At 45.3% G+C, this 106,957-nt stretch overlaps 2 protein-coding genes across 3 annotated transcripts; both read right to left on the bottom strand.

The window, feature by feature from the left end:
• Positions 1 to 20,774: 20,774 nt before the first annotated feature.
• On the bottom strand, positions 20,775 to 66,916 carry LOC125465738 (procathepsin L-like). Of its 2 annotated transcripts, XM_048559515.1 has the most exons (8): positions 66,783 to 66,916; positions 47,720 to 47,864; positions 37,935 to 38,057; positions 34,756 to 34,908; positions 31,832 to 32,056; positions 30,191 to 30,356; positions 23,679 to 23,784; positions 20,775 to 21,456 (listed from the first exon to the last, which is right to left on the bottom strand). In XM_048559515.1, exons 2-8 carry the CDS (start codon positions 47,855 to 47,857, stop codon positions 21,357 to 21,359), a joined length of 1,011 nt encoding a protein of 336 aa, XP_048415472.1. In that variant the 5' UTR covers positions 47,858 to 47,864; positions 66,783 to 66,916; the 3' UTR covers positions 20,775 to 21,356. The 2 variants fall into 2 exon arrangements, with proteins under 2 accessions (XP_048415472.1, XP_048415473.1); XM_048559516.1 differs by lacking the exon at positions 23,679 to 23,784.
• A 7,466-nt stretch (positions 66,917 to 74,382) lies between these two features.
• LOC125465824 (procathepsin L-like) lies at positions 74,383 to 104,790 on the bottom strand. Its single transcript, XM_048559712.2, has 8 exons — positions 104,227 to 104,790; positions 99,586 to 99,727; positions 91,810 to 91,932; positions 90,251 to 90,409; positions 88,698 to 88,922; positions 84,635 to 84,800; positions 79,360 to 79,465; positions 74,383 to 76,664 (listed from the first exon to the last, which is right to left on the bottom strand). Exons 1-8 carry the CDS (start codon positions 104,460 to 104,462, stop codon positions 76,565 to 76,567), a joined length of 1,257 nt encoding a protein of 418 aa, XP_048415669.2. The 5' UTR covers positions 104,463 to 104,790; the 3' UTR covers positions 74,383 to 76,564.
• Between the last annotated feature and the right edge of the window lie 2,167 nt (positions 104,791 to 106,957).

The raw sequence follows: 106,957 nt of genomic DNA on the forward strand, positions 1-106,957 counted from the left end.
AGGGAACATACACATACCATGTAAATCAAAAAGAACAATTTGATCTTACCGTCCACTTCTTTACAAGCTGGATCTCCCTATGCAATGAAGTACTGGGAAAGGATATACCATGATTGCGTTTATATCCCTCTTCATGATCCTTCCCACGCTATGACACAACTGATTGGCAAGGAAAGGAGTTATTAAACTGACCTATCAGGTGGGTCAGGCTGTGAAAGAGTATACCCTGCAGATGTTGCTGAATAAGCTGGATCACCTGATATTATGAACAGTCACATGGCCTTCCAAAAGCACTCTGAGGTATCTCAGAGAAATGGTTAAGAGGCACTGTCAATGCAAGGCTCAATCTTCATTGATGAAGAGCTATTAACTCTTCAACTGCTTTACTTTAATTGAACGATTTTAAAAATGACTGTGTGGGACTTTTGTGGTGTAGTGATAGCATCCAAACCTCTGATCTAGGATAACCCGGGGTCAAGTCTCATCTTCTCCCAGAGGTGGTGGGTAATATCATTTCTGGGCAGGTTTGATTAGAAAACAGCTAAGATCCAAAGTTAGCATTTCTATTCCAACTTTCTACCTTCGTTGGTGTTGGATTGGATGAGTGGACAACATCTGATATGGAATTGCGGTTAATGGGAAGAGTTGCTAGGTGCCCCTTGCTCAATTATGGCTGATTATAAATGGACTTTCCTTTCTTGAAGCTGCTGACTCCCTCTTTGGTGCTATTGCCCAGATGCACTAGATGTCCTCAGGAATCTGCTTGTGGTCACTCTTAATGGCCCACTGAATGTTGGCAACCCAGTGAAACCTAGCCCTGTCCTTAATCATCCTTCACACACTGGCAGAGCATTTGCTGATTGCTGCTGCCCATTTGAACACAATCTACCCTGAATAGTGATCAGAAACAGGAACCTTACTCATTTCTGCCTCTTTCCTCTCCAAGCCCAGGAGACACCGAAACCATTTCTAATGCACAGCCTGTGCCACAACTGAGATCTTTTCATTCAACATTAGTCAAGGCTCAAACCTGAGAACTTTACGTTGGCATGAATCCATATATCGTTGGAAGATGTGTCAGGCATGGACTGTCAATAGGTTCCCATTCCATATCAGGTAAATTAACTCAAATGTCAGATTTTGTGGGATCAGACTCCACCACAGCAAGTTGAATTCCAATAAACTCAAAATGGTTTTGAGCTTCCAAATTGCTATAAAAAGCAGTTCCATTTAGATCCCTGGGGAAAGGGACCAGACAGTCTGAGCTGCTTAGCTTCTGTGGCTTCAGTGCTAGCATGCAGTTAACCAGTAAGTTTGCAGATGACTCCAAAATTAGTGGTGCCGTGGACAGCGAAGAAGGTGACCTCAGTGTACAACAGGACCTTGATCAGATGGGCCGATGGGCCAAGGAGTGGCAGATGGACTTTAATTCAGATAAATGTGAGGTGCTGCATTTTTATAGGGCAGGACTTATACAAGGAGTTGGGGAGGGTTGCTGTACAAAGAGACCTTGTAGTGCAAGTTCACAAGTCCTCGAAAGTAGAGTCACAGGTAGACAGGATAGTGAATAAAACTGAAGGCACTTGCCCTTATTGGTCACTGCATTGAGTATAAGAGCTGAGAGTTCATATTGCAGCTGTACAGGACATTGGTCAGGTCACGTTTAGAATACTGCATTCAATTCTGGTCTCCCTGATATAGGAAAGATGTTGTTAAACTTGAAAGGGTACAGAAAAGATTTACAAGGGTGTTGCCAGCATTGGAGGGTTTGAGCTATAGGGAGAGCTGAGTAGGCTGGAGCTATTTTGCCTGGAGCATCAGAAGCTGGCGGGTGGCCTTATAGAGGTTTGTAAAATTCTAAGGAGCATGGATAGGGTGAATAGCCAAGGTCTTTTTCCCAGGGTAGGGGAGTCCAAAAATAAAGGGAGTAAGTTTAGTGTGAGAGGGGAAAGGTTTGCAAGGGACCTAAGGGGAATTGTTTCACACAGAGGGTGGTGCGTGTAGGGAATGAGCTGCCTGAGGAAGTGGCAGAGGCTGGTACAATTACAGCATTTAAAAAACATCTGGATGGGTGCATTAAAATGAAGGGTTTAGAGGGATATGGGCCAAATGCTGGCAAATGGGACAAGATTAATTTAGGATACTTAGTCAACATGGACAAGTTGGAGTAAAGGGTCTGTTTCCATACTGTATGAATCTATTAACATCCTCGGAGTTCTCTGGCTCATAAGAAACAGGAATTGGAGTTGGCTGCTTGGCGTTTCAAATGTGCTCTGCCATTCAAAAAGATCATGGCTCCCTAAGCTTCATCTTTTCCCCATATTCCTTAACTTCTCAAAGCTCTATCAGTTTCAGTCTTCAAAATATTCACTGATCGAGCATGCACAGCTGTCTGGTTAGAGAAGCCCTCACCTCCTCAACTGGCTCCTAACTGGCTGCCCCTTCATTCAGAGTCTGGGAACCCCTTGTCATAGATTCACCAACCAGGGAAAGCATTTTCTCAGCACTAGCCCTATCAAAGCCCTTGAAGAACGTGTGAATTAAGAGCATGAGTCAGCCATTCAGCCCGCTCCACCATTTAATAAGACCATGATTGGTCGTGTTGTGGTTTAAGATCTTACTTTTCCATGTATTCCTAACATTTTGCCGCCCTTGTTCATCAAAAACTCATCTTAATCAGCCTTAAAAAAATTTCTGAGGAAGAGAACTCCACAGTCTCGAAGCCTTCTGAGAGAATAAAAGTGATCTTCATTTCCATCTCTAATCTTAAACTGTGCCCTGAGTATAGTCTCTCGCATCAGGGGCAACATTGTTAGGAGGGTTCTGTATTTCCGTTATCACCTCTCAGTCTTCTAAACCTCAGGCAATACATCCCCAGGCCTATTCATCAATTGAGCAAAGAAATGCCTCAGTCTCTGAGACTTATTGGAATTAAACACCTGGCAAGAACCTATAACTAATAACCCAAGGATTCATTTACAATGATGCGATGAGCATTGTCTGTTTCACAAGAATCAAGCCCAGTTTCAATTACATTTGTGCTGCCGCTATCAGGAGACCAAGCCTCTTAAAGATGAGTTCATCTTTTCAGCATTGCGGAACATGTGTGATGCTTGTCAGCTGTCGGGTTCTGGTGGCGGTCTTCACTAACTGTGACCGTTCAATGCATGACCTTCATCTGTGAGGATGAAGCTAGTTTCAGAAACTGCAGGTAGCAACCTTATGAAACATGACCATAGCTTGTTCTGATACAGGTAACAACATTGAGGGATTGACCTGCGATGATCTGCATTGTCCTACTCTGCAACAGTACCGTGGAAAGCCTAAACATCAATATATCTTTGGACTGATACGGGAAATTTAAATTAAAGTGAGCGTTTCTAAAATAAAATGTGACATTGCACCTCTGCAGCAGATGTTATTCAAGGAATTTTAAAGACATCATTTTGTTCTCCTGTTACTGTTGTGCCTGAATAGCTCAGTTAGCACAGCATCAGCCTTTTAATCTGAGTGTCCAGGGTTCAAATCCATGTGTCGATGTAGCTTTTAAATTGTGGCTGCCTTCAGCAGACAACTTCAAGGATAAGCATACAATACAAAAGCCCTGCAGGTTGGGTGGTACAGTGGCTCAGTGGTTTGCACTGCTGCCTCGAGGTGCTAGGGATCCAGGTTCAATTCCAGCCTCAGGCAACTGTCTGTATAGAGTTTACACATTCTCCCTGTGTCTGCCCACAGGCCAAATGTGGAGAAAGTCAGAAGTCACACAACACCAGGTTATAGTCCAACAGGCTTATGTGAAATTGCAAGCTTTCAGTGGGCTTCCCTCCACTTCATCTGACAAAGGAGCACTGCTATGAAAGCTTGTGATTTCAAATAAACCTGTTTGGCTATAACAGGGTGTTATATGTCTTCTAACAAAGATGTGCAGGCTAGGTGGATTAGCCATGGGAAATATAGGGATAGGGATAAGGATAGGGTCTGGATGGGCTTCTCTTCAGAGAGTTGGTGTGGGCTTGATGGGCTGAATCGCCTGCTTCCACACTGTAAGGACTCGATGATGCTGTGAATCTAGCACACAGCAGCAAAAGCAGTTGGGTTTGAGATAGTGATAAGATTGCACTCTGAGTAGGAAAGCTGTGGATTCAAATCCTGATCCAGAAAGAAGAGGCCACTCTCTGATGCTGGGGTGACATTGAGTGCAGTGAGAATAAAGAGGTAAACTCAATTGTGTTGTCCTTTTGACTTATAAAGGCCAGGAAATGCCAGTGAGTGGTCAGCCCAGAGCTTAGCTTTCCACCCACACTATTGCTCAGGTGAGTACTTTTTCAAGGCATTCCTGTGACCACAGAAAGCCTGACCTGCACTAATTCTGCAATAATATAAGGAAGGAGAAATGGACTATATTTTTGCTTTTCAGGATCCCTCCTGTGCTGCTGCAGCCTGAAACTTAACTGGTGCCAGATACATCAGCAAAAAAACTGCATCCTACAAATGTGCAAACCTGTTTCATATCAGGAGGAGCCTCATTTCCAAAGAGGGTCAAGCTCTCAACACTAGACTTTCAACCCCATTGGGGGAGCTCTCACAACAATTGATACCAGCACACATTCTTCACCGGTACATTAAAGTTCTGATCACAAAGTAATAATCAAAAAGGTTTTTGGATATTTAACAATTATCTTTTATACTGTGTAATGTGAACTGTGGGATTTATACGTAGAAATTTTAATGTTATTTGTTGTAAATTTGGGTTCCTGGCTTTCAGGTTAGTAAAGGGTGGGTTTTCAGTTTGTCTGAGGTTGATAATTAGCTTGTAAGCATTTCTGTGGCCATGGTGATTGCTTTCCAATGCAGTTTTTGAGACCCACGTTCAATTCCAGCCTCGGGCGACTGTCTGTGTCGAGTTTGCACACTCTCCCTGTGTCTGCGTGGGTTTCCTCCGGGTGCACTGGTTTCCTCCCACAGTCCAAAGATGTGCAGGCTAGGTGGGTTATAGGGGGATGGGTCTGGGTGGGATGCTTCAAGGAGCAGTGTGGACTTGTTGGGCCAAAGGGCCTGTTTCCACACTGCAGGGAATCTAATCTAATCTAAATAGGTTTTGTACCCTACTGACAGACTTCTGCTTATTTACATTTGTTAGAAAGACTTGTTAGGAAGCTCTGGAATGTGACACCTATAGCTGAAAGAGAGAGAGAAAATGTCAATTTCACTTTTGACTTTGTGTGGAGGAATCCTGTGTTAAGCCTTGGAATGGTATGTCCGTTTAGAACAATGCTTTTCAGAAAGGAAGGATATATAATGAACTGTGTTACCTTAGAATGAAGAGTGAGTGTTAGTCCCAGGCTATTATTGTTGGGATAAAACCTGAATTTACTTAAAGCTGAGTGCATTAAACATTTAAGGTGTATGATTGTTCCAGGAAGAAATTATATGCAGTTGCAGTCTAAAGGTTGAAGTTACAAATGAGTTAGATATACCAAGACATTGGATACAGGCATTCCAGTGTGAGTTTTGTATCCATGGAGTTTGGGTTATTATGCCAGAGGTGAGTTTTAGGAACCACACAAATTGTTTTATTTCTTTTCAATTCATAAAGAAGCTTTTTTTAGGATTAATAGAATTACCATTTTACTTTTAGAAGCTTTGAATTTGTATTATAAGTAGATAGTTTGGAGTTTACTATCTTACCTTCATTTCTTTTCTAATTGACTTCTATTTATTATTAATGCAAAATCTGCAGCATTGCACAATTATGTTTTAGAGAGAGATTACTTTGTCTGTCTTGGAACATAAAGCATAGAACAGGACAGCACAGTACAGGCCCTTCAGCCACTATATTGTGCCAGACTTTTACCCTAATCCTAAGGTCTAACTAACCTCCACCCCCACCTTATACTATCATCCATATGCCTATCTAATAGCTGCTCAAATGCCCCTAATGAGGCCAACTCCACTACCCTCTCTGGCAATGCATTCCACGTCCCTACTACTCTGAGTAAAGAACCTACCTCTGACGTCTCCCCTATATCTCCATTCTCTCACTTTAAAACTATGTCCCCTCGTAATAGTTACCTCCACCCTAGGAAAAGGTCTCTGGCTGTCCACTCCATCTATACCTCAGATCATTTTGTACACTTCTATCAAGTCACCTCTCATCCTTCATCGTTCTAAAGAGAAAAACCCTCTCAACCTTTCCCCATACGACCTTCCCTCCATTCCACGCACACATCCTGGTAAATCTCCTCTGCACCTTTTCCAACGCTTCCACATCTTTCCTGTAATGAGGTGACCAGAAAGGGACACAATACTCCAGATTTAGTCGAACCAGGCTTTTGTATAGATGGAGCATAACTGCATAGCTTTTCAACTCAATCCCTCTATTAATGAAAGCTAACACACCATACCCCTTCTTAATAACTCCATCTACCTGGGTGGCAGTTTTCAGGGAACTGTGGACGTGAACCCCAAGATCCCTCTGCTCCTCCACACTGCCATGAATCTTTCCGTATTCTGCTTTCAAGTTTGTCCTTCCAAAATGAATCACCTCACACTTTTCAGGGTTAAATTCCATCTGCCACCTCTCAGCCCAGCTCTGCATCCTATCAATATCCCTTTGTAACCTAGAACAGCCCTTTGCACTATCCACAACTCCACCCATCTTCATATCACCCGCAAATTTACTAATCCAAATCATTTACAAAAATCACAAATAGAAGAGGACCCAGAACAGATCCTTGTGGTATACCACTCATAACTGAGCACCATGTTGAATATTTTCCATCCACTACCACCCGTGGTCTTCTAAGGTCAGCCAATTCCAAATCCAATCTGCCACACTTCTCCCCATCCCATGCCTCCTTACCTTCTGCATGACCCTACCATGGGGAACCTTATCAAACACCTTAATTAAATCCATGTATATCAGATCCACTGCTCTACCTTCATCCACGTGTTTGGTCATCTCTTCTAAGAATTCAATAAGGTTTGTAATGCATGATCTACCCTTCACATAGCCATGCTGACTATTAACTCTGACTGTCAAGTCAGGTTTCAGCCTGGGATCTGACTTTACCTGTAAGAACATCAGCTGAGGTCAAATCAGCACATGATTTAGTTTGATACCATTTCTAGTCCATATCAACTGCCCCATTGTCATATTTAAGCTAATGCCATTGCCACTCATGTTAAAGCATCCGAACTCTTTTCCTGGTCCTGTGAAGGTAAGGCAGGGATGCTGTGAACATGCAGGTAGGTGCTAACTGTGTGAGCAAAGAGACCAAGCGAGCAGCTCCGAAATGCAGCTTGGTCCGATCTGGTGCCAGCCCCTGCAGGCACAGTGTTTCAATGCTCATTACCAGTGTGCCCATCAATGCAGGACTGTTTGCGAAGCATCCTGTGAGTGGATCAGAGAGGTGGCAGAATGGTCATTGGTAATTGTCGGATGCCAATGTCTCTGGGCTAGTGCCTATGGATTGTGCCCTGAGAGGACGTTAGGTTCTGAGCAACACGAAGGTTCCTCACGACCAGTGGAGAGCTGAGATCACAAGGTACCCACTCAAACTGCATGTTGCTACCTTTACCATATCTAGCTTGTTCGGGGTGTTTGATAAGGTTGAAGGCTGGACTTTAACCAGGTAAATGTATCATTAAAAGAGCATCTAATAAGTCATGTGGAATTATGATTGTTAACGATATTAGAGAATTAGCTCAAAAACAGCAGGACTGAGCAGTAGGTAATCCTGGATGGTATGTGCCTGAGAAAGATGGGAAATGGTAGCGATATTGATGAGGGAGGACATTGTAGTGCAGGAGGAAGGGGGTATCCTGGAGGATTTGTTTTGAGATTTATTTATTCACAGGATATTTACGTCACGGGCCAGGCATTGCAGACTGACAGACAGAAATTTGGAGCAGCAGTAACAAGTGGCAACAACTTCACTGCCAGCAGGCCCGGTACAGTTCACCAAGACAGAGTGATCTCAGCCCTCAGGTTAAAATAACGGGTCAGTTGAACAAGATAACAAAGTGTGGGGCTGGATGAACACAGCAGGCCAAGCAGCATCTTAGGAGCACAAAAGCTGACGTTTCGGGCGTTTCTCCCTCAAAAACTACATTTAATCGCATTTGTTTCAGTGCGCAGCCCTGGGTCATCAATGTGTCCCCAGCACCCCCAATGGGAAAATAGGCTCCCGACACATGGTCTAAACCAAACAGTCTCTTGTTCTCATTTGGATCCTTTGAACAGGTTTTGATTCATGTTGGTTCTCCGTGCAGAATGCCCCTGCCTCTGGGGCAGACCCTTTGAGTTTAAATGCCACTCCAAAAGTTGTCAAGGTTAGGGCTTGGTAATCTTTAGCAGTTTCAGATTATTAACACTTTCCCATATTCCCAAACAACACAGATGTTTAAAAAAATTCAGTTTGCTCAGTCATTTTTGAAAGGTGTTCAGACTGAACCACATCATGCTGGGTCTGGGGTCACATTTCACAGAGCTGAGGATTACAGATTTTCTTCCCCCAAAGCCATATAAAAATAACAGCTTTATTCCAAATATTAATGATACCTGTCTTTATTCAGTTCAGTTATTGTTTTGAAGCTGAATTCCAAGATGGTGATGTTGGGTCGGCAGTGTTCACCTCCTGATCCTACGGCTTGGCCGTGCACGGGTTCTGTGCAGCTCATCTGGCTGCATCCAGACCCTTTTTCGCCATCTCCACCATCCTCACCAACCTCAAAATATCCACTTCCATTCTCACCATCCTCACCGTCCACAACACCCCCTCCATCCTCAACAACCCCACCAGCCCCATCATCCCCACCACCCTCACCATCCCCTCCATCCTCACCATCCCCTCCATCCTCACCATCCCCTCCATCCTCACCATTCCCACCACCCCTTCCATCCTCACCATCCTCACCATCCCCTCCATCCCCACCATCCCCACCATCCCCACCACCCTCACCATCCTCACAATCACCACTATCCCCACCACCCCCTCCATCCTCACCATCCCCTCCACCTCACCATCCCCTCCATCCCCACCATTCCCACCAACCCCACCACCCTCACCATCCCCATCATCCTCACCATCCCCTCCATCCCCACCATTCCCACCAACCCCACCACCCTCACCATCCCCATCATCCTCACCATCCCCTCCATCCCCACCATTCCCTCCAACCTCAGCATCCCCTCCATCCTCACTATCCCCACCATCCTCACCATCCTCACCATCCCCTCCATCCTCACCATCCCCACCACCCTCACCATCACCATCACCCTTAACATCCTCAACATCCCCACTCTCATCCCCACCAACTTCACCATGCACACAATCACCACCATCCTCACCATCCTCACCATCTCACACATCTTCATCTTTTGGCAATGTGGCAGTTTCATTGTCTTTTCACGGTGCTTTTTTTCCTGTGTGTGTCGTTTGGAGCCCAGCCCACCACTGTCCCCGATCCGTGACTGCTTCCAGCTGTGGCTCTGAGGTGGCAGAGTTTTCAGTTTCAACAGTAGGGGAGCAGGGAGACAGCACCCTGGTGACGCGTGACCGGTGCCAGTGTCTGTAGGAGCCTCAGACAGAGAACAGGAGGGATAGGTGTCTGCCTGTGACTCCAGCATGGACGCAGGAATGGTGGCAAAAGCAGAGACAGGACCTGTATCTGTTACAGAGACCATGGGGCCTGTTACAGAGATGATGGGGCCTGTGACAGAGATCCTGGGGCCTGTGACAGAGACCCTGAGGCCTGTGACAGAGACCTCGGGGCCTGTTACAGAGACCATGGGGCCTGCTACAGAGACCCCGGGGCCCGTAGCCCAGAGTCTGGCGAATGTTAAGCAGCTGCTGGAGGAACAGTGGAGGACGAACACGAAGGAGAGAGAAAGATGAGCTCTATTGCCATAAAATGTTGCATTTTACTCACGTTCAAGATGGCATCAGAGCATGGCAACACTTTGCATTTTGCACGTGAGAAAGCAGTTCTCACTGTATTTTTATACACATGTAACAATAAATAAATCAAACTTGAAGTTCACAAACTGTCACATTCATATTTGAACACACACCTCTGGGTTCTCAGTTCTGACCCATGGATCATGAGGCCAGTTGCATAACTTTGTCACTTGAATCATCCCAGAGAAAAGAAGCGCTGAAGTAGGTTTTTGTTAAGTTGCTGCTTCATTTGGAACCAGGAGTTAAATCCTCGGGAGATGAATGGTAGGTCCGAGGAGGAACACTTTATTGTTCCTTTATTGAGGATGCTCCAGGCTGGTTCTAGATTGGACCCAAGCTCCGGGTCACCTGACCAGCTCTCCCAGCTCCATACACAGCCATTGTATGTTGGCCCCTTTGTGCTCTCAGTCTGTGGTACTCTCAACATGGTCAATCGAAAGTGTGGGGCTGGATGAACACAGGAGGCCAAGCAGCATCTTAGGAGCACAAAAGCTGACATTTCAGGCCTAGGCACTTCATCAGAGAGGGGGATGGGGAGAGGATTCTGAAATAAATAGGGAGAGAGGGGGAGGCCGACTGAAGATGGAGCGAGGAGAAGATAGGTGGAGAGGAGAGTATGGGTGGGGAAGTAGGGAGGGGATAGGTCAGTCCGGAGAGGACGGACAGGTCAAGGGGGCGGGATGAGGTTAGTAGGTAGGAAATGGAGGTGCGGTTTCACCATGGAAGTCCAGTCCCTAAAAAAATGCCTCATGCTCCCAAGAAGAGCTTGAACAGTTCATCCATTTCACCAACACCTTCCACCCCAAACTCAAGTTCACCTGGACCATCTCCAACACATCCCTTACCTTCCTGGACCTTTCTGTCTCCATCTCAGGCAGCCACCTACAAACTGATGTCCACTTCAAGCCCACCGACTCCCACAGCTACCTAGAATACACCACCACCCACCCACCTTCCTGCAGAAGTTCCATCCCCTATTCCCAATTCCTCCGCCTCCGCCGCATCTGCTCCCAGGATGAGGCGTTTCACTCCCGCACATCCCAGATGTCCTCGTTCTTTAATGGCCACAATGTTTCCCCCGCAGTGATCGAGAACACCCTTGACCATTTCTCCCACATTTCCTGCAACACATCCCTCACACCCTGCCCCCGCCACAACCGCCCAAAGAGGATCCCCCTCGTTCTCACACACCACCCCACCAACCTCCGGATATAACGCATCATCCTCCGACATTTCCGCCATCTACAATCCGACCCCACCACCCAAGACATTCTTCCATCCCCACCCCTGTCTGCTTTCCGGAGAGACCACTCTCTCCCGGACTCCCTTGTCCGGTCCACACTCCCCTCCAGCCCCACCACACCCGGCACCTTCCCCTGCAACCGCAGGAAGTGCTACACTTGCCCCCACACCTCCTCCCTCGCCCCCATCTCAGGCCCCAAGATGACCTTCCACATCAAGCAGATGTTCACCTGCACATCTGCCATTGTGGTATTCTGTATCTGCTGTACACGGTGTGGCTCCCTCTACATTGGGGAAACCAAGCGGAGACTTGGGGACTGCTTTGCAGAACACCTCCGCTCGGTTCACAGTAAACAACTGCACCTCCCAGTCGCGAACCATTTCACCTCCCCCTCCCATTCCTTAGACGACATATAGATCCTGGGCCTCCTGCAGTGACACAATGATGCCACCCAAAGGTTGCAGGAACAGCAACTCATATTCCGCTTGGGAACCCTGCAGCCCAATGGTATCAATGTGGACTTCACCAGCTTCAAAATCTCCCCTTCCCTCACTGCATCCCAAAACCAGCTGAGCTCGTCCCTGCCTCCCTAACCTGTTCTTCCTCTCACCTATCCCCTCCTCCCACCCCAAGCCGCACCTCCATTTACCACCTACTAACCTCATCCCACCCCCTTGACCTGTCTATCCTTCCCGGACTGACCTATCCCCTCCCTACCTCCCTACCAATACTCTCCTCTCCACCTATCTTCTCCTCATTCCATCTTCAGTCCGCCTCCCCCTCTCTCCCTATTTATTCCAGAACACTCACCCCATCCCCCTCTCTGATGAAGGGTCTAGGCCCGAAACATCAGCTTTTGTGCTCCTGAGATGCTGCTGGGCCTGCTGTGCTCATCCAGCCCCACACTTTGTTATCTCGGATTCTCCAGCATCTGCAGTTCCCATTATCTCTGGTCAATGGAAAGGTATGGTTTGCTCACGTTTTAGGAGTCAGATAGAACTGTCTGTGCATCATTGCAACTCTTGCATCCAGGTGGAAGAGGCTGATTGGAGAAAATTAAAAGAGATTTCTCATGAACAAGACAAACAGAGAAATAGGAGAGCCTGACAGAGAGAGGTGGAGATGCAGAGTCAGACAGAGAGAGACACAACAGGACAAAAATATGAACAGACAGCAAAAAGAAGTGTGAAAAACACAGAATGTGAGTGACTCCTAACTCCACAGTGAAGTAGTCAATGAGCAGCACGGTTGTAGAAAGTTCCTGAAAGTTCACTTCTACCTTCTCAAAGCAGTTAGGGAAAGATGCTGAATGCTGGGCAGACAAGCGACATGTTATTTCATGATTGAGTAGGTAAGTCTATCTTTGCTCTCCTGCAGTGATACGTTTAGTGAGAAATACTGCCCTCTACTGACACTGGCTAAAAGTGACAGTCGGTGGATTGATATCACAAAAATTGTCCTTTTCGTTGACCAATAAATGCATATAAGCATTGAGAAAGCGCAAAAACAGCAGCAACAACTATAATATATCTTCTTTATTGTAATGAAGTGGCCAGCAGCATTATAAACAAAATCTGACACCAAACCACGAGGTGAGTGGTAAATTTTATGCAGAGACTTAAAGAAGGAAAGCAAGGAATGGAATAGACTTCCAGAGCTTGGGACCTAAACACCCATTTACAACGGAGTAATTAACACTGGGAAGACACCTAAAGGCCAGAATCAGAGGAGGACGCGAATATCCCAAACGATTGTGGGGTTGGAGGTGATTACAGAGATTGAGAGAGGCAAAGCTGTTTCGGAGGGAATTGGAAGCAAGGTTGAGAATTTTGAAGTGAAGACATTTTACCTGACTGCAAGCCAATGTAGTTCAGTCAGCGCAGGATGAAAGGTGGAGATTCGTAGTTCCTTGAAAGTGGAGTCGCAGGTAGACAGGATATTGAACAAAGTGCTACTCGTGTACAGCATCTGCAGTTCTTTCCATTTTTACTACGGCATTTGGCACACTTACCTTTACTGGTCAGTGCACTGGGTGCAGGAGTTGGGAGGTCATGTTGTGGCTGTACAGGACATTGGTTAGGCCAGTTGCAATAAAATAAATGAGTATTTAAGATGATTTTTGTTTTGCTGGCACTGGTTCTAGGAAGAATATTGATCCAGGCACAAGGAAAAGCTGAGATAACACGGTGCGAAGCTGGATGAACACAGCAGGCCAAGCAGGAAAGTTGACGTTTCGGGTCAAGACCCTTCTTCAGGAATGAAGAATGACCCTTCAATCCTAAAGAAGGGTCTCGACCTCAAACGCCAACTTGCCTGCTCCTCTGGTGCTGCTTAGCCTGCTGTGTTCATCTAGCTTCACACCGTGTTATCTCAGATCCTCCAGCATCTGCAGTTCCTAATATCTCTGTAACAAGGAAAGGCTGTTTGCTTTTTCCTGACAGCCACTTGTAGGGGATATAGAGCTCCTTAAAGTTCCTGTGAGATGGAGAGTATTTGCTACATATTGAAAAGACAATGCTGCACTTCCTTAGTTCAGCATTTCCCAGTCGGATCTCAGCTTTCAGAGATAATGGGAACTGCAGATGCTGGAGAATCCGAGATAACAAAGTTTGGAGCTGGAGGAACACAGCAGGTCAAGCAGCATCTTTTAGGAGCACAAAAACTGACATTTCTGGCCTAGACCCTGATGAAGCTCTACACTTTGTTATCTCTGGTCTCAGCTTTTGCAGTTTGCTCCAGTGGAACAATACTAGCTGCACAGCTGAGCATTGTCCACCAGATGGCAGCACTAGTCTGTAAATGACTGCCTTTGCAGGCGCTTCTCTACAAAAGATCACAAAGTGAAAATGTGTGTTTCCTTGCTCCCTTCTTCGTCTATTCTGTGAATAAAATCTTTGCTTTTCTGGTCACATTGCAACTTCAAGCTATGCTCTCCTGTGAAGACCATAAGACCATAAGACATAGGAGTGGAAGTAAGGCCATTCGGCCCATCGATTCCATTCCCCCATTTAATCATGGCTGATGGGCATTTCAACTCCACTTCCCTGCACTCTCCCCGTAGCCCTTGATTCTTTGTGAGATCAAGAATTGTCGATCTCTGCCTTGAAGACATTTAATGTCCCAGCCTCCACTGTGCTCCGTGGCGATGAATTCCACAGGCCCACCACTCTCTGGCTGAAGAAATGTCTCCTCATTTCAGTTTTAAATTTACCCCCTCTAATTCTAAGGCTGTGCCCATGGGCCCTAGTCTCCCCGCCTAACGGGAACAACTTCCCAGCGTCCACCCCTTCTAAACCATACATTATCTTGTAAGTTTCTATTAGATCTCCCCTCAACCTTCTAAACTCTACTGAATACAATTCCAGAATCCTCAGCGGTTCATCATAAGTTAAACCTATTCAAATGCTGTTCAAATAAACCTTTCTAGAGCAACACTGCCCTCTCCTGTCGAGCTCTGCACCTTACACATTTATAATGAAGTGTTGACTCCTCACCCCACAGCAAGGAGAGGGGCCTGGCCCTGACGGCCCTGTGCAATCACATGACCATGACCAGATATCAAAGTCTGTCCTTGACTTATTTGTGTGAGGACTCGCTGATTGAAAGGCTCCCCCCTCATCTTGGCTTGACCTCTGCCCTCGCACTTTGGGATATGTTTAAAGCACATGCAGTGATACAAAGGCAGTTGGCATGCAGTGCAGGGGTAACACTGACATTGTATGGGGATGTACAGCAATATGACCACCTCCTGGTGACTGCCAGCACCCGGTGCAAGCTGCCTGGGCCTGTGTCTGTGCCACTGAGCAAGGCAGGGACTCTGCGAGGGTCCCCTGTAGGTGCAGAGCAAGGGAGCGAGCACTGATAGAGCAAGTGAACAGCAAATGGGTGTAGTCTGTGAGCTGGCTGTGTGCGTGTCCCTGTGTGAACCATGCCCTGGCAGCTGCATTGCAGTGCAAGGTGGCAGGGCAGATCGCAGAGCAGGAACATCTCATATACATTGCTAGAAACAATCTAACTCAGGCCCAAAGCTCAGGTCAGTCACTGACCATGGACTGTGCCTGGAGATGTTGGTGTCTGGTGTCGAACATGGAGTCTGGAGAAGCAGGTGGTGATCTGGAGCAGGCCCTTTGTCATTCTCAGTGATAGTAGGAGCTGCCGATGCTGGAGAGTCTGTGATAACACGGTGTGGAGCTGGGTGAACACGGCAGGCCAAGCAGCATCAGAGGAGCAGGAAGGCTGACGTTTCAGGTCTGGACCTTTCTTCAGAAATGTGGGAGGGGAAGGGGGCTCTGAAATAAGTAGAGAGAGGGGGAGGCAATGATAGAAGGTGGATAGTGTATTCTCATTGTCTAATCTCTATCCAGTGGATGTTAGAAGAGGGCAGCGCACATTGGTTAGGGGAGATCATGCTGTGACAGGCGCCATTAGGGAGCTCACCAGGGACAATCCGATCTTTATAACCCAGGGTGCCATTAGAAAATGTGACCCGAGGCTGTCACCTCACTCACATTCTCCCACATTTCCTGCAACAGCTCCTGCTCTTCAGGGTGGAATCAGATTCTACCCAGAGTTTTCCAGGCCGCTGTGAGGATGTTTGTGGACATCTGGATAAAACATTTCCAGTGGCGGCCCACAGTCTGCACCATTCCTGGGCCATTTCATCAGCCAATGTGCCAGGGCTGTCCGTACGGACCGGGGTGGGGGGGGGGCTGATACACAGCTCCCAGTCTCGTTTTCAGTGTCGGACTCAGTTTCAGAGGAAGAGAGAGTGTGAGGGAGACGGAGTGTGAGGGACCAAGGGTGTGAGACAGAGGGATAAGATGAATAGCAAAGGTCTTTATCCCCAGGGTGGGGAAGCCCAAAACTAGAGGGTTTAGGTTTAGGGTGAGAGGGGACATTTAAAAGGGATATAAGGGGTATCTTTTTCACACAGAAGGTGGCACGTGCATGGATCAAGCTGCCAAATACGGGAGATGCAACTGATTAAAAAGGAAATTATCACTGAATGAAGCACGGTGACAGGGCAGTGCCTGCTGAAGCTGGGCCAGTAACACTGCAAAGACACAAAATTGAGCTGGGCACCTCAAAGAAGCACTGACAGAGGGCCTCACTGTTAGAATTGCATCTGTTGAATGAGATGCAAAATCCTGCCTGTCTTGTCAGGTGAGTGGAAAAGAGAAGGGCAGTTATCAGCATTAGGAAACAGATTATCTGGGGTCATGATCGTATTGTTGTTTCTAGGGGCTTGCTGTCAATAAATTGGCTGTTGTGTTTCCCACATTGTAACAGTATCCACAAGTCAAAATACTTGATTGGCCTCAATGAGCTTTCAGCTATCCTGAGGCTGTGAAGAGCAGTGTATAAATACAGACCTCTCTTTGTTAAGTGGCAATATCAATTTAGGTTTGAAAACTGGGCGAGCCCTGCAGTGTCAGAGGTGCTGACATTGAGGGGAGATGTTACGCTGAGGCCCAAGTGGCCTGGTCAGGCCCATCACACTCTGATGAACCAGCAGAACCAAGTTCTCACTGTGTCCTAGAAAACATTTATTCCTCAATCATCCATCCAACATCCCAGCCAAAAACAATCCAATTCTCTGGTTGTTACCAGACCACTGCTTGTGGGATCTTGCTCTGCACATGTTGGTTGTCCACATTTCCTACATCGTCACAGCGACTACGCTTCAGAAAACTGCTCTGTGGAAGAGGGATCCTCAACCCCAAATATTAACTGTTCCTCACTTCACACATACTGCTAGACCTGCTGAGTTTTTGCAGCACATCCTGTGTTTATTTCACAATCATTAATGTGAAACAAATGTCAGGTGGTCCGGTAAAAGATTAAATAAGTGCAAATCTGTTTTTTAGTCCAATGCGTGCAGTGTGATCCATATCGTGGCTGTGGAAACACCTTTTGCAAACGTTCAACACCCACATCAAACCACAATGACACTGGTCTAATGTCAGTGACTTGTCTCATTCAACAGTGTTCCACCTCAACTATGGTTCGTGGGCAGTACACAGATCGTGTGATCAGCTTCTTCGTTCAATTCTTGTGAAGTGTGAGTGAGGAATAAGGCTCACTCAAAAACTGAAACACTCCTGCCATGGGATTAGATTAGATTAGATTCCCTACAATGTGGAAACAGGCCCTTTGGCCCAACAAGTCCACACCACCCTTCGGAGCATCCCACCCAGACTCATCCCCCTATCACCCACGCACCTCTGAACACTATGGACAATTTAGCGCGGCCAATCCACCTAGCCTGCACATCTTTGGACTGTGGGAGGAAACCGGAGCACCCGAAGGAAACCCACACAGACACAGAGAGAACGTGCAAACTCCACACAGATAGTCACCCGAGACTGGAATTGAACCCGGGTCCCTGGAGCTGTGAGGCTGCAGTGCTAACCACCGAGCCACCGTGCCACCCCAAAGTCAGTGTTCCCACACTAAAGCATATCGCAAATGTAGCAACCACCCAGAATTTACACTCGTCCTTTGTGTGACCCCCACCCTGTACGTGACACCCGTCCTGTGTGTGACTCCCATCCTGTGTGTCTCCCATCTTGTGTGTAACTCCTGTCTTGTGTGTGACCCCCACCCTGTGTGTGACTCCCGTCCTGTGTGTGACTCCCATCCTGTGTGTGACTCCCATCTTGTGTGTAACTCCCATCCTGTGTGTGACCCCCACCCTGTGTGTGACTCCTATCCTGTGTGTAACTCCCGTCCTGTGTGTGACCCCCCCACCCTGTGTGTAACTCCCGTCCTGTGTGTGACTCCTGTCCTGTGTGACCCCCCACCCTGTGCGTGACACCCGTCCTGTGTGTGACTCCCATCCTGTGTGTGACTCCCATCTTGTGTGCAACTCCTGTCTTGTGTGTGACCCCCACCCTGTGTGTGACTCCCGTCCTGTGTGTGACTCCCATCCTGTGTGTGACTCCCATCTTGTGTGTAACTCCTGTCCTGTGTGTGACCCCCACCCTGTGTGTGACTCCTATCCTGTGTGTAACTCCCGTCCTGTGTGTGACTCCTCCACCCTGTAACTCCCGTCCTGTGTGTGACTCCCGTCCTGTGTGTGACCCCTGCACCCTGTGTGTGACTCCCGTCCTGTGTGTGACTCCCCATCCTGTGTGTAACTCCCGTCCTGTGTGTGACCCCCCCCACCCTGTGTGTGACTCCCGTCCTGTGTGTGACTCCCACCCTGTGTGTGACTCCCGTCCTGTGTGTGACCCCCCCACCCTGTGTGTGACTCCTGTCCTGTGTGTGACTCCCACCCTGTGTGTGACTCCCGTCCTGTGTGTGACCCCCCCCACCCTGTGTGTGACTCCCATCCTGTGTGTGACTCCCATCCTGTGTGTGACTCCTGTCCTGTGTGTGACTCCCGTCCTGTGTCTGATTCCCATCCTGTGTAACTCCAGTGGGCTGTGCTGGCCTGAGCCCTGGTGAAAGTCTCTGTGGTTGATTCTCACACCAGTGTGATGGATGGTCAGCAGGCCCCCTGTGGTCTGGATTTGGTAATGGTGAAAGTGTACTCCTTCATTAATCTACATCAAACTACAAAGCGTGATTAAATTCGGAAGCCAGGTGCCAAACCTCTCTGCACCCGGGTGACACTGTCGCTTGGATATACCGTAATTTTAGTTAGTGAGAGCAACTAACCATCTTCACATGATCAGTGGCTTTATTGTTATCAAATTGCCAATAATCAATCTTCTGTTGGATGCCACTGAACAGAAACTGAATGGGACTATTGTTTCATAATCACTTCGATCCATGACGACATTTCCCAAGAATCTTCTGTAAAGTGGTTTGAGGGTGTGTCAATCATATTTGAGAGTCAGGAACAAAGGTTTTAAAAAGGCTGATGAAATGATAGCCTTTACTTCACAGAGTTTGGATCATAAAGAAGAGGAAGTGATACATCAGTTATTGGAAGGTGTAGATTAAATCTGGAGTAACCAACTGAGAAGGGACAAGTATTAGCGTATACCAGAATACCATAGCACACGTGGGAAATAATGGCCGCAGAGAAGGTGAAGCACTTAATTACCCAAAACTTGTTGGCCTTCCAGAGCAAGGAGTTGACCCTCACTGAGTGTCACAGAGGCCCAAGGTCCAGGACTACGAGCTGGGAGGAACGCACTGAAGCTTGAGGCAGCTGCTGCCAAAGAGCAGCGAGAAAGACCACTGTCTGAGGTCTTTTGGCCAAGTTGAATGGGGATCTATTCGGTTATTGGACCCCCCGCATCCACAGATGCCTCAAACATTTGTAAATATAGTTTTGTGCAAATCAGAATTGCTTTGGATTTGTTTGCTGGTTGGAGTCACACTCCAGTATTTCATTATGTGCCACTGTACTGACCCAAACTGCTTCAGTGATCATGTATGTCCATGGTTATTTTTATAAATAAAGTATATGCTTGAAATTAAAAAATAAGATTTATCAGAATGATCCAGGCCAAAAACAGCTGTAAGGATAAGTTACAGAAACACACAGCCCTTGTGCTTACGGCAAGTCACACGACACCAGTTTATAGTCTCCATCTTCGGTCCGCCTCCCCCCCCATTTATTCCAGATCCCTCTCCCCATCCCCCCCCTCTGATGAAGGGTCTAGGCCCGAAACTCAGCTTTTGTGCTCCTGAGATGCTGCTTGGCCTGCTGTGTTCATCCAGCCCCACACTTTGTTATCTTGGATTCTCCAGCATCTGCAGTTCCCATTATCCCCAGTTTATAGCCCAACCAGTTTAACTAAAATCAGGTTAAAGTGTTTAGCCTGTTCTGAATGGCATCCAATCAAGCTATTTCAATGACAAAGTAACTTGAAAGGGTAACAGAGAGAGAGAGAGAGAGAGCAGAATTAGTTCCAGCTGAAACCAAGAAAGAGTTTTTTTTTCTCTCAGAATGGCCCTCAGAAATCGGGAATGCTTGTCCCTAAAAGCCTGTAATTGCTGGGTCAGTCCCAGACTGAGATTTCGGTGCCAGCTTATTCAGATCAGAAGATATCTCAGACCTCACAAGGTGGGGACAGGACAGGGTGCACCTTCACAACTTGACAAAAACTCTGAAGTTTTTGGAAATTAGACACTTATTGTCATTTATAAACATGAAGTAGAAGACTGGGTGCAGATGCCTGAAGAGTAGGTGTTGCCTTTTATCAACACTATGTTCAGAATTTGGCAAATGTTGATTGACATAAGGTGAGAACATTGTTGTGAGAGCATTTGGTGACTGACTGTGTGGAGTTTGTACATTATCCCTGTGTCCGCATGGGATTCCTCCCACAGTTCAAAGACATGCAGGTTAGGTGAACCTGCCATGCTATAGTGTCCAAGGGGTGTGCAGGCTAGGTGGGTTAGCCATGGGAAATGTAGGCTTACAGGGATAGGGTAGGGAGTGTGATGCTCTTCAGAGGGTCAGTGTGCACTTGATGGGCCAAATGGCGGGCTTAAACGCTACAGATTCTATGAAATCTCTGGATTGGGACCTGAACTCATGACCTTCTGACTCAGGAGAAAAGCTCAACCAACTGACTCAACAGTAACTGTAAACACAATGAAGCCATAAATCAAAGCACTCAAAGTTTATTGGAAATCATACATTTATTGTTACTTATAAACATGTAGTAGAAGGCTTGACGCAGAGGCCTGGAGGGTGGGAGTTGCCTTTTATCAACACTAGGTTCAGGATTTGGCGAATGTTGATTGACTTAAGATGGGAGCACCGTTTGGTATTCTGAGCACCAGAACCACGTGCTAACAGCAGCAATTAACCCAGCTTTGCCCTCCTATGATGCTTGTCTCTGGATGACACATTCAGAAACATTAACAGGGCTCCCAATTCAAACAGGAGTGAGGGGAATACAGCCCTGACCAGCAGGACTGTGTGCTGGGTCTTGAAGTACTTAACCAGAGTCTCCAGCTGACAAACCCTTGTTCAGCAGTCAATATCTTTCAGACTGTTCAATTCTCCCATTCGGGCCATATATAAGTGCAATCTCAGGTCAAGGCATTTTTATATCAACAACAACACAGGAAATAACAGGCTGAGATTCCAATTAAAACTGTAAAATGTAGTGAAAAGTTAAAAAGAAGGTTGGGAACCTTTGGCCTCAGAAACCTCTGCCGTCTCAGACTCTCTTTGGCCAACTTTAAACCTGTGGATAGACAGCATGTGTTGCAATCCCACAGTTGTTTTTCCTATTTCTGGACATTAAGATGTAGCCTTTGTTTCCCCATTCGACACCATAGCTGTAAAACATTTAAAAATAAAAGATTAATTGCAAAATCAGATTGTGTGTGATTGAAATTTTGAAACGTAAATGAAGCTAAAGTGCAATATTGAATTTTTCTGTCTTATTCCTCCTACATCCGCTTTCCACTCTCCTGAGTACAAACCTGCGTAAATTTTGCACTGACTGTATATTTCCTCTGCTTTGAAACAAGATCAATGTCTTTTCCCTTTTATAACTGAAGATGTTAAAATCTAATTATTTTTCCTGACTAGAATTCCAGAACATTTAGCAATCTCCTTCCTCAATCAGGCTATTTCGCCAAATCTACATTCCAATTACCTCAAACAACATTCAGCATGCAGCAACTCGCTTTAACTCACCCGTTTCCAGTAAGTCAAATCCTAAATCTTTATCCCTGTCTCAATCCTTCCTTTCTTCCATAATCTTCAGGTTTTTAAAAAGACCACATTTAGATCACTATAATATGAAATGCGTAGATAGGGTCGACAGTCAGAATCTTTCTCCTCAAGAGTTGAGAATATCTAGTACCAGGGGGCTTGCCTTTAAGGTGAGACAGGGAAAGTTCAAAGGAGGCACGACGGGCAGGTTTTTAACACAGGGAGTAGTAGGAGTCTGGAACGCACAGCCAGGTGTGGTGGTGGAGGCAGATACAATAAGGGAATTCAAAGGGACTCTTAGACAAGCACATGGATACACAAGGAATGGAGGGATAAGGGCCAATTGCAAGTGGAAGGGATTAGTTTCATTTGGTGTCACGTTTAGCGCAACATTGTGGGCTGAAGGGCCTGTTCCTGTGCTGTCCAGTTCTATGTTCTATGTTCATTTTAACAGGAAAAGACAAAGTAGGTAGAGATAAACTGTTTCCACTGGTTGGGGACTCTAGAACTGCAGGCATAGACTGACAAATTAGGGCTGGTCAGGAGAGTGGTTGGGAAGCACTTATACACACAAATGGCAGTGGAAGCTACATCAGTTGTTAATTTTAAATCTGAGATAGATAAACTTTTGTAGATGAAAATGTTAAGAGATGTCGGCCAAAGGCAGGTATGTGGAGTTAGGCTACAGGTCAGCCATGATCAGCCAAGGGGAAAGAATTAAAAGGGACCTGAGGGCCAACTTCTTCATGTAGAGGGTGGTGCATGTATGGAGTGAGCTGCCAGAGGAAGTGGTGGAGGCTGGTACAATTACAGCATTTAAAAGGCATCTGGATGGGTATATGACTAGGAAGGGTTTAGAGGCATATAAGCCAAATGCTGGCAAATGGGAGTAGATTTATATAGGATGGCTGGTTGGAACGAAGGGTCTGTTTCTGTGCTGTATGACTCTATGACCATCAAAACTGAATTGATTCATCGAGGGTTCAGTTTCCCCCAACTAACATCTAATTTCACTTCTGTCAAACACATTAAAAATGAGACAAAACGTGCTGATGTTGGTTTCACAAATTCAGTATCCTGCAGACAGGAAATTTTCAGCATAGCTTTTCTGAACTGGACTCAATGTTCAAGAAGGGAAAATGACACTCTATTAATCCAATGCATCATCATTTTTAATTATATTGTTCACTTCCACATTTTCGTTATTCCATTTATATTTTAGTACGGCCTTTCTATTCTCATTGAGCTGAAGGAGACCTGCCTATAGGAGGGGTGTAATGGTGGTTTAATGGTAATGTTACTGTCCTGGTAACCCAAACCCTCAGGCTAATGTCCTGGGCCAATGGGTTTAAATCTCACATTGGAAGAATGCGGCATTTTAATTCAATTAAAACTAAATGCCATCCTAATGACGATTGTTGTTTAGGAATAGAATTCTTGCTCAGTCTGCCCACCGCAATGTGCTTGACTCTCAAATGCCCTCTTAAATGGCCTAGAGAGATATTAGGGCCAGGCGACAAATACCAGCCTTGCCAGGGATGCCACGGAAGAATTAAGTAAAAGAACCCTGTCAGCTGGCACCCACTGTCAGGTATTCCCAGGTAAATAGACGGCAGATCTGATAGAGTCAAGCTCAGCTCACACTCCTCAGCTTTCACAGTCTGATGTTATGTCACTCCCAGAACATCCCTGAATGAATGTTCCTATTTCCCATATCAACTACTTATCTCAACCAGATAGTCCACGTTCCCTAAGCTACTTACAAGTACAATAAAGATCCTGTGTGGTTCACGCTGACTAGAGGTTTTAAAGCATTAAATAGGTGATGAGGACAGCGTACCTGTTTTTAACAATCCAGTACTTTGAACCAGATTTTCTTCCGTATCCAACAACCAGAACAGCATGACTCATAATATAAGGATTACAATTGGGTTCGTAGTAAACACCTGGGGAGCAGTACAATGCGAACCAACAGTAAACTGTCAGTTACAAATCAGAACTCTTCTACCTACACCAACCGTCAACTGAAATATATCAAAAAGTTTGAACAGAAGTTTCACTACCTCAACAGCAAATAATCAAAATAGGTAAAAACAGGTAAAAAGAACAGATAAACAATGAGAGGTGTTCAACAGGGAATTTAGAATCGGGAGGAGAACATATTGCAAGGGAAAGAGCTCGGATATCAAATGAGAAAAGGGAGTGACTGCGTAAACCGAAGAATAGAGTACACACTAGACCAAAAAGATTCATGTGGACTTTAGGGATTGGAAGAGGTACAAGGGAAAGCAGGAGACGGCATAAACAACAGTAAATGCTACAAAAAGGAAATTTGAAAAAAAGCCTCAGGGAGATATCAGGATTCATATGAAAAGGTTTTACAAGGAGAAAGAAGAAATTGAGGCTTCACAGTAAAACAGACATATGAGAAATGCTATAAGTGAAAATAAGGAAATGGCAGACCTGGTTAATGATTACTTGGTATCAGCAATGTTGTCAATAATTCAGGATCGATGCCGGAGCACTGAGAGAAACGAGGTTTGTTCAAAAGAGAGAGAATCGACAAAGACATAAAAGTCATCCATGTCCAACAAAACCGATTGAGTTGTTTTTGAGGAAATAATTATAGTCAACAGGGGAATGACTAGGGTGCAATTTAAGTTAACTTCCAGCAGGCATTCAATAAGATGCCGCATTTGTACGGTGTGGTGGTAAGGCACCTTTATGAGGTGCTGTAGTGTATGTGCTGTACGAGAAGAAAGGGAATCACAACATTAGACACTGAAAATACTAACAATGACTACAGCGTGTGGAATTGAAGGCAAATTACCAGCCAGTTAGGGGATGGTCAGGCTGTAGATGGCAGTATTATTGATGGATGTTTCCTAGCAGTGTAAGCAAGTGACTATAGTAATGTCTATACTTGGGCCAAATAGCTGTCGTTTTAAAATCTTTTGATCATCTTTTCTGTAAAGCATGATGTTAATGACAAGCAGCTTGAATCACAGGAGCAGTGATCCCCAGAAAATCACTTGTGACATCAGCGTGGCTCTGAACCTCTATAAAGAGTCAGATAAAGTCACTACAGTCCTACATACATGCTGCTTCAGACAGAGAGAACTGGTGACAGTTTAGCCTGACGGTCACCACACCTCAGACAAAGGGAGGGGTTAAGAAGGAGAGTCCTTCAAAAGAACCTCAGCTGGTGCAGGAGTTAAACCGAGATAACAAGAAGTGTGGAGCTGGATGAACAGAGCAGGCCAAGCAGCATCTTAGGAGCACAAAAGCTGACGTTTCGGGCCTAGACCCTTCAACAGAAGAGGGGGATGGGGAGAGGGTTCTGGAATAAATAGGGAGGGGGGGGGAGGCGGATCGAAGATGGATAGAGGAGAAGATAGGTGGAGAGGGCAAGAGAGTTGTAGTGGGAGAGAGATCCCCTGAGGTTTGTCCAGAGGGTAAACTTTTTCAGGTTAGGCATCCCTGGAAGAGACTTCACAGTGAGGTTAAAATTGTATCAGAGATAATGGGAACTGCAGATGCTGGAGGATCCAAGATAACAAAGTGTGGAGCTGGATGAACACAGCAGGCCAAGCAGCATCCCATACTGTTTGTGTCATGCTGCATTGCAAACCAGCTGCCCAGGCAAGAGAGCTACCCAACTCCGTGAACCGCTATCAGCTCTCTGGAGGCCTATCTATTTGTTAATGATTCCGGTAATACAACAGAAAAGCTAAAAGATAAAACAAAGACTGTCAACATAGTGAGCAATGTAAACAGCAACATAAACCAGCCAAAGCCCAGGTTTTCCTATTTGTGGATTGTCAGAGACTTGCTGTACAAGGATGTGGAGGCCCCTACGTGCTGACCTCTCTAGGAACTGCCTGTGTGCTCAGTGTGAATTTCCAAGGGGCATGTGGATTGTCCAACCACAGGACGGACCATACTGGACCTTGTATTGTCTAAATGAGCCTAGTCAGGTGACTCACCTTTCAATGCAGGCGCACTTTGGAAACAGTGATCGTAACTCCTTAAGTTTTAAGATAGCTATGAACAAGGATAAGTCAGGGACTTGCAGAAGGTGCTAAATTCGGAGAGGGAGAATTATATCACCACTGGGCAGGTGCTAGGGAGTGTTAACTGGGAACAGCTGTTATCCGGCAAGTCCATATTTACCATGTGGGAACTACTTAAAGACCTGTCAGGGAGAGTTCAGGATCAGCATGTTCCAGTAAGGAAGGAAGAACGAGGATGGCAAGGTAAGGGGCCCTTGATAACAAGTGAGGTTGTGAATTTAGTCAAAAGGGAATAAGAAGCATATGTATGGTTTAGGAAGCTAAAATCAGACAGGCCCATGAGGAACATAAGGAAAGCAGGAAAGCACTCAAGCTGGGAATTAGGAAAGCAAGAAGGGGCCATGAAATGACATCGGTAAGTAGGTTTAAAGGGAATCCTGAGGCATTGTACAGATAAATTAGAAACAAGAGTATGATTAGAGAGAAGGTAAGACCACTGAAAGATAAAGGAAGGAACTTGTGCTTAGTGGCAAAGGATGTGGGTGAGATCCTAAATGAGTACTTTGCGGCGGTATTCACCCAGGAAAAGGAGATGGAGGATTGTGAAATTTGTGTGGAACTTGCTAATATGCTGAGCCTTTTTGGTATCAAGAAAGAAGTGGTGTTGAATCCATCTTCATGTTCTTGAAGAGATAAGTCCCCTGGTCCCGATGGTATCTACCCGACATTATTGCGAGGGGCAAGAGAGGAGATTGCTCTTGACCAAGATCTTTGTACCCTCGCTTGCCACTGGAAAGGTCCCAGAGAACTGGCCAGTAGCTAATGTTATTCCTCTGTTCAAGATGAGAAATAGGGATAATCCAGGAAACTACAGACAGGTGAGTCTCACATCTGTGGTTGGGAAGCTATCGGAGAGAATTCATGGGGACAGCATTAATGCACATTTGGAGAAGCATAGTCGAATTAGGGACAGTCAGCGTGGCTTTGTGCAGGGCAGGTCTAACTTGATTCAATTTTTCGATTAGGGTAGAGCAGTAGATGTTGTCTACAAGGATTTTAGTAAGGCTTTCAAAAAGGTCACTCATGGTAGGCTCATCTAGAAGATTAGGATGCATGGCGTCCGTAGTGACTTGGCCACGAGGATTCAGAACTGGCTTACCCATAGAAGGCAGAGGGTAGTGGTGGAAGGCTGTTTTTCAGGCTGGAAGCCTGTCACTAGTGGTGTTCCACCGGGATCCAAACTGGGACCTCTGCTGTTTGTGATACTTATAAAAATGCAGATGGGTGGGTTAGTAAGTTTACAGATGATACAAAGATCGATGGAGTTGAGGATAGTGCAGTAGGTTGTCAAAGGATACAGTAAGCTATCAGTCAGTTACAGATATGAGTGGAGAAATGGCAGGTGGAGTTTAGTCTGGGTAAATGTGAGGTGCTGCATTTTGGGGCCTCAAATGTTAAGGAAAAGTACAGAGTTAATGGCAAGACACTGAACAATATTGTTGTACAGAAGGACCTTGGGGTTCAAGTCCATAGCTCCCTGAAAGTAGCCACGCAAGTAGATAGGGTGGTAAAGAAGGCGTATGGCATGCTTGCCTTTGTTGGTCGGGGAATTGAGTCCAAGAGTCAGGATGTCATGTTGCAGCTTTATAAGACTTTAGTTAGGTCACATTTAGGGTATTGCATTCAATCTGGTCACCACATCACAGGAAGGATATGTAAGTTTTGGAGAGAGTACAGAAGAGGTTTACCAGGATGCTGCCCGGATTAGAGGGAATGGGCGATAAAGGGGAGGATAGAAAAACTCGGGTTGCGTTCTCTTGAACGGTGCAGGCTCAGGGGAGCCTTGATAGAAGTCTATAAGAATATGAAATGCATAGATATGGTTTTTCTGCTCAAGAGTTGAGAATATCTAGTACTAGGGGGCTTGCCTTTAAGGTGAGACAGGGAAAGTTCAAAGAAGGCACGACGGGCGGGTTTTTAACACAGGGAGTAAGTAGGAGTCTGGAACGCACAGCCAGGTGTGGTGGTGGAGGCAGATACAATAAGGGAATTCAAAGGGACTCTTAGACAAGTACATGGATACACAAGGAATGGAGGGATAAGGGCCAATCGCAAGTGGAAGGGATTAGTTTCATTTGGTGTCATGTTTAGCACAACATTGTGGGCCCATTCCTGTGCTGTCCAGTGCTATGTTCTATGTTCATTTTAACAGGAAAAGACAAGGTAGGTAGAGATAAACTGTTTCCACTGGTTGGGGACTCTAGAACTGCAGGCATAGACTGACAAATTAGGGCTGGTCAGGAGAGTGGTTGGGAAGCATTTATACACACAAAGGATGGCAGATGTTTGGAACTCTCTTTCAAAAATTGCAGTGGATTCTGGATCCGTTGTTAATTTTAAATCTGAGATAAGATAAAGTTTTGTTGATCGAAGATGTTAAGAGGTGTGGGCCAAAGGCAGGTACATGGAGTTAAGTACAGGTCAGCCATGATCTCAATGAATGGGGGAACAGGCTCAAGGCTGAATGGCCTACTCATGTTCTTATGATTATACTATGATGTGAAAGAAGCCAGAATTCGCACAGCAAGATTTGGAGCAGGAGAAGGTGTCAAAGGAAATGAGGGACAAGATCATGGGGGCAGCTCGGTGGCTCAGTGGTTAGCACTGCAGCCTCACAGTGCCAGGGACCCAGGTTCGATGCCAGCCTCGGGTAACTGTCTGTGTGGTGTTTGCACATTCTCCCCGTGTCTGCATGGGTTTCCTCCGGGTGCTCCGGTTTCCTCCCACAGTCCAAAGATGTGCAGGTTAAGTGGATTGGCCTTGCTAAATTGCCCGTAGTGTTCAGGGGTGTGTGGGTTATAGGAGGATGGGCCTGGGTGGGATGTTCCAAGGGGTGGTGTGGACTTGTTGGGCCAAAGGGCCTGTTTCCACTCTGTAGGGAATCTAATCATGGACGGAGTTGAATGCAAGCATGAGAGAGTTAAAATCAAAGTGTTGGTTTAAAATCAAAATATTGGTGTCACTTTCCCCAGTTTGATCTGAATCAACATGGTATTTATAATTAGTGCTTGACAGCAACCTGGCCAGACTACCCCCCTGAACCGATCGGACTCTCCCTGATCCACCCAAACCCTCACCCAACTGCCATTCTACTCCTTCACCCACCACCCTAACCCTTTACCCACCCTCCACCCAAATGACAATCTACCTCTTGCAGAATTACTTTCACAGAGAGGCTTTGGCTCCCGCAGTTAATACTCTATAAAGAAACTGGGACTTCTATGAAATTCTCTGCAGCTTCCTCCCAGGGTTCCTGCACCTGCACCCAGCTCTACTGGATCCTCCACTGGAAGAAAAGAAATTCCGGCTAAGTAAATACATACCTTTATGTTTGGTGTGTCTGACAATACGATGGCTTTAAGAGGTTTCTTTTCTTGTTTTTTTAACGAAGCAAGGTTGAGATAGAGGTAGCGAGCAGTCTGCTCAAAGCCAATAAAATAAACAACTTCTGAGGCCTAGGGGTTTTTTTTGAAAAAGTTGGAACAATAAAAGCAGCCTGAAGGGGTCAGGTCAAGCACCCACAGAACTAGGGTTTTTAGCTTTAGCTGGGGATTTGAAGCTAGATGTAGAAGCTCTTATTCTTCTCTCTGGTGCGGCTAAAAGCCGTGATTCCCTTCCTGCTGCTAGAATTGCATGTGAGACAATATATTTTACATAATTTGCCTTTGCCAAGGGTGTTTTTATGGGATGATACTATATTGGAACAGCTACTTAGTAGTTGTGTGTTATATATTATTTTGTTAAGCACTTCAATAGAGTTGCAGTTCAGCCAATTTTCTTTTATTTTCATTTTGTCTGTATTTTAATGAGTGTAAAAGCAGTGAAGATTTCTGGAGAAAGGTCTAGGCCCAAAACGTCAGCCTTGCTGCTTGGCCTGCTGCGTTCATCCAGCTCTACACCTTATTATCTCAGATTCTCCAGCATCTGCAGTTCCTACTATCTCTAAAAGTAAGTGTGTTTTGCATAAAGTCTAGAAGTTTGGCCAATCAAATTGCATCTATAATACAATGCCTTTAAAATAAGAAGCAGTAAGGGTCTAGGCTACATTGTCAATATATTTTGAGAGGTTTTGGTCTGGTCCATAACATCTGGGTCTAAATCTGGGGACCAGATTTGGGCTATTAACTCTTTTGATAGCAGATTTCTTTAACTTCGATTTCAGTTTTCTCACAGGTATCAGGGATGAATTAAAATTCCCAAAAGCAAACAGAAATAAGCCACGCCATCAGATGAACAAGCCTCTCTTGACTGAATAGCAAAACTGCCAATCATAAATTACCTGTGTGGTAAAACTGAAAAGACTGATGAGTGGCATCAATAGCAACAGATACAGGTCCAATTTTCGCAACTGCTTGAGCTAAAGCGATTTCATCACCTTGGTTAACAAAAAAGTAATTGGTGCAGTTGGTAGCTTTGTACTTGATGTTATAATTACAGGGATCATCCTATTTGAAAAGAAAACAGGCAGTAAATATCATGTCATCATCATTCTGTCAAAGTAACTGCAATTAATTTATGCAGTGAATGCAGTCATTCATAGGGGAAATTAAATGCAGCTAAATTCAAAAGGAAATGTGGTGCTAATTTAAATCTCCCCCTGGCCACATTATTCTTCAGTGCAAATTCTCACTCCCCCATAATGACAGGGTCAGTGTAAAGATGGAGTTAAATCCAGGTGTCATATCATGCCAATTTTGGCGAACAGGTAAAGAGGGGTCATAATTCCCACCTCTCGGCCAGAAAATCTGGGTTCAAGTCCTCAGGACTTGATGGCTCCAGAAAATGTGGCACAGCGCAGCCAAAAGGGTTGATTATCAATCCGCAAATCCTTCCCGAACTACCTGTGGAAGTGGTAAAACTGAGTATGTTCCCTGGCCAGCCGGAACTCTGCTACAGCCTCAGAACATCACACCATGAACAACTGTCACTCGTGTTCTGAAGAACTAACACACACACACACACACACACACACACACACACGCTGGTGCGCGCGGGGGCATACACACACATGCGCACGCGCATATACACAAGCGCGTGCACGCACACACACTCGCACACGCACATATACACAAGCATGTGCGCGCACACACACACACACACACACTCTCGTGCGCACACACAGGCTGTGCAAATATTAATAAAATCTAAGCCTAGCTTACATCTTTATTCTTGCAGCCCTTTCTATTTCTATCCAGTTTATAAGTCACACCACCCAAATTAATCAAAATATATCTCGTCTATCAAGTTTGATGGGAATTCCTAGAAACTAGGAGGAGAAGGAGACTATCGCTGCCCTTTAAGCCTGCTCTACCATTCCATACGATCACGGCCAGTCCTCTGTCTCAAAGTTATATTCCAGCTTTCTCTCAATACTCCTTGATGCCTTTAAAATCTAAACATTTAACATATAATCTTGGGTAGGGAGACCTAAACCTGCACACATTACTCCAAGTGTAGTCTTGCCAAGGCCCTGTATAACTGCAGAACGACATCCCTGCTTCTGAACTCCATCCAGCCCAGTTGCTCAGGCACACTTTGCTCAGATGTGTCTCTGGACAGCTTTCCCCAATATTAGCTAAAACTCTGCTACATTCCCTCCATCTTCTCACGCAGCCTCGATCAAGACTAGAGCAAAAATAGCAAGCTTAGCTGAACAAAGAGCAATTGATTAAAGCAACCCAAACTCCTCATCTCCCATCAGTGCATTATTCTGGGCTGCATTTAAACTTGTGGTTACAAAAGGGTTAAAGAGCAGAGTCTAGGCCATAGCAATACCCAGACCTTTTATGGATTTTGCTGGACCTACAAAGAACTTACTTAAATGTAGACAGAATAAATGGAATCAGTAATATACAATAAGACTATCATTGGAAGAAAGTTCTGATTAGTTTAGCGGAGTAAAACAAAATGATTGACTCACTTGGCCTGTGTATGGGTACCCAGCCTCCGAATCAATCCCACTGTTTTCATGTACATACAAGAAGGCATCTTCCATCCATCCACCACCACATCCATGATTCCCCTGTGCTTGTGAACAATCCACCAGGTTCTGCTCACTCAATGGGATGAGTTTTCCGGTCTTTCTAAAGGTCTGTCCCTCCAACGCTCCCGTTGAGCTGAAAGCCCAGCATGAGCCGCAGCTACCCTGAGAACACACACATAACTTCAGAACTTTGCAAAAGGAGAAACTTTCCATTTTATTACAAAATCCAAACAGTTTAAATATCACTTGACAGACACGGTGTCAAAACCTTCCCATTAGGTTTGCAACCAATCAGGTCCAACCAGAAATTGGGCCATTTTATAGGAGGGTAACATCACGGACACACAACCAATGGGTTTTTTGTTCCTCATAATCTAATCTCTCCCACTAAACAAAAGACAGAGTCATACAGCACGGAAACAGGCTCTTCAGTCCAAGCTTTCATGTTAACCACGTTCCCAAATTAAACAAGTTCCACCCGCCTGCACTTGGACCCTTATCCCTCAAAACATTTCTTACTCATGGCCTTATCTAAATGTCTTTTAAACATTGTAACTGTACCCGTATCCATCATTTCTTCTGGAAGCTCCTTCCACGCATGAACCACTCTGTAAAAAAACACTGCCCCTCAGGTCCTTTCTAAATCTTTCTACTCTCACCTTAAAAATATGCCTTTAACTTCCCCATCCTAGGGAAAAGATACCTGCCAGTCGCCTTATCTACACCCATCATGATTTTATAAACCTCAATAAGGTCACCTCTCAACTTCCCATGCCTCCAATAAAAATTCTCCTTATAACTGAAAGCCTCCATTCCCAGCAATAAGCTTACTGAACCTTCCCTGGCTTAATAATACCCTGCAATAACAGGGTGACCGGAACTCTGGAAGGATTTAATAAGGTTTGCCCTCACTGTCTCAATGATCTTGCCCCAGATTATCAGTGCGTTGGCTGAAGCAGAAGGTCCTTAAATGGTCAGATCTATAAAGCAGATCAGATCAGAAGCTGGGAATATTGTAGCAAGTAATCTGGTTTCTGCCTCCTGAAACCCTGCCCACCTTTTACAAGGCACAAGCCAGGATAGTGATGGAATACTCTCTACTTGTCTAGACTGGCACAACTCCAACAACATTCAAGAAGCTTGACATGACCCAGGATAAAACAGCCTGTTTGTGGCCATCCCATCCAGCACCTTCTACATTCATCCCCTTTCACCATCGCCACACCGTGGCAGCAGTATGTATCATCTACATGGTACACTGTAGCAGCTACCTCTTCTCCCTCAACAGCGCCTTCAAACCCATAATTTCTAAGGTTTGGAAGGATAAAGGCCGCAGATATATAGGATCACTACCACTCAACAGCCTGACTTGAAAATTGAAATAACCACGCAGAAGCAGGTATCCTATCACCCAAGTCACCTTTTATTTACTAGTGCAAAGTACACTGGTTAAACATTCAGTCCCTTGAATTGAAGAGATTCTAAATCCCCTGTTTATATCAGTCAGCCTGGGTTTCCTCTTTGGCCCAGGTTAATAACTCCAATCAAGGACCTTGTAGTCAGTGAGATCTACCTGGCTCCAATCAATACAGGGGATAACAATCATTTAGAAGGCTGAAATTTGATCTTGTAATAAAATATGTTTGACTGATAAGCTTGTAACAATATAATAGTTATTATTTTCACATCCATTGCACTCCCTACCGCACCTTCCGATTGTTGCTATGTTCCTGAGAATTGTACCTGGTGGAACAGTAGACCTGATTCAATCTCCTTGTAGAAATATGGAGGTGAGGACACCTTCACCATACACAAATGTTTTGCCACTCTGCTTCTCATCTCTTTAAATGAAAATTAAGCCATAAATGTGCGTCTTGGCAGAAAAGCCCAACAAATTTTTGCCCTGATTTATACATCTAACACTCAAGTCTCTGTCAATCTACACACAGGCCCTTCCTCTTATCAACTGCATCATTCTCCTAATTATATTGAATTTGATGTTCCATATGCAAAATGAGATTTGAACCAAACAAGTCCCAAGATCGTGATTAAGGGATTCTTTATTCCAAGGGCATCAGGTCATTACAAATATTGAGGAAAATGAAGGCTATATAAGGAAGAATTTACAGAACGTACAGGGAATGAAGCCTGTGATTTACATTGGGTTAAGGAATCCTTTATGTGTCGGCACTTTCTCCCCTCAAGGTCCTGTTTCCCGAAAGACATCCTTTTTATCCCTGACAGGGTCAGTTTTGACTGTTTTATTTGCACTATCTTACCATCATCAGCTGTTAGTGGAGGACTCAGGTGCTCGAGCTCCCCTGCTCGGCACTCACCCCCACCATTACTACCAACTGGTGCAGGTTCTAGTACAAGTGGAATGTCAGCATTAAAACTAAAGATGGGGCTTGCATTACTTCCCTTAGCAGGGTACCACATTCATAGATGATTCTGTCAGATATATGGCGCAGAAATAACCTAAACTAGTCCAAGCCAATATTTATGTTGGAGTCAACTCTCCTCCCAGCTCTTCTGTAAACTTACCTTTGCAAGATCTTATTCTCTTTACCTTTATAGTCTTATCCACTTTGCCTTAAATAAAACCACTCTATTCACATATTTTGGATTGTAACCCTGGCAGGCTTCTTAAACACCACTAGACAGAAGTCACTAAAAAAAAACAAAGATCAGGAATATGTAAAACAGACTGATGATTCACTCTGGCTGGTTTTCAGCCATTGACTGAATGGCAATTTCACCCTCAGAAGCTGAATTCAAATCATCTGTCCAGCCACATTTCTGCCTATCACTGATAAGGAATCTGTCCTCAAATTTATTCTAGAGATGAAATTCACTTGTACCTGGTTCTTCACTGGAGTGACATATCCCTCATCACGCCAGTCCACACTGTTGGGAATCTCAGCAAGTTCAGGGATCTTTGCAAGTGGCCGGGATGAGTTCCTGGATTTAAAGAGACGGAATCCATTCATCTGCTCAGTGAACTCCTCCAAGGTCTGAAATGCGACAAGATCGCAATAAAGGAGTCAGCGTCAGGAACCAGAGTAAGGGCTCCCAAAATGTCCTAAGGAAAACTTTCCCCCTCCAGCATTTAATCCAGCTTCCTTTGTGAAAATTGGCTTCCACCACTCATCTCAGGAATGGCATCCCAAGTCGTAACTCAGTAAGTAAAAACATTTTTCTGCATCTTGTTACCTTAAATCTATGACCCTTAGTTTTGGAACTTTCTGCTACCTGAAAATGTTTTTCAATATCCACTCTTCATAAGCACCTCTTCTAAATAACTTCTGCTCCAAGGAGAACAACTCCAGCTTCCCTCCACGTAACGCGCTGCCCACATCCCTGGTACCAATCTAGTCAATTTCTTCCGCATCCTCTCCAAGATCTTGAAGAGGGTTCAGTCTTCTATCCTAAAAGTGCAGGCAGAGAGGAAGCACTCCTGGTCCTCTCGGCCCACAGGCAGTTCTACAAAGGCAGACAAGTTATCAAAAAGTAAGTCCTTTCTCCTCTTTAGCTGCTCAGCTTCCCACAACCTAGACCAGGGTTAAATATGGAAACTAGATTAAATGAGAGTCATGTAGCATCATTATAATATTTATATATGTTACATATTACATAAACGCATCGAGTTATACAGCATGGAAACAGACTCTTCGGTCTAACTAGTTGATGCCAAACATGATCCCAAACTAAACTAGTCCCACCTGCCCGCTCCTGGCCCATATCCCTACAAACCTTTCCTATTCATGTATCCACCTAAATGTTGTAATTGTACCCACATCCACCACTTCATCAGGAAGTTCATTCCACACATGAGCCATACTGTTTAAAAAGAAAAATTGCCTCACGTCTTTTCTTAAATCTCTCTCCTCTCACCTTAATAATGTGCCCCTTAGTCTTGAAATTCTCCATCCTAGGCAAATGGCAACCACCATCATTATTTTATAAACTTCTATCAGGTCACATCTCAACCTCCCCCCCTATCCAGCCTTTCACTATAACTCAAACCTTCCATACCCAGCAACATCCTGGTAAATCTCTTCTGAACCCTGTCCAGCTTAATATCCTTCCCATAACTGGGTGACCAGAACTGCACACAGTATTCCAGAAGAGGCCTCACCAATGTCCTGCACAACCTCAATATGACTTCCCAACTCCTATACTAAAGGACTGAGCAATGAAGGCAAGTGTGCCAAACACCTTATTAACCATCCTGTCTACATGTGGTGCAAGCATCAAAGAATTATGTACCTGCACCCCTAGGTCCCTCTGTTCTCAACACAACCCACAGAGCCCTACCACTAATTGTATAAGCCCTGCCCTTGTTTGTTGGACCAATTTATTCAGATTGAACTCCATCTGCCAGTTTTCAGCCCATTGGCCCATTTGATCAAGATCCCTCTTTAATCTCAGAAAACCTCCTTCACTGTTTACGATGCCACCAATCTAGGTGTTGTCCGCAAGCTTACTAACCATGCCTTCTACATTATCATCCAAATCATTTGTACGAATAAGAAAAGAGGACCCAGAACTGATCCCTGCGGAACACCGCTGGTCACAGGCCTCCAGCCTGAAAAACAACCCTCCACCATTACTCTCCGTCTTCTGCCGTTAAGCCAATTATGTATCCAATTGGCAAACTCACCCTGAAACCCGTGTGACCCAACTTTATCAATTAGTCTACCATGCAAATGTCAAAGGCTTTACTAAAATCCGAAGAAATGTCGACTGCACCACTCTCAATCTTTTTGGTAACTTCCTAAAAAATCTTGAGACATGACTTTCCTCGCACAAAACCATGCTTTGACTATCCCTAATCAATTTCTGTCTCTCGAAATGTCCGTAAATCCTATCTTTTATAATCAAATCCAACAATATACCCACAACCGAAGTCACACTCACAGGTCTATAGTTCCCCAGCTTCTCCTCACAAAATTTCTTTAACAAAGGTATAACAGTAACCACTCTCCAGGCATCAGGCACCTCACCTATAGGTATAGGTGATGCAAATTTTTCTGCAAAGCATCTCACAGTTTCCTTCCTTACTTCCCACAACATTCTGGGATACATTAGATCAGGTCCTGGAGACTTATTCACCTCTATATTCTCATAGACCTCCTGAACATCCCCTTCTGTAATGTAAACTGTTCTTAAAATGTCAAAGTTTATTCCTCTGCATTCTCTAGACTCCATTCCTTTCTCTACAGTAAAAAACTGACGCAAAATATTCAATTAGTATCTCTCTCATCTCCTGGCATTCAACACTAAGACAAGCCCTTTGATCTTTAAGAGGCCCTACCCTCTGTCTAGTTACCCTCTTATTCTTAAAGTATTTATAGAATCTCTTTGGATTATCCTTAAGCTTATCTGCCAATACTATCTCATACCCCCTTTCTGCCTTCCTGATTTCTCTCAAGAATGCTCCTACCCTCTTTATATTGATGTTATGTATGCATATGTAACATATATATGGGGTCAGGTTAGCTCAGTAGGCTGGAAGGCTGGCTTGTGCTGCAGAATGATGCCAACAGCATGGGGTCAGTTCCCACACTGACTGAGATTACCATGAAGGACTCGCTTTCTCGGCCTCTCCCCTCACCTCAGGCATGATGACCCTCAGTTTAAATACCACCAGCCATCTCTCTCTAATGACAGAGCGGCCTTATGGTCTGGTATGACGATGGTGACTTGGCTTTTTTATGCATTAGAAGTATCAGAATATTTAAAGGGTACACTCATGTCCTGGGAGTGAGCTGTTTGCTCAGCCTCCTCCATCCCAAGTCTGGATGCTCCAGTTTCCCGTCACAGCCAAAAGATGCGCAGGTTGGGTGGATGGGCCATTCTAAAGTGTCCACAGAGTGCAGGCTAGGTGCATTAGCCATGGGAAATTCAGGAAGTGTGGGTCTGGGTGGGATGCCCTTCAGAGGGCTGGTGTGGACTTAATGGGCTGAAGGGCCTGCTTCCACACTGTAGGGATTCTACCTGTTCAGACTCCTTCTCGCATTAATACGTCCTCACTTACCAAGTCTCCAAACTGGTTCATCTTAAGATTAAAGCTGTGTTTACCCAGCGAGTACTCCAAATTGTGATTTTCCACAAATCTGAAGTTTTTCTCCCACACCATTCTCCGAACATCATCTTCAATCTGAGGAAAAGGCAGAAAATCAATGACATGAGACACTTTGGAAAAAGTGGGCTCTAGCCTCAAGATATGTTTATCTATTTAGATAATAAGATCAGTGCGTCACTTCTGCAGGGAATATCAGCAAAAACTATTACACCACGTCTCTGAAACAGTTACAGTCATACAGTACAGAAGAAGCCATTCAGCCCATGAGTTTGCACCAACAATAAAAAGAAAAACACCTAACCACCTATCCCCCTTTCCTGCACTAGCCCCACAGCCTTGTATGTTATGACGTTTCAAATGCTCATGTAAGCACTTTTTAATGTTTTTGAGATTTCCCATCTAAACTGTGCTCCCGGATATGACACTGCATATCTACCACCCTCTGGGTGGAAGAGATTTTCCTCAAAACCCCTCTAAACTTCATGCTGTTATGCCCCTTGTTACTGACCCTTCAACTAGAGTGAACAGTTGATTTTGACTACTCTATCCATGCCCCTCACAATCTTATACATCTCTGTCAGGTCCCCTCTTGGTCTTCTCTGCTCCAAAGCAAACAACCCGAGCTTATCAGGTCTCTCTTCATCACTAAACTGCTCCATCCAGGCAGATTTCAACTGCATACTTCTTTGTCTTAATTCTTCCAAAGTGCATCACCTCACACTTTTACAGAGTTAAAGTCTATCTGCAGTGAAATGCCCAAAGCTTGTCCACAGAGTATATCGAAACAAAGCAAGTTCACTTTAAATATTGCTGCTCCTAGATCAAGGGATGCCAACTGTACAGTTCTCAGCGTGTCCAATACTCAGAAATGGCTAACAAAGACTTCTTTACCCTCACGTTACACAGCTTGAAACATTCACCAATACAAATTTCATGAACTTGCACAATGCTTCGAGCATCAAGTTTCCTAATTATCGTGGATCCAGCATCAGAAGCTGCGATCTTCAATGGTTATTCCGTGCAACATCCTTAATTAACCTGTTCAGATATGATACGCGTCCAAAATAGCTAAGGCTTGAACCCAGGCCTCCTGGCCCAGAGTTATCACAGCACCACAAGTGCCTTCTCTACACTGATACGAGCTGATGTCCCCCATTATAGTTCTCCTCGTCTTCCTGATCACGACCAATTCCCTGCTGGAACACTTTGCGCCTGCAGACACTGGATGAAGACAGGGCAAGGTGTGACTGTGAAAACTCACTAAGAGGCTGATAAAAAGCTCACAAATAGACACCAAGCTACCAGAGAACAGCGACATCTGCAGAACCATTCCCAAGCCAAAGTCCATGCGAGCAATTGTGAGGGAAAGGTAATGTTGATCTATCACTATTACTTTCTTTTCTTTACATTTGCTTCCAGGCTGTGAATAATACAGGCCAGGCAATAGTCACTGTATATCCCTCAGTGCCCTGTGAGTAAGAAGAACTAGACACTTATCCTGTGATCACCGTGTCAGAACATCGTAATACCACGGCCGCTTTTTAACTCTTAATTCCAAATTGACTATTTCTTTCAAGAGGACTGCTACAGACTCAAAATAACCACAGCTCGAAAAAGAAGAAGCTGGCTACCAGAAATTCTGGGCAGAATTTGACAGGGGTCTGAGCGATGTGGGCTCAGGTGAGTTTTTCAGCAGTATCAGGTGAAGGGTCTGGCTCAGCCAATGTCACGGTCAGGAGCAAACCTCTGCACTTTCCACAAGCAGTGAGCTGAGTTCCTCACAAGGCAGCAGTGAGTTACCATTCAAGGAGGATTTTTGCTTGTAAAGACCGAAAGAAATAGGAGCCAGAGTAGCCTGTTCAGCCCCTCAAACCTGCTCCACTATTCAATAAGATCACGGCTGATCCAACATTCCCAACATCTACTTTCCAGCATTTTCCCTACAAGCCTTGATTCCACTAAACATTTTGTTGATGCCCAATGATACTCAGCTTTATATCTTAACAAACTCACCAAATAAGCTGGAACCAGGAAACTACAGTTCAGGATGGGCCCCAGACACACAGACAGAGTCATGGAAACAAGACCCTTCGGTCTGTCCATGCCATGTCAACTGTAATTCCAAAATAAACTAGGTCCCACTTGCCTATGCTCGGACCATATCCTCCAAACATCTCTTATTCATGTACTTATCCGAATGTTTTTACAACATTGTAACAGTGCCCACATCTACCACTTCCTCTGAAGTTTGTTCCACACGCAAACCATTCTCTTTGTAAAAAAATTGCCCTGTAAGTTTTTTTTATTTTAAATCTTTCTCCCCTCACCTTAAAAATATGTCCCCTAGTCTTTAAATTCCACATAATTGTCATTCACCTTATCTATAGCCCTCCTGGTTTTATAAATCTCCACAAAGTCACCCCTCAACCTCCTGGGCTCCAATGTGAAAAGTCCCAGCCTATCCAACCTCTTCTTATAACTTAAACCCTCCATTCCTGTCAACATCCTGGTAAATCTCTTCTGAACCCGCTCCAGCTTAACAATATCCTTCCTTTAATAGGGAGACCAGAACTGGACACAGTACTCCAGACGAGGCCTCACCCACGTCCTGTACAACCTCAACACAATGTGTCTGTGGACACTGGCATCCCACATATGCCAGACTCTATGAACCTCATGGCACATCCCCAATCTGCATAGAGGACCTTTCTGCACCTCAAACACTCCAAGTAACTCTCACGGTAATCAAGCATCAAGGAGTCTGTGCTCGGGATCACATACCCAGCTCCTGGACTGGACTAGGCTATATCGTTGGACTCTTCACTCACACTGTCATAGCGCTCACTCACTCAGAGTGTGTCTGAATAGTCACAATATTTGTGCCTGCCCTCGCCGTTCTGTGCTTTGCCCCCTTAGCCAGAGATACCAGGCTCACATTACCCCACTGGACCTCGCCATTTGGACAAACAGAGGGAGTAAGTTTGTCCTACATGACAGCAGCCCCCAGCCTCATCACGGGGAATAGCCCAGGTGGGGGTGGGGAGCTAGTCACAGTCAGTTTCCAACACTGGTCCACGGGCTGAAAAACACTCAGTCAGCTGCTGAGAATGTTCACAGTCAAGGTGCTACCCCCAAAAAAGGGCCGAATGTCAGGCAGCCCAGCGCCCACCTTCAGTCACTCTGCCTTAGCAAGGGCTTGAGTGAACTCCCTAGATGAGTGTAAGGGCAGTAGGAGCATATATAAGAGGGAAGTCAGGAGGGCAAAAGGGAACACGAGGTGGCTTTGGCAAATAGGGTTAAGGTGAATCCAAAGCGATTTTAAAAATACATTAAAGACGGAAGAGTAACTAGGGAGAGAATAGGGTCCCTTAAAGATCAGCAAGGCCACCTATGTGTGGAACCACAGGAGACTGGGGAAGATAATAAATGAGTATTTTTCATCAGTGTTTACTGCGGAGAAGGACATGGAAGATATAGAACGTAGGAAAATAAATAGCGACACCTTGAAAAATGTCCATATTACAGAGGAGGTGGTGGTGCTGGATGTCCTAAAACACACAAAGGTGGATAAATCCCCAGGACTTGATAAGTGTACTCTATAACACAGTGGGAAGCTAGGGAAGTGATTACTGGGCACCTTACTATATCATCGATAGCCACAGGTGAGGTGCCAGAAGACTGAAAATTGGCCAACATTATGCCACTATTTCAGCAAGGTGGTAAGGGAATGCCAGGGAACTATAGACCAGTGAGCCTGACAGTGGTGAGCAAGTTGTTGGACAGAGTCCTGAGGGATCGGATTTACATGTATTTGGAAAGACAAAGACTGTTTAGGGATAGTCAACATGGCTTTGTGTGGGAGAAATCATGTCTCAGTAGCTTGATTGAGTTTTTTGAAGTAACAAAGAGGATCGATGAGGGCAGAGCAGTAGATGTGATCCATAAGGACTTTACTAAGACGTTGGATAAGGTTCCCCATGGCAGACTGGTTAACAAGGTTAGATCTCACAGAATAGAAGAACAACTAGCTATTCGGATACAGAACTGGCTCAAAAGTAAAAGATATAGGGTGGTGGTGGTGGAGGGTCGCTTTTCAGACTGGGGTCTGTGACAAGCAGTGTGCCATAAGGGTAGGTGCTGAGCCCACTACTTTTTGCCATTTATATAAATGATTTGGGTGTGAACACAGGAGGTATGGTTAGTAAATTTGCAGACGACACCAAATTTGGAGATGTAGTGGACAGCAAAGAAGTTAAAATTGTGATCAGAGATAATGGGAACTGCAGATGCTGCAGAATCCAAGATAAGAAAGTGTGAAGCTGGATGAAAGAGTACAATGGGATCTTGAACAGGTGGGCCAAGGGGCCAAGGAGATGCAGATGGAGTTTAATTCAGACCAATATGAGGTGCTGCCCTTGGAAAGGCAAATGAGGACAGGACTTATACACTCACTGGTAAGATCCTGGGGTGTGTTGCTGAACAAAGACCTTGGAGCCCAGGTTCATGGTTCCTTGAATGTGGAGGTGCAGCTGGATAGGATAGTGAAGTGTTTGGTACGCCAGCCCTTATTGTTAGTGCACTGAGTACAAAGTTGGGCGATCATGTTGCAGCTGTACAGGACAATGCTGTGGGTCTAGAGTCACATACAGACCAGACTAGGCAAGAATGGCAGTTTCCATACCTGAATGGCTTTTGAATTAAATTGCATCTGCCACATCTCTGCCTATTCCACCTGGTTTCTTGCAGTCTATTATTATCGTCCTCACAATTCAGCATAAATACAAATTTTGTACCATATGCAAATTCTGAAATTATGCCCTACACACCCCCCATCTAAGTAAATAATGTTTACATTAAGTATCGAATTAAAAGCAGATCCTAGGGTATGCTACTATATTGTCATGGTGGTAAAATATAGATCACTAATTTTCAAGTTCCAATATGATTTTTGGAACTTTACTATTGATTCATGGGATCTGGGCTTTGCAGAATGGCCCAGTATTTATTGGCTCATTCTGAGTTACTGCTGTAGTCCATTTGGTATTAGGTATAGCCACAATGCCGTTAAGGAGGGAATTCCAGGATGCTGATCCACTGAAGGAACAGTGATATATTTCCAAGTCAGGATGTTGAGAGTCTTGGAAGAGAACTTGAAATAGCTAAAACCTTCAAGGACTAAAGTTGTTTTCAAAAGGAAGAAGCATGGGCCCTGGACCTATGTGTTCAGTTGCACAAGTTGAAGCTCTTGAACAGTTGCCCACAACTATCCAGCTTGAAAAGACAATGAAGCCAGATTCACAAATGCACAAATGAATCATATTTCAGTAGCTACTTGGCAGAGAAGCAGTCAGATTAAAAAAAAACAAATAGATTGGTAACTTTAAGGACTAGGAGACATGAGTAAACCAGATTGTTGGTAAAACCAATCAACAATGGATTCACGTTCATCATTACATTCTTAATTCCAGATATTTATCAAATTCAAATTCCAGCATATGCTGTGGCAGGATTTGACCGTGGTTCCCAGAACATTCTCTGGGTCTCTAAATTAACAGTCCAGCAATAATACCACTCGGCCATCTGGGCCTCCCTGCTATAGGAAGGATGTCGCAAAACTAGATAGAGTACAGAAAAGATTTACAAGGATGCTGCCAGGCCTCCAAAGCTCCAGGAAAAATAGCCCCAGCCTATTCACCCTCTCCCTGCTGTTCAAACCCTCCAACCTTGGCAACATCCTCGTAAATCTTTTCTGAACCCTTTCAAGTTTAACAAAATATTTCCCATAGCAGCGCAACCAGAACTGCACGCAATATTCCAAAAGTAGCCAAACCAAAGGCCTGTATGGCTGCAACATGATCTCTCAAATTATATACTCAATGCACCGACCAATAATGGCAAATGTACCAAACACCTTCTTCACTATCTTGTCTACCTGCAATTCCACTTTCAAGGAACTATGAACCTGCACTCCGAGGTCACTTTGTTCAGCAACACTCCCCAGGACCTGACCATTAAACGTCTTGCCCTAATTTGCCTTTCTGAAATGCAGTAGCTCAAATTTATTGGAGAGAAGATGGGACACTCACTATAGCAGACAGCAGAAGGAGTTTGACCTTCTTCCGGCATTACCATGCATTCCCCTAGACGGCTGAGATTGTACGGTGATAACTATAAAACAGCTTAGCATGGCTTCCACAGCTGGTGCTGGGGGGGGAAAGAGGACATCCTGTTGAGCAGGACATCCAGAGGCTTCACATTATACCTCTAGCCATGGAGTTTAACACCAGAAAGCCATGCAGAGCAGCTCTGCACTTGGAGTGTTTGCGCAGGTGCACAATAGCCCTTTAAAGATGGCACGGACACAAGAGCTGGCCGGCCATTTCAGAGTGTCTGGCAATGGCAAGTTATTCTGGGAATAGCGCATGGTAAAAAGGGAATGGACTCGGACACGATGGATGGCACAGGATCAGGGTAGGTCATTAATCAGACAAGTCAATAAGACACCATGAGAAAACGCATTGAATCCATGGCGGAAATCTATCTTAAAAAAAACTTGACACAATTTGATTCGAAACTCTGATTTAACTCTGATTTCTCTCCACAGATGCTGAGATTTTCCAGCAATTTCTGTTTTGGTTTCAGTGTGCCAGCACCTGCAGTTCTTTCGGATTTTTGGGCACAATTTGGACTTAGCCAAATCAATGTTATGATTTGCCACTCTCTTTGAAACCAATGGGATGTAATACTTAAAATATGTAAACAAAAACTTCAAACAAAAGTGTGACTTAAGATAATGAGGGGATCAAGCACCCTTTCCAATCAGGCAGCAAACTGCAGACACCAATATAAAAATTATAAATGGTGCAGGTGAGACCACATCTGGAGTCCCATGTATAGACTGGGTCACCTTGTTTCTGGAAAGATGAAAACATAGTGAGGGCAATATAGAAAAGGTTTACTAGACTAATAGATGGAGTGGAGTTGTCTTAGAAGGAAAGGTTAGACAGGCTAGGCTTGTATCCAGTGGGGTTTCAAAGAGGTAGCGGTAACTTGATTAAAACATATAACATATATGAGAGAGAGGAAGTGGAAAGGATGTTCATCTTTTAGGAGAATCTAGAATTAAGAGCCACAGTTTAAAAACCAAGTCAGACACTGTGGCAGCAGGTCTGCAGCCAGGGCTGGGAATGGGAAGGTTTTAGAGACACTCTGGCTCTGGGAGAAGGGGAAAGAGATGACAGTCGCACCATGGGACGGGGGAAAGGGAAGGAGATGTGAGTTGCACTACAAACGGGAAGGATGTGATAGTCTAAATTTCAGACTTGTAAAAATTGTACATGGATTGAAGGAATCAGCAATAATTTTGTCTGGAATAAACTGTTACGGGACAAGGACAAACTATCATACAGGAATTGAAAGCATGTTGTCATGCAAATTGGAAATGAAGGAGTAGAAGCTACATAGCAAAACTGTTTTAACACCTGAGATAACAAGGTGTAGAGCTGGATGAACACAGCAGGCCAAGCAGCATCCGAGGAGCAGAAAAGCTGACGTTTCGGGCCTAGACCCTTCTTCAGAGGATCTAGGCCCGAAACGTCAGCCTTCCTGCTCCTCTGATGGTGCTTGGCCTGCTGTGTTCATCCAGCTCTACACCTTGTTATCTCAGATTCTCCAGCATCTGCAGTTCCTACTATCACTGAAACTGCTTTAACATGGCTACTTTATGTCACAAAGGCAACCAATTGCCCCACAGAAGAATTTATGGAGTTTAACAACAGAGAACCTGTGTTTTCAAAAAGACAGTCAATGCCTGATGTAACAATGAACAGGGAAGCTACTGCTGATGAGAAAGCAAGCGGCAGATTTTTCATTTATTTGAGATTGTCACCTGTACCCAAGTCTGTGAAATGTGTATAATGTTGCCACACTGCGGGACCATCCTGAATTACAAAATAAATGAGTAAGGTAGTGAAGGAATTGATATTAAACTGATATTACTGAGGCTGGCACAGCTTCAAAAGTTCAACCATCCCTCTCTGTAGCCTTCATATCCTCTGCTCGTCCAGTTGCCACCATTCAACATCGTCCTCGGGCTCCTGGTAATGTGCTCTTTCTCTGCCGCTTCCACCACCATCGTTACCGGGGGTCCCACACGTCCTCCAACGCCCAGCATTGACAGACGGGATCCTGGCTCTAAGCTGACCGACAGCCACCCGAGCTGGAGCAGGGATGGAGATACACGGGGCCCCAGTCTCCCGCAGGAGGCGGCTCCAGGACAACAACAAAAAAAATATAGCGACCGAGCCAGAAAGGCAACGATGAAGTTGTACTGATACGGCGGGAGCCGCCACACAAGACCATGATCAGCTAAGCCCCGTGCCCAGGAGCTGGATGCTGCCTCCCACCATCTTGGAACACTGTGGATGAAAGAACCTAAAGGATCATCAATAACTTCACACCACAAACTTGAAAAGAGAGACAATTATATATATACACAAGAATTCAACTCCAGGACTCTTCAGCAGCAGAACTTCAAAGAACAACACTGCACAAGGATCGAATCCTGGACATCCAGAGACAGATGCTGTTGGCTGGAAATATCGCTAAATCCCACTATTAATCAGTAAATAGCCATGCCAGGTTGTGAGACTTCACTTGTTTACTTGAAGGCTTAAATAACTGTTTCAGCGTCTGCTTGTGTCTGCGATTTCTTAATGAGCAGCCGAATTAGAGGTAACTTGTGGTAAATTACCACAAGGAGAGTCGCACACGGGGTAAGAAGGTCAGTCACACCATAGTGAGGGTGGTGGGCTGGGGGGAGATGAGAATTGGATGATGGAGGGAGCTGAGAGTCAGGCCTTGATGGTGAGAAAGGAAAAAGACAATCAGGCAGCTGTGAGTCCAACTCACTTCTCTTTCTTTTCATTTTTACATTTGCATTTAGGTCCCTCCAGAAGCAAATAACTCTGTCACTCTCATTTCAACATGAATGTTTGTTTTGTTGTGGGTAGTGACGGGGGGTAGTAATTGAGCTGTTAATAATGTTTGGAGTGCAAGGCTCCATAGATTATTTTGTTGAGGTTAATGAGGATAGAGTAGGAGGGGGTAAGAGAGACAAAAATGTCGAGAGGGAAAGAGGGAAAGGGATAGAAAGCATGTGGGGGAGGTGGAGAAAGAGAGAAAGAGAGAGAGGGAGAGAGACAGAGAAAGGGAGAGCGAGAGAGAGTGAGTGTGTGTTTGGGGGAGCAGGCTGAGAGAGGAGGAAATCTCAAGCTGAAAATCAACTCACTTCCAAAATTCACTTCCACGTGGGCCAGCTCAGACAGTGCCCGCCAGAGCTGACCCAGAGAGAGCACTCATTACAACTAACACTTTAGCTCGAGCCAGTCCTCACCTCCTGCCCTCAAATCGTGAATTCAGCTTGATTTTCTCTCTCTCTAGCTCTGCTTCTTAACCAAAAAGGAAAATTTTAAAAACTGGCTGAGTGACACTTTCAGAATTACTTATTTAAATTATCAATGTATGGCTTATAATAAAAAGCCTGTGGTTGCAGTTGTAGCCCCCATATCTTTCTGAAATTTATTCACCACCTCCTGAGAAACAGAAAGATTGAACTGTGCGGCCTGCACCATCCCAATGGGGAAGACGTGGCCAGCCCTCCTCTAGTTTATTATTGCAGTGACATTATCACCACCTTCAGACCCACCCTCAGGCAGCTTGCTGTTCTGTTCCCTCACCTCTGCGTACTGTTTCTGGTGAAGCATCTTCCATTTCTCCCAGCCTTCAGTCAGCAATGGGTCAAACAACAATGGTGAGGCACTGATAGTCACAGCCACGATCTGCAAAGTCCCCAGAAACAGCAGGAACATCATCATAGCTTTTCTGGAGAAAAATAAAACCAAGAAAACACGTCAGATGTCTTCTTTTGATCATTACAGGTCCTTCATTCCATGTACTGCATTAGAAGCTGTTAGGAAACTATTATAAAAGTTGGTTATTGGATGATAACTGCAGCATTAGAATTAGGAAGTCTTGCTAGAATTGTACAGGACTTTGGTGAGACCATAACTGTAGTACTGTGCACAGTTTGATGGTCTTGAAATGGCTCAGAACTGATGGACTTTCTTTAAGATTTTTTAAAAACCTTATTCTTAAATTATTCAAAATGGCACCATTTCATAGGGACAAATGAAAGCTTTTCATTATATCTTACTGTAAACTACACATGACAATAAAATCAAAGTCAGTGTGGTGTTGCATTGGGAGAAATACACCAAAGGTTCACTGTATCGGTTCTTGGCAGAGAGAGCTCGGAGTTTAGACAGATAGAGCGATGCTACTGGAATATGCAAGGGTTTAGAATGGTAGAAACAGTTTCAACTTGGGTATCTAGATCAAGGGGCAAGATCTCACGAAAAAAGGAACAACTTTTCAGGACTAATTTGAGGAGAAATTTCTTTGCTCAATGGATTGTGAATATTTTGAATGCTCTGGCCTAGAGGGTGGGCGATGGCCAAAAACCGAGAACATTCAAGGCTTCTGGTGTCACGGGGAAACGTAGGTACGGGAGCCGGTGGAATAATGAATTTGAGGTCAAAGATCAATCATGATTAAATTGATGGGGTGTTGCCTCTGTTTGTATGGAAACAGTTCCCCTGGCGGGGGTTCACTATCCTGCAGTCACCCTCTGGTGTGCCATTCCTCTCCAATGGAGCGATCTGACAGAGGCAGGTTTGAACTTCCTCCCAGTGCCCCAGGTGGGGTGGATAATATGCTACAAATAGTCACTGCACAAACAATAGCCAATCAGGGAGCAATCAAGCGATTTCTTTGCCTCCATTTTATTCCTCAGTTCTTAGGGCACCAAAGGAATGCTATCCGAGTGTTGGGCACTGCTAAAATCAAACAAGATTCAGACAACTAAAGCCCATCAACCCAGTCCTTTTTGCTCTAAAGGTCACGGTCCACTGCTTTGTCCTTACCATTACAGAGTTGTAATGAGCTGTCAATGTTAATTGGTTCAGTGGATAAATCTAATGGCGTTATTGCAATCAACCACCAGGCAAGGTTCCCCAGTTTGTTACAGTTCCAGATGGAATCGCTGAAATGGTCAAGGTCACAGGAGAAGAGGCCAATTAGTCTCCTCTTAGTCATTTAACAACTCCTCAGGTCAGTTACAACAAGGTTCATTTAGAAAAGATCCCTTCCCTTGTGGATACCTTCTCCAGACCCAAATCAACAGGTTTTAAAAGGAGACAAGTTAACCAGGCTTTCTTAACTTAACAAGCAATTTTACAAATTACCATAAGTTAAAAGAAGAGAGAAACTTATGGGGAGGGTTTCTCAGAGTTAGTCAGAACCATGAAGAATTTTGATAAAGTCAATAAGAAGAAACTGCTTTCAATGATAAAACAGAGGGGATACAGTTCTTGAGATGACAAAACAACCAGAAGTAGCAAACAGAAACTTTCCTTTTACACAGAAAGTAAGCAAAGACCAAAGAACAATACAGCACAAGAACAGGCCCTTCAGCTCTCCAAGCCTGCGCTGACACATTTTGCCCTTCCATACCAAAATCATTTTCACATACAGGATCAGTATCCCTTGATTCCCTTCCTATTCACAGTTTCATCCAGGTGCTTCTACTGTCTTTGCTTCCACTACCTCCTCAGGCAGTGTGTTCCAGGCACTCACCACCGTTTACCTTGTGTATCACTTTGAAACATTGGTCCTCCACCACATCTTGAACCTATGTCCCCTTCACCGGATGAAAGAGCAGCACTCCAAAGTTTGTGATTTCAAATAAACCTGCTGGACAATAACCTCGTGTTGTGTGGCTTCTGACTTTGCCCACTCCAGACCGACACCAGCACCTCCATGTTATACTGTGTCCCCTCGTCACTGACCCCTCCATCCTGGGAAAAAGCCTCATACTTTCCATCAAAGTCATCATTATCTGGAAATATGCTAATTCAACAGTGTAAGTAGATATAATACAAACTTCCAAAAGGGAATTAGATAAATTCTAGAAAAGGTAGGGAATAAATGCTAGGCTCTGGGAGAAGAGCAGGTTAAGTGTTTAATTGTTAGCTGGCTGGTGGGGGAACAATGGACTCAGTGGGTTCTTTGGGAGTTCTGACATTTTGTGGATTCTCTGTATTTGCATGAAATCCTCCTGAACTCCAGTGTTATGCTCTGTGTGATACTGTGTATTTGCTGTTCAAATTACTGCAAATCAATCTCAAGAGGCAAATAACACGTGAAGCTGGATGAACACGGCAGGCCAGACAGCATCAGAGGAGCAGGAAAGTTTGACGTTTCGGGTCATTTTCTGAAGAAGGGTCTTGACCCGAAAGGTCAAACTTTCCTGCTCCTCTGATGCTGCTTGGCCTGCTGTGTTCATCCAGCTTCACACCTTGTTATCTCAGATTCTCCAGCATCGGCAGTTCCTACTATCTCTGTAACAACCTCAAGATGCAGCCTGCTTTACCACCATCATTAAAGGAGTAAAGTCTTCATCAAAATGTATGCAACAAATAATCTTTTCCAAAAGGTATACCCCTTTAAATAAAGAAGCATACTTAGCACAAACACTTGATGTAGCCAAGTTGAATTATCTCTGATTGAAAACACATTTCCTTAAAGAGACAGAAAGTAGTTTGAGTTTCTCCTCTGTCAGCACCAAGTTTAACCTCCTGACCTTTTGTACTTGTAAGCTATTTTTTCTGCTTAGCTCTTGTTTTGTATTCCCAGATTTTAAACTACAGATTTCAAAATCGAGTCTCATTTCCATTTTCACAAAACTAAATGTTTCCAAATGACCATTTTTTTTTAAAAGAAAGCTCGTGCTTGGAAATGTGTAATCATTCCTGCGGAAGTTTCAAACAACCGTCAGTTCATCAGAAACACTAAACTAGGGCTACGCACCGTCTGCCAACAGCGATTAGTAAGTTTTACACGGTGTCTCTGTTAGCTCAGGTCAGCAGCACTGAGACACGCTCTTCAGCCAGGCCGAGCAGAAACCAGCATTAATTAATTCTCTCACAGACTTCAAGAGCTGCCACTGTATTTCCTGACCATCCTCAGGCACTGACCAATGAGAGCAATGGTCAGAAAGTTGGGTAAATTGGTTGAGAGGGCTCTCATTGATGGGAGCAGAGAGTCCCATTTTTGAACCATGTGTGGAATAGAGACGAGGTTCCCCCTAGTGAACAGTGGGTGGTGTCTGCATTGAAAACGTAAACAGCAACAATTCCTGACAAGGTAGTCAGACTGATCACCTGGCAACACCAGCTCACCACTTGCTCCTCCATCTTGGACACCAACTGTCAGCATCTCAGGCAACCCATCACCCCCCGCAACCGCCATGCCGCACCATCTCCCCCTCCCCTCACCCCGTCCATGGGCCTTGACATTTGGTATGTGCCATCTCTGTGCCAGAGACACGATATACTACAGGAGGTGGGATTCTCGACAGTAACCCTCCCAATGACCTCAACGAGTGTGATGATTGGTTCTACTAAACTGCACAGGAGCCCCTGGGTTACCAGGCTGAACCTGCGACTCACTCTGCTAAGCAAGATTGGCATCGCCTCCTCAACTCGTACGGCTCATAAATATGCAAGGAAATAGAAAATGCTACCACCACACCCAGAGTGGGTGAAATCCATGTTTGTTTTCTGTCTGAGTACGCAGGCCTCTCACTGTGAGCAACAGAAGAAGGCCCTTCAAGGGGCAACGTATTAATCAGGCACTTCCACAGTACGGGACAAAGAGATTCTTAATCGTAGGGCCCAGCACGTGATATTTAGTGTCCAGCCGAGTAACCATAAATCCTGGTCACCTGCGTTCTTCAACATTTCATTGGTCATTACAGATTGAAGCTGAAGTAATCACAGACACTTTTACAATGGTGGATGCAATTCTCCGAGGTTGCTCAAGGGCAGAGAACCGATTCCCTCTCACCCTGCACTGTAACATTTCACATGTTCCTATTTGCAATGATGCCTTTCTTCATCTTTCAGTGATGTTAGGGTTAGGGGAGTAGATCTCAGTCTCCACAGAGCATTACCAGTCAGTGTCCTACTGTCTCATCACAACATGACTGCTCTGCATTGACTGGGGTAAGGCCCCTTCGTCAAGCATTCCATGGCCTTCCTTGTCAGAGGATCCCTCTAAATGGAGCAGTGTGCCACACCACCACTTTGTGTGTGATGCAAATGCTGATTGCTCACATACCTTGTTCTGCTTCTGGTATTCCCCACAGAGGTCCTTTGCAAGTGTGACCGAGTTATTCTCGCTGTCGCTGTGAGGCCATCAAGCCGCAGAGAACCAAAGATGCTCCAGTCATCCCATGGCAAGCTGTAACTTCCAGCAGTGCTGAACAGCCTCCGCATAAAGTGATCACAGTTCAGGGTGTGCAGGAAGTACAGGAGGTCCAGAGTCTACCTTCCTAAATGCCTGGGTTCTTCCAAATGGCTGGGTCACCAAAGGTTGAAGTAGTCCCAGGACTCAGTCACTGAACGATGCCAACTGCAGGAGCAGGACATTTGGAGTACTGAGTACAATTCTGCTACAGGAAAGGGCACAGAAAAGATTTGGAAGGATGTTACTGGGACTGGAGAGTTTGAGGTATAAAGAGGAGGCTGGGACTTTTCTCCCTGGAGGCTGAGGGCTGACTCTACAGAGGTAAAATCATGAGGGTCATAGACAAGTTGATTAGTCATGGGCTTTTCCCTAGGGTAGGGGAGTCCAAAACTATAGGAAATAGATTTAAAAGGGAAGAGGGGGAAGATGTAAAAGGAACTTGAGGGCGAAATGTTTTCACACATAGAATGAGCTACCAGAGAGAGTGGTAGAGGCTGGTACAATTACAACATTTAAAAGACATTTGACAAGTACATGGATTGGAAAGGCTCAGAGGGCCAGGGGACAAATTCAGCTTAGGAAGCCTAGTTGGCATGGATGGGTTGGGCCGAAGGGCCTGCTTCCATGCTGTATGACTCTATGAAGTGCTAGGTGACCATTGTATGGTCAACCTAGTGGTCAACAACTGCATTAAACATTTATGGGACTGGCTGCTTCCAAAAATCCACTGGATCTCTCAATCATCAACCCATAAATGCATCAGACTATTACTGATGCAATTTGGTTCCAGATCACATCACTTTATCTCATTTCCCCATGACAATGGTAGCGCTGCTGCTGGGCAGTAGACTTATAACTGATGCCTCCCACCAGTTACAGGGTGAGGTAGACCTACATTTACAGAGCCATATCATAACACAGATAGGTCCATCAATGGAAAAGGATTCCAATCCATCAGAGTAAAAATCAGCTGATTGTCAGTAGCACACCTGAGAAGTCAGTGCGATGCACCCTGGGAGCTGTCATGATGCCCATATCCTTAAGAACTCCCAAATTCCTGCCTTATTTCAACAGCTGGATGCTTTACATAAAATGGTTTCTACTAGACAGGGCTACCTTATGCAACCAGGACTGATGACTCTATGACACAAACCCCCGAGTGAGGCCAAGTATACAATACAAGCCAATCCATTTCTCAATCAGGGCTGTTGTCCAGCAGATGAAATGACTGCTGAGGGTGATGTTGCAATTATTGGATCAGTCTGGACAGGGGGACACTGTAGCACAGTCCAAACAGGATGCACTGGATAACCCTAGCCCAATGAGCTCAACGTATCTTTAACAGCAGGGCACATCAGGGAAGCAATGGCCTAGTGGTATTATTGCTGGACTATTAATCCAGAGACCCAGGTCATGTTCTGGGGAACCCAGGTTCAAATCCTGCCATGGCAGATGTGGAATTTGAATTCACTAAATATCTGGAATTAAGAATCTAATGATGACACTGAATCCATTGTCAATTGTCGGGAAAAGCCCATCTGGTTCACTAATGTCCTTTAGGGAAGGAAATTGCCATCCTTACCTGGTTTGGAGTACGTTTGACTCCAGGCCTACAGCAATGTGGTTGACTCTTAACTGCCCTCTGGGCAATTAGGGATGGGCAATAAATGCTGCCTAGCCAGGGATGGCCTCAACCTGTGAATGAATAAAGGAAAATAGAATGGGAATTTTATGGAGGTGGTTGGAGAGTGTTGGTCCGTGGTTGATCTCCAACGACATGTACCCCTGAATCCTGGCAGCACCAATGAGTGGGAGAATAGGATGTGTGAGAAGCCGTAAGAATGTTGTCTGTCAGTAACGAGGAGACATTGAGAAGATCGGCACAGAAAGTCTCCTCATCCTCACAGGCAGAAACCTCCACAAAAGTCAGCAAAATTGACACCACTCATTTCTGGTAACATTGAATCCCGCGTGCTGAGTGGGTGACAGGGCCAGGGGAGGTGGAATGGCAGTTACCAGAAAGTTGGGGCATCATTTTCTTCCAAAGCTGACGCCAAAAAAAACTGAAGAAGGGTCGAGGTCCGAAATGTCAGCTTTCCTGTTCCTCTGATGCTGCTTGGCCTGCTGTGTTCTTCCAGCTCCACACCTTTCAAAAAGTCAAATGTCAAACATTGAGCAGTTGCAGTCGCCTTCCCTGAATTGAAGGGTTGGAAGGTGAGGTTACTAGCTCTGGATGTGGTTCCCTAAAGGAGTGATCATGTGACACTTGATCACATGGCAGTTGATCATGGGATACCATTCATATGATGCTTAATCGTATGGTATTTGCTGACTACTTACATGTCACACAGTTTAGTTGAGTATCGTGGCTCTGTAACTGCAGGTTGTGAAAAAAAACCATGTCCATCATGAGTTCCATGTAAACTACATCGAAATCAAACAAAGTTTCTAGACTGTTTCACTGGTGGTAAATTAAATGCTATAATAATCGTAGCTAGTTTTGAGAAGATTTGTAGCTCAGGTTGAGGTTCTGGATGTGAGTTTGCTCGCTGAGCTGGAAGGTTCGTTTTCAGACATTTTGTCACCATACTAGGTAACATCATCAGTGAGCCTCTGGCGAAGCGCTGGTGTTATGTCCCGCTTTCTATTTATCTGGTTAGGTTTCCTTGGGTTGGTGATGTCATTTCCTACGTCGGTGATGTGGTGGTGATGGTGACATCATCAGCACAGGAAATGACATCACCAACCCAAGGAAACCTAACCAGATAAATAGAAAGCGGGACATAACACCAGTGCTTCATTGGAGGCTCACTGTTGATGTTACCTAGAATGGTGACAAAACATCTGGGAACAAACCGGCAAGCTCAGTGAACCAGCTTACATCTGGAACACAATAAAGACCCACTCTCTTGTGGACCAAGAGGAGGAGAGTGCTATCTTGGAGGTGAAAGGAGGACGTCGGGTTGGCTGTGCACCCTTGCAACCGGTGGATCTTAATGCTGGCTTCGGCCTAACGCTGGTTCAGGGGAGCAGCCAACCTGCAACGATGGCTGCGGCAAGTGCTCGTGCCCCAGGTCAGGGGGTTCGGAACACCATCTGTGTTTCCGTAAAGAAGGAGGATGAAGGTGCACCTGTGGACCGCACCTTCTTCGTGAAGAGGGTCCTGTTGGACTGTTGTGGGTTCGCTGCTGCGGACATTTACTGCCTGCAGGATTTCCCCGGAGGAGGTTTTTACGACGTGACCTTCAGGAGCGCCAAGCTTTGCGAGCGCTTCCTGGAGGTTTTCCAGGAGAAAGGAGGTGAGGGCCCCCTCTCTGTATCGACCGCTGTCCCGCTGTTTGTAATGCCAGCGCAGAGGAGCCGTATGGTGACTGTACATATGTACAACCCGCATGTGCCAGCAGTTGATGTCCTGACCTTCCTCGGAAGGTACGTGAAGGTGGAAGGGGACCTAACTGACATCATGGACCCCTTTGGCATCTGGACGAGTAAGAGGCAGGTCAAGGTGACGCTGAGGATGGGCGCGGACAGGAATGTCGTACACCCACCGTCCAGCTTCGCGATCAGTGGGAGCAAGGGCTACCTGGCCTATGCAGGGCAACCTAAAGTCTGCCATGCCTGTGAAAGGCCAGGTCACGTGGCGGCTGACTGCAAAGCCACCATCTGCAGGGAGGAGGGACACCTTGCAAAGGATTGCCCACAAGAGAAAAGCTGCAACCTTTGCAGGGAAGCGGGCCACCTCTATAGGGCATGCCCGCGGCGGGGGACCACCTACTCCCAGGTCGCCGGCAGGGGCAATGCGGGGCCAGCCCCCCCGGAGGAGAGGAAGGCAACAGGGCCCTGCAAGGACCCCACTAAAGTGCAGGAGGGCCAGGTCGTGCAGGAGGGCTCAGCCCCGCAGAATGGGCCCAAGGCCAGCAAAGCGCTCCTGCAGGCTCCGCTCCCCGCCGACAACCCGGAGTCGATGGGTCGCCTGTCGCTGCCTCCAGGGGAGTGGACGACGGTCCGGAAAGCGAGGAGGAAGGTGCGTCGGCGGGCCCAGGAACCACAACCATCAGGCAGGAAGAGGCAGCTACAGGGGGGCTATAAGAGCTCCTCTGACGGGGGGGATTCGGAGAGGGCCCGCCCGAAGCAGAAGTTAAAGATCTCAAGGGAGAAGGAAAGCAGCACCCCGCTTCCAGGTGACGGGAGGCGTCCTGAGGCTCCCTCCGACACCCAGTCACGTGCCGCTGGGGCACTGGAGGGCCCCCTGGAACTTCCAGGCGGGAAGGAGGAAACAGCACGTCCCCAGCCTGATCCGGAGCCGGACCCTCCTGCCTCCGCACCCCCGACGGGGGGATGCCGCCCGGAAGGCAGCACGGACGGTTTCCTGAGCCCGGAGAACATCCAGCAGTTAGCCCGAGCAATGGGCATGAAGGGACAGATAGAGGGGCTGGACCGTGGACTTGGGGAGGGTACTGCGGTCACTGCCCACAATGGGGGTATGAGTTGCGAGCATTAATGTGCGCAGTGTCAAGTCCACCGCAAGATGTGTGTCCACATTGGCCTACCCGACCACCGTCAAGGCGGACCTCCTGTTTCTGCAGGAGTGCGGGATAGCGCACCTCAGCAGGTACGGGAAATGGTCCGGCGCCTGGACCTGTGGGCCTTCAATCTGGTCGGGGGGTAACGACTGTCGCTCCTCGGGCCTGGCTATTCTGCTGCGGGGGCGCAATTTCACCATCTCTCAAGTTCAGGTGGTGGTGGGGGGGCGCCTCCTAGTGGCTGACGTCACCTACAGGAACGCTCCCCTGAGGCTGATCAACGTGTACGCCCCAGCGGTACGGAGTGAGCGGTTGGCCATCCTGCAGCAGCTTCCACCCCTGCTGGCTACATCCAGGCCGGTCATCCTAGGCGGAAACTTCAACTGCATCATCGATGCAGATGGAAGATCCGGCGTGGGGACAGCGGGTGGGGGGAGTCAACTGGACGTCACGTCCAGATTCCTGATGGGCACGGTGAAGGACGTCAAGCTGCTCGACGTCTTCAGTGCCCCTGCAGACGGAGTGCAGCGGAGGTACACCTGGTCGCGGCCAGACGGGTCTATTCGCTCAAGGATAGACTTCCTGTTTGTGTCACGATCAGGTCCACCGGCGTCGAGCCGGTGTTCTTCTCTGACCACTGCCTCCTGCTGGCTGACTGTCACTTACAGGACGACCAGCCAGCCGGCAAGGGGACTTTGGAGCTCAACACAACTCTGTTGACCCCAGAGAACGTCGAGGAGCTTAAGAGGGAGTACGCCGGTTGGAGAACAGTGAAACCCCTCTTTGAGTCTCCGGGCGACTGGTGGGAGACGGTGAAGGAGAACATCAAGAGGTTCTTTGTCCTCAAGGGTGTTCGGAAGGCGAGAGAGAGGCGGGGAAAGCTGTCGCGACTCCAGAAAAGGGTGCAGAACCTGCTCCTTCTGCAGTTGATGGGGGTCAATGTCACGGAGGACCTCCGTAAGGTGAGGGGCCAGCAAGCCTCGCTCTTCGCCGCGGAGGCCTCCAGCATAATCTTCCAGTCCAGGGTCCGCTCCGTGGAGCAGGACGAGACGTGCTCGCGTTTCTTCTTTCAGAAGGTGCACGAAGACTCTGTGCTTAGCCGGCTGAAGGAGGACGACGGCTCGGTGACGTCGTCTCGGCACGAGATTTTGAGGATCAGCAAATCCTTCTATGCCGGACTGTACAACACGAAGCCCACGGACAGCACGGCCTCCGAGTCGTTCCTGTCGTCTATCACGGAGGTCTTAGACGACGGCACGAGGGAGTGGCTGGACCGGCCGATATCCCTGGACGAGCTGACCAGAGCCCTCAAGTCCTTGGAGAGGAATAGGGCTCCCGGGAGCGACGGCTTACCGGTCGAGCTGTATTCCGCTCTGTGGGCCCTGGTCGGCCAGGACCTGCTGGAGGTGTACGATAGTGCGCTTCGGGCAGGGGAAAAGTGCAAGTCCATGAGGAAGGGCATCATCACCCTCATTTACAAGAGGAAGGGGGAGAGGGAAGAAATTAAGAATTGGCGTCCCATTTCACTATTGAACGTGGACTACAAAATCCTGGCCAAGGTCATAGCTAACCGGGTCAGGTCTGTCCTGGAGTCGGTGATTCACCCTGACGAAACCTGTGCTGTGCCAGGCAGGAAGATCGCTGAGAGCCTCGCGCTCATCAGGGATACGATCGCCTACGTACAGGACAGGCGGGTGGACACCTGCCTCGTCAGCCTGGACCAGGAGAAGGCCTTCGACAGGGTCTCTCATGCTTACATGAGGGACGTCCTCTCCAAATTGGGGTTCGGGGAGGGCATTCGCAATTGGATCCAGCTGCTCTACACCAACATCGATAGTGCAGTCTCGATCAACAGGTGGGAATCGGACAGTTTTCCCGTCAGATCTGGAGTCAGGCAGGGCTGCCCGCTCTCTCCTGCCTTGTTCGTGTGCTGTATGGAGTCCTTCGCCGCATCCATCAGGAAGGACGTGCGCCTGAAGGGCGTGACTATCGCAGGCAGCGGAGGCCTTCAGGTCAAGACCTCCCTGTACATGGACGATGTCGCCGTCTTCTGCACCGATCGTCGGTTGGTGAGTAGGCTGTTGGACATCTGCGGCCAGTTTGAACTGGCCTCAGGTGCCAAAGTCAATAGGGGTAAGAGCGAGGTCATGTTCTTCGGGAACTGGGACGACTGCTCCTTCATCCCCTTCACCATCAGGACAGACTACCTGAAGGTGCTGGGTATTTGGTTTGGTGGAGCTGGGGCGTGCACTAAGACTTGGGAGGAGCGTATCACCAAATTGAAGCAGCGGGTGGACGCTCCGGTCCCTCTCCATCGCGGGTAAGTACCTGGTTGTCAGGTGCGAGGGGCTTTCGGTACTGTTGTATGTGGCGCAGGCCTGGCCTATTCCCTGGGCCTGCGCCGCTGTGGTCACCCGGGCCAACTTCCACTTCATTTGGGGGTCGAGGATGGACCGGGTCCGCAGGGACACCATGTACAAAGACCTGGAAAATGGGGGAAAGGACGTACTGAGCATCACCCTCGCCCTGACGGCTACCTTTGTGTGCGGCTGCATCAAGCTGTGCGTAGATCCTCAGTACGCAAGCACCAAGTGTCACTACTTACTGAGGTTCTACATGTCCCCGGTGTTGCGAAGGATGGGCCTGGCCTCGTTGCTGCGGAACGCTCCGTGTAGTTGGACCATTCCGTACCACCTGTCCTTCGTGGAGAAATTTTTGAAAGGAAACACCTTTGACCACAAGGCCGTCAGGCAGTGGTCAGCATGTAGTATCCTCGAGACCCTTCGGGAAAAGGAGAGGGTGGATCCCGTCGTGTGGTTCCCCACGCAGACTGCCAAAGTCATTTGGCAGAATGCCTCATCGCCAGAGCTTTCAAACAAGCACAAGGACATTGCTTGGCTGGCGGTGAGAGGGGCTCTGCCAGTGAGATCCTTTATGCATGCCCGGAAACTCTGCACCACCGCACGCTGCCCTCGAGGCGGCTGCGGGGGGGACGAGATTGTCGATCACCTCCTCCTGGAGTGTGCGAATGCGCAGGAGGTCTGGAGGGGGATGCAGTGGTATTTGTCGAGGTTTGTCCCGAGCAGCTCTGTGACGTGGGACTCCGTGCTCTACGGGCTGTTTCCTGGGACGCACACCGAGACCAACATCAACTGCGCCTGGAGGACCATCAATGCGGTGAAAGACGCTCTTTGGTCTGTCCGCAACTTGCTGGTCTGCCAGCTGAAAGAACTGACCCTGACTGACTGAGTGTTGCAGACTGGCGCACTCCAAGGTCCAGGACTACGTGCTGAGGGACGCGTTAAAGCTTGGGGCAGCCGCTGCCAAGGCACAGTGGGGAAAGACCACGGTATGAAACCCCTCGTTCAGAATAGAAAAAAGGGCCCTATCTGGTAACTGGGCCCAGCTGGCGCCTTCCCCAACTGGTCAGGGGGCCAACTGGGACTGTGCGGGGTGACGACTGCCGGGGTATTTTCTTTGCTTGGTTTTTTTCCTTCTTTGTTTGTTTTTTTCCTTTAGTTGGTGTACGTACCCCCTGGGTAACCCGGAGCAGCTTGCATGATTGGGTAGGTGTATAAATGTTTTATTTTGTACATCTTATGAATGAAGTATGTTTTTTCAAATAAAAAAAAGTGACGAAACATCTGAAAACGAACCTTCCAGCTCAGCGAGCAAACTCACATCCAATAATCATAGCAATCTAGATGAGCGCAGGGGAAAGCTAAGTACTGCCTGTCTAATGCAGACAGGTCCAGAAGGATGAGGAGTAAAAGTTAGCCTTTGTCTGAGGGTGGGCATTCCGCCATCTTTACCTGGTCTGGCCTACATGTGACTCTAGTTCCTCAGCAGAATCTTGGCCTGCCCTCTGGACAGTGAGCGCTGGTTTAGCCAGCAATGCCTGAATAACCAAATTAAATAAATTCAAGGCGGGGGGAGAGATTTGCAGAGAAACACCCAGGGATGACAGGGAAGTCGATTCTACCAGTAACTGTTGGGAACTCACTGAAATTCCACTTATCAATGCGGATGGGGAAAGACGATTCCTCTTATGACCACAACTAATAACTCTCAGAGTCTAAATGTAATGGAGAAACAGAATGGTGCACCACCATCGAATTGTACTACCAGTGATTCTACAACACACTGACAGTCACCCTGAACCCTATTCCCTCTGCTCAAGACATAGACAGGAGCCCTGTTGATGCCATCTTGACATGGATTTAATGGTACAGAAGGAAGCCATTTAGTTCATCAAGTCTGAACCAGCTCCCCAAAGAGCTACCCAACTCATCCCATTCTCCGGCTGTATCTCTTTAACCCTCTAACTTCACCACTCTCAAATATACATCCTGCTCTCTTTTCAACCTCCTATGGAACCTGCCTCCACAACTCTCCCAGGCAGCGCAATCTAAGTCCTAACAACTGAGTGAAGAAGTTTCTCCTCATCTCACTCCTAGCCATCTTGTGATGATCTTGAAATTGGGACCCATACTTACTGACATACCAGCTAATGCAAACAGAATATCTTTCATCAGCCTGTCAAAGTTGTTCATAATTTTGAACACCTCACTAAGGTTACCTCGTAATCTTTTTTGTTCCAAGGAGAATAAGCCTTCTATAAATAAGGTGCCCAGAACTGATCACAATACTCCATGTGGTCAGCCCAATGATTTGTAGAAATCATTCCCCTGCTTTGATATACTATGCCTCCACTTATAAACCCAAGGATTCTATGAGCCTTCTTAACCACTGTTTCAACTCAGCAGGTCTTGGTTCGGTAAGTTCTCCAGTCTGGGTGATGGTGGATTGCCCAGTGCAAAAGACAAAGGGTTGTTAATCGTGGCAAAACAGAAAAGGATGTGAAATGGATGCGAATTCAAGTGTGACGGGAGAGAGCGGATCCTCTCTACAGAGAGCAAAGAGAAGCAAGATACAAATTCCAAGGTGGGGGGAGCTGTTCTCAAGGGATTGCACAGGAAAGTACCATGGGGTGGGGATAGTGAGGAAGTTTTAGGATTGATGGAGGAGTGAACCAGGGTGTCCTGGACGGAACAGTCCTCATGGAGGGGCAGGGAGGATGTGTTTATCCTGCTGGAGGTTGTAGAAATGGTGGAGGATGATACTTTGACTGTACAGCTTGTTGGGGTACAGCATGATGACAGGGAAACCCCATTGTTGTTCCAGAAAGGAAGAGGAGGGTTGACGGTAGAAGGGAGGAGACAGCTGAAGGCCCTGTCCATCTCAATGGGGGCATGGGGATGGGATTCCTTAGTACAGGAGGAAGTGTCAGTGGCAGCTCAGTTGAGGGTAGCATCACCTGAACAGATACAACAGAGACAGAGAAACTGGGAGAATGGAATCCTTGCAGGAAGCAGGGTGTGAGGGGGCGTAGTTGAGGCAACTGTGGGAGTCGATGGGTTTGTAATGGATTTTGGTGAACAGTCTATCCTTGGAAATGGAGACAGTGAAGTCAAGGAAGGGAAGAGTTAGAGATAGATGGTGAAGATGACAAGAGGAAAGGAAACTGGAAGCAAAACACATTAACTTTTCCAATTCCAGATGAGAGCAGGAAGCAGGACTAAAGAAATCATTAATGTACCAGAGAAAAACTTGGGGGGGTGTGGGCCCTGAGCCAGACTTGAACAAGGAGTGCTCCACTTACCCCACAAAGTGCCAGGCAGAGCTGTCAGCCAGGCAGGTACCTATAGCCCCAACTCTGATATGGATAAGATGAGCTGAAGGAGAAGCCAATCTAGGTGAAAAGGAGCTCAGCCAGGTGAAGGAGAATGGTGATGGATGGAGACTGTGGAAGCCTCTATTCAACTTCATAGAATTCCTACAGTGTGGAACAGGCCCTTTGGCCCAACAAGTCCACAGACCCATCCCCCTATAACGCACCTAAGCCACACATCCCTGAACACTACGGGCAATTTAGCATGGCCAATCCACCTAGCCTACATATGTTTGGGCTGTGGGAGGATCCTGGAGCATGCAGAGGACACCCACACAAACACGGGGAGAATGTGCGAACTCCACACAGACAGCTGCCTGAGGCTGGAATTGAACCCAGGCCCATGGTGCTTTGAGGCAGCAGTGCTAACCACTAAGCCAACGTGCTGCCCTTTAAGGAAGAAGAGGAGAGTCTTCTCTTAACTGGCTTCCCTTGACTCTTATCTGAGCTCATCACTGGTCGACAAAGCTACTTTCCTTTACCACACCAAGACAGATGAAAGCACTGTGGGTACACCCAGGCCACACTGATGCCAGCTGTCAAGGATGCAGCTCAGGATCAGCCCTTCTATGGCAATCAGACTTGGGCAATGCTCACACTCAATCTCCCTTATACCTGAACATCATTCTCCAATCTCCATTTCTCTCCCTGAGCCCCTGTTCTCCAGTCTCCCCCATTGTACAACACACTGCTGACACCATTCTGATTCCTGAACCATCCCCTGCCCCCAATCTCAGAGTCATGGCTCTCCCCTGACAGTTCACCCCACTGTGTCCCTGTTCCGCCAAATGGTTTCACTAGGCAGGAGTCAGTGACGTTGTGGTGCTGAGTGAGGGACACCGCAGAGGGGAATTTAAAGCCCTAATATCTGGGCTGCTGGAGGCTGCACTTACATAAGCCTCTAACAGTTAGGAGCAGGAGTAGGCCATTCAGCCCCTCGAACCTGCTCCACCATTTAATATAATCATGGCTGACCTCATCGCGGCCTCAACTCCACTCCCCTGCCCACTCTCCATACTCCTTCAAACCATAACTAATTAAAAATCGATCTATTTACTCGATGTCCCAGCATCCACCACACTTTGCAGCAGTGAGTTTCAGATTCACAAACTTTTGAGAGAAGTCATTTCTCCTCATTTCTACTTTATATCTGCTACTGTTTATCTTAAAACTATGAATTGCCCCAAATAAGGAAACATCCTCTCTATGTCTACTTTGTCAAATCCCTTTAGAAGCTTGAATACCTCAATTAGATCTCCTCTCATTCTTCTAAATTTGAGACTATATGCCCAAATTGCTCAGTCTCTCTTCATAAGACATTTCTGGAATCAATCTACTGAATCTCTTCTGAACTGCCTCCAATGAAACCACATCCCTCCTCATGTAAGGGGACCAAAATTGTACACAATAAGCCTTGTGCTGTCTCACTGATTTTATACAGTTGCAGCAACATTTGTCTACTTTTGTACTCTATTCCTCTTCTAATAAAAACCAAAATTCCATTTGCCTTCCTTATCACCTGCTGTACCTGCATATTAGTTTTCTGTGGTTCATGCACAAGGAAACCCGGAGCTCTCTGCACCCAATTACACAGAAGTTTTTCTCCACTTTGATCATAAGTTGCCTTTCTATTCCCCTGACTAAAATGGATAACCTCACACTTACCCATGTTAAACGTCATCTGCCAAATTTTGTCCCATTGAACAGCATCCATTTGAAAAACTTTTTTTTTTCAACTTTCCCACCTATTTTACCGTCAACTACAAGCTTGGCTTTTGTAATTTCTACCTCTGCCTCCAAGTCATTAATCAGGTTGTAAACAGTTGTGGCCTAAGGACTGAGCCCCACTAGTTACATCTTGGCAACTGGGAGGGAAATTAACAGGGTCATAGAAGATCACAGATTAGAGAATCCCTACAGTATGGAAACAGGCCCTTCGGCCCAACAAGTCCACGCCACCCCTCAGAGCACCCCTCCCAGACCCATCCCCCTATAACCCACCTAACCTACACATCCCTGAACACTGTTGGTAATTTAGCATGGCCAATCCACCTAACCTACACATCTTTGGACTGTGGGAGGAAACCAGAGCACCCGTTCGAAGCCCACGCAGATACAGCGAGAAATGTGCAAACTCTACACAGACAGTCGCCTGAGGGTGGAATTGAACCCAGGTGACTCGCACCAGAATTCCTAGACTGTAGGGAAGCACGGTAGGTCAGTGGTTAGTGCTGAAACCTCACAGCATTGGGAACCTGGGTTTGATTCCACCCTCAGTGACTATTTGGAGTTTGCACATTCTCCACATGTCTGCATGGGTTTCCTCCAGGTGCTCTGGTTTCTCCCCACAGTGCAAAGATGTGCAGGCGAGGTGAATTGGCCATGCTAAATTACCCCACAGTGGCCAAGGATTATGCAGGCTAAGTGGATTAGACATTGAAAATGCAGGGTCACAGGGAGAGGCTGGAATGCTCCTTCAAAGGGTTAGTGTGGACTCGATGGGCTGACTGGCCTGCTTCCACACTAGAGATTCTACAATGAGTACAAAAATCAAGTGTAACTCACCAGTGGGCAGAGGAAGTGCTGCACTATCAGAGCTGCTACCTTTCAGATGAGATGTTAAACAAATACCCCATCAGATAGATGCCAAGAAGGAAAAGAAAGGAATTTTCTCCTGACTGAAACATTATCCCTCAAACAACATCACGAGAACATAGTTCTGAAGATGAGTCACTGGGCCCAAAACACTAACTCTGACTTCTCATCACAGATGCTACCACAACTGCCAAGATGTTCCAGCAATTTCTGTTTTTGTTTCACAATAATATAGCCACTTATTGTACAGTCCTCTCTACATCAGGAAGACAAAACGCAGATTGGGTCTCTGTTTTGCAAAACACCTCTGCTCTACCCATAAAGCTGATCGTTAAGCCTCCAGCCTGCCACAGTATTACCAGGTCAACACTGCTCTCAGTCGCCTGCTGCAGTGCTCCAGTGAGACTCGACACAAGCTGCAGGACCAACACCTCATCTTCGCCCTTCAGGACAGGGGCGGCACGGTGGCTCAGTGGTTAGCACTGCAGCCTCACAGCACCAGGGACCTGGGTTCGATTCTACCCTTGGGTGACTGACTGTGTGGAGTTTGCACATTCTCCCAGTGTATGCGTGGGTTTCCTCCTACAGTCCAAAGATGCACAGGTTAGGTGTTAAATTGCCCATATGGGGTCCAGGGATGTGCAGGCTAGGTGGGTTAATCGTAGGAAATGCACGCATATAAGGTAGGGGCAATGTTTGGGTGGGATGCTCTCCAGAGGGTTTGTGTGGGCTTGATGGGCTGAATGGCCAGTTTTCACACTGTAGGGATCCTATGATTCAGGGCTCAACATTGAATTTGACAATTTCAGGGCAGGCACACTATCCTCCAGTGTTGTTACCCACCCCAAACCCCAGACCCTGCGCAGTATGAGTTGCACTGCCATCCCATTTTCAATGATTCACACTTCCCGTCATTACTTCTTCCCCGGCTCACTGTCAACCAGCCCTTTGGCTGCTCTCTCTGGGCATCATCTCCTTTCCCATTCTCCCCCAAATCCACCCCATCATCAGCAGAAATCCCACCATTTCCTAGCTCTTCCAGTACTGATCAAGGGTCTTGAAAAATTAACTCTGTTTTTCTCTCCACAGATGCTGCCAGTCCTGCTGAGTTTCTCCAGCAATTTCTGCTTTTGTCTTGCCTGTTGGCACATATCTGCTTGTGGGAGCTTGCTGTGCACATTTACAACTTTAAAACATTGCCTAAACGACGCACCTTGAAAGGTCTGCTGGTTGTGACATAATGCAAATAGAGAACACAGTTCATTCCCTCAAAGATTTAGATTCTTCGCACAATCTTCATGGTCATTTTAACTAGCAACTGGCGTGGATTTTTTAAAAAGTACAGATCCCAAAATCTCAAGGGTGAGATTTTTGCAAAAGTAAAGTGTAAAAACAAAATCCCCACTGATAGCCCAACTTTGCAATCACTTAAGATTCAAAAACCACAGAACCGGATGCAGGGAATGTTAACTTTTGCGAACTGCCGACATTGCTGGCCCGGGAAATTGAGATGTTCCCGGAGCAGTATTCAACCCGCTCAGTCAGTGAGCTCCCTCTGCGCTTCCGCAGATACCCAGCACTTACCTCCTGTCCTCTCCTTCACATCAAGACTGCCACTAAAATCTCTAGGCTTAGACCAACGCTGTAAAAGTACACAACGTAACAACTTCCTCTCGTCGACCTCATGTGACAGGGAAATTCCAAACGCTCACGTCAGTTTGAAATTAACCCTCTCATGAATATGCATCCTGGTTAATAATGTGTATGAAGTTGTTTAGGTCTGCATGTTGCTTCGATTCCCCTCTGTCCCAGTGGCAAGAATGTAGCTACCTGACCCCGCTACCTGCTGGCAATAAACTTCTGAATGTGTACACCGCTCCCAGCTGTCCCTAAGCTAAATGTGGTTCAGAGCCATCACATCTGTCTTTAAAAAGGAGCTGAACTCACTGCACTGCACCCACCAGAACTATAGACCGTAAGGCTTGGGGCAGAAGTTAGGCCATTCGCCCCATTGAGTCTGCTCCACCATCCAATCATGGCTGACAAGTTTCTCAACCCCATCCTCCCCGTAACCCTAAATCCACTTGATAATCAAGAACCTGTCTATCTCAACCTTAAATGTACTCAATGATCTGGCCTCCACAGCCTTCTGTGGCAGTGAATTCCATAGATTCACCACTCTCTGACTGAAGAAGTTTCTCCTTATCTCCGTTCTAAAAGGTCTTCCCTTTACTCTAAGGCTGTGCCCTCGGGTCCCAGTCTTTCCTACCAATGGAAGCATCTTCCCAACATCCACTCTATCCGGGACATTCAGTATTCTGTAAGTTTCAATCAAATCCCCCCTCATCCTTCAAAACTTTGCTGAGTATAGACCTAGAGTCCTCAAACGGACCTCACATGTTAAGCTCTTCTTTCCTAGGACCATTCTCGTGAACGTCCTCTGAACCCGCTCCAGGTCCAGTCCTTCCTTCCTGAGATATGGGTTCCAAAACTGCACACAATACTCCAAATGTGGCCTGACCAGAGTCTTATAATGCCTCAGTAGTACAACCCTGATTTTATATTCAGGTCCTCTCAAAATAAATGCCAAGTTGCACTTGCCTTCCTGACTACTGAGTCAACCTGCAAGTTTACCTTAAGAGAACTCTGGACGAGAACTCCCAAGTCTCTTTGCACTTCAGACTTCTGAATTTTCTTCCCATTTAGAAAATAGTCCATATCTCTATTCTTCTTACCAAAGTACGTGACCTCATGTTTTCCCACATTGTACTCCATCTGCCACTTCTTTGCCTAACCTGTCCAAATCCTTCTGCAGGCTCCCCGCATCCTCAATACAACCCATCTCTCTACCTACCTTGATATCATCTGCAGACTTAGCCAGAATGCTCTGAGTTCCTTCATTTAGATCATTAATGTATAAAGTGAAAAGTTGTGGTCCCAACACTGACCCATGCAGAACGCCACTTATCACCGGCTGCCATCCTGAGAAACACCCTTTTATCCCCACTCCCTGATTTCTGCCAGACAGCCAATCTTCAATCCATACTACCAGCTTGCCGCTAATGCCGTGGGCCCTTATCTTACTCAGCAGCTTCCTGTGCAACTTCTTATCAAATGCCTTCTTGAAGTCCAGGCAGATAACATCCATTGGCTCTCCTTGGTCTACCCAGCTCGTTACTTCCTCAAAGAATTCTAGCAGATTTGTCAAGCATGACTTCCCCTTGATGAAGTCATGCTGCTTTTGCCCTATTTTACCATGCACTTCCAAATATTCATAAACTTCATCCTTCACAACAGACTCTAAAATCTTACCCACAACTGAGGTTAGGCTAATCGACCTGTAATTTTCCGTATTTTGCCTTTTTCCCTTTTTAAACAGGGGTGTCACATTAGCAATTTTTCAGTCTCCTGGACCCTCCCTGACTCTAGCGAATCCTGAAAGATCACCACTAAGGCCTCCACTATCTCTTCAGCTATCTCCTTAAGAACTCTGGGGTGTAGTCCATCTGGTCCAGGTGATTTATCCACCTTCAGGCCATTCAGATTTTCTAGCACCTTCTCCTTGGTGATGCCCACCACACTCAGCACTGCCCCCCCGACTCTCTCAAATTTTTAGGCTGTTACTTGTGTCTTCCATGGTGAAAACTGATACAAAGTATCATTGAGTTCCTCGGCCATTTTCTTATTCCCCACTACTATCTCTCCAGCATCATTTTCCAACAGTCCAACGTCCACTTCTGTCTCTCTTTTGCCCTTCATATATCTGAAGAAACTCTTACAGTCCTCCTTCATATTACTGGTTAGCTTACCCTCATATTTAATCTTCTCCCTCCTTATTTTATATTTTGTTACCCTCTGTTGGTCTTTGTAAGCTTCCCACTCATCTGGTATCCCACTGCCCTTCACCACATTATATGCTTTCTCTTTTGCTTTTGTGCTTTCCCTGATTTCCCTAGTCAGCCCTGGTTGCCTCACCCTGCCTGTACCATGCTTCTTTTTCCTTGGGATGAATTTTTGCTGTGTCTCTTGAATTATTCCTTGAAACTCCTGCCATTGCTGTTCCACTGTCTTTCCTGCTAGGCTCCTTTTCAAGACAATTCTGCCCAGCTCCTCCCTCATGTCTTTGTAGTTGTCTTTATTCAGCTATAATACCTCTGATTCTATCTTCTCCCTCTCAAATTGCAGAGTAAATTCAGTCATTTTATGATCACTGGCTCCAAAAGGTTCCCTCACCTTAAGCTCCTTTATCAAGATGCCTCATTGCATAACATTAAATCTAGTATTGCCTGTTCCCTAGTGGGCTTTACCAGAAGCTGCTCCAAAAAGCCATCTCATAGTCTTTCCACAAATTCGTTTTCTTCCAACCCACTACCAACCTGATTTTCCCAGTCTACCTGCATATTGAAATCCCCCATGATCACTGTAATCTTGCCTTTCTTACACATCTTTTCTATCTCCTGGTGTATCTTTCACCCCGTCTCCTGACTACTGTTTGGAGGTCTGTACATAATTCCAACTGTGGTTTCTTTACATCTGCGGTTCCTCAACTCTACCCACACAGATTCTACACCATCTGATCCTACTTCATTTCTTACTATTGATTTAATTTCATTTTTTACTAATAAGGCAACCCCACCCTCTTGGCTCACCTACCTGTCTTTTCGGTAAGATGTATATCCTTGGATATTCAGCTCCCAATCCTGATCCCCTTATGGCCATCTCTCCATGATGCCCATGACATCATATCTGTCAATTTCAATCTGCACCACAAGCTCATTTACCTTCTTTCTTATGCTGCGGGCATTCAGATATAACACCTTCAGTCCTGTATTAACCGTCCCTCTGCTCATTGTCATTCGTTTATGTAGTGTGCTTTAAGTTTGATTTCTAACCCTTTCCAACCACTCTGTCCTATTTGTATCTATACTGGAGACTTTAATAACCTCTCCTGAGTTCTCCTTTCCCGTAATTTTTTTCACATTTTTACACACAGTAGAATCTACTGCTATAGGACTACAACATCTGTGTTGACTGCTTCAAGGTCTATTACACCACCATTTAAGATATTGCAGCCAAAATATAATAGGGGCCCATTCAGTTATCGGACCATCCCAACACCCCAATTCTATCTAAATAGTATCTTACATAACGAAGAAATGCCTTTGGGTTTGTTGGAACTGTCAGGAAAGTCGAATTCCAATGTTTGTTTTATTCTTTACATGCAAACATTGTACAGAACTAAAGTGCTTCAGTAACTATGTATGTACATAAAAACTTTTTATGAATAATGTATATTTTTGAAATAAAAAAACTTCCATTACCTGGACATACCCAATGTTTTCCTCATCCTGATAAGCTCCCTATTATGCAGTTGCATGAAGCTGTGTGTAAATCCTCAGTACGCAAACACCAAGGGTCCCTATGTACTGAGGGTCTCCCTGTCCCTGGTATTACAAAGGATGGGCCTGGCGTCATTGCCATGGAAGACTCCAAGCAGTTGGACTGTTCCACATGCCCTGTCCTTCGTGGAGAAATTTGTAAAGGAAAACCCCTTCGACCACAAGTCCATCAGGAAGTGGTCAGCATGTAGCATCATTGAGACCCTGAGGGAAAAGGAGAGGGTGGACCTTGTCGGGTTGTTCCCTGTCAAAGTAATTTGGCAGAATGCCTTATTGTCAGAACTTTCCAACAAGCACAAAGGCATCAGCTGGCTGGTGGTGAGAAGGGCCCTGCCCATCACATCCTTCATGTGCACCCAGACTCTGTGCACCACCACACACGGTCGCCAAAGCAGTTGTTGTGATGGATGGAGGTATCGATGTAGAGTTTGCCATATACCTCCTGCTGGAACGTGCCTTTGTAAAGAAGATGTGGAGGCAAACGCAATGTTTTTTATTGAGGTTCATCCCGAGCAGCTCCATCACAAAGGACTCTGTGCTCTGCTGTCAGTTCCCTGGGATGAACACCAAGGCAAACATCAACTGTGCCTGGAGAACCATTAACTCGGTGAAAAGCGCTCTTTGGTTTGCCCAAAACCTGTTGATCTCCCAGTACAAAGAGTTGACCTCAACCGAAGATTGCAGACTGGCACATTCCAAAGGTTCAGGAATTTGTGCTGAGGGATGTAGCAAAGCTTAGGGCAGCTGCTGCCAAGGCCCAGTGGGGAAAGACCACTGTCTGAGGTCTTTCTGCCAAAGTGTAACAGGGGCCCATTCAGTTATCGGATCCACTTGCGGCCTCAATGTATGTATATAGTGTTCTGTGTGAGTAAGAAATGCCTTTGGTTTTTGGCCACTGCAGGGAGTGTCAGAAAAGATCTCTAACGAATAAAATATATTTTTGAAAGATAAAAAATTTACCTGGGTGTATAACAGGCCATTCAGCTCAACTTTTACATGTTTATTCTGTACTCAAGCTTCCTCCCATTTTTCCTCATCTCACCTTATCCCTGTTGCCACCTTCCTCAGGTGCCTATCTAGCCTCCACAAATTAGAATTTGCTTCAGTCCATTCCTGTGCTAGCGTGTTCTCACTGGACAAGAAGTTCTGAATTAGATTGCTCGATTGCAATGTTATATTTCTGTCTCCCCACAGCTGGAAACATTTGTTCTGTGAATTTTGTACTGAACCTTCCAAGACCTAATAGAATTTATTAAACCACCTCTCAGACTCAGAGAAGAAAGACCTAGCATGTCTGTATTTTCCTGGTAAGTGTTACTTGGATCCCTGGTATCCCTCTTGTAAATAAATGTGCACTTCACCTAGTGTTTCCATATCCTTTTTATAGGACCAGACCAGGATGGTGCTCTGCACTCCCTCATGTGGACAAAGCAAGGTTAAATCTAATTTTAACACAACATCTTTGCTTTCCAATTCTCTCCCTCTAGAAATAAACCCCAGTTTTTGATATGTTTTTACTTTTTAAAACTGTTTTGCAACTTAGTACGTTAAAATTAAGACCAAAAGTAGTCCAATCAGCCCCTCGAACTTGATGGGCCATTCAATAAGATCACGGCTGAGCTAATTGGCATCTCCTTGGAGAGAGGGTGGCTGAGAGGAAATTAGAGAGTGGTTTTCAAAATCATGAGCAGTCTGGATAGAGTAGATAGGGGGCAGCTGTTCCACCTTGTAAAGGGAAAACAAAGAGGGCCCCAGAGATGGCAAATGTCAGCCACCTTTTTCACCAAAAGAGAGACCTGGAGGTCCTGATAAACAGCAGGTGGAGAGGTGGGACCACTAAAGGAGAAACACAAGACCAGGCCCTGGCGATCTGAGCAGAAGCTGCCTCTCGGGTCAGTGCGGTGTTGATAGCTTGGTGAAACAGCCAGAACTGCCACAAGATGATTGAGTCCATCATCTCCTCCTCTACCTCTGGGAAGGCAGCCACAAGAGCACAGCACAATCCCCTGCTGAGGTGGGTTATACAGATAACCCACTCCATCTGGTTACCACTCAGGCAAGGGAGATGAAAACTTATTCTATAATGTTTTATTCTCCTTTGATAGAGACTTTTTTCACTGGAACGTAGGAGGTTAAGGGGTGACCTTATAAAAGTTTATAAAATCATGACAGGTATAGATAAAGTTAATGGTAGGTGTCTTTTTCCCCTAAGATGGGGGAGTTAAAGATTAGGGGATGTATTTTTGAAGGTGAGAGGAGAGAGATTTAAAGAAGGCATAAGGGGCAAATTTTTTGCACAGAGGATGGTTCGCTGGGGACTGAACTTCCTGATGAGGTGGTGGATGTAGGCATAATTACAAGATTTGAAAGACATTTGGATAAGTACATGAATAGGAAAGTTTTGGAGAGATATGGGCCAGGAGCAGGCAGGTGGGATTAGTTTAGTTTGGGATAATGGTCGGCATGGATTAGTTGGAATGAAGGATCTGTTTCCATGCTGTATGACTCTACGACTCTTTGTATTGAATACTTCAGAAAAGCGTGAGGTATTTGTAAATCTAATTTGTAAAGCACGAGGATTCAGTTCGCTGAAGAAGGGTCTTATATCACACAGACGAGCCTGAACTACACAAAGCTAAAGTTCCAATTAAGGGACTATTATAAGAGAATCCTTCATGTTTCTAAAATGTTCTAATATTCTGATTGCAGTTTAGTACAGATGTGAACATCAGGAAGCTGATACTTTGCAACATGGTAATGTGCATGAACTTGTTAACCCCATGGTAAGGTCTTTGGCCAATGTTCAAATCAGCCTCAATAAGGCAATTCTTGGGACAGTACCATTGAGCTGGTGTGGGCCTGAGGGTGAAAAGCAATCAAACTCTGAATTTCTGACCACTGTCCAGTGGCATCTTTCAGAAACACCAGTTTGTAGAAGAACATAACGAAGCATTTGACATCATTAACTGTCACATGCATTTGTATAGCCAAACAGATGTGTTATGGACCAGAGCCCCCTTCAAATATATCAAAGATATAGCCTAGACCCTAACATTTTCTTATTTAAAGGCAAGTATTTAAGGTACTGTGTTCCATATAAATTTGATTGGTTACACCACATGGCTTTAAGCAAAACACATGTTATTCTTACATAACACAGTGTAAAGGTGGATGAACACTGCAGGCCAAGCAGCATCAGAGGAGCAGGAAAGCTGATGTTTCGGGCCTAGACCCTTCTTCAGAAAAACAACATTCTTACACCCAGTTAATATACAAACAAAAGAAAGAAGAATTAGAATAACTTAACACTGTTGCAAAAGTTAACTGAATAATAGATTATGTAAGTACTAAACACTAAATGTTCCAAATATAGTAATATCCCATAAACACACCCTTGGCAAAACGCAAAATTCATTAGAATAGATTGTCTCACATGCAGTTCTGGCAACAGAGGGAACTCCAGCATATAGCTGTATCAGAATAACAGTTTCCACATTGAGCTTCAAGATCCCACCAACTACTGAAAGCTAAACAGAAAACTGTTACTGTGGGAGCTTGGCTCTACCCATTTAGGCTGCTTCTAATGCTCCAACTTCTAAAAGAAAACCCAAGGCCTCACAAGCTGCTTACGTTACTAGCTTAGAGCAGGCTGCTTGGCAGCTCTGTCTCAAATTCTCTTCATAAAACAAAATGGACAAAATATTCCTCTTAAAGCCATAGTATCGCCACAGATGAGGCACCAGAAAGCACTCAATGCCCAATGAACCAGTAAAATTCACATCACGTTCAGAAGAAAGGTTTTTATTAAAATATCAAATCACTTTGATTGAAGACACTTTAAACATTTATACTGAGGACAACAAATTAAAGAAACATGGATACAGAGAACACTATTAAGAAACTGTACCATTTCCAAATAAGAATGGCGAGTAAAACATCAGCGTAGATAATGGTAATATGAAACTAATTTTTGAAGACAAGGAAGTGGCTGGTTGTTTAGGGAGCTCAGTAGTACTTCTAAATCATTACAGTTCTATTCTTTGTTTTCCCCAGAGACTGTGAATTTCACCTTGTTATTTCACAATGGTGGTTATTAGAAACTTACAACCATTTTGAACAACGCGTGACATGGAACAGTCTCCAAAACGGGCACAGAGCTCATGATGCATCTCAATTGTCACAGGCTGCATATCTTTGCAACATGGTAATGCGTATGACACTAGTTAACCCCACGGTAAGGTCTTTGGCCAATGTTCAATCAGCCTCAATAAGGCAATTCTTGGGACAGTGCCATTGAGCTGGTGTGGGCCTGAGGGTGAAAAGCAATCAAACTCTGAATTTCTGACCACTGTCCAGTGGCATCTTTCAGAAACACCAGGTTGTAGAAGAACATAATGAAGCATTTGACACCATTAACTGTCACGTGCATTCGTATAGCCAAAAGGATGTGTTATGGACCAGACCAAACCCCTCTTCAAATATATCGAAGATATAGCCTTTCAGCTTGATTGAACAGTTTGATAACTAACACTTTCGTGTCTCACTTTTTAAGTATTCTTGTAAACAGCGTTCAAGTTGCTTTCTATCTCTTTCAGCTGTTGTTGTAGTCAGTTTGAATCAACCTCCTACATCATACTAACGTCTTCCTACAGCGTGCTGACCAAGACATCATTATTTTCAACAGTTCACCCATGACAAGGGCAAGTGTGTTATGCCTCAAAGCCAAGATCAAGCAAGTTTTGAATGAAACTTGACCTAGAGATCAGTTACTGCTCAATTCCCGACTCACACTCTAACCTCAAGGCCTCTTCCAGTCCCTCACCTAACAGGCCATTCTTTGAATATACGCCCAAGTGATGAATGGGGGCAATGCCAGGGAAAATGCTGTTCCCAACTGATATTGAAACATTAGCACATTGCCAGAAAATCTACCGAAAGTTCAGGAGTGTGAGTCATCAATGATTATCTGCTAGTAAGAGTAAGTTACTGCAGGTGCTGAAATCTGTCCTGAAAACAAGAAGTGCTGGAGATCACTGTGAATCAGACAGCATCCACAGTGAGACAGCAAGCCAACCTTTTGAGTCTAGATGACTCTTCATCCTGTTTCCTGATCAGGAATTGCTCAGATCAGTGGAAATCCCTCACCACTGCCTGCACACAATATAAGTAGCTCAACACAGACCCGGGGTCAAGTGTGACATCTGCTGTGTATGCTTCACTGCAACTCTAGATTATTTGACTACAGGGGAGTCTTGTTGCTAGATTTTTAAACAGTAGTTTTTTTGTGTGGGAGGGTAAGAGTTCCGCTAAATTACTGCCAGTCTCCTCAAATATTTTCCATTGAACTGGGTGGAGCCTGTTCCGACTGGACTTTAGAGAAAGTTACACGAGTCAGTCATTTCTGGGAAAGCCACACATGCTGTTTATTATCACTTTAAATGCAGTAGCTCACACCCAGCCAAGCTCTTAATGCACAATGCATTTGACACAAATGTAATTTGATCCCTTTTGTATAAACACAGATCCCCAATTCATTATCAAAAACATTGTGAGGTAAGCTGGATTCCAGTATTGAATGATTCCACTAAATTGAAATCAGAGCATAATGGTCAGGAATATTGAAAATAGCAGCTTGGTGTCTTTACTGCTGAGATTTAATGTGGTCTAATCGCTAGAACATTCTTCAGAGAAATGTACATTTAATGGTAACTTCACTCCTGGGGGTGGCCATACTTTGTGTCAAAATTAATGACAGGCTCATTATAATGTGAGTCTACAACTGAAATCATTAACTTTACCATAATGACATCATGAACGGCAGAGTTTTTTTCAGGGAAGAAGCCAGAATTTCCTCATAATCCAAGGCTTGTAATAAGTGAATAATTGTACTATAGCAAGTAAAAATATTTAACATTGTAAAAAGTGCAGTAGGTTTTGCTTTACAGAGACACTACTCTCATTGGATTTCTAAACAAGAGGGTACAATGCATAGTCAGCGATTCCACAGTTGTTGTCTCTGTCCTTGGACATCTTGATGTAGCCTTTGTCACCCCACCATAGTCCAAAGCTGTGGGCAGAAACATTAGAGATGAATTAAAATTCCGGCAGGTTGTATTGGTTTGTTACAAATGTGCTGAGCTGGGTTGTAATTCATGGAGAGGATGCTGTTCAGGTGATCAGTTCCTGGCCAGTCCTAGAGGTTAGCCTTTACTGCAATCACATGTTGCCCTTCCCCATCATGTTGTCCCAAACTAAAAGACCAGCAGAGAAGGGAAAGAAGCACAGAACAGTTGAGAGTCTGCAAGGCTGCTGAGCTGTGTGTGTCTTTGCTAAACACAGCCTTGCAGACTTTATAAGATAACAAAGTGTAAAGCTGGATGAACACAGCAGGCCAAGCAGCATCTCAGGAGCACAAAAGCTGATGTTTCAGGCCGAGACCCTTCATCAGAGAGGGGGATGGGAGAGGGTTCTGAAATAAATAGGGAGAGAGGGGGAGGCCGACTGAAGATGGAGTGAAAAGAAGATAGGTGGAGAGGAGAGTATAGGTGGGGAGGTAGGGAGGGGATAGATCAGTCCAGGGAGGACGGACAGGTCAAGGGGGCGGGATGAGGTTAGTAGCGAGGGAATTGAGGTGCGGCTTGAGATGGGAGGAAGGGATAGGTGACAGGAAGAACAGGTTAGGGAGGCGGGGACAAGCTGGGCTGGTTTTGCGATGCGGTGGGGGGAGGGGACGAGCTGGGCTGGTTTTGGGATGCAGTGGGGGAAGGGGAAATTTTGAAGCTTGTGAAGTCCACATTGATACCATTGGGCTGCAGGGTTCCCAAGTGGGATATGAGTTGCTGTTCATGCAACCTTCAGGTGGCATCATTGTGGCACTGCAGGAGGCCCATGATGGACATATCGTCTAAGGAATGGGAGGGGGAGTTAAAATGGCTGGCGACTGGGAGGTGCAGTTGTTTATTGCGAACCGAGCAGAGGTGTTCTGCAAAGCAATCCCCAAGCCTCCGCTTGGTTTCCCCAATGTAGAGGAAGCCACACCAGGTACAGTGGATACAGTATACCACATTGGCAGGTGTGCAGGTGAACATCTGCTTAATATGGAAAGTCATCTTGGGGCCTGGGATGGGGGTGAGGGAGGAGGTGTGGGGGCAAGTGTAGCACTTCCTGCGGTTGCAGGGGAAGGTGCCGGGTGCGGTGGGGTTGGAGGGGAGTGTGGAGCAGACAAGGGAGTCACAGAGAGAATGGTCTCGCTGGAAGGCAGACAAGGGTGGGCGTGGAAAAATGTCTTGGGAGGTGGGGTCGGATTGTAGTTGGCGAAAGTGTGGGAGGATGATGCATTGTATCCGGAGGTTGGTGGGGTGGTATGTGAGAACGAGGGGGATCCTCTTGGGGCGGTTGTGGAGTGTGAGGGATGTGTTGCTGGAAATGCGGGAGATGCGGTCAAGGGCATTCTTGACCACTGCAGGGGGAAAGTTGCGGTCCTTGAAGATTGTGGACATCTGGGATGTGTGGGAGTGGAATGCCTTATCCTGGGAACAGATGCAGCGGAGGTGGAGGAATTGGGAATGGGGATGGAATTTTTGCAGGAGGGTGGGTGGGAGGAGGTGTATTCTAGGTAGCTGTGGGAGTCGGTGGGCTTGAAATGGACATCAGTTTCTAGGTGGTTACCCAAGATGGAGACTGAGAGGTCCAGGAAGGTGAGGGATGTGTTGGAGATGGCCCAGGTGAACTTGAGGTTGGGGTGGAAGGTGTTGGTGAAGTGGATGAACTGTTCGAGCTCCTCTGGGAAGGAAGGGGCGGCGCCGATACAGTCATCAATGTAACGGACGAAGAGGTGGGGTTTCGGGCTTGTGTAGGTGCAGAAGAGGGACTGTTCCACGTAACCTACAAAGAGGCAGGCATAGCTTGGGCCCATGCCACCCCCTTTGCCTGTAGGACTTGCAGACTTTATCTCTGCTTTATGCAGGTATCCAGCATGAATTAGGCTGTAACAAAAACTGAAAGAACTGCAGATGCTGTAAGTCAGGAACAAAAATAAAGTTGCTGGAAAAGCTCAGCAGGTTTGGCAGCATCTGTGATGGAGATCCTTCACAGATGCTGCCAGATCTGCTGAGCTTTTACGGCAACTTTGTTTTTGTTCCTGAATTAGGCTGTAGTCTGTGTTGGGGCTCCAATATGTTGCACTTTAGATTGGACATTATGCATCATGATTCCTATTGGCTATGAGACAAGGGGAAAGTATCCACATTGGAGAACAAAGGATGTAGATGCCCATATGGGAGGGTGAATACCAGCCATTGGTTCACAGTAGTACAAGAAAAGTTTTAGCAGGACACTTAGTGTGGGCCTCTGGAGTGAGTGCAGAACAAAACAGAAACTGTACAAAGGAGTCTTTCCAATCTCAGCAGGGATGGAACGGTGATGGTAGAGAGTCAGTCCACCAGATGCCCCTTGCACTGAAATAATGCAAGTCAGCCTGAAAGTAGAATAGGTAGCTCATACATTGCTGTCAGTTTTCCAGCAACTAATTCCTGAAAATTACCCCCATCATGTTCTAAAAAGGCGTTAATTTTATCCCAACAACAATTTGATTTTGTACTCTCACGTGTAAAGTAGAAGATAGAAACCTTATCTATTAAAACATTCTTACTGTAATCGAACATTAATGGAACTCTCATGTTCATTTCTATCTATTATTGCATCTATGCCTATATCTGGTTGATCGTGTGGACAGGTATCTTAGATGCTAGGTTCAGATGTACCTGTTTTTAACGATCCAATATTTCTGTCCATTTTCCGTTCCATATCCCACTACCAGTACTCCATGATTGAATACAATGTTATTGCAGTTTGGTTCATAGTAAACACCTATAATGATAAACATTTTATATCACCATGTGGCCATTAGAGACGATAACCTCAGCAAATATTTAGACACACAGTTCTCAATTTACATCCAATTTTAAGATAAGAAACTATGTGGGTCAATAGGCAAATTAATCCCCTCAAGGAGGCAAATACTTCGATAACAGTACTAGGCAATTCTTAAATAAAAAGTCTTAAATTCAAGAATTTTGTTTAGAATCTCTCTTCAATCATTCTTCTGTATCCCAACTTGGATTAAACAGTGAAAGAGGTCAATCATCTCATTGTGTTTGTACCACCTCTCTGGCAGAATGCCCCCAGAGCCAGTTTGGTCAGTTGAAGGAGCATGCTGCTGTCAATAGCACAAGCCGTCCTGACTCAGAACCAGATTGGCCATTCTCTTCAGTCCTGTCACTCCTTCCCCAACAGAACTACGAGTCTACCTTCATCCAAGGACTCCAGCAGGTAGGTCACCGCCACCTTCTCCAGGCAACTGAGAATAGGCAATAAATGCTGGTTTAGCCAGCGACACCCAGACCCCGAGAACAAAGAAACAAAATCCCCATATTGGCTGAGGTATTTCTGGGGGACTACCTCCTCCTCTTGCCTGGAAGCCATGGCAAATGACCTCTGGTAGTGTGTGCAGCAAAGGGCAATAGCAGAGCACATCATCCCCTGGCCATTCACTCAAGCTGCCAAATTTTCCACATGTCTTGGCCCCTCATTGCCTCTGGGATAACATAAAAACAGTTAAAGGTGTGAGGGCAGTCATACACATCCCTTCCCCCACTCTCATGACATTCCTTAGGGTAGGTTTAAAAAGTGTGATCTTTGAAATCACCCGTGGTTTGGAAATACTCAGGCCACAAGGTACCTAACAATTAGTCCCAGTACATTTTCCTTTCCCCATAAGCCAATCAATTGTCCCAGTTCAAGTGATGTATCTCATTTTCTTTCGAATGCAATCAATCTGCTCCCACCACCTTTTCAGGATAATTGTGTAAAGAATATTTTTCTCTGGTTCTTTTGACCTTAAATTTTCTAGACCCACTGGGAACTGTTTCATGTTCTGTATACAATCAAAATATGGCTAATTCACGTTTCTGTTAAATCTGTACTTAGTCTTCTCGGTTCCAAAGAAGAGCATGAGCTTCTTTCATCTCTGTTTGTAACTTAAGTTTTCCACCCTAGTCCTATTCTTTCAAATTTCCTCTGCATCCTTTCTCAACACTTCACATCCTTCCTTCAATGTCAGCCCAGGGCCAGCCATAGTGCGCCAGTTGGGGCCGAGCAAATTTATGTGGAATATAGTGTCCTTGATTTGTAGTCCTTGCCTTGTTTTCCCTTTGTCCTGCCACTTTCAGACTTCTGTACGTGCATTCCAAGTTCTCTCTTTTCCTTTAAAATTGTGCCATTTAGTTTATATTGTTGGCCCTCTTCTGGTCAAAATGAATAATTTCGCATTTCTCTGCATTGAATTTTGCCATGTGCATCTAGGTCCTCTTGAAGTCTGTAACCATTCTCCACACTGCTTACTGCATTTCTGAGTTTATAGTTTAGCTGTGAGCATCTACATTATATTCTATAATAGCAGTGTCTGTGCCGCTGGTATATATCAGAAAGGACATACCTCCATAATCACAGTGCGGACCCTACTGTACATATCACTCCAGACTGAAACAACAGCTCTCTCTTAATGTACAAGCGACCATTGCCATTTTGAATCTAGTGGCTTCAATTTTGCTAACTTGGGAGTTTGTCTGGGATATGAAGCCAAGCTCTTGGATTAAAATTCAATGAGACCCCCAAAAGCAAGCATCATGCCCCCTAGACAAATGGGAGCATTATTAATATCTTTGATCAGGCCTCTGCCACAGTATTGATCTTTGAACGTAACATAGAGAAGAACAGGCCAAAAAAACTGGAACAGCAAGAAGCACAGAAACAAATAAAACAGCAACATGCTTCTTTAGTTGTTAAGTGTAGCACAATCGGTGGCACTTAGACCTCAATGAGGTCGGTATCTGGGCCCAAGCCCCTTTCCAAGCCTTAAGCACAGAAATCCAACCTCGTAATGTAGTTTTGAAGGAGTCCAGCGCTGTCAGAGATGCTGTATTGGATAAGGTGCAAAACTAAGACCACATCTGCCCTCTCAAATGAATGTAAAATGTTCCTGAGCACTTTTTCAAAGAGGAACAGGATAGCAATCCATGGCGGACTGGCCAAAATTTTTCCCTCAATCCACATCACAAAAACATAGTAGAGTTTGCTGTGTTTAAATTGGCTGCAGTGTTTCCAGCATTACAATACAACTGAGTTCATTTCAAAAGTGCTTCATGGTCAAGCATTTTGAGACATTCAGTGGTCATGAAAAATGCTACATAAATGCAAATTTTACTTCATTGAAGCTGTGGGATGGTGAACACACATATCTTTACTGGTAGAATTTGAACAAAAATGTGTACAATGATACAAAAAGGTTCTTTTCAATTGATTCCAGTAAGAAAGAGTAATTTCCTTATTCATGCTAAATAAAGAAATGTATTTTCTGTCTGTACCATGGTTACATAAATAAACAAGTCTGAACTTCCCAAAGAAATGGTGGATGTGGGTACAATTATAATGTTTAAAAGACATTTGGATAAGTACCTGAATAGGAAAGGTTTGGAGGGATATGGGCCAGGAGCAGGCAGGTGGGACTAGTTTAGTTTGGAACTTTGAGATAACACAATGTAGAGTTGGAAGAATGCAGCAGGCCAGGCAGCATCAGAGGAGCAGGAAGGCTGACGTTTCACGTCAGGACCCTTCTTCAGAAATGGAGGAGGGGAACGGAGCTCAGAAATAAATAGAGAGGAGGGGTGAGGCTGGGGAAGGTAGATGGGATAGTGATAGGTGAGTGTAGGTAGGGAGTGGTAGGCATTGGTCAGTGAGGTGGGAGGAGTGGATAGGTGGGAGAGAAGTTGGACAGGCTGTGTCAGGTCAAGGAGGCGGGGATGAGAGAGGGGGTTGGACATGGGATGAGGCTGGAGGTGGGGAGATACAACATACAAAAAATAATCTGCACCTTTGAAATTTTGGTGGGTCACTGGATGCGCAGATATTATTTATGTGGGCTTTTGGTAAGGTTTCACAGAATCACAGAATTATTACAATGTAGAAAGAGGCTTTAGTGCCAACTTTCCAAATTAACATCTTCCTTAATGCCCACTATTCTGCCATCTCCCTCTAACGCTGCACATTGTTCCTTTTTGCATAACCATCTAATTCCCTTTCAAATACCTCCATTGAAGCTGGCTTTGCCACACTCCCAGGGAGGGAATTCTAACCACATGCTATGTGAAAAAGCTTTACGTCATATCACTTTTGCTTCTTCTACTAATTACCTGAAATTGTTCCACTCTCATTCTCCAAACTTTCACACAAGTGGGGAAGATTTCTCCCTCCTTACTTCTGTCCAGAACTCTCATGATTTTGAAACTTCAAACAAATGTCCTCTCAGACTTAGCAATGTCTCCAATCTATCTTTATGTCTGAAGTTCTTCATCACTGAAACCATTCTTGGAAATGTTCCAAAGTTTACAGCAGATATGAAAAAACATGGAATTGGAGGTGGTATAGCAATATGAACTGATAATTGATTACAACATAGAAAATAGGGTTAAAAGGACTGAGGTTTGGTTGGCAGGAAAAGAACCAAGGTGCTGCCCAGAGATCTGAACCAGGGCCTCAGCAATTCACCATCTATTTTAATAACATATATGAATGAATAGAGGATCATATATACATGTTTGCAGATAACATTAAGTTAAAAGGCTCAGTATGTTTTGCGGATGGTAACAAGAAGTTACACAAGTACATAGTCAAACTAAATGAGAAATTATAGCAAACGGAGTTTACTGTGGGGAAATGTAAAATTACTTACTTTGAACCCAATGAGGGCAAATCAGAAAGTATTTTTAATAGTAAAAGACGTGGTGGAACAAAGGGATGTCAATGTGCACTCATTGCTAATAGGAAGTGGTGTCATGAAAGAATTAATCTAAATCGTAGGAATGCAATGTTGGCCTTTATCCTAAATAGTAAATTGAAGATAAATGTATGCTCCGAGCTTCAGACAGACATCAACTGGAGAACTACGTTCAATTTTGGGCACCAAAATTAGAAAAGACTCGAAAGAGTTGAAGGTGATATAGAACAATTTGACAGAAAAGTAACAGATCGTACATTGTTATATTCTTGAAGCCAGGCTGTATAAGCATGCCTTGTATTGCCTTGAGTATAGAAAGTTGAAGGTGATCTAGTCAAAGTAGGCCATTCCCCAGAATGCAAAGGTCAACTATAAGAGGGCACAGATTCAAAATGACAGGGTGAAAAGTTTAGGGGAGAAGTGCAGGGAAACTGCTTCACATAGAGGATGGTGTGTGCCTGGAACACACTGCCAGTGGAGACGGTGGAAGCAGGCACGTTAGCAACATTTAAGGCATATCTTGATAGATACATGAACAGGAGGTGAACAGAGGGATAGTAACCCATGGGCAATAAATAGCAGGTTTAAATAAGGAGCAGGAAACAGCAGAGGCTTGGTGGGCCGAAGGCCATGTTCCTGTACTGTTTTGTGTTGTAGTGTTTGAAGTGATAAAGGAATTTGTTAAGGAAGATGGAAAGAAATATTTTTCTCAGACAATCCATTCTAAGGGGTCATTATCTTAATGTGAGGCCATTTAGGAGTAAAATCAGCAGGATACTTCACATAAACAGTAATGAAAATCTGATACTATTTCTGAAAATTGACCGTGAATACCGGGTCAATAGAAATTGTCAAGTTTGAAAATGCTAGTTTTGTTCAGTATGGGTATCAACAGAAAAAGTACAGTGATACATAAACTGAATCCAGGTATAGATCCGCCATTATCTAACATAATGATGGAGCAAAGGCTGAGTGGTCTATGACTCTTCCAATTAAATGAGTAAAATTCTACATGGATTAAAAGTGGGTGTGATTTCTTGATAGTCTAACAGACCAGTGTTTGAATGATGATTATAAATCACTCAAGCTTCAGGATGTGACCTATATATTTGTGAACTAAACAGGCTGTATGTTACCAGACCCCAAGCCTTTGATGTTTGAACCAGACCAACATAAAGTATCAGCCAGCAATCTATTCTTTTTACCTGATCTGTAAAACTGAAATGATGGCTGTTTTGCATCAATTGCGACTGATATTGGTCCAATGGTGGCCACAGCTTCAGCTAGTGCAGTTTCATTACCTCTGGCTATGAACCTGAAGCCATGGCAAGTGGTTGGACTGTAACTGGGATTATACTTACAGGTGCCTTCCTGTAGCAAAGGAAATCAAAGGAACAATATTTAACCATATACAAAAGCCAAGTCCTCATTCTAAACCTAAACCAACCACCAGTCATGATTCTGTAAGCACTCAGATTCGGAGCTAAAGACCAGTCAAAATTTGAGTTGGTAAAACTTCCACTCCAATTTAAAACAGATATAAAATTTATTATCTATAATTTAACTAGAAAGGAGAGCTAAATGAGTTTTGCATTTAATTCTGAACTTCTATCAGTTCCGTTAGCAGGAGGCAATGGCCCGGTGGTATTACGCTGCACGGTCAATTCAGAGGCCCAGGTAATGTTCTGGGGGCCCAAGTTCAAATCCTGTCATGGCAGATGGTGGAATCGGAATTCAATTTTAAAAAATTGGAATTAAGTGTCTAATGATGACTAAGAAACTGCTGACAATTGTCGGAAAAACCCATCTTGTTCATGAATGTCCCTTAGGGAAGGAAACTGCTGTCTGCGGTTGACTCTTAACTGCGCTCTGGGTAATTAGGGATGGACAATAAATGCTGGACTAGCCAGCGGCACCCTCATCCCGTGAATGATTTTAAACAAGTGTAAGTTTTTAATTACTGCGCACATTGGAAGTCCAAAATTGAGACTGAAGTGCACCACTGAAGAGGAAAGGAGCAAAAGAGATCGAGGATTGCATTTGAGTTGAGAAAACTACCAGAGTGCAGCACACTGAACCATGCAGTTGGATATGACATTGTAGACCTATGCCCAATCTGAGTCTTAAGTAAATAAATGGAGAGAAAATGAATGAGATGGGGCTTCTGTTATGCACGGATTGTCCTCACTTGTCTTCAATGTGCAGTTCTAGAGAAAGCCTTTACTCCCAACGCAACAAGGAATATCAATTCTGAATAATCATAAAATGCCACGGATCATCGAAAAATTACATTTCAACAGGCCGAGGGTGCAGGGAGTTGAAAAAATTGTGTTTGAAGATGTTTGAAAATAAAGGCATAGATCTTCAAAAAATTCTTAGCTCGTGAAATTGTGTTAAGGAAATGCAGACATTCTGAAATGTGTTATATAGATATCATTCTTAACACCTTTCTTTTTTAACTGTCCTTTAATCTAGTGCTATTTATTAGGTGTTGGCTTTACTTCAGTGCTATTTAAAACAGTTTAATGCCAGTCTATCTATATGGTTGATGTGAAATCATCCTTAAAACACAGTTAGTAACCAACCCCATCAACAGTAAGTGTAATCAAGAAATCAGTTGATTTCCTGGAACTATTTCGGAGAGATTTAAATTTCCAAATAACATCTGATTGGCATAGTCAAAATATTTAAGAACTTTTAAATTTACCTGTCAAAATGTTCCCATATCCAAAGTACAACTGCCCCAGGGTTCACAAACTGCCAACCTGACAGGGTTTACTCAGGCTTCAAGAATTCACCTACTTCCAGGGAGATCAGCAAAGGAAAGTACAATTTGGGATGAACATTGAAGTAGCAAAGCTGAAATCACTCTTAAGTGTTTACTGGGTTGCAATCTGCCATGTGTTTCTTGACCCGCGAGGAATTGTGGGCAAGGGGAATCTGAGAGTGAGTGTGAAATTGCAGCCCCAGACATCTCCATATGTGCCAAACCTAGCTTGCTCAAGCTCAGAAGATGAAAATTCAGCCATAGGGCTCCATGGCAAATTTTGTGAGTCCATCTCAAGTAGGTAATTTTGTCAGGAAATATAAGAACATATTAAAATATTCTTCACCGAGATAGTTCCAAGAAATCAACTGATTTCTTGATTACAGTTACTATTGATGGGGTCAAGTCATTAGCTCTTCTGTAAAGATGATAACTGAGTTATCTTTGTAACAAAGATAATGGGAACTGCAGATGCTGGAGAATTCCAAGATAATAAAATGTGAGGCTGGATGAACACAGCAGGCCAAACCACCCCACCACCCAAGACATTTTTCCATCCCCACCCCTGTCTGCTTTCCGGAGAGACCACTCTCTCCGTGACTCCCTTGTTCACTCCACACTGCCCTCCAACCCCACCACCCGGCACCTTCCCCTGCAACCGCAGGAAATGCTACACTTGCCCCCACACCTCCCCCCTCACCCCTATCCCAGGCCCCAAGATGACATTCCATATTAAGCAGAGGTTCACCTGCACATCTGCCAATGTGGTATACTGCATCCACTGTACCCGGTGCGGCTTCCTCTACATTGGGGAAACCAAGCGGAGGCTTGGAGACCGCTTTGCAGAACATCTCCGCTCAGTTCGCAACAAACAACTGCACCTCCCAGTCGCAAACCATTTCCACTCCCCCTCCCATTCTCTAGATGACATGTCCATCATGGGCCTCCTGCACTGCCACAATGATGCCACCCGAAGGTTGCAGGAACAGCAACTCATATTCCGCCTGGGAACCCTGCAGCCTAATGGTATCAATGTGGACTTCACCAGTTTCAAAATCTCCCCTTCCCCTACTGCATCCGTAAACCGGCCCAGTTCGTCCCCTCCCCCCACCGCACCACACAACCAGCCCAGCTCATCCCCTCCACCCACTGCATCCCAAAACCTGTCCAACCTGTCTCTGCCTCCCTAACCGGTTCTTCCTCTCACCCATCCCTTCCTCCCACCCGAAGCCGCACCCCCATCTACCTACTAACCTCATCCCACCTCCTTGACCTGTCCGGCTTCCCTGGACTGACCTACCCCCTCCCTACCTCCCCACCTATACTCTCTCCACCTATCTTCTTTACTCTCCATCTTCGGTCCGCCTCCCCCTCGCTCCCTATTTATTCCAGTTCCCTCTCCCCATCCCCCTCTCTGATGAAGGGTCTAGGCCCGAAACGTCAGCTTTTGTGCTCCTGAGATGCTGCTTGGCCTGCTGTGTTCATCCAGCCTCACATTTTATTATCTTTGTAACAAGTCTGAGCAGGTTGATGAAAAATATGTATCCTTAAAAGAAAACCATTAAATAGACCAGCACCATTTAAAGGCTTAGATTATGTTTCATATGTTTCAGCTTTAGAGACTAAGTAAGCCAAGGCTGTTTTCCTTGGTGCAGAGAAGTCTGAGAGTAGACCTGACTGAAATCTGTAACATTATGAATGGCGCAGATCACGTTGCAGAAATAAACATTTCCCCTTAGTAGAGGAATCAAATGAACAACCTGTATTCAGAAAGATTATACCTGATCCTTCCTGATCTATTCATGTCAGTAATACATGGATGGCACAATCTTACTGGGCTATGGTGAGATGTGAGGCAGAATTACACCAGAAGTCTGATGAGGTCCATTTTGATGTCAAGAACATTTCTCTCAATCTTTTATGCTTTTGACAAGTGGCACTGCAAGATTCTTGCTTGGTAGTGGCAACATGGTTAACACCTTGTATTCACAGTGAATTTGACAAGTATCCATTAAAATGCTTGTTTTTCCTTATAGTGCCCCAGAAGGATGGTTCTTCAATTAATTTGATTTATTTATTGAGTATAAACAGACACCTATAGATAGTGGTGATGGGCTGTAAAGGTTAACATCTGATCTCTTCTTTTACCAAGTGTTAGGAAGTCCAACAGGATTGACTGACTGCCATTGACAAGTGTTAGGGAGTGTTGCAACTGCCCTCAGTGTTTCAGCTACAGAAGGTAAATTAGTTGGAGATCTTGCTCCTAAATCCTATCTGATGAAAAGTATAAATGTGGAGTTTGAGAGAAGACAGGATCAAGCTTTACTTTCATAATGCCATTCTGAATGGGCCCAACACTGAGACACACAGATGAATAAGAAGGTTTTAGTGTGACATACTACTGGTGAGCTGGGGATTGTGGAACTCCAACACAAAGCAGTATACTCAAGAGAAGGAGGAAAACAATGGGGGGGGGGGCATTAGGAGGGAAATAAACATACCTCTGCAGTGTATGGGTAATAACTCTCTGTGTCAATCCCACCATTAGACTGAACATAGTTGAAGGCAAATTCCATCAGCCCACCATTGCATCCAAGGTTACCCTCTGCATTGGAGCAGTCGACCAAGTTCTGTTCACTCAAAGAGATGAGTTTTCCTGTCTTCTTGAACATCTGTCCCTCAAGGGCACCAACTGCACTGAAAGCCCAGCATGAGCCACAGTGCCGCTGGAAGCAATGACAATCATTCTTATTAATACAGTACCAGCGGCAACACCTCAAGCAAAACTTTCAGATATTTTATAGCTTCAGAGTGACACAATAAACATACCTTGAGACCATAAGTTTAGAAAGAACATTAAGTTCAGAGCAGGTTAGAGGTCCAGCAGGTGTCAATGAAAATTAATTCGACATCTATTCATACCCATAATCTCCCAATCTTCATGACATTGATTCTCCTCTGGGATTAATGTTGTGTCAGGGACAATACTACATTGATGGCTTGACCGACAAGCGAGTTTCAATGAAATATCGGTGAATGTCTTACTGCACAACTAACAAATAGCTTCAAGGTCTCGGCACAGCATATGATCTTAGGTGACCAATTCAGAGAGAAATGTAAAATAACTATCTCCAACACAATGTCCCTGATTCTCCACATGGTATGTTCTGAATATCTAAACTGAAACCAGGCAGATACTGAACACGTACAGTCCACATACTATGTACACACGTTCTCAGGAAGGGTCACACGACCCAAAATGTTAACTCTGATGTCTCTCCAGAGATTCTGCTAGACCTGTTGAGCTTTTCCAGCAATTTCTGTTTTTGTTTCTGAGATCCAGCATTCACAGTTATTTCAGTTTTTAATCAGGCACTGTAGATATATCAAATATGGGACACACATCAGGCACTATACACATATCAAGCAATTCTTCACAGGGATTGATAAAGAGTCAGCTTAGACCTTAATACTGACAGATCATGTATACTCCAGACATGTAGTCTGCGCTTGTACCTGATATTAATACAAGGCAAAAGCATATCTCCCCATACGAGACATTACCATGGATTTAGTGATCATCCAGCAGAGAGATGGGAATTACCGCACAATTGTAGGTTCCTAAATACTGAAGTCATGGTTTTAAACTTGCATATCTGCTCGTCTGGGCGTCAGAATGAAGCCTTGGTCTCTTTGCATTCCTACTCTTGACTGCAAAGTGAATGCACAATAACTCCACCATCCGTTCTAACTACTTATCTGACTGTCCTGGCCTGTTCCTTCAGGCGCCTAGCAACAGTGATCTACGGCCTGAAATCTCTCATTCACTGCTCCACTATCTAGTGATTTTCCAAATAATAAAACACTGATTCTGGGCCAGGACACTTCCAATCTGATTTGGCACCAATCCAGACTTACTCACACTGGGAGTTAAAAAATTGGCCTTTCATTCTGAGTTTAATCCTATCCCTCAAGTTACAGGAGATGTGGAGTTCTGGACGACTGTCATAAATGAGTCTATGACTTCCTCAGAAAGCTTAGTCACTGTTCTCACCTGGTTTTTCACTGGAGTAACATAACCTTTGTCCCTCCAGTCAATGCTCTGAGGAAGTTGGAATGGTTTGGGCCCAGCTGAAGCAGGCTTTTTCCTGGTTGAGTTCATCATTTCAAGCCGGTGGATTTGATTCATGAATTGTTGGAATTCATCAGCTGTCTGCGATAGAGTGATTTAATTAGAATAATCATCAAAAAAATCCTTAAACTCCGAAAGCAAATAGTTTCAGGCACAACAGTTCTCTGTGATTTTACAGCCAAGCAACTTTGTGATTGGTTCAATTTACAGCTGAAAATATTAGCTCTTGCAGATCTGAGCCTGATCTTTTGGCTGAATACAGCCTGGAACCAGTTAATCAGCATTCCCCTTTTAATAGCTTGCTTATTTCCTCCACACACAATTACAGCAGGTTGGTTTGAGTAATGAGACTGGAATTTTTCCCAGCTCTGGGTTTTCCCCACGTTTCTCCTTATACAGAGCTCAAGGCTTATGTTTCCATTCACCACATCACCCTTTATTTACTTGTACACAGGCTGTGGCCAGCCACCTTGGAATCAGCCCTCTACCAGGGAGGTTCTAATCTTCTGGTTATACAGGTCAGCCAAGGCTTCCCTGATTGACCCACGTTAACATCCCCAGTCAAGGATCGCATAGTCAATGAGGTCTACCTGGTTCCAATCACTACAGTGAGCCTTTTCAGAAATCTTCTGAGTGAATACCGACAGACAATTCAAGTGCTATGGGAAAGCTTGATGCTATCCTCACTCAACATCCATACATATGGAGAACAATGTTCATTTCTGTACTGCACCCTTTTAAGCAACAACATGACTGCATTTGGAGAGAAATCCAGCAAATCGATCTAGCTCACTGCTGGAAGTCCAACTAATCTGATTATTGGGCAGATCGTGATTTAGAGAAATCATGCTCCCAGTCAGGAATCGCAAGTCAGGGTCAACAGTTTCTCAATACTACCACAACCTACTGAAGAGTGGCAAAGATTAGGAAGCAGAAATTATATTTGAAAGGTTCTTTAGTCACAGTCAATTAATACCAGGGGCAAGAGTAACACTCACTCCTTTTTCAGTCCCTTGAGTATTTTGAGCCTGAAAGGTTTCTAAAATTCATGTCTTGCAACTGTGGGTGCTGCTAAAATTTCCCTGCCTCTCCCTCAGCCACTTTTAAAGGGCTGCAGCCTCTCAAACACTGAGCTCCCAACCAGTAACTCTAATAACTCCAGAATGTGGCCTCTTGAGGTTAAACGAGGCTCTGCCATGAAAATTAAGCAGGTTTCCTGTCAATATCATCAGCAGAACCATCCCAATATCAACAAACCAGCCGGGTGATAGAACTGACTATTTACCAGAGGATACCTGTTGAACACTGGGTAACGATCCGCATTCTGGGAGACTGAGGTCAAGTGTTCTGCTCCTATTAATCCCCTGTCTAGAGCAAATGCAGTATAGATTACGGATTGACAGCTCAAATCCACCACGAGGGACTGTATCAGAAAAGCCAAACTACTTTTTGTAACATGTGACAGCTGTATTTGTACTCACAAGGTCTCCAAAATGATTCATTCCCAACTGGTATGTGTGCTTCCCCATAGAGTGCTCAAGATTATGAAGCTGGATTTGTTTTAAGTTTTTCTCCCATACCATCCTCCTATAATTATCTTCATCCTTAAAGAGAAAATGAAACTGGTTATGTGAAATGTGTAGTGGCTTTACTTTTATAAAACTCTTTTAACAATTCCTGAGACGTAGGTGCTGTGTAATCTTTGCATCTTTCTCTCTTGGAGTAGGGATTGAAATATTGGAAGGGTACAGAGTTTGACAAGGCTGTGAAGTGAATGACTTTCACGGCTGTAACTGTCGTTAGACCATCGTTCGTCCTGCCAGGTGATTTGGTTGGTGTGAGATCCAACAGTCCATAGCTACCATCTACTGGAGCAGAGTTTAAACATAGCATCTTCCAACTCAGAGGCTAGAGTCAAGAAACTTTCTCTTCCAATCAGAGGAGCTGTTGTCAGTGATCTGCACTGTTTGCTTGCAACTGTACTTGTTGATTTATGGAGTGATCGAGTGTAACAACTTTTAGCACTTTAGCCAATTACTTCTATGATTTCAAAGCCTCGTGATTGAGGTCATTGCTAAATAGCAACAGTCTATATTTGCATGGCTCCCCCTTTAAATTGATTTTTGTTTTGTCCTAATCCTTATGAGTGGCTCAGTGGCAGGGACCAGGTTCGATTCCCACCTTGGGCGGCTGTCTGTGTGGCATTTGCACATTCTCCCCATGTCTGTGTGGGTTTCCTCCCACAGTCCAAAGGTGTGCAGGTTATGTGGATTGGCCATGCTAAATTGCCCGTAGTGTTCAGGGGTCTGTAGATTAGGTGAGTTATGGAGGGATGGGTCTGGGTAGGATGCTCCAAGGGTTGGAGTGGACTTGTTGGGCCAAAGGGCCCGTTCCCACAAAGTAGGAATTCTAAGATTATTAATGATACTGCCTTTCCTTCTGGTCTCCAACACTGGGGAAAAAGTGCATGATATGCCAGCATCAGGGACACAGTCAGTGATGTTCACTGGGGTCCACAATGAATGGTGTGCAGAAAATGTCAACAGTTAAACATTAGTACATACAGTGTAATGCCACATGAACAGACTTTAACAGCCATCAGTATGAGTCCCTTAATGTAAAGTTAGACAGTTACATCGCAATATGATAAATGTTTTGAACATCTTGGGGATAGGCATTTGAGCTGACTTGAAGTAAGATGGTCAAGAGGGCAGTATGCCAAAAGCAATTCAATAATTATTTGTTCTCAGATCCCTCATCCTGAAGAGGCTGTTCATAAATTGTTATTCATTTATATTGTCTACATCTACATGTGACGGTCTGGCTTCTCGCACCCACACAAACTGCCCACGTTGAAAGAATACACGAATATTCACTGAGATCGATTATCCACCCTCTGTCCAAGATGTACAACTGCATCATTCATGCCGCAAAGCTCAAAACGCCACAAACAACAAGGGTTAATAAAGGTCACTGGTGCTGAAACATCAACTCTGCTTTCTCTCCACACATGCTGCCAGACCTACTAAGTTTCAGCGGTAATTTCCAGCTGAGTTAACACTTACACTCAGTTTAGAAAATCTCTAACACAATCTTCCTGTTTTCAGGACCCCACCACACCCAGAACAATCTGAGCAATTCAAAAAGTCAATTAAATTCAACCACTGGAATGGGAATATTAATGATGTAGCCCCATTCCATACATGGCCCTGGTCCTCAGAGAATGACTTGGATGCTGCAATCTTTATGTACTTTAGAGTACCTAGAATGAAGGAATGATGTATTTGTTTGTGATTTCAAGATAATTTTAGTTCAATTTTACTCTTTTTACAATCATCCATTCAACATTTCTTTATTTACCTGCTGAATTTGTTTATTGCAACATGATTGTTACATTTTTGGGCAGCATGGTGGCTCAGTGGCTAGCACTGGGGCCCTGGTTTGATTCCAGCCTCAGGCGACTGTCTGTGTGGAGTTTGCACATTTTCCCCGTGTCTGTGCAGGTTTCCTCTGCGTGCTCCAGTTTCCTCCCACAGTCCAAACATATACAGGCTAGGTGGATTGCCCATAGTGTTCAGGGCCCATAGGTTAGGTGGGTTGTAGGGTGATAGGTCTCAGTGGGATGTTCTGTGAGTCGGCGTGGATTTGTTGCGCTGAAGGGCCTGCTTCCACACTGTAGGGATTCTATGAAGAAAATTACCCAGCCCTGAAGTGGGACTCCTGGAATAGAATGGCAGGAGAAATGGGCCAAAGCAGAGGAGACCGAGCCCTGTTTTTCCCTGTTCATTTGTGGGATGTGGGTGTCACTGGCTGGGCCAGCATTTCTAGCCCATTCCTAGTTGACAAGATGGTGGTGAGCTGCCTTCTTGAACTGCTGCAGTCCACCTGCGGTAGGTTGAGCCACAATGCTGTTAGGGAAGGAATTCCAGGATTCTGACCCAGTGACAGTGAAGGAACGGTGATATATTTCCAAGTCAGGATGGTGAGTGACTTGGAGGGGAACATGGAGGCGGTGGTGTTCCCATATATCTGATGCCTTTGTCCTCTTAGATGGAAGTGTGGTTCCAGTGTGGCGAAGCACTTTAGAAATACTGCAATGGTTAGAGTTTTAGCTTTATTTTTCTACTTAATACTAAGAAGGTTTGCAATGTTTAACTTTTAACTTCGTTCTTTATTTCTTTCTAACTTGTTCTTAAAAGTCTCTACTTGGCTACTTGTAAAATGGGGCTGTGTGACAAAACTGAAAGCTTTTCACTGTACTCTTGTACTTTTATATGTGACAATAAAGTCTAAATTTACATTTGAAATATATGGATTCTTCATCGTAACTAATACCATATTTGAGCCTTCAGATTGCAAAGATGCTTCTTGAATGAATGTTTATTTTACATTTATTGCATTCCTGCCAATTCTATTCCACTCTTGTCACACATCTGCCCCCTGTGAGACGGCGGCTGTTAGTCTAGTCCCTGGTATGGGCCAACACTGGCTTAGGGGCTTGCTCCTGATTTTCTCTCTTTAGCAACTTCTCCTGGAAAAATGAACTGTATCTGTGTTGCTTAAGCTCAGGGTTGGGATCAACTGCAATGGCCCGCAGTGAACTACCGCATTGGTACATGGTTTGAAAAATGAATGCTTGAAATAAGCAAGTGCTAACAGGTAATCTAGGTCTTTAACAACACCAAAAATCAAAACTAAAAATAAAAACGCTTCCCTGTAGTTGCAACACAATCCTGATTATTGTCATAGACCCGTGCCTTAAATAGGCAGGAACTGAAAATGGCACACTAAGTTAATGAATTTTTAAAAAGACAAAGAAGTGAAACTGCCTTGCAGCCATTTTGTATTTTCCTGTTTGGCCAAATGCAAACAGGAACTGAGTTGTCACAGAAAAATTATTTCCTACAATATTTTTAATTACTACATTCAGTCTAGGCAGGATGATGTATAGTTCATCATGGTTTATCAAATTAATGCCACATTTGGTTTGGACAGGGGTTTATTTTCATTATAGGAAGGTTCAGCGGGTAGGAACTTTGATGTTTGTCTGGTTACTAAAGCAAATTGTTCTCACTTTCCAAACTGAGCTGCACCATTGAGTGTTAGCATGCCACACAAATCTTGGCAGTGATTGACAGCGTTACTTCTGGCTGCTTTTGGCCAGTACATCAAGATCCTGGACTGAGGAAAGGATGCAGTAAAAAATCGGCAATGCAATCTGCCATCTGCAGTCAGTCAGTTCCAACATATCCCCTACTTTCTTTAGGTTTTCCTCCTCAAGCAGGAAATGGAGGTGTGAGGCCTCCTTTCACATCATTTATGTTCTTACACTGAGGCCGTGGTCCCGTAACAGCAGACTGGATCAGCCAAAGAGCTCAATCGACTGTGCAGCGTCCACGTTAACCTGTGCCTGGAATTGAAGCCACGGGTATATTTCTGGAACAGCCTCTTCCTCCCCAGTGCCAAGTAATTAATATGTGGCCAAGATCTGGCAGCTCTTGGCAGGACATTCCTCCAGACTTTCATCCCAGGCAAAGTCTGAAATGCACTCAAGTAGTACTTGATGTGGCAGCCCTTCTTGAAAAGACATGTCCCAGGGCTCAGGCGTCATCATGTGCATTAATTATCGTATTTTGTATCTTCCTCACAACTTGCATTCTTATCTATCCAAGTATCGTTACCAAATTGGATAGTCAGTCTCCTTATCCAACAGTCAGTAATACAGTTCATAAATAACTTGAGGCTCCAATAACGATGCCTGTGGCACTCCACTTAGTACTTTTTCACCAACTTCAAAATGAAATCCCATCATGGCAAGGTGAGAATTTCAATTCACCTTACAGAATCAGAATCATGGGCTAGTTACAGCACAGAATGGGACCTTTCAACCTTTCTTTACAATGGCAGCCCTTTGGATGAGCAATTCATCGATGCTCCACCTCCTGCCAGTAGCCCTGCACCATCCCTCCTATATAGACAGTAAACTAAATCCCCTTTTCAATGTTTCAAGTGAAACTCCCCACTCAACACACTTTCCGCAATACATTCCAGACCCTAACCACTCACTTCCTCATTGCACCATTGCTTCTTTTGATAACTGCATTAATTCTGATACCATGAAGCTGTCACGTTGCTACTGAAACCCAACGGTTTGCAAATGTCCCTTTAAAAGGATATTAAAGCTCCAGCTCTTTATGCAACATTGGTGCCAGCGTGGCTGACCGCGCCATACCCATTCTCTGAACCAGTCGTGTGTTTTTATCCCACTGATCCTTTCCCAGTGATTCCAGCCTCCTGCTGTTGCACTGGTCTCCCTGTTCAACCCATTTGGGCCCAGTACGTGGCCCGGTGGGCATCAGCAGTGAACGCACTGACGAGGTCCAGCCAGGGCTCACGGTGGTGCCACCATCAGTGCGGTCAAGATGGCAGCAGAGAGTGGTGACTTCTCTTCAGGCAGCATGGTAAGAGGCCATTCCAGGCCCATGGCTGAGCACTTAACAAGAAGGGCTGAAATTTCCTTATTTCTTTATTTTTCTGCCATTATTTTTGATGTTTTTGACTCATTTTCCATATTATAAGATGCCATCAGAGAGAGAAAAAGTGTAAGAACATAGGAACGTAAGGAGCAGGAGTAGACCATCTGGCCCTTCCAGCCTGCTCCACCATCCAATAAGATCACGGCTGATCTTTTCGTGGCTTCAGCTCCACTTACCCACCTGCTCACCAGAACCCTTGATTCCTTTACTGTTCAAAAAATTATCACTCTTAGTTTTAAAAGCATTCAATGAGAAAGCCTCAACTGCTTCACTGGGCAGGGAATTCCACAGATTCATAAACCTTTGGGTGAAGAGGTTCCCCCTCAATTCAGCCCTAAATCTGCCCCCACCCCCCCTCCCTCATTTTGAGGCTATGTCCTCTTGTCCTAGTTTCACCTGCCAGTGGAAGCAAGCTCCCTGCTTCAATCTTATCTATTCCCTTCATAATTTTATATGTTTCCCCCTCATTCTTCTAAATTCCAATGAATATAATCCCAGTCTATTGAACCTCTCCTCATAAACCAACCCTCCCAACTCCGGAATCAACCGAGTGAATCTCCTCTGCATCCCCTCCAGTGCCAGTACATCCTTTCTCAAGTAAGGAGACCAAAACTGCACACAGTACTACAGGTGTGGCCCCACCAGCACCTTGTACAGCTGTAACATAACCTCCTTGCTCTTAAACTCAATCTCTTTAGCAATGAAGAGCAATATTCCATTTGCCTTCTTAAATACCTGTTGTACCTGCAAACCATCCTTCTGCAATTTATGCACAAGGACACCCAGGTCCCTCTGCACAGCAGCATATTGCCATTCTTTACCGTTCAAATAATAGTCCTTTTTACTGCTATTCCTACCAAAATGGACGATTTCACATTTATTAACATTGTACTCCATCTGCCAGACCTTTGCCCACTCACTTAAACTATCTAAATCCCTCTGCAAACTTTCAGAATCCTCTGCACACTTTTTACTGTATTTTGTAACAAACTGTGTGACAGTAAATCAAATCAAATAACTTGTAACTGCGGGCTGAACTGATCTAGGAAGATACTGTGAGCAATCAGGGTTGAATGATAACTACCCAGCAACTGCCATATCCTGAGAATTACTAACTAATAAAGACCAGAAGCTGCGGGTAACAACACAGTAACAGAGCCTTTGTGTAAATATGGCTTGGAGCTCACTTACATATCTATAATACACAAACTAGGAGCAGAAATAGACCACTAACCCCCTTGAGCCTGATCCACCATTCAGTAAGATCATATCTGACCTGATTATGGTCTCAATTTGACATTCTCCCCACTCGGATAACATCACCTCCATGTTTGCCATCTATCCAACTCTGCCTTAGAAATATTCGAGACCTTTGCTCCCACAGGCTCTTCAGGAAGAGCGTCTCACCAACTCACAAACTCTGTGAGGAAAAAATGTTTCTCCATTTCTGTCTTCAATGGGGGTCCCTTATTTTAAAGAGTAACCTCCACTTCTAGATTCTCCTGTAAGAGGAAACCATCCTCTCCACATCAAACTGCTCAAGGATTATTTACGCTTCAATCGCGTCACCTACGATTTTTCTGAAGACCTGCCTGTCCAACCTTTCCTCGTGGAGGCAAATCTTTCGGCTTTTAGTCCAGGTACTAATCTAATAAATTTTCTCTGAAACCCTTCCAACACATTATAATCCTTCCTCTGCCTCCATTGTAGCTCTGAGTAAAGTTGCTGCTTCATGCTGACCTGATGGTTAGATAAGCACATGAATAGGAAAGGTTTGGAGGGATATAAGCCAGGAGCAGGCAGGTGCGACTAGTTTAGCTTGGGACTACATTCAGCATGAACTGATTGGACCAAAGGGTCTGTTTCCATGCTGTATGGCTCTATGATGCAGCCTGGAATTTTATATGTCCCATGATCACATTCACTCCAGGAGGGACAAATAGACTTGCCCATCCAAGTTGAACTACGTGAATGGAGCTCCATTGAAACCACTGGGCCTGCAGGTAATTTTAAATGGAGATAACCTCCCTTCCCACCCCTTGTGAAATGTGAGACAAGTTAAGATAACAGTGAGGAGTTGCGAAATTTTGTTTGGATATCGAGGTCGCTGGCAAGGCTGGCATTTGTTACCCAACCATAGTGGCCCTTGGCCATTCACAGTCAACCACATTGCCATGGGTCTGGAGTCCATGTAAGCCAGACCAGGTATGGATGGCAGATTTCCTTCCCAAAAGGGCATTATTGAACTAAATGTTTCTTTATGAGAGTTAACAATGGTTAGACAGGTGTTATTAGTCTAGCTTTTCATTCCAGATTTTATTGAGTTCGTATTTCGCCATCTGTCATGGTGGGATTTAAACCCAGATCTCCACAGCGGATTGTACGGGCTCTCTGACCTTTGAAGTGTCGGTGCTGAGTTACAACAGTGTGCAGGCCCTTCCATACTGTCATTGCAGACAGCAGGCCTGGCCCAACATGATACAATTGCCATCAGAGCTACTCTCCCGGGCACTAAAAGCAAAAAAATTAAGAAGAAATCTAGAAAAAACTAAAGGGTAGAATATGTCAAACAAAGAGAGAAGAACAACATCAGCCTTCAATTTATCATCACTGGTAAACCTGGATTAAGCCATGGGAGTTAAACATAGTTTCTGACTAAGGGCATTGTCCTAGACATTCAGAGATTCGATTTCGGCAGAAGTTCCTGCTTCAATCACTGACCTCAGTGTACTCTTTATTGTGAAATGACTTCCAGTTCAACCATGCTTCGTCCACCGAAGGCTCGAATGTATACGCAAAGGCAGCAGCCAGAAAGGGCACCAACAAGCAGAGAGAAAAGAAGGAGGTCTTCATCGTGGATAACCTAAACAGAATTCACACACTGTTGTCAGTGAGAGACAATTAACAGCTATTCTTGTACAATAATGTGCTTGGTTCAGTTTGTATCTAACATCATTGAATTCCTATCGTGCAGACAGAAGCCATTCGGCCCACCAGGTTTACGCTGACCCTCCAAAGAGCATCCCACGCACACCCACTCCTGTTCACCTGCACATCCGTGGACACAGTGGAGTAAGTTAACATGGCCAAACCACTCAACCTACACAGCTTTTGGACTGTGGGAGGAAACTGCAGCATCCAGAGGGCACCCCACACCAACACAGGGAGAATGGGCAAAGTCCACACAGGCAATCACCTGAGGGTGGAATGAAACTTAGGAGCCTGGTGCTGTGAAGTAGCAGTGTTAACCACTGAGCCACCATGTTTTGCAGCTGTTTCACTCTAAAATATAGGATAAAGACACTCAGGCCTTTTACTGTGCATTTGTATTAAACAGCAGTTCCAGTACATATTAATGAGGTGCATGGCTGGTTGTTGTAATTATTGTGCCCCCTGTAATGAGCCCAGCTGATGGTGAGGCTGGACAAGCGAGATCCCAGAATGAAACCTGCGTTAAGACTACTGATCAGATATTTTACTTTTTTTCTGTAGATTACATAACATCTAACATCAAATCAAATGAAGAATTTCTTTGAACTGAGATTCATGTGAATGTCAAACATACTGTCACATGAAAAGTTCAGAGCAGTTTGTATTCAACAAGTAGGCAAAAGGAAGTAGATTCAAATGAAATAGTAAGAACCGCCAATGCTGGAGAAGGGTCCCAACCCAAAACGTCAGCTTTCCTGCTCCTCTGACGCTGCCTGACCTGCTGTGTTCCTCCAGCTCCATACTGTGTTATTTCTAAATTCAGATGAGGCAGGATTGGAAGAAACCATTAGTGAGGGTGTCTATTTGTGTACAGTATAAACACTAGCACAGAACTGATTGCAGACAATGACCTGTTTTCCTCTATCCACACAGGACTGCAGGAAGGAAGAGGTGTATGTATGACGCCTCAACTGTCTCTAAATTCTCACGGTATTTGAGCAATTTTTAACCATCTGCCCTAACATCTCCGTTCTGTGACTTGATGTCAAGTTTCGTTTGTTAGCACTCCCTCCAGTTTTGTGAGTTGTTTGAAAGGCCCGGTACTAGTATCATTGTACTTGAAAGGAGTTTGAAGATTGAGATAAGAATCAAGTTATTGTCTGAGACCAGGAAACCCGACAGAATTTGGTGTGGACTGGAATTACCCTTCCAAACCTGCCAGATACCTGTTTAACAACAAGGCTCCTTCCATCAGAATCCTAGATGAATATAATTTGTTGGCAGTTACAGCATGTTTGAGACTGTCAAACAAAATGTGGCACTGTTAAAATTGGTGTTAATAAGAAGAAAGTGGGTAAACTTTCTTTTTATTAACACCAATTTTAAAACTGAATCAGTACCTTCAAAATAACAGCTGTGATTATTGAAGTCAATTTTTTTTTAATTAGTCCAAGTGACCCAATTTATGACTATCAACAAAAGGGTAGAATATAACAGCAGATTAAACTGATGATAGTTCTATGTCTGACAGCAACCATGGAAGCTTCTGAAACAAAATATTCACTTTCTCAACAGAACAAAACCAATGTCACAGAATGCTCACACATTGTTATCTGGGCAGAAAAACCTCAGACCAGACTCTTTGCAACTTACACTGTGTGATGTAACAGTGGAAAGAAACAAGTCTATACGTTGTTACATCAGAAAACAGTACGACTGACTGTAGGAAAACCTTACAACTACCAGATCAGGTTCCGGCACCATGCTCATGTTGTAAAGTGCTTGCTGAATCTTACAAGTAAAAACAAAGTCAATAAATTATCTGTGTAAATGCCTGCAGTGGCTCATGAGGGCAGCTCACCACTACTTTTTCCTATGAAAGTGGGGACTGTCAATAAATATTGGTTCAATCAATGATGCCCACTTCTATGAACGAATAAGTTTTTATTCCTTTTTTAATTCTGAAGATCCAAACATTAACTCTGCTTTCTCTCCACAGATGTTGCTATACCTGCTGAGTTCCTCCAGCAAATTCTGTTTGTTTCTGATTCTCAGCAACCGCAGTTCTTAGTTTTCTTGAAACCTATTTATTGCACTGGATGTACATCCACAGACTATTCTTCTGAGTTAAAATCTTCTCAGTTTCTAATTAAAATGTATTTCTTGCCACAAGGACGTTTAACATATTAATAACAACATTGGCACAGCCCATTCAATGGAGCAAATCGTCCTGACCTACTTCACGGGAGTATTTTCTTCTCCAGAAAATATCCTTGATTTTTCAAGGATTTCCAAATCATAATTTACATGATTTTCCCAAAGGACCCAATCTAATTCCAAATCTAATCTGGAAAAGGGATTGAACCCTTTGCGTTTGGCTTAATATTGGAACATGCACTAACCTCCTTCCTCATAGGGATATAAATAAACCAAATAAACTGGTTCCTTTTCAGTTGCCAAAGCTCAAAGCTCTGAAACTGACTCTGCCCCTCTTTCTCGTGCCCCGACTCCTAAAATCAACCTCATTGACCGATCCTTTGGTCGACAATCTTAATACCAGTTTACAGGGCTGGAGAAGTGTGATGGGGCTTTTCACGACATTTAAAGGTGCTTTATAAACAGAGACTGGCGACATTTTGACCCATTAAAAAACTCTACTCAGTTATAAACCATAATTCGGCTCAAGTGAAACCCTGGATTCAACCCCTTCCCTGGATCTGAATAAAAGGGACAGTCATTCACTCAACACTAGAATATATTGTCTCCAGGCCCCACACTCCAGTGTACTGTCCCCAGGCCCCATAAGCTGGTGTACTGTCCCCGGACCCCACACTCTGGTGTACCGTCCCTGGGCCCCACACTCTGGTGTACCGTCCCCGGGCCCCACACTCTGGTGTACCGTCCCAGGGCCCCACACTCTGGTGTACCGTCCCAGGGCCCCACACTCCGGTATATACTGACTCACCCTTAACCCTCTCCCAAATGTCCATAACTCATGGAGATAGCAGGAAATGCCAATGCTGGAGAATCTGAGATAACACAGTGTGGAGCTGGATGAACACAGCGGGCCCAGCAGCATCAGAGGAGCAGGAAGGCTGATGTTTCGGATCGGGACCTGAAACTGAGATTTCTGGAGAATAGTCCCGACACGAAACGTCAAGCTTTCCTGCTCTTCTGATGCTGCTTGGCCTGCTGTGTTCATCCAGCCGTCTATAATTCACGCCTGATATGCCAGCATACCACCCCAGGCTTCATGACCCCACGTACATCAACACTTGGGCACGCTCTAGACTTGACACTTGTGGTGTTGTATACCCAGGATCAGCTTCCCCAGTGCCCAATGTGCCAACCCAGCAGTGTGGCCCAGCCCAGCAGAGTGCCCCAGCCCAGCAGTGTGCCCCATGCCAGCAGAGTGCCCCAGCCCAGCAGAGAGCCCCAGCCCAGCAGAGAGCCCCAGCCCAGCAGAGTGCCCCAGCCCAACAGTGTGCCCCAGCCCAGCAGAGTGCCCCAGCCCAGCAGTGTGCCCCAGCCCAGCAGAGTGCCCCAGCCCAGCAGAGTGCCCCAGCCCAACAGTGTGCCCCAGCCCAGCAGTTACCCAGCCCAACAGAGTGCCCCAGCCCAGCAGTGTGCCCCAGCCCAGCAGAGTGCCCCAGCCCAGCAGAGTGACCCAGCCCAGCAGTGCGCCCCAGCCCAGCAGAGTGCCCCAGCCCAGCAGTGCGCCCCAGCCCAGCAGAGTGCCCCAGCCCAGCAGTGTGCCCCAGCCCAGCAGAGTGCCCCAGCCCAACAGAGTGCCCCAGCCCAACAGTGTGCCCCAGCCCAGCAGAGTGCCCCAGCCCAGCAGTGCGCCCCAGCCCAGCAGAGTGCCCCAGCCCAGCAGAGTGCCCCAGCCCAGCAGAGTGCTAACCTGGCTGGACACCAACGTGGCTGTGGATCCCGCCAATGAAGTCTTGGGGACTTTCCTGTGCTTTCTGTGGAAGTGGAGATGGAGGAGGAGAGGAAAGTGCCGGGACTGGGGCATTTTTTTCCGGGATCGGTTTATTCCCAGTAACTTCTTGGTGTCTAAAGTAGTTTCATGTTAATACAAACGCGGCTTAATCAAGAAAACAATCTTCACACCGACCGACACCAAAACGAAAGTAAACATTTATTAAGCTCCGGAGAGGGCAGGGGGCAGATCCCGGGGGCAGGGGGCAGCTCGGGGCTCCTGATGCCCCCGGAGCCCGTCCATTCTGCTCTGAAACGCTGCAATGCTCCGGCGCCACGGCAGGCAGCTCGTTCGGCCCGTCGTGCCTGTAACAGCTCCTCAAACTCAAAACAGCGTGAAAGGCGGCGGATTGCTGGGGTCCAGCATTGTTTGACTCTATCCAGTCCCCACCCCCGAAATGAACAAAACTTTATCCCAAAGACCATGTCCCCTTCTGAACCCCTTACCTCTCCCTTCTCTGAGCTGAAACCTGCGACAGGCACTGGTTCACACTCCCCAGCTTCTCGGTTTTAATCCTCCCTCTGACTCCTCCCGAGCTCACACTGGGGCTACTCTTGCGAAATGTTCTCTCCCTGCAAAGGGAGCAGCCTTGGTGCGATGATTCCTGTGTCTGATTTGCCCCTTGCAATGAAATGCTCCTGTACAAAGCCGCTGCTTCCTGTGTGATCTTCACAAAATGCATTAGGAGGAAGCCGCCTGAGATTGCGTCTTCCTCCTTTTCTCTCTCTGAGAAACCTTCAGATTCTGTCAAAAACGAAAGGATTGCGCCAACTGATGCACCGAGAGAAAACAAGCATGGAATTAGTAGAAACTGAAGCAGTTCACTTCCGTCTCGAGTTAAGTTGTATAGTCTTTTTTTTCCCCCCCAGTCTCCCACGTGTATTCAAGGGTTTTTTAAGTAACCCGACAGCACCTTAAATTCCAACATGTGGCAAGTGGAAACACTAACTAGGATGAAGTGCAGTGAATAGTCATCCCCTACTCCCTGTTTTAGATTCAGGGACGCTCTCAATGACTTGAATCTTACAGCTCAAACACAGTTCGATCAGTTCCAAGATTCCACCATTTAATCCCACCCTCTTTGTGAAGATTGTGAGGCAGCGCTGATAAAATTCAATGAAACCAGTATACAGAGGTTTCCCTGTGTCTGTGCGGCTGCATCTTAATCCGCACAGTTCCAAGAGGCTAACTTCACCCTTTTCCTGGTTATCAAATTCTCAGGGACAGCACAGGCAAATGGGACGAATTCGGTTGAGAAAACCTGGTTGGTGTGGATGAGTTGGGCTGAAGGGTCTGTTTCTGTGCTTTATGACTCATGACAAAGCATACAGCCATTTCAAGGTCTATTGATATCGATGAAATTATGAATGGACATCTATGCTGTGGTGTACTGAGGGTACAGTCCATCCTGGGCCTCCTGCAGTGCCACAGTAATGCCACCTGAAGGTTGCAGGAACAGCAGATTATATTCCACTTGGGAACCCTGCAGCCCAATGGTATCAATGTGGACTTCACAAGCTTCAAAATCTCCCCTTCCTCCCACTGCATCCCCAAACCAGCCTAGCTCGTCCCCTACCCCCACTGCATCCCAAAACCAGCCCAGCTCGTCCCCGCCTCCCTAACCTGTTCTTCCTCTCACCTATCCCCTCCTCCCACCTCAAGCCGCACCTCCATTTCCCACATACTAACCTCATCCCGCCCCCTTGACCTGTCCGCCCTCCCTGACTGACCTATCCCCTCCCCATCTCCCCATCGATACTCTCCTCTCCACCTATCTTCCCCTCTATCCATCTTCGGTCAGCCTCACCCCTCTCCATATTTATTTCAGAACCCTCTCCCCATCCCCCCCTCTGATGAAGGGTCTAGGCCTGAAACGTCAGCTTTTGTGCTCCTGAGATGCTGCTTGGCCTGCTGTGTTCATCCAGCCTCACACTTTGTTATCTTGGATTCTCCAGCACCTAGAGTTCCCATTATCTCCGATCTTCAGAACCGTGTTCATTTCCTCAGTGAGCCCTTGGTTCCTGATGCTGTTTTTCATAATTATCCTCAGTGCCCCTCTCTCCTCCTCCTTAGATAATCAGCCTGAATGTCACTCATACTATCTGCCCTGCGATTAACTCCGCAATGCTGGAGACATTCCCTTCCATCCCACCTTCAAACTGCCTTAACCTTGCAGCACCATGACTTCAGTACACGTGTCAGCTTCACAACGGCTCAGGGTAAAGGGTTCTGGAGATCTCAGAGCCGCCACCACAGCTCTGTATAAACTGTTTAACATCACAAAGCCCCTACAGAGCAGTAAAAGGAAGAAAGGTTGGATTGGCTGGGACTTTTTTCACTGAAGCGTGGGAGTTTGAGAGGTGACCTTGCAGAGGTTTATTAAATCATGACAAGATTTACAGCAGGCAGTGAAGAAAGCTAATGGCATGCTGGCCTTTATAACAAGAGGAATTGAGTATCGGAGCAAAGAGGTCCTTCTGCAGCTGTACAGGGCCCTGGTGAGACTGCACCTGGAGTATTGTGTGCAGTTTTGGTCTCCAAATCTGAGGAAGGACATTCTTGCTATTGAGGGAGTGCAGCATAGGTTCACGAGGTCAATTCCTGGAATGGCAGGACTATCATATGTTGAAAGATTGGAGCAACTGGGCTTGTATACACTTGAGTTTAGAAGGATGAGAGGGGATCTTATTGAGATGTATAAGATTGTTAAGGGATTAGACACTCTGGAGGCAGGAAGCATGTTTCTGCTGACGGGTGAGTCCAGAACCAGAGGACACGTTTTAAAAATAAGGGGTAGGCCATTTAGAACAGAGTTGAGGAAAAACTTCTTCACCCAGAGATTGGTGGATATATGGAATGCTCTGCCCCAGAAGGCAGTGGAGGCCAACTCTCTGGAGACTTTCAAGAAAGAGATGGATAGAGCTCTTAAAGATAGTGGAATCAAGGGTTATGGGGATAAGGCAGGAACAGGACACTGATTGTGGATGATCAGCCATGATCATAATGAATGGTGGTGCTGGCTCGAAGGGCTGAATGGCCTTCTCCTGCACCTATTGTCTATTGTCTACTTGAACTGAAGCAGCTGTTGGATTTCTTGTGTCTGATCTGTACCTTTGTGCAAGCCTCAAGCCTCAATGGCATTTTGTTACTGCTGTCAGAGCAGTATTATGCAATTAT

Source organism: Stegostoma tigrinum, chromosome 30, assembly GCF_030684315.1.
Source record: "Stegostoma tigrinum isolate sSteTig4 chromosome 30, sSteTig4.hap1, whole genome shotgun sequence".
Lineage (NCBI taxonomy): Eukaryota > Metazoa > Chordata > Chondrichthyes > Orectolobiformes > Stegostomatidae > Stegostoma > Stegostoma tigrinum.

Excerpts from the sequence above, each read along its gene's own strand:
- LOC125465738 (XM_048559515.1), bottom strand. The coding sequence starts at position 47,857 with ATGATGATGTTCCTGCTGTTTCTGGGGACTTTGCAGATCGTGGCTGTG. Across the intron at positions 38,058-47,719 it reads ACCAGAAACAGTACGCAGAG|ATTGAAGATGATGTTCGGAG; the intron begins GTGAGGGAACAG and ends CCTTTTCCTCAG. Across the intron at positions 21,457-23,678 it reads TACTGGATTGTTAAAAACAG|CTATGGTGTCGAATGGGGAA; the intron begins GTACGCTGTCCT and ends AATGTTTTACAG.
- LOC125465824 (XM_048559712.2), bottom strand. The coding sequence starts at position 104,462 with ATGCATTTTGTGAAGATCACACAGGAAGCAGCGGCTTTGTACAGGAGC. Across the intron at positions 99,728-104,226 it reads TCAGCTCAGAGAAGGGAGAG|GTTATCCACGATGAAGACCT; the intron begins GTAAGGGGTTCA and ends AATTCTGTTTAG. Across the intron at positions 84,801-88,697 it reads ATTACCCATACACTGCAGAG|GAAGGCACCTGTAAGTATAA; the intron begins GTATGTTTATTT and ends CCTTTGCTACAG.